The sequence below is a fragment of the Miscanthus floridulus genome, chromosome 12, assembly GCF_019320115.1.
Source record: "Miscanthus floridulus cultivar M001 chromosome 12, ASM1932011v1, whole genome shotgun sequence".
NCBI classification, from domain to species: Eukaryota; Viridiplantae; Streptophyta; class Magnoliopsida; order Poales; family Poaceae; genus Miscanthus; species Miscanthus floridulus.
The window spans coordinates 73,648,242-73,771,481 of record NC_089591.1 but is presented as its reverse complement, the minus strand read 5'-3'; the positions used below and the strand labels follow the sequence as shown (position 1 = coordinate 73,771,481).

At 44.4% G+C, this 123,240-nt stretch overlaps 6 protein-coding genes and 2 non-coding genes across 8 annotated transcripts; 6 read left to right on the top strand and 2 right to left on the bottom strand.

The window, feature by feature from the left end:
• Positions 1-2,853: 2,853 nt before the first annotated feature.
• Positions 2,854-7,086, top strand: LOC136496767 (uncharacterized protein At5g41620-like). The gene is made up of 3 exons (XM_066492528.1): positions 2,854-3,506; positions 4,957-5,082; positions 5,167-7,086. The coding sequence occupies exons 1-3, from the start codon at positions 2,877-2,879 to the stop codon at positions 6,754-6,756; spliced, it is 2,346 nt and encodes a 781-aa protein (XP_066348625.1). The 5' UTR covers positions 2,854-2,876; the 3' UTR covers positions 6,757-7,086.
• Positions 7,087-9,275: 2,189 nt separating this feature from the next.
• LOC136497848 (large ribosomal subunit protein eL27x-like) lies at positions 9,276-9,949 on the bottom strand. Its single transcript, XM_066493722.1, has one exon. The coding sequence runs from the start codon at positions 9,882-9,884 to the stop codon at positions 9,471-9,473; it is 414 nt and encodes a 137-aa protein (XP_066349819.1). The 5' UTR covers positions 9,885-9,949; the 3' UTR covers positions 9,276-9,470.
• Positions 9,950-39,101: 29,152 nt separating this feature from the next.
• Positions 39,102-39,764, top strand: LOC136498563 (uncharacterized). The gene has a single exon (XM_066494468.1). It carries the CDS (start codon positions 39,175-39,177, stop codon positions 39,553-39,555), a length of 381 nt encoding a protein of 126 aa, XP_066350565.1. The 5' UTR covers positions 39,102-39,174; the 3' UTR covers positions 39,556-39,764.
• Positions 39,765-48,519: 8,755 nt separating this feature from the next.
• LOC136497534 (starch synthase 3, chloroplastic/amyloplastic-like) lies at positions 48,520-65,944 on the top strand. The gene is made up of 16 exons (XM_066493370.1): positions 48,520-48,878; positions 49,140-49,203; positions 49,299-50,747; positions 61,307-61,527; positions 61,683-61,953; positions 62,521-62,696; positions 62,766-62,873; positions 63,172-63,281; positions 63,670-63,772; positions 64,077-64,247; positions 64,363-64,491; positions 64,853-65,035; positions 65,140-65,271; positions 65,363-65,474; positions 65,559-65,682; positions 65,771-65,944. The coding sequence occupies exons 1-16, from the start codon at positions 48,783-48,785 to the stop codon at positions 65,901-65,903; spliced, it is 3,582 nt and encodes a 1,193-aa protein (XP_066349467.1). The 5' UTR covers positions 48,520-48,782; the 3' UTR covers positions 65,904-65,944.
• A 6,709-nt stretch (positions 65,945-72,653) lies between these two features.
• Positions 72,654-72,761, top strand: LOC136498765 (small nucleolar RNA R71). Its single transcript, XR_010769766.1, has one exon. It is a non-coding gene; the product is annotated as a small nucleolar RNA R71 (small nucleolar RNA).
• An 8,207-nt stretch (positions 72,762-80,968) lies between these two features.
• Positions 80,969-81,077, top strand: LOC136498694 (small nucleolar RNA R71). Its single transcript, XR_010769703.1, has one exon. It is a non-coding gene; the product is annotated as a small nucleolar RNA R71 (small nucleolar RNA).
• A 25,332-nt stretch (positions 81,078-106,409) lies between these two features.
• On the bottom strand, positions 106,410-106,970 carry LOC136496127 (uncharacterized). Its single transcript, XM_066491835.1, has one exon. The coding sequence runs from the start codon at positions 106,968-106,970 to the stop codon at positions 106,410-106,412; it is 561 nt and encodes a 186-aa protein (XP_066347932.1).
• A 30-nt stretch (positions 106,971-107,000) lies between these two features.
• Positions 107,001-112,894, top strand: LOC136495183 (protein MAIN-LIKE 1-like). The gene is made up of 8 exons (XM_066491170.1): positions 107,001-107,099; positions 110,370-110,442; positions 110,514-110,680; positions 110,770-111,454; positions 111,532-111,740; positions 111,839-112,133; positions 112,336-112,419; positions 112,496-112,894. Exons 2-4 carry the CDS (start codon positions 110,371-110,373, stop codon positions 110,828-110,830), a joined length of 300 nt encoding a protein of 99 aa, XP_066347267.1. The 5' UTR covers positions 107,001-107,099; position 110,370; the 3' UTR covers positions 110,831-111,454; positions 111,532-111,740; positions 111,839-112,133; positions 112,336-112,419; positions 112,496-112,894.
• The last annotated feature ends 10,346 nt before the right edge of the window (positions 112,895-123,240 follow it).

The window sequence follows — 123,240 nt, the reverse complement described above, 5'->3', positions numbered from 1 at the left end:
AGCCTAATATTGCAGGCACTAATATCTCTAGCTGGTAATGTTAGAAAGAATAATGTACAGCGTAGACATCATTCATAAACAATGAAGACGTAGAACAAGCACTGTCTTGTGCAACATGTTTGCCAAAATAGTGAGCCACTGCCTAACCTGCCAATAAAAATCAGAATATTTTGAATGCAATGGTTTGCATCTTGTGGTCGGATTGTTTCGTTTCTCTTAAGTATATACCCATGATTAACTGTTGAGACTTCAAATGTTTATGGATCATCATATAATTCTCTGCATTTTCATGACTTGCTTACGAATTTGTGACTTCAGCCAAGATATGAAGTGTGTTACTCTTTTCGTTCTTCTACAACTATTTACTAGAATACCCATGACTAAACAAAGACATATGATTGTCCAGTTTCTATTGTTTGCTTCACAGATTAAATAAACCATTTAGCCATTCACACAAAACACCCATAATGCTAACACAGATAGATGTAGCGTAGCCCTCTGTATGATCTTTTTATTTTGATCTAATGTACCTCCTGAACCTTTATACGTATCTTATTTCATTTACACATGCATTCGTATAGCTATTTTCTTCTAGATTCCTATGCTGAATTGTAAATGAAAATTGCTCGAACTAATGTTTTGGTGCGCTGACCAGTAGTCAGTTACAGTCAACGTACGCGGCGGTGGCGACGCCCTCCCATTCAGCTCATCTCAGATTTTTAGCTCTAGCTAAATACAGATCAGGGCAACATACAGATGCATCATGTCGGAAATTATTCGAAGGTCAAAGCTATTGCCCAACAGATAAGCCAATGCCACGTCTTTAATCAATTTTACTTACAACCCTTAGCTCAAAACAAAAAATATCATCTATAACCCTTCTGCCGCTTTAGAAGCTCGCACCAGCTGCCGCTACATCTGTCCATTTGATGGTCTGTTGATGATTAATTTTTGTGCTTCCTCTAATATATGCTGGTTTGTTGCTGTTTCCCCCTATGTAGGATATCTTGTTTATTGATCGAGGAAAAAAAAGATTCTATCAAGCATTGTCAATCCAAAACACATGTAATTTCTTCTACATGTTAAGCTATTGTATTTACTAAAATTTGTCTGGACCAGTAAAACCAATACATTCTTTTTAGATGAAACATGCCTAAGATAAATCTATAGGAAGTACTCTTTCAGCTATATTCATCGTCCTGTTTTATTCTATTTTACCATCAATTGCTCTTGGATCCTCATAGCAATATTAAGTAGGGCATGTATCATCTACCTCCCTATGTTTGCTGCTATTTTACAATTCCAGTTCACAGACTGTATGTGACAAATATTTACAGATTGAGAGTTTTAGGCTATGCTCAATTCATATTATATAGTACTCTAAACCAGTAGGCCATATATAGACATGTGCGGTTCTATTCTAAAGTTTTCTGTGTCACTCTAGCACAGTATATGTCCCAGAAAAAAAAAACCAACTAGACTCCTTTGCTCTCGCGCGCGGGGGCGCGCGCATTCCACTGGTTATTTACAGTTACAACGACCCGCCTTTCTTGCATTGCATCAGGAGCGCGTACATATACGATCTCAGTGAAAATTAATCTACTGCCGGTGTACCTGAACTCCTCATTACGGATAAGCACCGATTTTAACATAGGGCGTGGTGCTAAATTGTTAGCTTTGCGCCAGCCGGTTTAAAATTTGAACCGCACGCACGGGCCCCGACTGTTCCATCGCAGGGATCACAGTGCCCCATGCGGCATCGTCCTCGTCCCCTGCTCTGCACGGCGCACGGCGGTGTCGTCGCCTTCCCGCCACCATTCTATATTCCCGGCCCACGAGCCACGGCTGACCGCGGATGGCGACGGCACCACGCACCAGGCCACTAGGTCACGTGGGTCCCGTCGGCCCCTGCGCTGCGCCCCCACCTGCTGAGTACGACGTGGCGTACGTTGCGCTTCCGCCTCGTGCTCCGCCCTCGGATGCCTTCCTTCCTCCCGCGCGCCGCCAGCGCCGGCGGGTGCCCGCGACCAAACACCGGGAAGCGCGGCGCCCGTGCGGCGGACGGCCACGTGCTGGTGCAGTGGTGCTGGAGACGCCCCGCCGCCCCGGCGTGGTGCGCGTTCGGATCTGGACAGGAGAGCAGCGTCATGGGCTCATGGCGGGCTGGACGGAGCAGGCAGAGCGGCTGCTGTTCCATTTCGGACTGGAAGCGCCATGAGATGGAGGGACCCACCGACCTGGGTGAATGGTCGCTCGACAGTATACTGACGTGGTTAATTGTCTGACGTACCCCGATCTGTCGAATCATGAAATTTCCACCGACAGAGAGGAGAAGTAATGCCACGCCGATCATTCGATCAATGCAAAGAAAGAACGCATTACCATCATGGTTGGTGGTGGTACTTATTTTCGAATTTTCATACTTATTTACGCTTTATTTTTTGTTCAAATATAAACCGTAAACCCTCCCACCGAATGATGGCAAATCTCCAGTAAACCAGGACTTTATTTTACATCGTGCAGTTGCAGAACTGCAGCAGCGGTGCAGTGCAGAACTTGTGCGTCTGCAAAATCACGAGGCCAAAATGCACGGCCACATTGATCATACTGTATCACACAGTACTACCGCCTGTACCGGACAGAAGCCCGGGACGGGCGTGTTTGGATGCCGCCTGCCCGGCAGCTCGGATGCCAGGCAGCGTTCCCAGGCGTTCAATTTTGATCGCCTGGGGCTGCGATCGCTTGCCTGGCAGGTAAGCCCAGGCGAGGGCAGCATCCAAACAAGTCCGAAATCCCCAAATCGGCCCTAGGCCAGGCCCAAATCCGTCCTCCTTGGCATCGGCACGGACACGCCCCCACACAAAAACACCCACTCCATGTGTCCTACTTCTCCCCCCACTCGGCTAGCTCGCGCTCCCATTTCCATTTCCATTTCCCAACGCCACCCCCAACGTCTCTCTAGCGGTCTAGCCTCTGCCTCTCCCCTGTGCCCTCCACGCTGCCCTGCCTGCGTTCCCACACCGCTCCGCGTGCGCCGTGCGTCGCCCGCACTCGGCGGCTCTGCGCATCCGCCTGCTGTGCTCTGCTCCCCACCCGATGCTGCCGCCGGCGCGGGCCGTCCCGAGCCACAGCCGGAGATGAGCTCCAGGAACCGCTCCGCCGCCGCCGCCGCCTCCTCGTGCGTTGCCCCGGCTGCGGCGCCGTCTCTCCGGACGCCGCGCCGCCTGAGGCGTCGGCAGGTTAAGGCGCCGACCGGCGCGCCCGGCGGCGGGCGGCGGAGCGGGCCCGCGACGCCGCTGCTGAAATGGGATGTGGGCGGCGGGCGCGGGGAGGGGAGGAAGGGGGCTGGCGCCGCTGACGAAGCGCGGGACGCCGCGCGGGAGACCAAGGCGAAGGAGGTGTCGGTGCGGAGGCTCGCGGCCGGGGTCTGGCGGCTGCGCCCGCCGGAGGCCGTGGCCGGGGGCGGCGGCGGTGGTGGCGAGAGCAGGGTCCGCGTGGGTGTCGAGGTATGTTCATGCTGTGCTGCTTCCCAGCTAGGAGTACTAGCTTGTTTGTTTCGTTTTCGGCTTGATGTTGAGATGCGGCCAATAGGAGGCGCTGGGCGCGTGCTTTGTGTGCGAGCTCTTGTACATTAGCTTCTCCTATAATGGCATTTTTATTTCTAGACTAGAGTATCGTTTTGGTGTTTAGTGCATAAAAATGGGCGCTCTAAAAGACTTTTTTTTACCATGTTTTCCCCTACTATTTATACGACATTTTTAGCACAAATGTTGAGATTTGTCGTCAAAACATGCCTAGCTTGGTGCTCTAGGACATAGATCTCTCGCACTGTTTTGAGCTGACACCATCATTACCCTTCGTATGTTTGCTAATTTGAGCTGCTTGATTCGCCTAAACTCGATTAGCGTAGTCAAATCTTAGTACGAACCAAGTCTCCTCATTGAATCCTCAGCACTAACACACACTGCGCATTGCCATGCCGACGCATTTAAGTACTCGCCTGGACGTTAGATGCGTTGCCCTGAAGCATGGCCATTTATGAAGGCGGCCGTGCAGCAGGCACAGTACGGTGGCCGTGATCCTCTTCCCATGAATTTTACCCATCCATCCAACAGGGCAACAAGCGCAGCGTCTTCCTGTGCCCGGATCTCCTCATGTGATTCCTGAACATGTATGGGCCCCAATCATCGGATCCTCTCGGAGTCTCCATGCCCCTGCCCGTGCAATCACAAATGCGCTGCCCGTGCGTTTTAGCCTTTTGTGGGTGATTGGTTGGCCTGGCCTGGCCATCAGTGCGGGTGTGCACCTTCAGTTTACCGAGTTGCAGCGTCCTGTGTAAAGAAGACTGAAGAGTGGAGCTTGGAATTTGGATCGTGAAAGGTTTGTCAGGGTGTGAGCTTCTGAATCGGGCAAAATGGCTCTCAGCTCTTGTGCCGTGCAGCAACAAACACTGGGTTCAGGAGCACGTGGTCCTGTTTAGTTGCATGTCTCATGCTATTGGAGACGATCCTAGTGCCCTTCCAGGAAATGGTTTTGAATTCTGAAGCTTTAGCCCTTAGGTTGGGATGAAAATGCTAGCCAACAAACGTGACGATGTTACCGACGCAATATATGTATGTTCTCTGTATATGATTAGGTTTGATAGGGGTCTCCATGTGATGATTGTTTGGGCCCCTATAGATTCTCCTTGTTCCTTTGAAACTGCCTACTGGAAATTCACATTTTTTTTTTGTTAAACGTAGTATGTATGTGATGTTCCTTTCTAGTCATAGTACGAAATAGTGACATGAACATGTACAGATCCAGTGCTACTTTCTGGATAGATATGCTTAAATCATGGAACAGTCGTGCAAGTAAATTTTAATATAAATTGTTATTGATTCCTTTTGTCTTATTTTTCTTTATTGAATAAATAAATAAATTTGTGTCCTATTCTGAACTGTGTCTATATGACAGCATATCCCAAGGCATCTACAAGTCCAGCTTCTGAAGCAGAACACTTCAGGTCATCACCAGAGTTTGAAGAATGAGGTTTCAAGCCCCATATCTGTTTTGGAGCGGAAGAGTGGAGAGCTCCACAAGGTGAGGGAAAGAACCAACAAGACATTCATTAACTGCTTTTACTTGTATCAGCCTGTAAGATCATTGACACAACAAATTCTGCAGGTACAACTTCATGCTACTTCTGCTATGCTGCCTGTCACTACCATGGAGAAGGCAACAAAATGGGAGCCTGGGGACATAAAGGGAATGGAATCACATGATGCGTATCTGATAGCCAGCCAGCTAAATCTTCTTAATGAGCAGCAAGATACAGCGTATGTTGCTAATCTCCAGATGGAGCTCCAGCAAGCACGTGATAGGATAAGTGAGCTGGAAACTGAGCGGCGATCAGCTAAGAAGAAGCTTGATCACTTGTTCAAGAAACTTGCAGAGGAGAAAGCAGCTTGGAGGAACAGAGAGCATGAAAAGGTGCGTGCTATTCTCGAAGATATGAAGGCAGACCTTGACCATGAGAAGAAAAACCGGAGGCGTCTGGAGATGATTAACTTGAAACTCGTTAATGAGTTGAAGGAGGCCAAGATGTCAGCAAAACAGCTGTTACTAGAGTATGATACAGAGAGGAAGGCACGTGAGCTCACTGAGGAGGTGTGCAACGAGCTAGCAAGAGAGGTGGAGGAAGACAAAGCTGAGATTGAGGCCTTGAAACAGGACTCTCTGAGGTTGCGGGAGGAGGTAGACGAGGAGCGGAAGATGCTGCAGATGGCTGAGGTGTGGCGTGAAGAACGGGTGCAGATGAAGCTTGTTGATGCAAAACTTACTCTCGACGCAAAATACACACAGCTGAGCAAATTGCAACAGGATGCTGAGGCTTTTATTGCTGCATGCAGTACTGCAAATGGAGACATAACAGTAGTAGAGGAAGCAGAGAACATAATACAGGTAATCAAGTCAGTCAGAGCCCAAGATGCTGAATTCAGATATGAGCCACCACCAGCATCAGAAGACATATTTTCCATTTTTGAAGAGCTGCGTCCAAGTGAGGAGCCTGTCATCAAGGAGATTGAGCCATGCTACAAGAATAGCTCTGCCAAATGTGAATCAGAAATTCAAGAGGCTAGCCCAATGACCGATATATTCCTTGAAAAGAAAGCCAAGGCATACTCAAACAAAAGCCCTAAAGATGAAAGCGACACTGAAGATGGCAGCAGCTGGGAGACAATAAGCCATGAAGATATGCAGGGTTCAAGCGGTTCACCCGACGGAAGCGAACCTTCAGTCAGCAACAAGATCTGCGACGGAAGCATTTCTTGGAAGAGCAGGAATGGTTTCGAGTATAGGGAGAATGAGAAGCTGAAAGATGACTTAGCTGATGGCTACCTGACAAACATGAACCAACCCAAGAAGAAAGAATCAGCCATTTCAAAGCTCTGGAAATCATCCCGCCCAAAGAACAGTGAGATATGCAAGAAAGATGCAGTTGAAACGGTAAATGCAAGATCATCCAATGTACGGCTCTCAGTTGGGACTTATTCCACTGTTGAAAGTGGCATCCAAGAAATAGGACTCAGTCCACCGAGCGTTGAGCAGTGGAGCTCGCCAGACTCGATGAACATTCAATTCAACCGGGGCTTCAAGGGCTGTATAGAGTACCCGCGGACATCCCAGAAGCACAGCTTGAAGGCAAAGCTCATGGAAGCACGGATGGAGAGCCAGAAGGTCCAGCTCCGCCAGGTGCTCAAGCAGAAGATCTAGAGTGGCCAGAAACCAGAAGGCGAAACATTGTAAACCTAGAATTTAATCCAAGGAATAATGTCAAGGAGTACCTAGATGCTTCGTTTTTTCCTGTTTTAGAGTAACCTGTAATGCATGTACAACAAGGACTAGAGAAAAAAAGGACAGGGCTGGCCTTTGTGGGTTGTCCGGAGCCTTTGCTGCTTCTTTATCTTACTTTAGTTCTGGTGTTATGGTTCGATCTGATAGGCTATTGTGAGATCCATCATGATGTACAATATAGACAAACAAGCAGCAACGTTTAGACAAATTGCATCCCTTTGTAAGCAGTTCCCAGTGTTTTTCTGTCATTTCCAGTGTTTTCATTACTCTTGTGCAACTCTTATTATGCTTATGGCTCCTTACTTTCCTCATGTTATTAATGTTTTATGCGAAAATCCGTTCCTATGTTATGGAAACTTCGAAAGCTGCTGACTATCAAGTCAAGAAGGCCGGTGACACACAGCTCTCCTTCAACTGGGAAGCCGATCTGTGCACCTGTGAATCAGCCTTGCAAACATTGCAGTAACAAAAGTCGGGCTTGAGGAACTTGGGAATCAGTATCAACAATCGCACGTAAATGAATCCTGGCAGAAATTGTCTCTACTCGCACTTCAGCAGTTCTGCTTCTGCAGCCAGAGGAGACGAGACTGATGAAAGCCCGGAGCGTAGCGTGCATTGGAGATTCACAGGAGACTAATCGCAGTACCCAAGGCCCAGTCGATGGCTTCGTGGTTAGTTGTGCGTTTGATTGATGCAAAGAAGTTGCTGGGGAGAAGAAAGCTAGAGCCCCCGACGTCCGACGAGATCAGCAAACCAGCACCTTTTTAGTAACTTGACGCAGACAATTTCAACAAGTGCAGCTCTTCAAGCAGGGAAAACAGCGGCCTGATACCTCAGACATTCAGTAGTGGAGTATTCCAACTGACAAGTCGCAAACTCGCAAATGCACTGGATAGAAGCACGAGAGGTCACAATTACGAGTTTATAACTGACGAGTCACAGGTAACAGCAAGAGCATTTGCAAAGAGGCAAGGATACAACCACCAATCGAAGGATGCAAATAACAATAGACAGAGTTATGGTTATACACCAGCAGAATAGATAGAACATAGAAGCATCCATAATACCCAAAACAAGGGCAAGGGCAAGCTGTAAGCCCAATTACACGGCACGATGGCTGATGCAATACAAACTATTGATCATCTATAAATTGTAGATGGCTGATGCAATACAAACTATTGATCATCTATAAAATGTAGATGGCTGATGCACTACAAACAATTGATCATCTATAAAATGTACATGGGATGGGACATGAAGCACCATTATCTGTAATCCAGTTGTCTCATATAGTCATAGCAAACTGAACTTGGCAATGTAAAGTAGTCTCACACCAACAAGATGCAAATATTTTATTGCTTTGAGTAATTAAAGGCCTCATTTGAAACTTATTTGAAGAATCAAAAGAAAATTACATGGTCCACCCAATCTCCATATTCGATCTATTAATGGTGAATACTCATGAAAATATTTAATCTTTAGGACCCAAGAATAATGGTAACAGTGCATCAATTATGATCTGACCTAAATCGACAGTGTTACTGCAAATTAATCAGAAGTAAAAAAAAATAGGCAGGAAACATACCATGGCCAGTACCAATTTCATGAATACATATGATTTACAAACATAAACACCTAATCTTTGGGTTTGCTTTGCCACTAGAGTAGCACAATGCACAACTGGCCCCACTAATTTGCTGTTGGCTTATCACAGGTTGGTAATGTTGCGACTTGTGAATGAATGGAATTAGAACCCAAATAAGCACAACATTAAAAAAAAATCTGATGGTGTTAAGCTCAGTGCTGAAATGAGTATAAAAACAAACTAAAGCAATGCAAACAACAAGAACTAGAACACAGGTTCAACACAACATGGCCATGTTCTGATGGTATTATGTAAAGTGCCGAAACGTTGTATATTTCCTGGTTTGGGGATTGAATGGTGCACCGTATGACTAGTGCATAGGTAATTAGTATGCTCCACACAGCTTAGACCAAAGAGAGAATTACTAATCAAAGCAATTACCACTTACCAGTCTTCAATTCACTGATAACAATCCATCGAAGTGCATAACTATATCTATATGATTTCGCCACCAATGAAACGACTGTTTGAATTGTTTTATGAATACTAAAGCAGGTACCGGCCAAGGCAGCAACAAACTCAGAGTAACTATCCAGGAAAACATAGTCCTTTTGATGCATCATGCATCAACATATTTTAAGTCTTAATTACTCAATGATTAAGGCCCTGCAGCTAGAAATATGCATTTCCATCTTCCACTGTATCCATATTACAGGGCTGTAAACCACATCAGCTATCACTCACATGTAAACCAAGGAGCATTCAGTGATGGAGACCTATAAGATGCATCAACAAAATCTGAGACCCGCACGACTAACAACACAAAAGATTAACAGCACATCACAAGCAGTGATTCCGAACAAAATTTCAACCAGATGTATCATTTGGCATCATTTAACACATCATCGACATGTTTTTAACAAACTCTTCTCCGAAATCCATACCAAGCACGAAGCCTTCATGGCAATAGCAAAACAGAGATAGCTTAAAGGGTTTCCAATACAGTAAATTGACAACTAAAGCAGACACTATGCGGGACGCCCGGCATCTAGAAGCGGAGCTTGGTAAAGAACCACCTGTTCTTGCCGCTCTTGAACCTCTCCTCGAGGCGGTACTTGGCGGTCTTGCAGGCCTCGACCTTCTTGTCCCGGGTGGAGAGCGCGTCGGGCCCGCCCGAGGCGACGTCCTTGAAGTCGACGTCGAGGGTGTAGCGGGTGGGCATGAGGTGGGTGAAGTTGACGAGCTTGATGAAGCACTTGACGCGGGACTTCTTGGCCGTCTTCTTGGCGGAGTCCTTGCGGATCACCTTCTTGGGGTACTTGGCGAGGCCGGCGACGAGGCAGTGCCCGTAGGGGCGGTCGCGGGTGCCCTCCTCGAACACGCGCACGATCACCGCCTTCCGGCCGGCGAACCGGCCCTGGAGGAGGATCACGGCCTTGCCGGGCTTGAGGAACTTCACCATCTTCGGGTGGTGGTGATGCTGCTGCGCCGCCGGTAGGGTTTGGGGAGGTTGGGGAAATGGGAGCTCAGCGCGCGAGAGGGGCGAGGATTATATAGGGTTGCGGCGCTAGGGCTTCGAGGATGGCGGGTTTCGTCTGTTGGATCTGGGATCGGACGGTTCTGCTGTGGTTGGGCTTCAGGGTGATGGATCGGACTTGGGTCCGGTGCGACCGAGCGAGGAGTGGTTGTGTCGGACCACATATATGCCCGCAACGCGCAGAGATACGAGTTACTTTTTTTACACCTACAAAAATATGAGCGTGAAATTAATTAATATTAGACACGAAAACATATACTTTGGGTGTGTTTAGTTACATCAAACTTGCGGTACATGCATGAAGTACTAAATATTGACAAAATCAAAAACTAATTATACAGTTTGGTTGTACTTTGCGAGACAAATATTTTGAGCCTAATTAGTCAACGATTGGACAATTATTACCAAATACAAACGAAATACTTGCGCTACATAAATTTCGGCGGCGCCAAGTTTGGCCATCTAAACGAGGGCTTTGTGGAATTAAAGGAGAAGAAGCACGTTTTAATGACGCTTTATTCTTCAGTTTCAGATTATAGCCACTTTGGCTTTGTTTCGAGTCAGACTTTTTTCTTGCTTTGACCAATCTCACACTCTAATGATTCTGCACAAGTCCTGACCAGCAAACTATGCTGCCAGTGTCCTAGCTTTGTCATTCTTCATGATACTTGATTGCCTTGTCTCATCAAATGTCATTAACGACACCATGATCCTCTCTCTTGGATCTCCTCGTGCCCCTTTTGCCGGCCCTCCCTCCATTGTGGTTTTCTCCCTTAATGGGTGTTGGCGGGCGTCAACGGGGTCCTGGATGTGCTCTAAAGACATTGTAGTCATGACTGTCGTCTATCATTTGACTCGAAGCTTCACTGTCACCGTTGGAGTGGAGGTCGCCGGAGTTCAGCCACCGGTGGTGGTGTTAGTTGGTGAACAACTACATGCTTATCATGGGGAGTTTTTTGTGTCCCCTTTCTGTGTTTGTGGTTGTCCTCGGTTCTGTCTCGCGCGTTGTTGTTGGTGTTGTGTTGTATGTGTGTGTTCTCTGTTATATCCTGTTTGAGCGGTAATTTTATTAGCTCTTCATTGCAATATATTTAGGTGGGGACTTCTCCCCCCCCCCCCCCTAACCCATCAAAAAAAGTTTTTAGGAAAAAAATATTGTTATTTACAAGTTCAGATAAACCTGTCAAAACATAAAGATATTGGTGTATTTTTAATGAGGTTTGACTTATGACAAAATCAAAAGTAACTATAACTTGAAAGTTGAAACATAGAGAATATCTACTTAAATTTTTATAGAGGACTTCTAAATGTGAGCATCACGGTCAAACTATAGAAGATACACATTGCAACTTCAATTTGGTTCGTTCCAGATTGTATATAAGCACAAACCAATACAAAGGTAGGGTAATCCGATGAGTGTCATTAATTAGAGATGGTCAGATGGATGAGGAAAAAATGCTATTTGTGCAAATGTTTAGTGCTTTAGCCATATGTACGACGTGTGCGCGCACCGTTTATGGAGAAGGTAAAGGAGCTTTGGCATATGAAGCATGAGGATGTAGCGGATTATCCGATTGTAAGTAGGCAAACACTAAGACTGAAAAGAGTGAACACGAGGCAAAGATGAAAAGGTACCACATTGGACTAAGGGCCTGTTTGGTTCGTCTAGTAGCTACTAAATTTAGTAGTTTTTAGTCACTTTAGTAACTTTTTAACCAAACGCTATGACTAAAAGCTACTAAAAGGGCTTTAAACGCTATAACTTTTTAATCCTCTCTCTAGTAACTCTGGAGTTACTAAAAGTGACTAAACCGTTTAGTAGCTCGAACCAAACACCCCCTAAATCAACGGATGACCTATACTAATGATTTGATTTCTATAGAGGGCGAGAAGAGTAGCCAGTGAAAATGTGAAATAACGGAATATCTGGTTCAATAAAAGTAAATTGCTTGAAATGCGAAAAGGGTCCTTTGTCTAGAGGGCTCTAGTGAAGGTAACTTTCAAATCTTGGGTCTTGCCAAACGGCAATGCTAGCGTCCGAACATTTGGACGGACGCCTGCACGCAGCACTCCGTTTTCACGTGCTCCCTACGAGGCCCGCGCCACCCGAGCGGTAAGAGGAGAAGGGGGCGGCGCCTCTGATTCGGAAGGACCCAGCCACAGCGTTATATGGATGCCCTAGCGGCGCCGAGAGGAGAACACACCGAGACACAGCAGAAGGCAAGGAGGAGAGATGCAACACCCAATATGCTTTTGAAACATCCAAATACAATAGTAGCAGCATACGTCTGAAGGCAGATGAAACACTTGAAACATGCTTCTGAAACACTTAAAAAAAGCACCTGAAAACACTTGAAAACCATTACAACCGTACGCAACATCCTGATAAAACACATGCAACATATGTGTGAAACATATGCAACATCCAAATAAATAAACTTACAACATGCGGCGGGAAAAAAAGATAAAACAATGGTAACAAACCTTTGCAACATACGTCTACAACCGTTGCAACATATGCAACATCACTATTTACGTTTGCAACATCCATCTGAAACACTTACAACATACCTATAAAATATCTGAAACACTTAAAACATATGCTTGCAACATACGCTTTCAGTAAAACATGACAGTTAGGCTGGCAGAGCATGCCATAGCAGGATCCTGGCTGTGCGGTCGCGGTGAAGAAGGAGGATGTCAGCAGGCGGGCGGCTATGCACCCCCTGGTGATAGGGGAGGTCGTGGTGTCTGTGGTGGAAGTGATAGCAACAGTCGGGTGGTGCTGCCTCGTGCGGCGAGCACGCTGAAAGGTCCTAATATGGCTAGAGGGGGGGGGTGAATAGACTATTTAAAAATCTACAAATCAACTAGAGCAATTTGATTAGTATGACAAATAGCGTAATGCAAACTTGCTCTAGCTCTACAAGGGTTGCAAGCCACCTATCCAATAATTCTAGTTGCAATGATTACTTAGGCACACAAACTTGCTATGTAATTACTCACTAAGAGCTCTCAACCTTGCTACTCTAAAGAGCTCAACTAGATGAATATAAATAATAAAGCAAGCTCTTAATTCTAATTACACTAAAGAGCTTGTGTCAACTAGTTTGCAAGAATATAAATAAGTAAGTATGGTGATTATACCGCTGTGTAGGGGATGAACCAATCACAAGATGAAGATCAAGCCAATCACCGGGAGAATGCAAATGACAAGAGACAACCGATTTTTCTCCTGAGGTTCACATGCTTGCCAACACACTAGTCCCCGTTGTGTCGACCAACACTTGGTGGTTCGGCGGCTAAGAGGTGTTTCACAAACCTTGTCCATATGATAGGACACCGCAAGAACCGACCCACAAGTGAGGTAACTCAATGACACGAGCAATTTACTAGAGTTATCTTTTGGCACTCCGCCGGGGAAGGTACAACTCCCCTCACAATCACCGAAGGCGGCCACGAACAATCACTAACTCGTGCCGATCCTTCACCGCTGCTCCAACCGTCTAGGTGGTGGCAACCACCAAGAGAAACAAGCGAAATCTGCAGCGCAACACGAATACCAAGTGCCTCTAGATGCAATCACTCAAGCAATGCACTTAGATTTTCTCCCAATCTCACAATGATGATGGATCAATGATGGAGATGAGTGGAAGGGCTTTGGCTAAGCTCACAAGGTTGCTATGTCAATGAAAATGTGCAAGAGTTATCCTTTGAGCCAGCCATGGGGCTATAAATAGAGCCCCCATCAAATAGAGCCGTTATACCCCTTCACTGGGCAAAACGCGCTCTGACCGGACGCTCCGGTCATACTGACCGGACGCTGGCCCTCAGCGTCCGGTCGCCCGATGGACGCCACGCGTCACCGGCTTCAAACGCTGTTCGTCAGATTTCAACGGCTACGAAGCTGACCGGACGCTCCGGTAAAACTGACCGGACGCTGAAGCTCCAGCGTCCGATCGTTTCTAGTAAGCTCTCCGAGGCATGTTTTTTCGACCAGACACGTCCGGTCCACCTTGACCAGATGTAGACCAGCGTCCGGTGCTCAACCCTAGCGACTGTGCAGACCCGTCAGTTTGACCGGACGCAGAAACCAGCGTCCGGTGCATCTCAGGTCTAGTGTCCGGTGCAACACCGAAACTGGCGACCTCTCTGCCAGCTCAACCGAACACAGCCTTTCAGCGTCCGGTCGCTGAGTGACCCAGCGTCCGGTCGGTAGACCGACGCCAGCATCATTTCGACCAACTCCATTTCAACTCTAACTTCTTCACCCTTACTCAAGTGTGCCAACCACCAAGAATTTTGCATCCGACGCAATAGAAAATAGACATTTCATTTTTCCAAAAGCGCCGAATCTCATAATCACTTTGATAAACTAGGTTAGCACTTAGGGTTTCATCAATTAACCAAAACCAAACTAGAGCTTTCACACGCCGTGGTGGTGTGGTCATGGGGGAGCATGCCGTGATGGTGGAGAGAAAGGCTGGCGAGAGGCGTGCGGGAGCCATGGCGAAGCTGGTCACGGAATGGATGCATGATTTTTTTTAATCTGTGGTGACTAGAGGGGAGCGGATAGGAACGATAGCTTCTAGGCGTCAGGTCCAATAACACCGGCGTTCGCCACAGACGGACGTCTATCTCCCAGCATTACCTCTTGCCAAATTGTACTCATTGGAATATTGGATAGTCTGATATTCATATTTTGCGAATATTGGACTATTTGGTGCCTAGAGTTCGGTGTGGGTCTGCTTATTTTTCCCTTGCCCTATCAGGTTTCTTCAATTATTTTAGCAAATTTTTACGGGGCATGTGGTTAGGAATTTAGGCATTTTTCATGTTAAAATTAATCCAGAAAGTTAATAGCAAAATAGTGATGACAAATATATGCACGTGGGTAATTTTACTACTACTCAGATTAGCAATAAATATGTTCATAAATAACATACTGATCATAGTGCAAATGAGATTGAATTTAACCAATTCGAGAATAGAGATATACCCAATGGAGGGACTCATGCTCAAAGCACTAGTGGCTCCATTCCCACTCATAATGAGTTACTCGAAGTCACGGACCACAATTGATACAGGAAGATATATGCAGTGCCGTCCCTCGAACGTTCACCGGGAAGTAGATGAAGCCGATCCAAGGAAGAAGAATCACCACCAGGAAGGAGACGAAGACGTTCTAAGGAAGAAGAGGAAGGCGAGCAGTCACAAAGATGCTCCCCAAAAACCTGATCGCATGCACACACCCGAGCAGGTGTCCTGATGCAAATGTCGGTTCCGAAGGCCTGCTCTCCCAAAAACTCTATGCGTGCAGAGAATGGGACGGGGAGTACTCAGATGCAACTCGACAGAAGGAAGTTTAGCACGTAAGGCAAGAGAAAGACATGAGGGAAGGTAATACTAGAGGGATTAGGAAGGCGAATCAATTGAAGTGATTACGAGTAATCACCATTGTAGTGGATGGTAACTGGCCCGTAAATAACTCCTCTTTAATCATGCCTGTACCCCTTCATCTTAAAAGGTCCTAATATGGCTAGAGGGGGGTGAATAGCCTATTTAAAAATCTACAAACCAACTAGAGCAATTTGATTAGTATAACAAATAGTGAAAAACAATCTTGCTCTAGCTCTACAAGGGTTGCAAGTCACCTATCCAACAATTCTAGTTATTATGATTACTAAACAGATAATTTGCTAAGTCACTACTCTCTAAGAGCTCTCACACTTGTTACACTAAGAGCTCCACTAGATGAACTTAAGCTACAAAGCAAGCTCTCAATTCTAGCTACACTAAAGAGCTTACTACAACTAGTTTGCGGGTATGTAAATGAGTAAGTAAGGTGATTATACCACCGCATAGAGGAGTGAACCAATCACAAGATGAATACTAACTCAATCACCGGGAGAATACCAAAGGACAAGAGACAACCAATTTTCTCTCGACGTTCACGTGCTTGCCAACGCGCTACGTCTCCGTTGTGTCAACCAACACTTAGTGCTTCAACAGCTAAGAGGTGTTGCACGAACCTCGTCCACATAATTGGATACTGTAAGAACCTACCCATAAGTGAGGTAACTCAATGACACGAGCAATCCACTAGGGTTACCTTTCTATGCTGCGCCGGGGAAGGCACAAGTCCCCTCACAATCACCGGAGATGGCCACGAACAATCATCAACTCGTGCCAATCCTCCTCCGCTGCACCAAGCTGTCTAGGTGGCGGCAACCACCAAGAGCAACAAGTGAATCCCGTAGCAAAACATGAATACCAAGTGTCTTTAGATGCAATCACTCAAGCAATGCACTTGGATTCTCTCCCAATCTCACAAAGATGTTGAATCAATAATGGGGATGAGTGGAAGGGCTTTGACTAAGCTCATAAGGTTGCTATGTCAATGCAAATGGCCAAGAGAGTGAGCTTGAGCCGGCCATGGGGCTTAAATAGAGAGCCCCACGAATAGAGCCAATGGCTCTCTGTTCTTTGAAAAGTCAGGGTGACTGGACGCACCGGTCAGATCGACCGAACGTAGGACCCCAGCGTCCGGTCATGCGATGCACGCCACATGGCCCCTGCTTCAAATGTTAATCGTCCGATCTCAATGGTCATTAGTACATTTAAGTAATGACCGGATGCACTATAGTGTAGGACCGGACGCATAGTGCCTAGTGCCCGGTCACTTCTAGTAAGGTACCAGTCACGACTGGACGCATCCGGTCATGCCCGACTGGACTCACCCAGCGTCCGGTCACTCATGGTCTTCTCTGTGCGCCGCCACATCAGCATGACCGGACGCTAAACAGTGTTTAGCCTGTGTCCAGTCACCTGTGTCCGGTCAAGAGACCGAGAGTACCATCTTCTTTTATAATTGACCAGACACTACTCCCCAGCGTCTGGTCACCATGTGACCAGCATCTGGTGCACTCTGTGAAACCCTGTCTTTTCTGTACAGGGCGCCGGTGGCACCATCGGACACTCCACTGGTGAAGTTTTGAACCCTTGCTCCCAAGTGCTAAACACAATGTGTATCGTCTTTGTGCATGTGTGTTAGCATATTTTCACAAATATTTTTAAGGGTGTTAACACTCCACTAGATTCTAAATGCATATGCAATGAATTAGAGCATCTAGTGGCACTTTGATAACCGCATTTCGATATGCGTTTCACCCCTCTTAATAGTATGGCTATCAATCCTAAATATGATCACACTCTCTAAGTGTCTTGATCACTAAACCAAAAACCTCTTTTCAATTTTACCTTTGCCTTGAGCTTTTTAATTTTCTTTATCTTCTTTTCCAAGTCCAAGCACTTGATCATCACCATGGCATCACCGTTATCATGTTATGATCTTCATTTGCTTCACTATTTAGAGTAGTGCTACCTATCTCATAATCACTTTGATAAACTAGGTTAGCACTTAGGGTTTCATCAATTCACCAAAAATCAAACTAGAGCTTTCACCTCTTCCTTAGCCAGCCCAAGTGGCAAAACCAACCCACACCAGCACACCACATGGCTCACGCTCAGTCATGTCATGCATGCATCGCTCGCCACGCCACCGTAGTGGATGGTAACTGACCTATAAGTAACTCCTCTTCAATCACGCCTGTACCCCTTCCTCTTCCTTAGCCAACCCAAGTGGTAAAACCAACCCACACCAGTGCCCCACACGGCTCGCACTCGGTCATGTCATGCACGCATCGCTCGCCACGCCACGCCATGCCTCGGCTCGGCTTGGCGGCAGCAACGGTGTGCGCACACGTGTGGCACGCCTTTATTCTCTTTCAACTTCTCTATAGGTGGACACGTGTGTAGCCTATTTAAGTTGAGTCAACAATAAGTCAAAATCCCATATGGGACTAAAATTATATTGTATCACAACATTTAATATGGGCCTATAATTAATTGATTTATTAAATAAAATATGGGCCTAAACCCATATAATATTCAACAATCCCCACCAAATTCTAGGGCACATAAGAAATGCTCTCAATTCTCTCTGTCATTTGATATACCAGTGTTTCGATGAAGACAGTGAGGTTGAACTTCCACCTAGAGCAAAGGTTACATTTACTCACAACTATACAATGGACCATGCCTTGAATTGACAGTTTTGTGCGAAATAAGTTTCACCTAGGCCCTTTGCTAATACTAGGTTGCAAAAAGCATCCCCTCTAGTTGGAGCATATAAGTCATACTCCTGGCCCATTCATGAGTATCTAGAGATCACCTAAATTTTATAGACTATGACTAGCAGTTGAACTCACATAGGTGTGTTCCTCAAAAGATGTTCTATATGACAACATATTTGCTTCAACAAACCACTTTGAAACACATTAAGGTATAAAACCAACCTGCCTTACAAAAAAGAAAAGAAGCGCATCTGACATGGGTTTAGTTAAGGGTCTTTCCTCACATCCTACCCCTGGCTTGTTTCACCATCCTACTTCATGGGATCTTCGATCACATAGAACAGGTTACCACCATGATAGACTTCATATAGGTCTCAAGCCCATTTCACTCGATGCACTATCTATCACATTAAGTGATAGTCCCTTAGTGAATTAATCTGCTAGATTTTTAGACGCGTTGACATAGTCCAATGCTATCACTCTAGAGTTTCTTAATTTTTTGATAGATTTTAATCTTCGCTTAACGTGCCTTGTGGACTTTATGTTGTCCTTAGAATTGTTTACCTTAGTTATCATAATTTGGTTGTCACAGTTCATAGAAATAGCCAGTATAGGTTTCTCTGCAATCGGTAAATCCATAAGGAGTTCATGAAGCCATTCAGCCTCAACGTCAGCGATGTCTAATGTTGTGAGTTCTGCTTTCATAGTTGACTTTGTTAACACGATCTGCTTGTAAGACTTCTAGGAAACAACACCACCTCCAAGCAAGAACACATATTCGCTTATGGCATAAAGCTCATCAGTATCAGATATCCAATTAGCATCACAGAAACCCTCTAGTACCTTTAGGTACCTGATATAGTGAATGCCATAGCTCATAGTACCTTTTAGATAGCGTAATACTCTCTCAAGAACACGCAAATGATTATCTCCTGGATTTGACACAAACCGGCTTAGTTTGCTCATAACAAACGAGATATCCGACCTCATAGCGCTAGCCAGATACATAAGCGAATCAATAATTTAGGAGTATCTCAATTGATCCCTTGCTATTCTTTGATTTTTCCTTAATAGCACAGTAGGGTCATAAGGTGTAGGAGCGGGTTGACAGTCACTAAACCCAAAGCGACTCAATACCTTTTCCACATAGTGAGATTGTGAAAGTGTAACCCCACCATTGCCTTCTCTTAGTAGCTTGACATTAAGAATAACATCAGCTTCTCCCAAGTCTTTCATCTCAAAATTATTAGACAAAAGGTATTTAACCTCCTTAATCACATTAAGGCTGGTTCCAAAGATCAGTATGTCATCAACATATAAACACAAGATCACTCCTTCGCCCCCACCATACTGATAGTATACACATGTGTTAGCTTCATTCACAACAAAGCCAGCATATGTCAAAGTTCTGTCAAACTTCTCATGCCACTGCTAAGGAGCTTGTTTTAGGCCATATAAAGACTTCAATAATTTACACACCATGCCTTGACCATTTGCTACAAATCCATCTAGCTGATCCATATAGATATCCTTCTCTAACTCTCCATTTAGGAAAGCCGTCTTTATATCCATCTGATGAATAATAAGACCATGAGAGGCAGCCAGAGAAAGTAACACTCGAATTGTGGTCAATCAAGCAACAAGTGAATGAAATCTTCACCTTCTTTCTGGGTATAACCCTTGGCCACAAGCCTTGCCTTGTACCTCTCAATTGTACCATCAGGCCTAAACTTTTTCTTAAACACACATAAGGACGTTCAACAATTTCCCAAGTTCTATTAAACATAATTGAATCCATCTTACTCCGTACTGCTTCCTTCCATAAGTCAGCATCAGAAGAGAAATATGCCTCTTCAATGGTTCTTGGTATGTCATCCAGAAGGTACACAATGTAGTCATCACCAAAAGACTTTATAGTCTGTTGTCTCTTACTCTTTCGACTGACTACAATGTCATCCTCCTTAGGATTGTGCATATGTGGTTCCTCAGAATGTTCTATCAGAATAAATTGCTCATGGGAAATTATAGGTTCATGACTAGATGTGCTAGGTGCATTTTTCATGGGAAATTCACTTTCAAAAAATATAGCGTCTTTAGACTCCATGATAGTATCAGCATGCATGTCAGGTACCCCATAATTTATAATTAAGAATCTATATCCAACGCTGTGAATAACATAACCAAGGAAAACACAATCAAAAGGTTTAGGTCCAAGTTTGCGCTTTTTGTTAATTATCACATTCACTTTGGTCAAACAACCATAAGTGCGCAAATATGAGAGGTTTAATCTTTTATTTTCCTATTCCTCAAATGATGTGATTTCTTTATTCTTTGTAGGAACTCTATTCAGGACATGACACGCTATCAAAATAGCCTCACCCCACCATTCCTTAGATAGACTCGCTGTCTCCAACATGGCATTAACTAACTCAGTTGGAGTGCGGTTCTTTCTTTCGGCAATCCCATTGGATTGTGGTGAATATGGCGGTGTCCTCTCATGAATAATCCCATATTCTACACGGAATTCATAAAATTCACTTGAAAAGTTTTCTCCAGCATGATCAGATCTTAACCGTTTAACTTTTCTCTCAACTTGATTTCTACTTCAGCTTGATAGATCTTAAAATAATGCAATGCTACATCCTTTGTTTTTAACAGATACACATAGCAAAATCTAGTACAATCATCTATAAAGGTCATGAAGTATGTTTTGCCACCTTTAGTCAACTCTCCATTCATCTCACATAGATCAGAATGGACTAGTTCTAATGGCGCCAAGTTCCTTGCCTCCGCAGCCTTATGAGGCTTACAAGGTTGCATAGATTGCACACACATATGACACTGTTGACACCGTTTTTTGCACGTGTTAAAATGTTCGGAGTGGACTAATCAGCAAGGGGAAAGTTACTGTATACTTTGATAGCCGATGAAAGCCAGCTTGTAAAGATGGTTGCCGATAGCTGGTGATGCCGATAAAGGGAGGCTTGAAGACTACTGCCGATGAAACAGGGAGTATGCTGATGAAGAGAGATTTGAGGACTACTGCCGATGAAACAAGGAGTATGCTGATGGGGGAAGACTTGAAGACTATTGCCGATGAGACAGGGGGTATGCCGATGGGAGGAAGGACAGTGAGATTTCCATCGTAATTAAGGCGGATAGGGAAATAGATGGGAGTTGATTTCTTTTTCTATATTTGTTAGAGTATGATTCATGTAAGAGTCACGTGTTTCCTTAGATATGGGCTTGGTGTCCTAGTTGTGTTTGGTTGTGTTTCTTTAGATCAGGGTATAAATATGGAGTGAGGGGCAATGTAAAGATATATATCAATCAATATCAAAACCAATTTTTACTCCTATTTGCATCTACTTACTTTTCGGCGACTTCGTCAATTTGCATTATTTTCTCTTTACGAGTTCTCATTGATTCGACGAGCTGCATCGCTTCAGTGCGACCTTCGGCGATCCTCGAGTTCCGCGTGAGTACCTCTTGGCCGTGACTTCCGGGCATATCGCTGTTGTCAGGACCAAAGTGCTCGTATCTTCATCCTTATCGATTAATATGTCAAATCAACTGGCACGCCTTGGATATCGATTCGGGTATTAGCCCTTTGTGTTTGCAGATCCACTTTTGCATCAACACATCTTTTGGCACGCCTGGTGGGACCAATCAATCCGATCAATATGTTCAATTCCGAGATCGATGCGGGGAACATTATCGCGGTATCAGAAGAAGATCTTAAGGAAGAACAGAGGCAGGCTATGGAAAAGGCCATAGAAGAATACAGGCAGCTTTGTCTGAAATCGTTTAGTCTGAACAAGAGTGGACAAGTTATCTAGAAGCAAGATTTGCCGTTGCCTCGGCAGGTTACCTTTGATTCCAACCCTGGTAAACTTCAAGAGATGGTTAATTCTGCAGTAAATCATGCTTTGATTAATCATTCTAATGTGTTGTCCAATACTGTTCATAATGCTGTGGTTCGAACTCTCAAAGAAGGACAAGCGTCACCGCATTATGTTGGGCCTACCTATCACCAACTAGAGCCGGCATCTGTCAATACTCCCTCGGCCATTGTGGGTATAGAAGTTACTTCTTCTCCAGTATCGGCAGGCTTACCTAATATTCAATCTACACCGGTACGATCAGATCCGGTTGAAGGGTCGAGATGGCGACTAGAGGGGGGGTGAATAGTCTTTTCTAAAACTTAATCGCGTCGGCTAACCGATACAAATGCGGAATTTAAACTAACGGTTTAGCCAAGACTACACCCCACTATATATGTTCACTAGCACCTTGCAAAGATAACAATTAAGCAATAAAGGTGCCGGGCTAGCTAGAGCTCTCCTAAACAATTCTAGGAGCAAGGTTACACAAACCTATGACACTAGTACTTTAAGCGACAAGGGAGCTCCTACACATGCTAGTAAGCAAAAGCACAAAGCTAACTAAGCTCACTAGCAATGCTCAATAACAAGGCAACCAATGCCTAATTAGAGAGCGCAAATACTTAGTTACACAAACTAAGCAATGTGACTAACAAGGTTACTAAAACCAAATTAGCCACGCAAGGGAGCTACTTCTATGCTACACAAGCAAGAAGGTAATTAGCAAGCTACACAAGCTATCTAATTACAAGAGCAACTACACAAGCTTAATATGTATAAAAGTAATTGCAAGCTTGTGTAATGGGGATGCAAACCAACGGGAAGAACAAGGTTGACACGATGATTTTTCTCCCGAGGTTCACGTGTTTGCCAACACGCTAGTCCCCGTTGTGTCGACCGCTCACTTGGTGGTTCGGCGGCTAATTAGCATCACCCGCTAAGCCCGCACGTCGGGCGCCGCAAGAACCTACCCCTTGAGTGAGGGTAGCTCAATGACACACTTTACTAGAGTTGCTCTTCGCGGCTCCCGCGGGGCGAGCACAATGCCCCTCACAAGCACTTCTCCGGAGCGCCGCACAAGCTTCTTGCGCGCTTCGACGGAGACCACCACCAAGCCGTCTAGGAGGTGGCAACCTCCAAGAGTAACAAGCACCACCGGCTTGCAACTCGATCACCTAGTGCCACTCGATGCAACCTCACGATGCAATCGCACTAGAATCGCTCACTCACACAATCGAATGATCACTATCAAGTATATGTGTGATGGAGGGCTCCTAAGCACTCTCAAGCATGGACACAAAGTCCCCCAAGGTGCTCAGCACCAGCCATGGCCGAGGGCCACTTCTATTTATAGCCCCAAGGGCTAAACTAGCCGTTACCCCTTCACTGGGCAACGGTCGGGACGACCGGACGCTCCGGTCGTGTTGACCGGACGCTGGACCTCAGCGTCCGGTCGCCCACAGACGACCACGTGTCCCGGTTCCAACGGTCACTTGACCTGACCGGACGCTCCAGCTTCAACTGACCGGACGCTGAACCCCCAGCGTCCGGTCGTTTCCAGTAAGCTCCCGAGCATGACCGGACGCGTCCGGTCGAACGCGATCGGACGCAGCCAGCGTCCGGTCACACTCCAGCGACTGCTACACTCCACGTCAGCGCGACCGGACGCAGCCTGCCAGCGTCCGGTGCATTCAGATCCAGCGTCCGGTCAGTTGACCGACGCCAGCATCTTCTCCATTCTCTTCACCCTTGCTCAAGTGTGCTAACCACAAGAACTTGCATCCGGCGCAATAGAAAATAGGCATTCCATTTTCCCGAAAGCGCCGAATCCCGCCTCGCAAGCTCGGCGGGAGGGAGAGAGGGACCCAAAACCCATCTCACCCCTGCAAACACCACCGCCTTTGTAAATGTGCCAACACCACCAAGTGTACACCACCATGTGTATGTGTGTTAGCATTTTCACAATCATTTCCCAAAGGATGTTAGCCACTCAACTTGCCACGCCACTCGATCCTAGCGACAATGCAAAGTTAGATCACTTGAGTGGCACTAGATGACCGATATGCAAACAAGTTTGCCCCTCTTGATAGTACGGCCATCTATCCTAAACCCGGTCATAAACTTCTCTACACACCTATGACCGGTGAAATGAAATGCCCTAGGTTATACCTTTGCCTTGCGCATTCCATTCCATCTCCTCCAATGTCGATGCAACACATGCACCAACACGATCAACAATGATATGATCCACTTCATATCATCACATGATCATATTGGTTCATCGATCTTGACTCTACTTGCTCTTCACCGTTGCCATCGTCCATCGGCGCCAAGTCTTGCTCAAGCTTCACCGCCACGCGGTCCATCACTCCAAAGCCTTCGACTTGCCCTTCACGCTTGCAACCGGTCCATCAAGCCAAGTCTTGTCTTGATCTTCTCCACCTTGATCACATGACTCAATGTCATGTCTCATGTGCATTTAAGCTCCTTCATCATCACATGTGTGAGCTTTGCAACATCTCCAAGCCATTTTCACCTTCATGGCATATGTTGCTCACACACATGTACCTGTGGACTAATCACCTGTGTATCTCACATAAACACAATTAGTCCACCTAGGTTGTCACTCAATTACCAAAACCAAACAAGGACCTTTCACCGGTACTACCAGGAGGACGAATTCAGCTTAGTACAGATCTATCGGCATCAGCTATGTCAGGCTCTGTGTCTCAGAATAGCCAGATTCCTACTAATTGGTGGGGATATGGTATGCCTCCGGAGTCATCTGCTTTCAATCCTAGATTACCTCAAATATTTGACACAGTAGGTAAAGCTCCTATACCATCGGCTGTTTCGCCGATGGCCCAAGTGCCTCAATATGCCACAACAACTACTGTGCAACCAACTCCAGGGGGTTTCCAGATGCCTGTGGTTCAAACGCCCAGTTCAAATCCCCTGTTATGAGTCAAACCGGGGTATCCAGCATCAAGTTTGCATCAAGTTTACTGCCGATACAGCAGAAAGCCCCTGTTATGAGTCAAACCGGGGTTCAGTTTATGCCTCAAGCTCGTTATAATTATCCAACAATATCAGCAAATTACCAGCCATCGGTGAGTTTTGTACCGATGGGTTCTAATAATGGTTGGTCAGGACAGTTACCTGTTCAAAACACAGTTCAGCAAAATCAACAGATTGCAGGGATTCAACAAGATTATATGCAAGCTGGTGTTCAGAATCAAGCATCGGTAGCTCAGCTGATGAATCTTTTCCAACAGGTTAATGGACCACAAGTAACGGCAAATATGCCGATTGCTGGAGATCGTGGGCCACAAAGATATGTAGAAGGATATCAGCAGGTACCTCCTGTAGAAATTCAGCCAATTCGTCAGCAGGAAGCTGATGCTTTTTGGGCCGATAGGATAGCAGAAATTATAAAGGATCAATTTGGGATAAAGCCCAAGGTCAATACTTATTCTTATCGGACTCCATATCCTCCTGCATATGATTTAATTCCTCTCCCAAATCAGTACAAGGTACCAGATTTCACTAAATTCTCCAGGCAGGATGATACATCAACAATGGAACACGTCAATCGCTTCATTATTCAATGTGGAGAGGCAGCTAGCAGAGATGAATTAAGAGTTCGATTATTTTCATCATCTTTGTCTGGATCGGCATTTACGTGGTTCATTTCATTACCACCAAATTCTATTATTACCTGGGCTGATCTAGAAAAACAATTTCATAAGTATTTCTTTGCTGGAATCCATGAAAAGAAGCTTACCGATTTAGTAAAATTGAGACAGCGCAATGATGAATCGGTAGAGAGCTTTGTGCAAAGACTACGAGATGTAAAAAATAAGTGCTACAGTCTGGTGCTGGATGATCGGTAGCTTGCTGATCTGGCTTTCCAAGGGTTATTGCCACATCTTAAAGACAGATATGCTTCTCAGGAATTTGAAAGCCTCAGTCATCTTGTGCAAAGGATCTCCGATCAAGATACTAGGGTTTTTGAACCTAAAAAGAATTAGAGTAAAAAGGTATCATTTGTTGAAAAAGTAGGAGATTCTGATTCTGATGAAGAACCAGTTATCGGCTTAGCTGAGTGGGTTAAGAATAAAAAGCCAATATCTTATTCCTTTGGTAAAAAAGAGCCAGAAAAGTTTACCTTTGATATCACCAAGGCTGACAAAATATTTGATCTTCTGCTTCAAGAGGGTCAAATTAAGCTGTCACCTAATCATGTGATCCCATCAGCAGAAGAGTTGAAGAAGATCTTGTACTGCAAATGGCACAATGCAACTTCACACAGTACAAATGAATGCAAGGTGTTCAGGCAACAGTTACAATCGGCTATTGAATCTGGGAGAATTAAGTTTGGTACTTCTAATGCCCAAAGGCCGATGAAAATTGATCAACACCCCTTTCCAGCAAATACGTTGGAGGCCAAAGGGAAGATCAAGGTATTGACGTCTGAGGCTGCTGAGAAAAACGCATCAGTGGATCCCCAACATCGGATAACTACCGATGATGTAAGAAGTAAGGGATTGCTGGGAGAAAGCAGTAGTTCCAAAAAACCTCCTCGACCTGGCATTGTGATTACTCATCGAAGGCAGCAGGAGGGTTGGCGTCAGCGTAATAATCGATATCGACAAAAGCAAGAAGAAAAACGTCGGGAAGAATGGCATCGGCATAAAGATCATTGGAGGTGCCCGTTTTTTATCCATTGCTGGGAAGAAGGTATTAAATTGCCAACTGTTGAAAATTGCCCTGAGTGCAATGGTTATTATGGGGTCAATCGGTCAGAAAGAAGATTTCAACCTGGCAATCGGGGTTTATTTATCAATGAGCCGATTAGAAGCAGAGCATCAGTACATGATCGGCTGGGGGCAGACTTAGTGTACATGAAAGGCTTGGTAAACGCGCTGGATGTTTTCCGAGGAATCAAGAGGAGCTTGAGGAAATGGCAAATGCAAGAGTTCCTGATGAGGAAATATTCTACAGGGACCCTAATATACGCCGTGTGGAATCGACTAGGACCTGTTATCAGCCAGTTTGAAAAACCAAGTTTCCTCGATGGTGCCCGGAGGGTCTAACAAAAACATAGAGAAGGAGGATGCAACGTGAGCATCAGGAGGATTTATACCAAGAGGAAAATTCCTCCAATAAGACGTCCGGTCATCAGCAGTGGCAGGTAAAACACAAAAATAAGGGTCCATCGGCAGATGTTAATATGGTATTCATGTTGCCGATGGAATTTTTGGCACTATCTGATAATGAGGAAGAAGTTATTCTCTCTGATCAAGTAGCTCAATTGACACTAGATCCAATGATGGCTGTTTTTGAGAAACCTACCGATGACGAGAGACAGCATCTTAAGGCTTTGTTTGTGAAGGGCAGAGTTGATGGGCAGCCTGTGTCTAAGGTACTTATTGATGGAGGAGCTGCGATTAATATTATGCCTTATGTGATGTATCAGAAACTTGGTAAGGGAGATCAAGACTTGACCAAAACCGATATGATGCTGAAAGATTTTGAAGGCAATGTGTCGCCGGCTAAAGGGGCAGTATGCGTTGAATTGACCATCGGCAGCAAAACCTTACCGACGACGTTCTTTGTTATTAACGGCAAGGGTGCATATAATCTGCTTCTAGGGAGGGATTGGATTCATGCTAATTGTTGTGTTCCTTCTACAATGCATCAATGCCTCGTACAGTGGATTGGGGATAAGATTGAGGTTGTCCCTGGTGATTCTTCTTATATCATCGCATCGGCAGAATCAGATACTTATGAGCGAACTAAATGCATATCAGGAGAAGTTTGGGAAAAAGAGTTCCTTAGAGTTGCTGATTATGAAATTCCACCGATCCAAGCAGTCGGTTCTGAAGAAGAATTTTAATGGATAGGTTTACCGATGATGGAAAATTAGGTCAAGGGTTCACATCGACAGATGATTTAGTAGAAGTAGATATCGGTAATGGCGATAGGCCAAGACCTACTTTTATTAGTGCTAAGTTAGATTCCAAGTGTAAGCAGCAAATAATTGATGTGTTAAAGGAGTATAAAGATTGTTTTGCTTGGGATTATACTGAGATGCCTGGATTAGACCGATCGGTAGTTGAACATCGGTTACCTATCAAATCTGGATTTCGGCCACATCAGCAGCCAGCGCACCGATGCAACCCTAATATACTTCCTGATATTAAGACCGAAATAACTAAATTAATTGAGGCAAAGTTTATTCGGCAGTGTCGATATGCAGAGTGGATCTCTAACGTGGTTCCTGTTTATAAGAAAAATGGAAAACTTCGTGTTTGTATTGACTTCAGGAATCTCAACAAAGCCACACCGATGGATGGCTATCCAATGCCGATTGCTAATTTATTGATTGATGCTACAGCCAGACATCAGATTATCAGCTTTGTGGATGGTAATGCAGGCTACAATCAAATATTCATGGCTGAAGAAGATATTCCCAAGACTGCTTTCAGATGTCCAGGTCATGTAGGGTTGTTTGAGTGGGTAGTCATGACGTCTGGCTTGAAAAATGCCGGTGCTACTTATCAGAGAGCTATGAACTTTATTTTTCATGAATACATCGGCACATTAGTGGAAATCTACATTGATGATGTGGTGATTAAATCTGGAGATATCACAAAACATCTAGCCGATCTGCGAAAGATACTGAAGTGTACAAGGAAGCATGGATTGAAGATGAATCCTAATAAATGTGCATTTGGCGTATCGGCAGGTCAATTCTTGGGTTTTATGGTGCATCAGCGGGGCATCGAAATCAGTAGGAAGTCTATTGATGCAATTAACAAGGTGGTTGCTCCTGCCAATAAGACTGAGTTGCAATCTTTGATCGGTAAGATTAATTTCATTAGAAGATTCATATCTAATTTGTCGGGTAAGATTAAGGCTTTCAGTCCATTACTTAAATTAAAAGCCGATCAGGAATTTGTATGGGGAGCTGAGCAGCAGTTAGCCCTCGATGAAATTAAGAAATATTTAACAAATCCTCCAGTGCTAGTTCCACCTCAACACGGGAAGCCTTTCAGGTTATATTTATCAACTGATGATACAGTTATCGGTTCAGCTCTTATTCAAGAATTTGAAGGGAAAGAACGTGTTATTTATTATTTGAGCAGAAGACTAGTGGATGCTGAGACGAGGTATTCGGCCATCGAAAAATTATGTCTATGTTTATACTTTTCGTGTGTCAAATTAAGGCATTATTTGTTATCTGCCGAATGTACGGTCATATGCAAAGACGATGTAGTCAAGTATATGCTGTCGATGCCGATATTAAATGGTAGAATCGACAAGTGGATTTTAGCATTATCAGAATTTGAACTATGTTACGAATCAACTAAGGCAGTTAAAGGGCAAGTGATGGCTGATTTGGTCACTCAGCATTATGATTCAGTGGACTCTTTGGAAGTTGCTCCCTGGACACTTTTCTTCGATGGGTCCACATGTGATGAAGGAGCAGGTATCGGCATTGTGTTAATTTCACCTCAAGGAAGGAAGTATGAGTTTTCATTGCCGATTGTTGCTACGTCGACGAATAATCAAGCTGAATACCAAGCCTTGGTAAAAGGGTTAGAATTACTGAAGAAGATACGTGCCGATACTATTGAAATCTTTGGTGATTCTATGCTAGTTATAAATCAATTGGCTAGACTTTATGAATGCCGAAGTGAACCTTTAATTTTGTATTATGAAAAATGTGTGCAATTGTTGAAAGAATTTAGGGATTTTCATCTTGAACATATCCCTCGATTGCATAATGAGGAAGCTAATCGACTAGCTCAGAATGCTTCAGGGTATCAACTTATTTAGGAAGTGCTAACATCGGCAGTTAATACCGATGACTAGAGAAAGGAGATTGTCGATTATTTAAAGGATCCATATAAAAAGGTTAAAAGACGTGTAAGGTTCCAAGCTACCAAGTATGTGCTCCTCGATGATGAATTATATTATCGAACTATAGATGGAGTTTTACTCAGATGTGTTGGTAGTGATGAATCGAAAACTTTGATGGGTGAAATTCATGAAGGAGTGTGTGGTGCGCATCAATCGGCTTTCAAGATGAAGTGGATGATCAGAAGGAATGGATACTATTGGCCAACTATTCTTGAAGATTATTTTAAATATTTTAAAGGATGCCAGGGATGTCAAAAGTTTGGTAATATTCAAAGAGCGCCTGCATCGGCTATGAACCCTATAATCAAACCGTGGCCGTTCCGGGGATGGGCTATTGATCTCATTGGTCAGATTTATCCGCCATCGAGTAAGGGACATAAATTTATTCTGGTTGCTACCGATTATTTCACGAAATGGGTTGAGGCAATTCCTTTGAAAAAGGTGACATCGGTTAATATGATTGATTTTGTGAAAGAGCATATTGTTTACCGATTTGGTATTCCTCAGACTATCACTACCGATCAGGGCACTATGTTTATGTCAGGAGAATTTGATGAGTTTGCTGTAAGTATGGGAATTAAAGTTTTAAATTCTTCTCCATATTATGCTCAAGCTAATGGTCAAGCTGAGGCTTCTAACAAAGGGATCATCAAACTCATTAAGCGTAAAATTGAAGAAAATCCTAGGAGGTGGCATACAGTATTAAATGAAGCCTTATGGTCATATCGGATGTCATGTCATGGTGCAACCAAAGTAACGCCTTATCAGTTAGTATATGGACACGATGCAGTATTGCCTTGGGAAATTAAAGTTGGCTCTAGGCGAATATGTTCTCAAGATCAGCTGACAGTCGATGATTATAATACTCTTATGAAGGATGAGTTGGAAGATGTGGCGGGTCATCGGTTAAGGGCTTTAGTTAGCATCGAAGAAAATAAGAAAAGAGTAGCCAGATGGTATGACAAGAAGGTGAAGATAAAGGAGTTTGCCGATGGAGATCTGGTCTGGAAATTGGTTTTACCGATTGGGACCAAAAGTTCAAAATTTGGAAAGTGGTCTCCTAATTGGGAAGGTCCATATCGGATAAATCAGTCTGTTCCTGGTAATGCATATATTCTAGAAACCCTCGAAGGGGTTGTGTTTCCTAGAGCATTAAATGGAAAATATTTAAAGAAATATTACCCTAGTATCTGGATGGATGCATAAAAGTATAAGTGCCGATAATAGTCTTATCGGCTGGAATTACTCAAGGATGTCAATGTCTCGTAAAGTGCCGATACAATAAACAAGATTACAAGTTCAACAAGGATTGGATAGCTAATATCGCACGCAGGCGAATTTGCTCGGCTTCCTCTATTTCTTTGATATCGTCATCGGCGGTACCCTCCACGGCTTGAGTTTTTTCTTCATGGCCAAAGCTTTGCGAGCCTGGATATCTCTTTCTTGCTGAAGGGTTTTGATGGCGTTGGGTAGCTGGCTTTCTTCTTGTTGAGCATGAGTTAAAGCTGCCTCGATTTCCTTCAATTCAGCCAATAGAGCCATCTTCCTTGCTGATAAATCCAAGATTTTCTGCTTAAGTTCAGCACCCAAAGTCTGCAAGTTGCCGATGCCCTTGTGCTTCTCATCGGCAATTTGTTTCAGTTGTAGCATCTCTTCCTTGAGTTGAGCCTGAGCTGCTCTATCGGCAATACGTTGGGCAGCCTGTTGATATTGTAATTGGCGACTCTCTAAATGGGCTGCTAGGAAGAGTACTTCTTCAACATCGGCAGGGACCTGGCCACGGATTGTTTTGAAAATTGCCTTTGCGGGGTCCGAGTCATCTACTAGTTGGGCGGTATCCTGCTGTAGCAAGTTCAGGAGAGCTTCCAACCTGGACTTAGTTTCTACCGATATTGTTCCCAGTACAAGGGAAGAACTTGTTTCCTCTCCATCATTATCAGAGATGTCAATAGCGAAGGAGAATAGGCTGTTTGGGGAGTCTTGTTCCTGAGAAAAAGAAAAGGAGGTCGGTTAAGGATAAGTATGAATATTGTAAATCAGCTAGGTTAATCGGTTTACCTGTTTCAAGGCAATTTCCTGTGCTTGACTGGAAGAAACAACCTGGAGTGTGTCGTGTGTCGTGTGAGGGATCGGTTGAGCTTGCCGATGGGATGTCCTCTATGACTTCATCAGTGGTTGGTTCTTGAGGTATGATGACCGATGACATTGGGGCAGATGTAGGGATCGGCATGGACCTTTGTCATTTTGGCTGTGCCTCGGCATCTGTTAAAGCTTTGCGCTTTGCTTGGGCATCGGCAACGATTGGCTGGGGGCATCGGCACTTGTTGGTTGTGAAGCTTGGACGTCTGGTACGCTTGCCGATGTACCCAATTGTTGCTGCAAGACAAGTGTAAGGTATGATATTTAACGGATAAAATGAGAAGTCAAGAGAATACCTCTGAAGGTTTGTCAAAAGAAGCGGTGCTTGATATCGGAGGAATTGCCGATGACGATCCAGTGGCAGCTCTTACCCCCTGGTGATTAATGTTAATACAGTTTGTAATCGGTATAAGTAGAAATAAACAAGGTTGTTACCTTGAATGCCTTGACCAAGGTTGTAGCAGCAGCCGATGGAGTGGCCCTAGCTGTAGCCAATCTGGACTTAGAGGTGATGGTCTTGGTACGGATCTTTTGGTGGGTCAAAGCAGTTAAGGTGGGGGCGTTGTAGCCGATCGGTGATATCGGGGAAATAGGCTGAAGATCGAAGGGTTTCCCACTTTTGCTCACCGATGGTGCTAGGTTGTTAACCTATCATGCGAGAGTCAGTTACTGATATATGTAGGGAAAAAGCAAAAAGGAGTTAAAAGAAACTTACTGCGTCGTCAGGGATGACATATTCAGGGTCGATCATGTGCCGATATGTGTGAGCAGAAGTTGCAAACAGTTGTTCCTTCCACTCTCGCCACCATTGCTTGTATGACTCGGTGATGAAGGATACTGGCGTCCAGGTGGATATATCGACATCTGTGATATCAGCATCGGGGGAGAGTTGTACCACCTTGTTCCAATCTGTTCCACAGGTGATTGTTTCCCTAGGTTTGATCACATCGGCAAAGCAAAATTTGATTGGCAGTTGCCCAAAAGCCAATTGACGGGATACTGCCAATGGGTTGTAAAATTCATATGAAATGTTGGTGTTTTTCCCGCTACCAAATGTATTCACTAGAATTGCCCTGGGAGTAATGATGGCCATCATGAGTTCCTTATTCTGATTCAGGGTGTCATCGGCAAAGTTGAAAAGAAAGGGAAATCTGTTGTCCTCGTCAATATAAGGTACCCAGGCCCTATGATCACGAGAAAGACCATTGTAGAAGTTTTGGAAGAATCTACCGATCTGGTCTTCATTGGCCTCTGTTTCGGGAAGGACAATTATGGCTTCACCAAAATTAAGGGGTGAGCGTGTTGCCGATTCATCATCCCTAAGCACATGGTCTTTAGCAATTTCTTGTGGGAATTGTTGGGCAAAAAAGTCCCATTGCAAGCGTTGGTGCATATGGGCATTTAGCCACATGTTGATAAACCACCACGGGCCTCCTAGGTTGCCGATGGGTTCGCCAAGCAGAAGTTTCTGAGACACTTGATGAAGAAGATGATAAGTGGAGCTCAGAAGGTATCGGCCAAGAGGAAACCTTACGCCATTAGCCAAAAGTTCAGCTGCGGAGAGGAAGGCGTTGGTTGGTCCTACTGATCGACCACAGAAAATAAATTTTTCTAACCACATATTCAAGAATGTGGCATGTTCTCTCTAGTTAAGTGTCCCAGTCTTCTGGTATTCTTGAATGTATCCCGTCCAACCGCCGATATTGCGGGTATTCACCCTATATTAAGATTTTCTACCATAAATGGAGCCTTCATCGGCAGTTGAAATATCCAAACATGTGAGCATGTGGACATCGGCAAGTGTAGGAGTAGCTGGGCCATATCCAAATATAAAAGTGTTTGTTGTGTCTGACCAGAAGTAAGCAGCTGCAATCATCATCGATTCATTCTTCTGCATATCGGCAATAGATAGCCTAATGCATTGGTCTAATTTCCGTTCTGCCCAGTATATTTGCATCGATCTATTAATCCTTAAGTACCAATCTTTCCACCCTTTGGTGGTTTTGGGCCAAGATCGGAATATGTCTTTCCATAAATTCAGAGAGAAATTTTGGGCTCTAAAGGGGATTCTGTTAACCTCTGCATTAATCAGATCGGTTGGATCTGGGTTGCCCATTGGTCCTAGGCATTGGACATGCGGCTGGTCGGTTGGGATAACTAATTTGTTGCGCAGTTCCTAAGTTTAAAAGATCCGGAGAACAAAAGAAAGAAAAAATCACCAACTGTATGGATTTGCAAAAACTAGGGGAATCAAAGTAAAGGTAATGGAAGAGGAGCGAACCGCGGGGACGTCGAAGTTGACTGCCATTATCTTGAAGAAGATGAAGGCACGAGCCGGAGACTTGAGGTAACGCTGGAGAAGGGTTCTTGTTGGTTGAGGTCGTGCAGTGGTTCGTCGGAGTCGCCGCCGGAAAGAGAAATGTCAAAGATTGGAGTCTGAGGGTAGAAGACAAGTGTTCCGGAGGAGTCTATTTATAAGCCACTTGGAGTAGGGGTATTTTGGACTTATCTCTATGCCGCGCGCATGTAGGTCGAAGTGGTTCAGATGGATATGGTAACTGTTTGCACGATGATCAGGGGATTGTACAGATGGGTTGATGGCAAGTAATCATGACTTGGGAGAAATATCGGTACAGGATATTTTAATTCTGAAAATGACAGCATTATCATGTTAATATCTTGCCGATGGGTTATTGTTTCGGTATCTTAACCATAATCAAGGCAAGAGTGGTTGACGATTGTGCGATATTTGCTGAAGTGCGTGAATCAGGATTAGATTTGATTGGATTTGATAACAGATCAGGTTTTGGCTTGGAGAATAAGTTACGGTAATCTGGAGTAAATTTCGGAGCATTAATGGTTTTATACTCCGAAATTGGGGGGCATGTGTTGACACCGTTTTTTGCACGTGTTAAAATGTTCGGAGTGGACTAATCGGCAAGGGAAAAGTTACTGTATACTTTGATAGCCGATGAAAGCCAGCTTGTAAAGATGGTTGCCGATAGCTGGTGATGCCGATAAAGAGAGGCTTGAAGACTACTGCCGATGAAATAGGGAGTATGCCGATGAAGGGAGATTTGAGGACTACTGCCGATGAAACAAGGAGTATGTTGATGGGGGAAGACTTGAAGACTATTGCCGATGAGACAGGGGGTATGCCGATGGGAGGAAGGACAGTGATATTTCCATCGTAATTAAGGCGGACAGGAAAATAGATGGGAGTTGATTTCTTTTTCTATATTTGTTAGAGTATGATTCATGTAAGAGTCATGTGTTTCCTTAGATATGGGCTTGGTGTCCTAGTTGTGTTTGGTTGTGTTTCTTTAGATCAGGGTATAAATATGGAGTGAGGGGCAATGTAAAGATATATATCAATCAATATCAAAATTAATTTTTACTCCTATTTGCATCTACTTACTTTTCGGCGACTTCGTCAATTTGCATTATTTTCTCTTTACGAGTTCTCATTGATTCGACGAGCTGCATCGCTTCAGTGCGACCTTCAGTGATCCTCGAGTTTCGCGTGAGTACCTCTTGGCCGTGACTTCCGGGCGTATCGCTGTTGTCAGGACCAAAGTGCTCGTATCTTCATCCTTGTCGATTAACAGGTCAAATCGATTGGCACGCCTTGGATATCGATTCGGGTATTAGCCCTTTGTGTTTGCAGATCCACTTTTGCATCAACAGACACTTAGAACCTTTGACCAAATTAAATTTAGGGATTAAATTCAGATTTGCAAGCCGCGATAGACAACTAAAATTAATATGACAAAGACGTGAATGCCAAATATTTGATTCATCAGGGATAATAGCATTGTTCACAATGTTATTACACGCATCATCATGCAAAGGTAAGCGGAATAAGACTTCACAATCATAACATTTACCCACAAAAGTTCTATACTTTGATAGTACACATTTATTGGCCTCGAAGACAATTTTATAACCATTTCGACAACATTGAGAGCCACTAACTAGATTCTTTTTGATGGAGGGGACATGCTGCACATTCTTCAACAGCACCGTCTTTTTCGAAGTGAACTTTAGAATGACCGTACCAACACTAAGAACACGCGCATGGGGCCTGTTCCCCATCAGCAAGGCTCTAGTCCCGCCGACCTAATAAGAAGAAAACAAAGAAGCATCAGCACACACATGAATATTAGCCTCAGTGTCCATCCACCACTCAGGCGAATGACAAACTAAAAGAACAGTATGTAAAGAATTATCATAACCAGATGTTCCTCCTTCAATCTCGCTAACAACCATGTTTGCATATTTCTTCTCTTGGTTAAATTTGCGGTCTGGGCATGAACTTGCTCAATGCTCATCGCTTGTGTAAACAAAAAAAACCACCATCTTTGTTGTTCTTTTTCTTCTTAAAAGTGGTTGTTTGTTTAGGCTTCGAGTTGTTCTCTTGCTTGCTCTTCTTCTTATTACGAGATGCATTTGAATTTTTCTTCTGCACCATATTGGCACTAGGAGACTCAACGCCTTTTCCACGCGTGTCTTTTGCTCTCGTCCTCTCCTCAATATCAAGAGATCCAATAAATTCAGCCATGCTAAACTCTTGTCTCTTGTATTTTAGAGAGGTAGTAAAATCCTTCCGAGAAGATGGCAGCTTAGCGATAATATCGCCGGCCATAAATTTATCGGGTAACACACATGGAAACTGTTCGATTTCCTTAACCAGTGTCTGTATCTCATGAGCTTGTTCGACCACAGAACAGTTGTCAACCATTTTATAGTCAAACAGCTGCTCTATGATGTACAGCTCGCTACCGACGTCAGAAACACCAAACTTAGCATCAAGTGCATCCCATAATTCCTTGCCTGTCGTGTAAGGGATGTAGCTATCCTCATACTTTCTATTAAGTGTGCTAATCATGGTGCCTCAAAACAGGTTATCGGCTACCATGAACTTTTGCTCCTCCTCAGGAGTAAATTGTTCAGGCTTCCCCTGTGCGGCATGATAGCAGTTCATAGCAGTTAACCACAACACCATCTTAGCATGCCATCTCTTGTAATTTGTTCCATCAAAATCATTTGGCTTCAAAGCAGCAGCAAAACCACTAACAGAAAATTGTCTAATATCAGGTTTTTGGATTGTTAGGAATTTAGGCATTTTCATGTTAAAATTAATCTAGAAAATTAATAGAAAAATAGTGATGACAAATATGTGCACATGGGTAATTTTACTACTACTCAGATTAGCAGCAAATATTTTCATGAATAACATGCTGATTATAGCGGAAATGAGATTGAATTTAACCAATTCGAGAATAGAGATATACCCAGCGGAGGGACTCATGCTCAAAGCACCAGTGGCTCCATTCCCACTCATGGTGAGTTGCTCGAAGTCGTGGACCACAGTTGATGCAGAAAGATGTACGCAGTGTCGTCACTTGAACGTTCTACGTGAAGTAGATGAAGCCAATCCGAGGAAGAAGAAGCACCATCAGGAAGGAGACGAAGACGTTCTGAGGAAGAAGAGGAAGGAGAGTAGCCGCGAAGATGTTCCCCAAAAACTTGATCGCTCGCACACACCCGAGCAGGTGTCCCGATGCAAACGCCGGTTCCGGAGGCCTGCTCTCCTAAAAACTCCGTGCACGCAGAGAATGGAATGGGGACGGTTCCGGAGGCCTGCTCTCCTAAAAACTCCGTGCGCGCAGAGGATGGGACGGGGAGTACTCGGATGCAACTCGACAGAAGGAAGTTTAGCACGTAAGGCAAGAGAAAGACGGGAGAGAAGGTAATACCGGAGAAATTAGGAAGGCGAATCAATTGAAGTGATTACGAGTAATCACCACTTTAGTGGATGGTAACAGATCCGTAAGTAACTTTTCTTTAATCGCGCCTGTACCCCTTTCTCTTCGTTAGCTAGCCCAAGTGGCAACAACCCACACCAGCGCACCACACGGCTTGGCTCGCGCGTGGGCGCGCGTGTGACACGCCTTTATCATCTCTGAACTTCTCTATAGATGGACACGTGTGTAGCCTATTTAGTTGAGTCAACAATCAGTCCAAATCCCATACGAGACTAAAACTGTATTGTATCACGACATTTAATATGTGCCTAGAATTAATTGGTTTATTAAATAAAATATGAGCCTAAACTCATATAATATTCAACACATGTGCACATCCCTTGCAAATAGGATGTCTAATTGGCTCGTCATACACGTATTTAAGGTATTTTGGCCAAATTATTTTAAGGAAGAACTGCAGGTTTGCGCCGTGTTCACTTGAACTTATTGGAGTGGCTTATTAGCCGTGGCAAATGGGTGTTGAAGTCATTTTAACACGGGCTCATTCGGGCATTTTGATGAAATTCCGAGGAAAACAAAGAGGAACATACTTAAAGCAAGATTGATTCAATGGTAATGCTCACACATTGGCTAAAAGCTGCGTTTACGAGTACTAGGTACTAGGTATGCATGTTTAGTTTCTATATAAACCTGCCTATTGGCGTTTGTAACTCTTTCTCTATGAACAATGAATAAATGGAGGAGTTTCTCTTAATAAAAAAACTTAAAGCAAGATTGATCCAAATCACATATTGATTTTAGCTTGGCAAGGAACCTCAGAAAGACCAAACATTTCTATTTGCATCTTACGGGCATTCATCTTCGTCTAGTGCGAAAAAAGAAACAAAATAAGAAAGGAGCAGTAAGCTCTGGGTCTTGGACACTGGACCCAACTTCTCCGACCACCCGGCCCATACAACCGTTGCGGCCTTGTCGCTGATCTGGCCGGCCCCGCGCGCAAACGCGTCGGTCTCACGCCTCACGCGGTCACGCGCCAGTGCGCCACCCGCCGGCCGCCGCCGTTCCGTTTTGAACCGTGGGCGTCCGCTCCCTCACAAAATTCCCTCCAAAACTGTGAGCAGACAATCTCACCGCCATGTAGACCCCACCCACCTGGACCCACTTGACATCGGGCCAACGCGGCAAACAACAGCGTAGTCCTAGCAGTTCGGGCAAAACTTTTCCCTCCCAAACGTCGCGCCTCCCGCTCAGCCCTAGCCCCCTTCAGAACCCCAGTTCTCCCCGCCTCCACCGCAACACGCTTCCAATCGGCAATCCATTCCGTCTGCCTATTCATCCCTCACCAACACCCGGGGCCCACATGGCAGCCACCCGCAAGCTCCACTCCGCGTCCGCCGCCGCCAGCGGCGACCACCTCCGATTCCTCCGCCCCGGCGCCCTTGCTCGCCTCCGCGACGCCAGGCTCCGCCGCGGGAGTCGCACCACCCGCCTGCCCCCGCCCTCATCGCCGGCGCCGGCGCCGGCGTCCCCCTCGTCACCTCCTCCTGCGGCTGGAGACGGCGAGGGCGTCACGGCCGTGCCGTTCTTCGCGCCAGCCTCGAGGCTCCTCGCGCCCCTGTGCCCCCGGCGGAAGAAGCTCGCGGCGGCCAAGTCCGTGGTGCTCTTCACTCCGCCGCCTCCCAGCCCCGATCTGCCCGTTGAGTTCCTCAGCGCGCCTGACATGGTGGTCGCGGCTCACTAGAGTGTCTCGCCGTACTGTTGTATTAGCCTTGTAGATCTCTGTTCGTCGCTTATCTTGTTAGCTTAGTGTGCTATAAAGTTTTCGTTGTTTGTTTGTACTGATCTGGACGAGAAACAAAGACATACAAAGAAGAGCATGGTTGCTATGTAGTAATACAAAATACAGTAAATTGGGTAACGAAAATTCGCAGTATGATGTCCAATTCCTGTTATGATATGTTGGATATTTTGTGGATTTAGATTATTTAGCTTATGGTTCTTACATGGGCATATGTTTATAGAACTAGACCCATTCAATTGCTTGTTACATGTGAATGCGATCATGCGATCGGATGCTGGCGGTTTTTGATTCTCTCTACTCTGAATTTAGTATGTTTTGTTAGGATTGTACTTTAGAAATTATGGCGACCAAGTGGCATTAGTGATTAGTCTGAGTTTCCCTTGGTTGACCATTGCTCATCTTCTCTTTTATATTTGACCACATGATTTGTTGATATACCAATTCAGCGTTCCTTTTATATGAACTCTTTAATTAGCAGTTCCTTCACATCTTATTGCTACTTAAGGTGTTTTTTCTGCTATCTCAAGATGCTATTCTAGTGCTTACCACCTGTTTGGTGATGGATGTATGCTCAGCATTCTAGTTTCCTTGTTTGTTCGATGATAATTTCTGGTATAATTCTTGATATTACCATTTCTGTAGCTTCATTATGATCTAATTGATGAAGTGTCAACTAGGCTTACTCATTCACTTCTATCTCAACTGCAATCACCATCCTCATCTGAAGTTAACAAGGCCAGTTGCCCACTACCTGAAAGAAAAATTCACACTATTATGTTCAGTTCATATTATGATATGTTGGATGATCTACGGATTGGATTCATTTAGCTTATGGTTCTTACATGGGCATATGGATATATAACTAGGCTCGCTCAATTGCTGGTTACACGTGAATTTGATCTCGTTGATCAGATGTGCACGGTTTTTTGTTTCTTTCTCTACTATGAATTTAGTATATCTACCAGACTGTACTTTAAAAATTACGTCAACAAGTGGCATTAGTTATAAGTCAGAGTTGCCTTTAGTTGAACATTGCTCATCTTCTCTTTTATATTTGACCGGTCCATTTGTTGATATGCATGAACTCTTTAATTAGCAGTTCCTTCACATCTTATTGCTACTTAAGGTGATTTGTCGCCTACCTCAAGATGCTATTCTAGTGGTTGCCACCTGTCAGGTGATTTGACGTATGCTCAGCATTTTAGTTTCCTTTTTTGATTTGATCATTTCTGGTATAATTCTGGATATTACTGTTTCTTGTTTTATTATGATCTTTTCAGTGACGTGTCACCTAGGCTTACTCAAGTACTTCTACCTTATTCAATTGCAACCATCATCCTTATCTGATGCTAACATGTCCACTCCATGAGTAGAGGTGAATGTACTGCGTAACGGCATCTTCTCGAAAGACGCCAACTGTGAGTGTTACTACTTTCCCTGTAATGTGCATCTTGTTTATTTTTTAAAAACAATCGCATAGTGAACCAGTGGGGTCTCAATATCCTACCACCTTACATATTGTTTGATTCTTTTATTGTTTGAACCCCCCCCCTCACGTATTACTCAAGCTGAATAAAGTACTATCTTGAGTTATTTGTTTGCTGTTCATTGCTGTACTTTCCGTCTGAAGTTGATGCTCTTCTCCAACTGAATGTAGTTGATATCTTACTAGACTACCATCATGTTCAATCATTCAATCAGCCAAATAAATAGCTCAGTTTGTCTTCCTGCCATAACAAAAATACTGACTACTTTTGTTAGGCAAAAAGTATTGAGGTCATTTCAATGACTTTCATACTAGTAACTGTTTCATGCCTATTACCTTTCTTTTTGTCTAAATAATTTATTCTCTCCTGGTAGTCAAATCCACGAGTGGAACTAGCTGTGCTTACAGTTATTCATTCTCCATAACCATTGCAACAAATCTCAAGTTCGAGTTTGAGTATAGCTTTGTTAACAATGTTCGAACTTGACATGGCATGAAACTTATTGAGAACTATGTTTTCTAGTTGAACTGTTTCTTGTTTGGGATGAAATATTTGTTATTATCTTGTTGTGAACCAACTATGTAGCTATGCTCTTGAGTAATACTGATGGGATGATTTCACACCTACTGTTTTTTTGTGTTTTGATGGTTGTCATCTCTATAGAGCAATAAAATGTGAGTCCATAAACTCTAAATTCTATAGAGCGATACCATACTATTCTTTTTCTCCACTTCTTTTCCTCTTACCTCCACTTCATAAATAGTTAGGTAGCGTGTTTGGTCATTCTATGTTTGCTCTGTTGCATGGCTTATTGCTGAGTGTCCTATACTCCTTGTGCACTTGCTATATTGCTCTGCTGGTTGCTTTATGATCTGCTTGCTGAATTTGCCAAGCTGTCTTCTGATCAAAGAAGGATACTGTTACTAGCAGTATCCAGTAAACATTGCTGTTTTCGTGGTCTTGGATTCTCTGATATCTGATCTCTACCTGCTTAGCTTGCACATAGGAAAAATTGTTCAGAGGCAGAGCAACATGTCTTCTCTTTGATTATTTTTTCCAGGATTTTGAATTTCTGCTAATTGTGAGATGAGTTTCCCAAGCTTGTATCCTTTTATTTGATTTAAAAGTTGTTCGCCACGCTGCAAACGTATAACATATCTCTCTTTCAAAGGCTTGTTGATGCCATAATATTCTCTCATTCTCTGAGTTTCATTGTCATAGACTCATAGTGTGCTTCTGACAGAATAAAATAGGCAGGTTTTCAGTTTGCTTTGCCTTTCGGATTTAATTGGGTTTGTTTGTCTTGCTATTACATGCAGAATCTGTCCTGATCCTTGTATAGTATGATTTCTTTTGGTTAACTACATCTTGCATGGATAGCATCACTAACATTAGGCAAGATGAGTGAAAGGGGACCGTGACGCCTATGGAGGGTTGTTTGAATTAGGCAACTTAAAAGTCTAACTTTAAACTATGGCCTCTTCTTCTATTCTTAGCAAAACCTATGTAAAAGATAAACTATCTAAATGTACAACTACGGTTTTGCTAGTGTGTTGCTATCTCTACCGCAAAAGAAGTTATGTAAACAATGTAAATGCGGAAGCTAAAGAGTAAGGTAGAGATATGCAAACTCCCGTCTACGCCTCCGGTATTTTTACCGAGGTATCGAGAAGCGCGCAAGCTTCCCCCTAGTCCTCGTTGGAGCCCATCGCAAGGAATCCCTCGCAAGGGCCAAGCTCCTGGTCGGGTAACTCTGTGGATAGCCTCGGGCCTTCCCCACGCGCAAGTGGGTCTCCGACGTGCCTTTCGGCAAGCCTCTCCCGGATACTCCTCGCCGTCTTTACTATCAAGCTTCTGGCCGAACCGCCGTGGGTCTTGTTTCCTTCGGTACACGGTGGCGGCCATACCACAAACGCGGTTGATGTGATCTCGCAAGATTACAAGCCCCTCCGATGTACAACAATGGTGTACGCAAGCACCGAGAGATAAGAGGTATGCAAACCTCACTAAACACTAGGTCTAAACCTAGAGTAAGCGCATAAGCGATGGTCTAATCAACCTAAGCACTTCGCAAAGCACCTATGCTAATCATCTAATGAATCACTAAGCACTATGCAAGTAGAGATCACTAAAATGGTGTATTAACACCCTTGGTATGTTTCCTCAGCTCCCCACAACTCAAATGGCCGGTTGAGAGGTCTATTTATAAGTCCCACTGAGAAAGTAGCCGTTGGGGACGAAACCCAGCTTTCTGCTACTGACTGGACGCTGCTGTCGTCCTGACCGGACGCGTCTGGTCGTCCCGACCGTTTGGAGCGCTTGCGTTGATCGGACGCACTGTCGAGTCCGGTCACTGTTGATCGGACGCGTCCGGTCGCGTTGTCGCCGCTCTGGTACCTCTTTGGACTCGATCGGACGCTACAGTTCCTGTGTCCGGTCGATTATCCGTCAGCTTCCGGTCAGTGCTGAATGTGTTACGGAGATGATGAACAGTGCCATCGTCGCGTCCGGTCACTTTTAGTCCTCAGCGTCCGGTCACTGCTGCTGATGCCTGCTGTTGCCGAGCAACTGATTGGACGCGTCCGATCGCTATAAGGGCTGCGTCCGGTCACCTCTGCCGAGCTCATTTCTTCGCGATCTTGCGTCCGGCTTGGTTCCTATCTTCGTGCTTGGACTGTGCTTGATATCTTGGATGCTCTCTTGTGCTTCTAGGGTCTTGCTTAAGGTGTTGATCATCGGATCATCATGTCGCCTTCGTCCAAGTCACGTCTTGCACCCTATTGAACTATAAAACAATTACTTACAAATTTATTAGTCTAATTTAGTTGTGTTGGTCATCAAACACCAAAATGACCTAGGATCCATTTTCCTTACAATGAGATCTAAGCAGGTTCTACAATCTACAATACACAAATAAAGCGGTTTTCTTAAAAAAGGATGCCACATGTCTAATTTTGTTCATCATGTGCTTATACGCTCAACTACATTCTAGTATCACGTTGTCTCGGTAGAGGTCACGTAATTTTGCCTCTGCTTATATGGATTTCATTAGGTTTGTCTGTCTTGTTTAAATGCAGAATCTTTCCTGATCCTTTTAAAGTATGGTTACCAGTAAATTAAAAACAGTCAACCTCAGGGGCTCAGACACATGCACAAAACTCTACCTTCATTTCTAGATGCTACTAGTAATATGTTTGATTGATTGAGATGATAGGCAACTGAAACATTTCTGAAAAGAGGATGAGTAGGAGTATATCTGTTTTGATGCTACACAGTTTTATGGTGAAGGAAGCTAATGATTTTTGAAAGAATCTTGTTCTTCTTGTCAGTCTTAGCCTCTGCGCTACAGTGGGCACACGAAGGAGAAGGGCCAGGATAAGAACCACTTGTATCCTCTGTTATTTTTTCTGACAACCGGCGAGGAGCTAGAGCTAGCGAGTGATGGGCAAGAAGCAGACAGCTCTCCATGGGGAACAATTGAAGAAACATTCTAGAACCAGAGAAGGTGAGTCGACAGTCAGCTCGTACACGTCTCTTTCTTTTGGTTAACTACAACTTGATGGCATTGCTAACATTAGCCAAGGCAAGATCTAAGCAAGTTCGACAATACATTAACTCTTCGTCATTCTTGCACTGTAGCACCCGGTTTTAAGAACAAAACTAGATACGCATCATATATGAGCTCAGGAAGTCAAATATCACATATAGCTACAAATAAGGGTAATATCAATAGACAATGCTCAATATATAACGTACTTAGTATAGAGAATATAACCTTAGATAGCAAACAGCAGAAAGACAACTCTGATCTTCGGGTGAAGACTCTAATTCCATAGGGACAACTGACTGGATGATCACAAACCTAACTCCTCCAGACTAGCAATCTGGTACCCATCCGGAATTTTTTCAAAACTTTAAAAAGTAAAGCAAGCGTAAGTACATGTCGTACTCAACAAATATAACATGGGGTTCATGAGGCTCAAAAGGTTGACACTGGTTAACTGCGATTAGCTTTTAATGAGTCATGATTTTAGCAATAGGGTGACAACAAGTTTATTCGCAAGCCCATATAAACACATGATTAGGTAAACATGAATAATGAACGACATAAACAATAATCATTAGTGAGCATCTTTATCATCAGTATCATCTGTATTCATCATCTATTCCGTAAGGGTTCCAAGGCTGCTCGTGATCGTGAGCACGGCTGATATACCAGTTTTATACTCTGCAGAGGTTGTACACTTTCACTGAGTCGTGATTTATTCTTTCGTCTGAGGTGATCAGCCTCTTTACCCACTACCAAGGAAGGTCGACATGATTCACTATGAAGCCTTTCAAAGGTTCGTCTAATAAGTTAGGGCCATTAAATTCACTCGGCAAACAGATATAGCAACCCCTGTTGACTGTCACAATTCTATCACGGCTATACACATAAGAGTAGAGGCTGTCCTATACCCGATTCGATAAGTCATTCTTACACCAATAAAGGTAACCTCTAACAAGCTAGAAAATGTTCTCATACTGAGCTAAAGCCAGAGCCACGTAGCCCTCACAGTTGTACTGTAAGTTCCGAATGATCACTTACAGATAAGTTCTTAGGAAGAGAAATCTAGAGCACCATAAAATAGCCCAATGCTCTAGCCCCCGTGTTCCATGTTGCTAAAAAGCATCTTTTAGTGTTTATTACATATACCATTAGTCAAGTTACAAGATCATAGTTGTAGTTGAGCACTAGCATCATACTACACAATGCAATACCCCATAGGTATCAAGGCAAGGTACAAAGTACTAGAAAATCCTTAGTGGTAGTTAAGGTAGACACATGCAGTATGAATTAAATGATTAAAGATGTATATGACTACAAGGAAGATCCCATGCTATACTTGCCTTAGACTCAGATTCTTCTTCTAGTATAAACCTTTAATGGAACTCCTTGATCAACACATAAAGCTCATCGACTGGACATGATCATAAAGCACCACACAAGCATCCATGCAATCATACATGAAGCAAACAATAGAACTAAATTAGAATAGTACACCAAACATATGAAACAACAAGTAAAAATGTTTTAAAGATGTTCTACACGTCGTTACGAACACACAGACACAAAAAGCACGCTAATCGAAACTACGGTTGTAAAGTAACGACTATAGGATTTTATATTATAAAAGAAAAAAGAAGACTATAAGCTTGATTTATGTTAATTAGAAAAAACTGTGAGTAGCATTAATTTAGATTGAACAAATCATATTTATACTTAAAAACTAAGTTGAAGCTAATCATATTTTATTTATAAATATTTTGATATCATTTATGCCAATTCAACTTTAACTTGCAAATACAAACTGACATGTGAGAACATCTAATCAAATTTGATATGTGTTTAGACTAAACATATTATAATTTAGAAACATATTTATGTTAGCAACTAGTCATGTTAAAACTTATTTGTAAAAGAGCATTGTATATAATTATGTTGTTTTTATTTATAAAAAACTAGTTGCATGCATATTAATCAAATTAATATTTAAGCATATATATAAAAGTCACTTGACATGAAAAACGACGACACTAGCATGTAGATCGCATCGATACGAATCTAACGCAATTGGAACGACTCGAAACACACTTAAAACGAATATACGACGACGATATTACGAACTGGTGGTAATTTCGTAATTACCTCATCTTCATCCTTTGGCCTCCCGTAGCCACTACACCGCCATGGCAATAGCAGCTACGCAGGGGTGGGCTCGACTTGTTGCACGAAGGAGAGGATCGTCGGGCTAGGCGGCGTGGCGGCGACGGCGACGACGAGAGAAAGAGGAGAAAAATCTAATTTACTACACGAGGGATTTCTCAAACTAGGGGCTCCATTTACGGTAGTTTTGGTGTGCTTTGCCCAAGGGGTTGGTACATATTTATGGGGAGAAAAAACTCCTCACATCTACATCAACTAGCAATATGGTACTAATTAATGTTGCACCCTCCACGATTACTAATGGACCTAAATAATTATTAAAGCCTATTAGTAAATAAATACATGGGCCTTTAGGATTTATTAGGATTATTGCACATGGGCTTTGAACGTTGAAAAAAATGAGAGATTTATTATTTTCGAAATTAATTAATTTCGTAGATAAAATAATTCTAGAAAAGTTTAGAATTATTATTTAAGCCGCGAAAAATACTCCGAAAGCTCTGAAAATTCGGGGAAAATTTTCAGAGACATTATGGAACATGAGGAACCCAAATAAAGTATTTGGAGCCCATGATAAAATAATTTGGAGCATCTAAAAATTAAATTATGCTAACAGACAAGTAGGAACAAGTTCTAGAAAAAGCTGGAAAATTACCGAGAAGTTTGTAGAGATTGATTGACGGACGAGGAACTTAAAGGAGTGATTTGCGTTATAAAGAAAAGATTTTAGGAAACTCCCAACGAAAATTTGAGCCGAGAAACAAAAAATTTGATTGTAGAAAAAGATAAAGGCATACCAAAAAAGGAAAATCGACGTACTAACGCATTTTAAAGACTTTGTTCACTCTCAACACATAAAGAAGCAACAAGCAAATATCACATCATCCAAAAGCCCGTCAAAATTAGAAAACTTTGAAAATTCACATTTTTCCTATAACTAAATTTGTGCTAGCTCAAACTAAACTTAGTAAATTTTATCCAAATATTAAAATAATTTATTTTATTTAGTGTTTTCTATGCATAACCCAAAATCAGAAATTTTGGGGTGTGGCATGCACACTGCACTGTCTGCTAGTACAAGTTTTAAGCAAACCTGTTTTTCTTAATACAGGATGCCACGTGTCTAATTTTCTGCATCATGTGCTTGGATACGCTCAAGAACACTCCGATCTCTCGTGGTATCTCAGTAAGGGTCACATGCATCATTCCTGATAACCCAAATCAGTGTCACCCTCCGGATAGGCAAGGTGTTATTGCGAAATTCTTTTTTTAGTAAAAACCAGTGAGATCTGAGCGGAATGTTCCAGAATTCGGCAGGGAGATACCCATCCGAGCAGAGGCATCAGCAGGCAGGCGAAAGCAACACGACTCGTCCTTGGCTCCTTGCACCTTGCTCCGTCGTCCGTCGATCCGGTGGGGCGGTGGCCCCGTTCCCATCTCTTCCCCGGCCAAGAGCAGCCGTCCGTCGCGCAACCCTGGCCCCCGCAGTCCCTTGTATTGTAGCCTTGTATCGCGATCGCGAGGCAGCGACCCGGGTCCCCGAGTCTGTAGCCGCTTTGGATCCATCTCGCTGCGCGTGGGGCCGCGCCTACGCGTCCCACTCCCATGGCGGCAGCCCCCAACGCCGTCCACACATTCCCCCGCAAAAAAAATCCTTTCCCACCACAAAAGAAATGGAGGCAGGCAGGTGGCAGTCACACATGCGCACGGGCACGGGAAAAGCACGAGCCTCCTTTTCCCTTTAGATCGAGCGGCCGAGGAGAGCCTCTCTGGCGACTGGCGAGTGGGCGAGTGGCGAGCGCTTCGTCTAGACAGCCCAGCTGCGCATTCCGATGTAAACACGTGGAGGCTGGAGTAATAAAATAACTGAGTGAGAGAGAAGGAGGAGGAGACAAGTCTTTTCTTTTCTTCAACCAAGAAGGGGGATCAGGGAGAGTGAGTGAGGGCTGAGGGGGGAGGTTTTGCCGCCGGCAATGGAGATGAATCTCCGGGCGCAGAGCCCGCTCTGCTCCCGGGGCAGGCCCGCCCTCGTCGTGCGCCCGTCCGCTGCCGCCACTGGCCTCACGCTGGTGAGTTACGGCCTTTCCTGTTGTTTCCTTCCCCTTTTCGCTTTCTGGTCCGTGTTGTTCGTTGCTGGATGTTCTGATTGGTGGGTGGGCATCCGGGAAAAGCCGTTGCTCTGTCTGTGGGAACGGGGAGCGAAGTGGGCTGAGTTTAGCTGGCTGCGTGGAAACAAAGATTGGTTACGGAGTAACAGAACTTGTCATACCGAAACATCAGTCGTGGAGCTCGTACGCTGACACTTTTTGTACCTTTGTCTGCTGTTACAGTCTGTCATAAGGTGCAGCAGATTCACGAGAGGCGAGCTTGTTCGATGCATGGTATCAAGTTCAGGTTTGAGGAACGATTTTGGTTACAGCAATCTCACTGCTCTACTGCTTAGCTCATGTTTCTTTTTTTCTTCTTCTGACATTTATTGTGTTACTCAGATTATCCTAAGAGGAATCCGAGGAGCACGTCGACTTCTAAGAGCAAGGGCGTCGTGTCCGGAGGGTATGCTTCAAGACCTACTGCTGAATCCAGCACAAAGAAGATAGACCTGAGCAGCAACGATGAAGGTGATTTTAGCAGAACCAATTGGTCACTCTATGGTGAGGCAACAGAGCAGGCAAGTACTGCAGAAGAATCGTCTCAGGTTTACTTGCCAGGAGACAATTCAAGCACTGCAGAAAGGGACGAAGCTGGGATCGAAGAAGAGGCTGACCAAATTCAATCTTCAGCGCTGTCTTCAGCGTCCGTGGATGATGACTCAATCGACAGGAAGCTTGATGAGTACCGTGGTAAAATAAGTGCACTAGTAAGTTCGAAACCTGAACCTTCATCGCTTGCAAGTGTTGCTGGACAAAGCGAATCAGTTGGCGGTGTTCACGGGCAAGAGGAACCAGTAACTGGTTCCGAGGATCATGACAGTTCAACTGTGGATGCACACATAAAAGGCAGGCCATTTGCTGAGGCCTTTGTGGGATATAAGGATTTTACTGAATCAGCAGCAGGGAAGGCAACCAGCGAGAATGAGGAAGAACCAGTTATCTCGTTAGAAGATGTGGTGGGGTTAAGTACAGATGCAGAGGAAGAGTTTCCAGTATCTGAAGATGATCCAGAAGTGCTACTGAGGAGGCTTCAAGAGCTTGCTGATGAGAATGATTCGATTGGGAACAACTGTTTTGTTTTCCCTGAAGTAGTGAAGGCGGATTCAATGATTGATATTTACTTAAACCACAGCATGTCGGCCTTAGCTAGTGAGTCCAATGTTTTTGTAAAAGGAGCATTCAATGGTTGGAGATGGAACGCTTTCACTGAGACAATGTATAAAGGCGAATTAAGAGGGGATTGGTGGTGCTGCAAGCTCTACATTCCCAAGCAGGCATACAGATTAGACTTCGTATTCTTTAATGGTGACACTGTCTATGAAAACAACAACCACAATGATTTTTTCATGGAAATAGAAAGTGACATAGATGAACACTCATTTGAGGATTTCTTGGTTGAAGAAAAGCAAAAGGAACTCGAGAGGCTTGCTGCAGAAGAAGCTGAAAGGAAAAGACAAGCTGAGGAGGAGCGCAGGAGAGCGGAAGAAAGGGCCGCGATGGAGGCTGACAGAGCACAAGCAAAGTCTGAGGTTGAGATGAAAAAGGAGAAATTGCGCCAGATGTTGAGTTCGGCCAGCAGAGATGCTGATAACTTATGGTTCATAGAACCTAACACCTACAGAGGAGGGGACAGGGTTAGATTGTACTATCACAGAAGCTCAAGACCACTAATGCATAACACTGAGATCTGGATGCATGGAGGTTACAACAACTGGATTGATGGACTCTCAATAGCTGAACGACTTGTCAAATCTCATGAAAAGGAAGGTGATTGGTGGTATGCAGAAGGTATGTATATTTACTCTTTTCATCCCTTAGGATTTATGTTACCCTTTCTGTTCAATTTCAGATGATGTTATTGTTTTTTCCTTTCATGATGTCCAACCTGAAACTCTACTTTGACATACTACATGTTATATTAGTAGATATTAATAAAGTATGTATTGGAAGGCCCTTAGAACAATCTATTAGAAACCTCTTCTAACAAAAAAAAAGATAATAGCTTTCATGTGGCCAATCTATATGGCTATAAACTATGGATGGTCATATTTTAGAAAGTTTGACCAAAAGGTTGTAAAATTTAATGGAATCAAACCATTATATTATGGCGTAGGTTGTACTGCAGCAACAACAACAACAAAGCCTTTAAGTCCCAAACAAGTTGGGGTATGCTAGAGTTGAAACCCGGCAGAATCAATCAAGGTTCAGGCACGTGAATAACTGTTTTTCAAGCACTCCTATCTAAAGTTAAGTCTTTGGGTATATTCCATCCTTTCAAGTCTCATTTTTATTGCCTCTACCCAAGTCAACTTCGGTCTTCCTCTGCCTCTCTTCACGTTACTATCCTGGCTTAGGATTCCACTACGCACCGGTGCTTCTAGAGGTCTCCGTTGGACATGTCCAAACCATCTTAACCGGTGTTGGACAAGTTTTTCTTCAATTGGTGCTACCCCTAATCTATCACATATATCATCGTTCTGAACTCGATCCCTTCTTGTATGACCGCAAATCCAACGCAACATACGCATTTCCGCAACACTTATCTGTTGAACATGTCGTCTCTTCGTAGGCCAACATTCTGCACCATACAACATAGCAGGTCTAATCGCCGTCCTATAAAACTTGTCTTTTAGCTTCTGTGGTACCCTTTTGTCACATAGGATACCAGATGCTTGGCGTTACTTCATCCACCCTGCTTTGATTCTATGGCTAACATCTTCATCAATATCCCCGTCTCTCTGTAGCATTGATCCTAAATATCGAAAGGTATCCTTCCTAGGCACTACTTGACCTTTCAAACTAATATCTTTCTCCTCCCGAGTATTAGTGCCAAAGTCACATCTCATATACTTAGTTTTAGTTCTACCGAGTCTAAAACCTTTGGATTACAAAGTCTCCCGCCATAACTCCAGTTTCTGATTCACTCCTGTCCGACTTTCATCAACTAACACTACATCGTCCGCGAAAAGCATACACTAAGGGATGTTCCCTTGTATGTCCCTTGTGACCTCATCCATCACTAAGGCAAACAGATAAGGGCTCAAAGCTGACCCTTGATGTAGTCCTATCCTAATCGGGAAGTCATCCGTATCTCCATCACTTGTTCGAACACTAGCCACAACATTGTTGTACATGTCCTTAATGAGCCCGACGTACTTCGTTGGGACTTTATGTTTGTCCAAAGCCCACCACATAACATTCCTTGGTATTTTATTATAAGCCTTCTCCGAGTCGATAAAAACCATGTGTAGGTCCTTCTTCTCCCTATACCGCTCCATAACTTGTCTTATTAAGAAAATGACTACCATTGTTGACCTTTCAGGCATGAAATCAAATTGGTTCATAGAGACCCGCGTTATTGCTCTCAAGCGATGCTCGATAACTCTCTCCCATAGCTTCATAGTATGGCTCATCAACTTAATTCCCCGGTAATTAGTACAACTTTGAATATCCTCTTTATTTTTGTAGATCGGTATCAATATACTTCTCCTCCACTCGTCAGGCATCTTGTTCGATCGAAAAATATGGTTGAACAGCTTAGTTAGCCATAATATAGCTATGTCCCCGAGGCATCTCCACACCTCGATTGGGATACCATCCGGTCCCATCGCCTTGCCTCCTTTCATCCTTTTCAACGTCTCTCTGACCTCAGATTCTTGGATTCTCCGCACAAAGCGCCTATTGGTGTCATCAAAAGAGTCATCCAACTGAAAGGTTGTGTCCGTATTCTCACCATTGAACAATTTATCAAAATACTCTTGCCATCGATGTCGGATCTCATCCTCCTTCACCAAGAGATGCTCCCTTTCATCCTTAATGCACTTAACTTGGTTGAAGTCCCTTGTCTTTCTCTCACGAACCCTAGCTATCCTATAAATGTCCTTCTCTCCTTCATTCGTACCCAAATGTTGGTAAAGATCCTCGTACGCTTTACCCTTTGCCACACTTACAACTCGCTTTGCAGTCTTCTTTGCCACCTTGTACTTTTCTATGTTGTCCACACTCCTGTCATGGTACAAGCGTCTATAGCATTCTTTCTTCTCCTTAATAGCCCTTTGGATTTCCTCGTTCCACCACCAAGTATCTTTAGCCTCGCCTCCACTTTCTTTGGTTACTCCACACACCTCTGAGGCCACCTTCCGAATGTTGGTTGCCATCTTCTCCCACATGTTGTTTATGTCATCTTCTTCCTTCCAAGAGCCCTCTTTGATAACCTTTCCCTGAATACCTCTGACGTCTTTCCTTTTAGTTTCCACCACTTTGTTCTTTCAATCTTAGCTTGTTTATCTCTATGGGCACGCACCTGAAAATGAAAGTCTGCCACCAAAAGCTTATGTTGAGAAACAACACACTCCCCTGGTATCACCTTGTAATCCAAGCATGCTCGTTTGTCCTTTCTTCTTGCGAGGACAAAGTCAATCTGACTAGAGTATTGTCCGCTACTGAAGGTCACTAGATGAGATTCTCTCTTTTTAAAGAGAGTGTTGGCTATCATCAGATCAAAAGCTACCGCAAAGTCCAGAACTTCCTCCCCCTCCTGATTCCTACTACCATACCCGAAACCTCCATGAACTGCCTCGAAACCTGCGTTTGTAGTACCTACATGCCCATTAAGATCTCCTCCTATAAAAAACTTCTCACTACTAGGTACAACTCTAATCAGACCATCTAAGTCGTCCCAGAACTGTCTCTTAGCACTCTCGTCGAGGCCTACTTGGGGGCATACGCACTAATTACGTTCAAGACCATATCACCAATGACAAGCTTAACTAAGATAATCCTATCTCCTTGCCTTCTCACTCCCACCACACTATTCTTGAGGCTTTTATCAATCAAAACTCGTACTCCATTTTTATTCGCGACTGTCCCTGTGTACCAAAGCTTGAAACCTGTATTGTCCACCTCCTTCGTCTTTTGACCCTTGCATTTAGTCTCTTGAACGCATAATATATTTACACGCCTCCTAGTCGCGGTATCAACTAATTCTCTTAACTTACCTGTAAGCAACCCTACATTCCAACTACCTAAACGGATCCTAGTGGGTTCGACTAGCTTCCTTACCCTTCGCACCCGTCGACTCAGATATGAAGACCCTTGCTCATTTTTCACTACACCCGGACGCCGATGTAGCGCGCCACTAAGGATGCGACGACCCGATCCTTGCTTACTTGATACCGTGCCCAGATCGCGACACGGCGCGTCACGGGGGTGACGACTCGGCCCTTGCTCATTTAACCCCAGTGTTTTTAAGTCGTCGCTTTGGCGTCGCTTAAGCGCCAAGGCGCTCCACGCGGGATGCCACAGCAGACGACTCGCCTTAGATTCATATGGCGTCCGCCTTACGACCGTGTCGTCCAGAAATCGTCGCTTTGGCGTCCGATTCGCGCCAAACCGTGCATGGCGGGCGCCATACGCGGGAGAATCGGCAGGAGAAAAACGAAAGAGGGCAAGCACGAGGGAGAAAAGGTCGCGCGTAGATGGAGCGGGCGCGCGGGAGAAACAGAGCAGGCGCGCGGGAGACCAACCAGTGAGCGGGAGAGCAAGAGAGGAATAGGAAGCCACAGCTCGCTCGCCCGCGCCGCTGCATTCCCCCCCGCTGCCGTGGGAAGTTGCCGCCTACCCGCCCGCAGCCGATCCATGCAGCCGTGTCCTCTTCCCCCTCAAGAACAGCTTCCCCCTCTGGTCAAGTTTCGCGAGGAGCAGCCGCCTGCGAACCGCGGCCACCTCCCAATCGGCGCTGGCCTACAGGAGAGAGGGGAGCAAGAGACGGAGAGAGGGATTTGGGAGAGAGTTGCGGCGGCGCTGAGGAGAGAGGAATTAGAGAGATATGAAGACGTGCGGGGCACATGGGCTGCTGGTGGGCTGGGCCAGACCACTTCTTACTCCTCCTCTGTTCTTTTTTCGTTTTTCCTTTTCTGTTTTTCTTCACCATTTACTGCTCTGAGCTGTTGTTTTAAATTTTCCTTAAATTGTTAAGGCGTCGCCTCGCCTTACGCCTTACTCGCTTAATCGTAAGGCGGTAGTTGTTAGTCGCTGAATTCTCACTCTTGGTAGTAGGAGAATTCTTACTCTCATCGAGAGAGGATGACACTAGGAGTTGGGGCAATTTTCTTGTCTATTTCTCACACAAGCTCACACAAATGCCATGCCAACCCAAGGGGTTGGGGTTACATATTTATAGGCTGCTAGCCAGCCAAGCATATGCCAAGATGCTAGTCTAAGATGCTAGTCTAAGATGCTAATATGCTGTCCTAGCTAAGATGCTGTCCTAAAAACAGAAAAACAGCCACAAGGACCATGACCATGTGAGCATCATAGCCCCACAAAGACCAGCCACACATGAGACTTATCCATCATTCTCCCCCTAAGTCTTGTGCGTCGTCTTGTGGGAGAGTTGAACCATCCCGGTCCTGGAGCAGAGCTCAAGGAACTTGATCCTCCCAAGGGGCTTGGTGAGCAGGTCCGCAAGCTGGTCCTTGGTGTTGATGTAGCTCGCCTTGATGCTCCCTTCCTCCAAACAGCTTCGGATGAAGTGGTACCTCACCCGGATGTGCTTGCTGCGTTCGTGGAACACGGGGTTCTTTGCCAGGGCCAGAGCGGACTTGCTGTCCACCCTGAGCTCCACCGCTCTAGTGTCTCTGCTGAGGAGATCACCAAGCAGTCGAGCAAGCCAGAGCGCCTGAGTCGAAGCGGTGGAGGCCGCTATGTACTCGGCCTCGCAGCTGGACAGGGCCACCACCTGCTGCTTGACCGACTGCCAGCTAACGAGGCACTTGCCGAGGAAGAAGAGGATCCCGCTCGTGCTCTTGCTGGTGTCGATGTCGCCGGCGTGGTCGCTGTCGCTGTACCCGACGAAGTGTGCCGCCCCAGGGCACCTCGGGTAGTAGAGGCCGTGGTCAAGAGTCCCCGCAACGTAGCGGATGATCCTCTTCACAGCCTGCTGGTGCTCCGTCGTCGGTCGCTGCATGAACCGACTAACGTAGCCGACGGAGAATGCCAAGTCCGGCCGTGTGTGGGCGAGGTAGCGAAGGCTCCCCACAAGACGCCGGTACTGCGTAGCGTCCACCTCCTCCGTCGTGCTGTCGCGGCTCAGCTTCAGCCTCTCCTCCATCGGAGTGAGAGCTGGGTTGCAGTTGGTGAGCCCAGCTAGCTCAACGACGCGCTTGGCGTAGGCGGTCTGTCGAAGCGTGATCCCAGAGTCATCCTGGTGTACCTCGATTCCCAGGTAGAAGGAGAGAGGCCCCAGGTCACTCATCTGGAAGGTGGCCTTCATCTCTTCCTTGAATGCCGCCACCTCCGCATCCTTGGTGCCGGTGATCACCAAGTCGTCGACGTAGACACCCACCAACAGGGCATTACCTCCATTGCCCCGTCGGTAGATGGCCGCCTCGTGCGGGCTTTGCTCGAAGCCCATCCCCTTTAGCGCGGAATCCAGCTTGGCATTCCACGCCCTCGGTGCCTGTCGCAAGCCATAGAGGGCCTTGCGCAGGCGGAGCACCTTGCCCTCCTTGCCGGGGATCGCAAATCCCGGCGGCTGGTGCACGTAGACCTCCTCCTTCAAGTCGCCATTAAGGAACGCCGACTTGACGTCCATGTGATGAACACGCCAGCCCTCCTGGGCAGCTAGCGCAAGGAGGAGTCGCACGGACTCCATCCGTGCCACGGGAGCAAAGGCGTCGTCGAAGTCGACCCCCTCCTGCTGCACGAAACCTCGTGCCACCAAGCGAGCCTTGTGCTTGACGATGGCACCGGCTTCATCCCTCTTTAGCTTGTACACCCACTTAAGGGTGATCGCGCGATGACCACGAGGAAGGTCAGCAAGCTCCCAGGTGCGGTTCTTCTCAACCGCATCCATCTCCAACTGCATCGCGGCGCGCCATGCCGCGTGTCTCTCGGCCTCTGCGAACGACCGAGGCTCGCCGTCGTCACACGCAAGGTGCAACTGCGCCTCCAGGTCCTCCAGGTCATGAGGCACCAGTCCCGGCACCAACTGGTCGCCGAGAAGGTTCTCCATCGTACGGTACCGCAACGGCTCGCCGTCGTGGTACGCGTCGATGCGCTCCTCGTCGTGAGAGAGCGGAGTAGCGAGCTCAACCGGGCTATGCTCGACACGAGCTGGTGTTGGAGTAGACGTGCCCGGAGAGGTGCCTGTCGGTGTTGGAGTGCGTGGCGTTGCCGGCTGTGGTGAAGCCGGCGAAGAACTCATCGCAGCCGAGGTCCTGGCTGGAGAGCGTGGAGCTGTCGGAGTAGCAGGCGCCGGGGTCGGTGGAGGCTCGGGGACTGGGGTAGACGCGCTCGCCGAAGAAGAGCTGCCTACTCCCCCAGCTCCCTCGAAGTGGACGTACTCGACAGTGAAGTCGTCGTAAGTCGGAGCCGAGCCATCGTCCACCGCCTTGTCCCACGCCCATCCTCGCCCTTCGTCGAACACAACGTCGCGCGCCGTGCGCACACACTGTGTCTTCGGGTCGAGGATGCGGTAGGCCTTCGAGCCCTCCGCGTAGCCGATGAACACTCCCGGAGTGCTCCTGTCGTCGAGCTTGCTGATGTGGCCAAGCTCCTTGGCGAACGCGAGGCAGCCGAAGACCCGCAAGTGGGAGACCGCCGGCTTGCGCCCATGCCAAGCCTCGTACGGCGTCCTGCCGTCGAGCGCCTTGGTAGGCGAGCGGTTGAGGATGTAGACGGCCGTCACCACCGCCTCTCCCCAGAAGACAGCCGGCATCCCCCTCTGCTTGAGGAGGGCCCGAGCCATCCCCACAACCGTCTGGTTGCGCCGCTCGACGACGCCGTTCTGCTGCGGGCTGTACGGCGCGGAGTAGTGGCGCTGAATGCCCTCGTCAGCGCAGTACGACGCGAATTCAGCCGCCGTGAATTCGCCGCCGTTGTCGGTGCGCAGCACGCGCAGCTTGCGGCCGCACTCCGCCTCCGCAGCAGCCTGCGCGCGTCTGATGGCGTCCGCAGCCTCTCCCTTGCTGCCGAGGACCATCACCCACATGTAGCGGGAGAGGTCGTCGACGAGCAGCAGGAAGTAGCGTCGTCCTCCTGGTGTGGCCGGTGTCACCGGGCCACACAAGTCCCCGTGCACGAGCTCGAGCCTCTCCTTAGCTCGAAAGCTCGCCCGCTGGGGAAAAGGGAGTCGCCTTTGCTTCGTCAACACGCAGACGTCGCAGAGCTGCTCCACATGGTCGAGGCACGGCAGGCCTCGCACCATCTCCGTGGCACTGAGCCGCTTCAGGGCCTCAAAGTGAAGGTGCCCGAAACGCTCGTGCCACTGCCACGCCTCGTCGTCCCGACGAGCAGCGAGACAGAGGGGTTGTGCCACCTGCACGTTAAGGACGTAGAGTCGATTTGCGCTTCTGGATACCTTGGCAAGAAGGCGACGACGACGATCCCAAATCCTCATGACTCCGTCCTCAACCACCACGCGCGAACCGTTCTCATCCAGCTGTCCCAAGCTGATGATGGAGTTCCTCAACGCGGGGATGTAGTAGACTCCGGTGAGCAGCCTGTGCTCACCAGACACGGCGGTGAAGATGATGGAGCCGACGCCCTTGATCTCCACGCCGGAGGCATCCCCAAACTTGACGGAGCCTCGGACGCTAGAGTCAAGCTCGGTGAAGAACTCCCGTCGACCGGTCATGTGATGGGTGGCGCCGGTGTCGAGGCACCACCCGTCAGTCTTGTCGTTGCCGGAGCTGTCGCCGAGGAGGGCGTGTGCTTTTGGCTCGTCAAGGTGGAGGAGAGCCGCTGCGGCCGGTGCCGCTGGAGGTAGCTCGATGTTGGCATGTGCCATGAACAGAGCCGGCTCCTCCTCCTCCGCCTGTGCGACGTGGGCCTGGCCGCGTCGTGGCTGTCGACAGTCCTTGGCCCAATGGCCAAGCTGGCCGCAGTTGCGGCAGGCGTCGTCTCGTGCCGGCTTGTGCCTGCCGGCGGCGCCGCCCTGGGCGCCTCCGCGGGCATCACCCTCGGCACGTCCTCGCGCCCCGGCCTGGGCGTCTCTGCGCGCCTTACGTGGCTTGCCACGCTTGCGGCCGCCTGTCGCGGAAGAAGGCTCCCCCTTCCTCCAGTCACCCTGGCTGGCAAGCCACTGCTCCCGAGTGAGAAGGAGCTTCCCGCCAGTGGTGATGGGCCCTGAGAGGGACTGTGGCTCATCACTATCGACGACCTTGAGGCGACCTATCGCCTCCTCGATCGACATCGTGGAGAGATCCAGCAGCGACTCGATCGAGCGAGCCATCTGCTTGTACTTCTCGGGGACGCAGCGGAAGAGCTTTTCGACAGCTCTCTCCTCGCCGTAGGTGTCGTCGCCGAACTGCACCATCTTCTGCAACAGAGTGTTGAGACGGAGAGCAAAGTCATCAACGTCCTCACCTGGCTTGAAAGCCAGGTTCTCCCACTCCTTGCGAAGTGCCTGCAGTGTGGACTTGCGGGCGCGGTCGCTGCCGATGCGTGCCGCAGCGATGGCGTCCCAAGCCTCCTTGGCAGTCCGCTTGCTGGTAAGCGAGAACTGCATCTCGGGCGGGACTGCAGCGATGAGAGCATCCAGCGCCCGTCGATCTAGGTCGTAGTCGACGTCGCCGTACCGGACTGCCTCCCACATGTGCCGCACCTGGAGCTTTACCCTCATCACCGCAGCCCACTCGACATAGTTGGTCTTGGTGAGGGTAGGCCACCCACCGCCGGGACCGACGTCCCTGACAACAGCCTGGAGCCCGTGGTAACCACGGTACCGATCCGGGGAGAGAGAGCCACGCTGCCTGTGAAGGTCGCGCTCTCCATCGACCCGTCGGTACCGATCCGGGGAGAGAGAGCCACGCTGCCTGTGAAGGCCGCGCTCTCCATCGACCCGTCCGCCACCGTTGCCGTGCGCGCCTCCTCCAGGAGCGCCGCCGCCGTGCGCGCCTCCTCCAGGAGCGCCACCGGCACGTCCGCGCCTGTCTGGGCTGCCGCCGCGCTCGTGGGCGTGCGCGGCTGCCCCAGGAGCGCCACCGCCGTGCGCGCCTCCTCCAGGAGCGCCGCCAGCGCGTCCGCGCCTGTCTGGGCTGCCGCCACGCTCGTGGACGTGCGCGGCTGTCCACTGCGCCGCCCGCGCTCGCGCTGCCTCCCTCTCTAGCAGCTCGAGGTCCGCGTCGGCGGTGTCGTCAGCGGAAATGGAGCTGCCGATGCTGCCGCGCAGAGCCTCGACCTCCGCCGCCGCCGCACGCGCTGCATTCGCCGCCGCCGCTGCTTCCGCCTCCGCTCTGGCTGCTGCCAGCTCCGCCGCTGCTAGCCTCGACGCCCTTGCCGCCGCCGCAGCGGTCTCTGCCGCCGCTCGCTCGCGTTCCTCTGCCGCGGCAAGTTCGGCCTCCTGCCGACGCCGCGTGCTCGAGGCGACCGAGCGCTGAGACTGCCCTGCGGACATGACGCGCTACCGGGGGGCTGCTGCGTGGGGAGAGGGCTGCTTCAGACGAGCTGGGAGAGGAGTGAACAGGAGCGGCCGGAGGAGCTGCTGCTGCCAACAGCTGGGGCTGTTGTGGGGCTGGGAGAGAAGATGAGCAAGAGATGCTCAGGCTACAGGATAATACGGCTCTGATACCACTTGTTAGTCGCTGAATTCTCACTCTTGGTAGTAGGAGAATTCTTACTCTCATCGAGAGAGGATGACACTAGGAGTTGGGGCAATTTTCTTGTCTATTTCTCACACAAGCTCTCACAAATGCCATGCCAACCCAAGGGGTTGGGGTTACATATTTATAGGCTGCTAGCCAGCCAAGCATATGCCAAGATGCTAGTCTAAGATGCTAATATGCTGTCCTAGCTAAGATGCTGTCCTAAAAACAGAAAAACAGCCACAAGGACCATGACCATGTGAGCATCATAGCCCCACAAAGACCAGCCACACATGAGACTTATCCATCAGTAGTCAGTCGCCACGCCTCGCCTTACCGCCTTGAAAACATTGTTTAACACCATACCCGGGTTCCGATATGGCGCGTCGCTAAGAGGGTTACGCCCCAACGGTTTTCTTTCGGGTTTCATCTCCATTGGAGTGGCTAGGTTTAACGTTGGCTCGTCACGCCTATCACAACCCTCCTTTACCAGGGCTTGGGACCTGCTATGTTGAGACAACATAGGCGGAGTTGGCGTAGGTTGTACTGCGACAAGTTAAAATTGTTCTAAGCATAAAAGAGGTATGGTAGCCTGAAATCCTTATGCCTTTAAGTTACCTACTGAAGGTTGTATTTTCAAGTACATGCTTATCTCATGAATGAATCTGAAGATCTATCATGTGCTTGATCTTTGGTGTTTAGTTGCTCTTTTGTCTGTTATGCATAAATCTTACTTTTGACTTTATTCCATGTATTTTATAGTTACATTACCTGAAAGGGCATTGGTGTTGGATTGGGTTTTTGCTGATGGGCCACCTGGGAATGCAAGGAATTATGATAACAATGGAAGGCAGGATTTCCATGCTATTGTTCCGAATAACATATCGATATCAGATGATATCTTTTGGGTGGAAGAAGAACATAAGATTTTTGCAAGGCTTCAGCAAGAGAGAAGAGAAAGGGAGGGTGCTGAAAGAATAAAGGTTAGTTCAGAATAGACTTTGTATATAGTAGGAGCAATGCGTACTTGTACCTAGTGACCTAGATACTTATCAAACAAGAAGCAATTGTTCCGATACTCTTTCAACTACACAATTGGCAAAAGATGAATTGATTGTTGCTTTCTTTCCCCAAATAGGCTGAGAGATCTGCAAAAATGAAGGCTGAGATGAAGGAAAAGACTATGAGAGCATTTCTCCTCTCACAAAAACATATTGTGTATACTGAGCCACTTGAAGTACGCGCAGGAACTACTGTGGACGTTCTTTATAATCCTTCTAACACAGTGCTGAATGGAAAGCCAGAGGTTTGGTTCAGAGGTTCCTTTAACCGTTGGACTCATCCAAGCGGTCCCTTACCACCACAGAAGATGGTAAAGGCCGAGAACGGTTCACACTTACGAACAACAGGTGTGCCAAACATACAACATATTGCAATTTTTCATTGGACAGATTTTTATATTAACATTACTATCAAGTACTCCTAGATGGCCTTCAAAAGTATTTTTATCCTAAGCTACTTGTGTATTCTATCCTGTATGGTGAACTAGTTGGTATATATTAGTCTTGGATATGTTTCTATAAATCTAGGGTTTTAAAACTCTTCAGCACTCCAAACTCCTCACTGTTAACTGTAGCCCTAAGGGGCTAAGGGCCAAATATATATTTTTGTAATAAATCTAAGGGCCAAATATGCAAGCGATCTATGTGTACACATATGCATGGAAACCCCTGCAGTCCTTTACTATGAAGAAATACATACAAGTACATATGCGATCTAATACTCACATCTTCCCTATCAGAAGGGATATGGTAAGCATGTGGATATGTTATCCAGCTAAAACACAATTTTATTTTTCCCAAACCTATTGAATTCATGTCCATCACATTGTTCAATCATTGTTGCCAATATTGATCAATGTTTACCTATTTCCTTCTCTGAGTTCTCTCTAATTTATCTGTTTGTTTTTTTCCCAGTCAGGGTTCCCCTGGATGCATATATGATGGACTTTGTTTTCTCTGAGTCGGAAGGTGGTGGAATATATGACAATAGGAATGGGATGGACTATCATATTCCTGTGTCTGATTCGGTTGCAAGGGAACCTCCAATGCATATTGTGCACATTGCAGTGGAAATGGCTCCTATCGCAAAGGTAGATTTACATTTCGTATTTTGTGACACAAATGATGGTGCCACTTGACAACTACCAATATCGACACAGGTTGGAGGCCTTGGTGATGTTGTTACAAGCCTTTCACGAGCTGTTCAAGATTTAGGCCATAAAGTTGAGGTTATTCTGCCGAAGTATGATTGTTTAAACCTAAGCAGTGTAAGTTTGTCTACTGGTGTAAAATGTCCCGCGTCTTCTTTTCTTTCCCCTTTTATCTATCTCCTCTCCTTTCTTTCTTTTCCAATTTTGCAGTGTCTTTTTTACTTTAATGAAGTTATGTTCGTTTAGTTTAAAAGCACATATATCTAATGGAGGCTGAATGTTCTCAGTACATCCTTCATATTAATCTGCAGTGCCTTTTTATATTATTTATGTATAGTGTTTCATGTGTATGGATGACCAATGATAGTTGGTGGATATCAATATCCTTCATTATGTTGGCTTCCTTCGGTTGCAGGTGAAGGATTTACATTACCAACAAAGTTTTACTTGGGGTGGCACAGAGATAAAAGTATGGTTTGGAAAGGTTGAAGATCTCCCTGTTTACTTCTTGGAACCACAAAATGGGTATGCAGTACTTCACTCTCTATTTTACAGGAATACTTGATTTCTCAGTTGTCAATTGTCATTGGCTACATTGTCTTATATAGATAACTACTTTACATTTTTTATGTATCAATATTGGTTCCTTGTCATGCTTTTCAGTATGTATATTTAGATTAGCTGTCACATTGTTAGACCAGCTCAAGTACAAGGTGTTGATGGTGGCATCAGTAAATTCTGAATATTGTCGTCTTATATTTTGCCAAAAAAGAAATCGACTACATTTTACTACTATTTTCTGTTCTAAGTAGGTTCTTTGGTTCGTTTTTTTTTTGTTTTTATCATTTGCAACAAAATTTTGGAGCGCTGTAGCAATTTAACTCTAGGCTGTATTTGATATTTCTTTCTGCAGGATGTTTTGGGTTGGATGTGTCTATGGGAGGAATGATGAGAGTAGATTTGGCTTCTTTTGTCATTCTGCTCTGGAGTTTCTGCTCCAAAAAGGATCTTCTCCTGTGAGTACATGATTGTTAAGCAACAATTCATTTTAAGTATTGTGGCTTACCATTTCCGTCACATTTGCTCTTTTTTTGTGCTGCTGGTGCATAATAACAGTTAGTTTATTATGTGATTTGATATTATGCTAATAATGGAGCAATTTTTCTCTCAGTTTCTACTTGCCAATTTTTTTCTAACAGCAGCTCTCTTTCTCTAAGATGTGGAACATTACAACATGTGTTGCATACTGTTACCTTGTTGACTGCTCCTTTTTTCCCCAAAAAAACTTCTCATGTGGTTGATATGTTCTTATTCTTGCAGGATATCATACATTGCCATGATTGGTCAAGTGCTCCAGTTGCTTGGCTATATAAGGAACAGTATGCTCTTAATGGGCTGGGAAATGGTCGGATTGTATTTACCATCCACAATCTTGAGTTTGGAGCACATCACATTAGCAAGGCAATGGCACATTGTGACAAAGCTACAACTGTGCGTACCTTGTTTTCTTTATTGTTGTGTTTGTTGTACAAATCCTTCAAATTTCTCAGTTGTGCTCCTGTTTGTCTGATTTAAAATTTTAAACTGTTTTGGCTATCCCTTCCAGGTATCTGATACATACTCAAAGGAAGTGGCTGGACATGGAGCCATTGCACCTCACTACTATAAATTCTATGGAATTCGAAATGGAATTGATCCTGATATTTGGGATCCATATACTGACAACTTTATTCCGGTACACTAATGATCACGGAGTGTTTTCATATATACTTTTATTAATTGATATGCATTTGTCCATTTACTACCTCATTGGACTTGTAAGCTTGCGTCAAGAGTGCAGCTCTAGTTAAATTTACCTTTTATTTTATCCTATGGAACAGCCTACGCGTTTGCTAATTTTCCTGGGAATTTTCAAACATCTTGGGCTATGCAAGGCTGGAGAATTCTGTTGCAATTAATTTGAATTAGATGTTTGTTGTACCACTACCACTGGCATACTTCATTTACATCGGATGTAGATCAATGATGCAACTTTTGTTTCAGTACCATTATGAACAGTTTCTGGCTCAACTCTTTTTTGCTGCATTCTATTTCAGGTCCATTATACATCAGTGAATGTTGTTGAGGGCAAGAGTGCCGCAAAAAAGGCATTGCAGCAGATGCTTGGATTACAGCAAATTGATACCCCTGTTGTTGGAATCATCACTCGTCTAACAGTCCAGAAGGGAATCCACCTTATCAAACATGCAATGTATCGAGCTCTTGAACGCAATGGACAGGTCTTATCTTTTTCTTGCTCAGGAATTGCAAGTTTGTTATGTTTCATTAATTCATTTACACTATGTTCAGATTTCTCAGAACCGATGTGTGTGTTTCTATATAGGTGGTTTTGCTGGGTTCTGCACCAGATCCTCGCATACAAGGTGACTTTACAAATTTGGCCAGTAAGCTGCATGGTGAATATCATGGTCGGGTGAAGCTATGTTTAACCTATGATGAGCCACTGTCGCATTTGGTTGGTTTCAGATCTCCTGCCAATAGCCCTGTGTATTAGAATTTGAAAAAAAAAAACCCTGATGGGTGCTGAATTTATGATCCTGTTGTAGATATATGCTGGCGCGGACTTCATTCTTGTTCCTTCCATCTTCGAACCTTGTGGTCTAACACAGCTTATTGCGATGCGCTATGGATCCATCCCGATTGTTCGGAAAACTGGAGGTTCGTATACATATGTAATAATGATATTCCCTTGGCATTGCGTTTCAATTTGGCATTAGAAGGTTTTTTCCATGCATGCTGCAGGCCTGTACGACACCGTCTTTGACGTCGACAATGATAAGGATAGGGCTCAAGCACAAGGCCTCGAGCCAAATGGATTCAGTTTCGAAGGAGCTGATAGCAGTGGTGTGGATTATGCTCTCGACAGGCAAGTATAAACCTGTCTGAACTTGCGTAACCTACAATGCTGTAACACACTAACACTACTCATTCCACCTGTCGTCATTTTATTTCAGAGCTACAACCACATTTTATGATGCCCGCGACTGGTTCAATTCCCTCTGCAAGCGGGTAATGGAGCAAGATTGGTCATGGAACAGACCTGCTCTAGACTACATGGAATTGTACCATTCTGCTCGCAAAAACTGATATACCTTTTATCAAAAGGGAAAACAGGCTCGGTTTGCCCAGGTTAGGAGCATCTCAATGTTGTCCTGAGTTTCTGATGAAGACTCGACTTCCGAGTTCGGACCAGTTCTGGGAAAGCAAAGCGAAAAGCCTTGGGTCAAAAAAGTGCAAGTTTTAGCCTCTGCTTTCGCTTTTCTTTATAGCTCTGGATGGGCAGATTTGACGTGGGGTCGTGGCAGTGAGATGGGCCGCGCGAGTGATGGATGCCCGCTGCTACACAGCGCGCTATATGGTTTAGAGAATGTTACTCGTCGTACGTCACATGCATGTATATACGCATGGTAGCTAACTAGGAGTAGCTTGCAAAACAACAGTGCGTCAGTAACGTATCCCGGATACCCTGCCTGAGGTAAAGAGGCTATATAGTCTATCGATATGCGAAGTACGTACACACATCTTAAGTGTTCTCCTAGTAGTGTATTTCTTCTCCAGAAACGGCTTCACCTGTAAGTTGCCACACCTCCAGAAGATCTGCATTATTGAAGGCGAATAAGACCGTAGTAAGAGCAGATAATCAACAGGGTTTTCAATTCCAAAGGGAAAAAAGAGCAGCTATGGATTCGCGTCCATGACCATAACCATGAGGGTGGTATATCAGCCTGCTCCCTTCTGCTTCTTCTGCAGGCTACGTGATAGAAACTTGGAAGGGTATATATCCATACAGGCACCATGGAGTCGGTGGTGCATATGATTGTGGTGTTTACACGAACATTTCTTTTATTTCACCAAGATAGCTAGATCTAGTCTATCAAGAAAAAGAGATAGCAAACAATTAGGGAATTTAAAGCCGATGAAATGACCGTGCTTCGAATTGTTGGTCCAAGAGGTATTAGAAAGACAACCTTTGCACGGCATGTATACCAAGAAGTGGAGAGTTATTTTTAAGTTACGATTTAGATATGTGTATCTCTTAATTTCGATGCAAATAGATTGACCACGGTCAGTTCAAGATCAAAAGGAATATGACCATGGTCAATCTATTTTTATTGAAATTAAGAGATACACATATCCAAATTGTAACTTGAAAATGTCTCTTCACTTGTTATACATGTCGTGCAAAGGTTGCCTTCCCAATACCGCTAGGGCCAATAATTGGAAGCACAGTCATTTCATTGCTAGAATATTCACTATGGGTAATGGAATCAACAACCCTATGCTATATTTTATCAAGAGATTTAAATGACCTTATAAACATGCAACATTTTATTGTCCCTAATAATAGCTGCCGCTTGGACATTTTCAAGGTGGGAAAAATGAAACTTCTAGGACTATTAAGAAGGTTCAAACTCAAGAAAAAATATAATGATTCAGATTTAAAAGAACCAGCGCAGCTATTGGAGCTTTAAATGGTAGGCATTTATTACCTTGAAAAAGTGAGAAATTAAGGGAAGAAGCATGTGATGTGGCTAAGACAAAAACACTATTTGCATGAGCTCATATTAAACTGGGATACTGATCGTTGTGATATGGGTGTCATGCGAGAAGACAATATACCTGAAAGTCTCTAACCAAATAGCAGTCTCTACAAGCTCTGTATTAAGGTGAATGGAAGTGAAAATCATCCTTCGTGGTTTGGCCTAAACGTCTCGGTAAGAACTTTGGAATCTCTTCAATTAAATGATGCACCTTGGAAAAATTCTCCATCTCTAGGAGAGGTGTGCCTAGTTATGAATATGGTGCAGAATATAAAAGTCGTATACTAGGACAAGGCTTCACAAATTTGAAGAGGCTAGAACTAGTTAAGATGCCAAAATTGAGAAAATGTATTGGACATGGTCCTAGTGATACTTGAAGTAACTACCATCAAAGATTGCCTAGAACTCACCATTTGCCCTTGCCCACCACTCAACGCGCCGGGCTGACGACAATCTCCATGCCTTGGGTGCAGGATCAGGAAATAAACCATCAGCTACACTACACAGCTAGCGATGCTAGTATTTGCTATATATGTACTCACCCAAGGGAAATGAGAACCTGGTCAGATCACTCGAGCGAGATCCGGTGGGTTAGAGGCACTGCTCTGGAGCTGAGCAACTATATAGAGCACTGCACAAGCAAAGCAAAATTGCAGTGATGGACTTGGTTGGAGTAGATGCACCGATCCACCATATGCTTTTCATTTGCAAAGCAGAAAAGCAGATGCTTAACTTGCAACGACACTATCTAGCACTAGAACCTCACTGCTTGATCTGCAGCAAATAAAGTGAAAGAAAGGATAGAAAAGCAGCAAAGAAGAAGAGCGTCTCTGCAATGTTGTAGCTAGGAAAGCAGCTAGAAGCCATCCATGATCCATCTCAGTGAGTTGCACCAGAAAAGCTAGGCCTAGGCGCATCCGATGTTATAGAGAACGATGGCAAGGCCTCGTCAGCTTTCAATGCACTGCGCGCTCTCGCTTCTCCACTTTGATTTGCAAACATGAACTTCTGCCTTCTGGTGAACTTTTTCTGTGGCGTGGAAAGATCCCTCTCTGGCTCCTGCTTCATTTTTCCTTTGCCGTTTGCCTGCTTCTTACTTCTTTTTCTTGTGACGTGATGAAAGAGGACCGGGGCTCTGATGATTTGATCCACCAAACTGTCTCTTTCCCTTTATTTTTGTGTGTTTTTTCTTCTTGTTTTTTTATGAGATGAGTATAGCGACACTGTAGCATGAGCCGTTTCGGAAATCGAGACAGAAAATGAACTGGGGAGAGGAGAAGCCGGAGAAGCCACGATTTCGGGCTTCTCAGGCTCCGTACTACAGTAGTGCTATAGTAGTGGAACCGGAGCCGGCGAGAGCCGTGCCAAACGGGCCCTTAGACTCCCTAAAATTACGCTGAAATCACTCAAAGAATAAATGAGGTGAATGCCCATGCGTACAATGGGAGCCGAGAATGTTTTACGCCATATCATGTCTCGTGATCAGAGTCAAATTGCTAAAGAAGAAAAATCCATGGTCCCTCTCTAGTTACAACTTACAAACGGCCTTGGTTTCTCTGAATAACTTGATAACTTACCTATCATTGTTTCCATTTAGAATCAACTCAAGGAATAATGTCCTGTTTTATATAAAAAATAAGAACTACAAACCTGGTAAATCAGAGAAAACGCCAATCATCTATGATCGGAAGTGTTTTTTTTAGCGAATCATCACTGTTCACCTGAACATTATGAATCACTCCTGCATCGCATCTTGACCGTTGGCCATGAAATCGGACGGCCAGAGAGGCGTACAGTTTTAAGTTGCAATGGTAATAGCAACTGTATTTTATCTTGTCCGAAATTAACTGGCCAAGCCCACTATTGAAATTTACGAAAATAAAGTCTCTACGTACATGCTTTGGGTGGGATCCTAAAGTAACCGCCCCATCCCTCTTTTGTTGACCCTTAGTCGCGAAGTGAGGCCACAGGTTAAAGCGGTGTTCAAAGGCGACCAGTATGGATGGCAGGGTGATTTTTTTTAGCGACCATGCATTAGCACGCTTTTTATTAAGCAGAAAAGAGTTTTTGTTACATCAAGAGGATGCCACGGTAATCCTAGGTTACCGAAGCCCCAACAAACTAAGCTCGCACGCGATTGTAATTAATACATACTAGGTTTTAGCGACAGTAGGATCACAGGAGCAGCACACATCCTATCAAAGCAGCGCCATTGGCGACCTCAAATGCTTGTAGCCGGCCAAGCACTAGGCGTCTATCTCTTCCTGGATCACCACCCCCAATTGCAATGCTGAGGTTGCGGACTCGTTGAAAGTCCTCGCATTTCTCTCCTTCCAGAGCAGCCAGCCAATGAGGAAGAAAAGCGAGTCGAAGCCACGACGGATCGGTTTGGGCACGAGCTTCCTGTTGTGCAGCCACCACCGGATCGCCATTTCCTCCCGCACTAATACAACGTCCTGGAGATGTAATCTCCGAATCCATGAATCCCAGACTTCGCGACTGAATGGGCACCCGAGCAGGATATGGTCCATCGTTTCCGTTTCCTGGTCGCAGATGACACACGTGCTCGACTCCTGTAGGCCATGGCGATACCTCCTATCAGCCGTCCAGCAGCGACCGTGCATCACGAGCCAGAAGAAGAATCTGACTCGCGGCGGCGCCGAGGTCTTCCCATATCTGTTTGGCGCCAAGAGGTGTCGATGAGCCGAAGAACATGGCGCCGTAAGCGAATGCCGCTGAGTAGTTTTGGTCGGCCGTGAGCCTCCAAGAGAAGGGATCCGGCTGTGACGACAGTTGTATCCCGTCGAGGAGATCACAGAGACGGCTGAACTCAAAGAGCAACTACATCGTCAGTGGTCCATTGATGTGGCGAACCCAGGCATTATCGTTAAGGGCCTCCGCCACCATCACCTTCTTCTTCCTGGAGGTTATTGCTGCAAAGACAGCAGGCGCTATTGCCTTTGGGCTGGAGCCATTTAGCCAGTTATCGGTCGAGAAGAAGGTCGACTCCCCGTTCTCCAGGGTGTAAGTTGTGGCAGCCTGAAACACCGCCACGACCGTCCTCTCACTGGATCGTAGCGTAGAGTGACCCTCTGTTCTTGCCTGGCACTCCCAGTGTATACGCAGCGCAACGCCCGCCCGCCGGAGGTCCGAGATGCCGAGGCCACCAAGCTCCCGAGGGCGGCAAACGATCTCTCATGCCACCTTGCACCGCCCAGCACTGACAGAGTCAGAGCCGCACTAAACAAATGCCCGCCGAAGCTTGTCGATAGAATCGCCCATGGAGATAAGCACAAAGCAATGGACATGTGAACTGGGATAGCCGACATTGTCGCCGTCACCAACGCAGTGCGACCGACAAGTTCAACATGTTGCCTTTCCACTTTGGGATACGAGCAGCCACCCTATCAATGAGCGGTTGCTCCTCCGATCTCTTGAGCCTTCGCACTGAGAGCGGAATTCCAAGATAGCGACAGGGGAACTCCTCGATCCTGCATGAGAGGATGTCCCGGACTCTTGCAACGTCTGAATCGGTGCAGTGCATCGGCGTCGCGACGCTTTTGTCCAAGTTTGAGAAAAGCCCAGAGGCTAAGCCAAAGATCTCGCACACTGGGAGCGACAAAGAGGACGAGGTCGTCGGCATAAAGGCTGGCCCTATCGCCCACGCTGACGTGCAATGGAGTCAGAAAGTGTTGCTGCTCCACCCAACGCAGGACATGGTTGAGGACTTCCATGGTCAGCACAAACAGCATTGGAGACAGAGGGTCACCCCGGCGAAGGCCACGCGCATGGCAAATCCTCCTTCCTGGCTGGCCATTGAGCAGGATTTTTGTACTTGCCATGGATAGAATGATGGATAACCAATTTCACCATCGCCGCTGTTGGCATTTCTTAGCATCACTTGTTACTAGGTTGTCATCCCTAGCATAATGCCGGAAATGCATTGTTGGTAATTATTAATGACACTTATAAACTTCAGAAAAAATATATATTAAAGTATCCGCAAGCGCACAAATAATATACCATCGTAGCATTTCACCCGGGAGTATACCAGGTATCGTTATTTATATTTTTACCATAGGGAGAAGCTTATGGAGTGGTGTTGGCATAGAGATATTGACAAATGTATATACTTATGATAATAATCATTCTTGAAGTTCTGGCTCCCGATTGAGCAATCGATAGTGGGACACCCTGGATCCTTCTTGACAGGTGAAGTATTTAGGATGGCCGCACTACACTCCTCTGTTAACTTAATTACCTCAGTGGAAGGCAGTGGTCTTTTGTTGTTGAGGATGTCTCTGAGATGCTTCGCGTAGGTAGGTACCTGTATGGCATCTAGCAACAGAATATTGATATATAGCTTTTGAATTACCTCTACGAACTTACCAAACTGCTCATCCATTTTGGTTTTCCGATTTCTGCATGGAAACGGTAGGAGAGTCGTGTCATGAAAATCTTGTTGTAATTCTCGCTCTTGTGGCCCAAATTCTTCAACTTCATCGGTTGTTTTCTCCTCTTCCTGCACTGCCACTGGTGTCTTGTCTATCCTTGTCGGATATGGTGGATCACGAGTAGACTTGCCACCTCTTGTAGTTATGGCGTTTACCTTCTCAAGGTTAGTGGCAAAAGGCAGAGCAACAGCCAACTAGGCTAATTGGGATATTATCTTTTTATTATAGCTAAGTTGGTCTTTTATAGCAGAAGAAAAACTATCCATTTTAGTATTTATGCTTTCTAGGACCTTATCATTAAAAGCAAGCTTCTTAGAAATATTCTCATTAATCCTAGCTTGTTCTAAGATCAGGTCTCTCAAGGATGGTTGCTTAGGAGTATTATAGCTATTACCTGGGTACTTACCTTGGTAAGTCGTCCGTTGTTGTTGATTACATCCTTGTCTCTGTTGTTGTGGAGCAGAGTTATTGATGATGATGTTTGCATCCTCCTGATATTCAGGGAATTCAACCCCAAATATTCTCCATATACAATCTGACCATTGAATGTATCTTGAATAGCCTGACGATCTTTCTTGTAATTGGCTCGATGTTCAAGCCAATTCAACAGTACGTCCATCTTGGTTGACAGTGCACACACCTCTTCTGGTACTTCTTCACTCTTATTGCATAATTGAATGTTGCATGATGACCAACCTTGATTAGTGGCTATCTTTTTCATAAGAGTTTTAGCTTTTCCAAGGGTGAGTGACATAAATGATCCCCCAGCAATGGTATCAAGTTGTTTATGAACTTTTTGAGTTAATCCATGGTAGAAACTTTGCATGAGCAACCAATCTTACATCCCATGATGAGGACAATTTCAAATGTATTCTTGAAAATGCTCCCATGCTTCTGGAATGGTTTCTCCTTTCTGCTGTTGGAAGTTTAAAATATTTCTTCTTAAGGCATTGGTCCTGCCTATAGGGAAGAACTTTTCTAGAAAGGCCTTTGAACATCTTGCCCAAGTGTTGATGTGACCTTTGTTGATGTAGAACCACTGCTTCGCTCTTCCTACTAGTTAGAATGGAAACATGCGAAGTAGTATGATGTCTTGAGCAACATCCTTGATGACGACCATGCTGCTAATCTCCATAAAATTCTGAAGGTGAGCACTAGAATCTTCATGTGCCTTTCCGCTGAATGGAGTAGCTTGCACCATGTTGATGAAGCTTGGCTTGAGCTCAAACTTGAGATTGTTGGTTTTGAGTGTTGGTCCAGTGCGGATATTCTCAGTGCTTGGAGCAGAGAATTCACGCAGAGTCTTCTCAGCCATGACTTCAGGAACTGGTGTTGAGCTTCCTCTTGATTCGGTTGATTCTGATTGGAAATTATTGGTGAATCACAACTAAGTCTGCAATACCCCGTATAAGATATGAACAAAGACAAATAAGGGTAAGCCTGCTAAAGCAGAGGTTATGATTTTATCAATAAGTATTTATTTGGTCAATTCTCTTTAGCCATGTGCCCCTCCCCGACAACGGTTCCAGAAATGCTTGTTGACATTTCTTAGCATCACTTGTTACTAGGTTGTCATCTCTAGCATAATGCCAAAAATGCATGGTTGGTAATTATTAATGACACTTGTAAACTTCAGAGAAAAATATATATATTAAAGTATCCGCAAGCGCACATATAATATACCATTATAACATTTCACCCGAGAGTATATCAGGTATCGTTATTTATATTTTTACCACAGGGAGGAGCTTATGGAGTGGTGTTGGCATAAAGATATTGACAAATGTGCATACTTATGACAATAATCACTCTCATGCTATTGTAGGGATAAGTCAAAGGGTAAATTAATAATAAGTGTAAGGTAATAGTGGTATTCCAGAGATAGAATTAGAGACTCATAAAATATAGTACAACTAAGCAGGAGATTCGTTAAGAGCAAAAGATTCCTAAGTCATTACTTATCTACTAAGTCTTTTGTACACCCTAATATATACACTCTCATCTATAATATAACTAACTCTGGATCTATGCATAAGGAACATTACTAAGGTAGATCAAGAACAAAGCTTGTCTACCTTCGCAATCACGTTCTATGTGCTCTACAAACGGGGAGTGGACTACAAAGGGCTCAATAGGAGTGTCATATCCGCGATCTACCACATAACCTAGAGTGCAGAGGGCATCCATAGGCAAACAATATCTAAGCACCATGCTTACATAGTGTCGACCACTTAACTCATGCGCATAGTGAGCTAAGCGCTTTGTGAACATGTGCATAAACTCATCATTAATCATAACTATATCAAGCATGCAACTAGAGCAAACTAAGAACATAATGAATAGCAACATAATAATATTAAAGTAGCACAAAGTCATAAGTATAGAGATACAATGGCTATACCAGTCTCTAGACAGCAGATCCAGAATCCTGAGCAATAGCCCACACTATTCTTGAACCTTGCTAGCTAATCTATACTAGAAACTTAAAGAACTAGAGCTCTAATCTCTAATCTCTGGAAACCCTAGTTTCTGTCTAGCCCTGACTTATGATCTGATGACTTGATTCTCTCTGAAGGGAGGGGGGCTGGATTATATAGCCCTGAGGATACAACATGAGCCCTTGGATCAAACCGACTTAAGCAATGGCTTAGATGCATCATAGGAGGTGGTGGAAAACCGACATAGCGACGAGGCTGACAGGTGGGCCCCTGATGGGCCGGGCGGCCTACAGGTGGGGCCGAGTGGCCCCACTTGGCAGCCTCTCAGCCTCTGCTTCGGTGACGTGGCTTCTAGAGTCCTCTGGAACCTTCTAGAGTTGGTTTCACGGCGGAATTCTGATTTTTTCGTTGACGTTTAAGTCCCCCTTATCGGTTTTCTGATTAAACCCTACTGAAAACATAGATTCACCAAAACTCATGGAAATTGTCAGTTTAAATCCCTAAGTCTATGTTGGTGATCATTTTCATGCATTATCTCGGGTTATATTGATGTTTATAATGGTCGGTAACTACCGTCAACAATTCCCCCAACCTTAATCTTTGCTAGTCCCTTAGCAAAACTAAACTTAGCACGAATAAGAAATTTAGGGTCGTAACAACTTCTCAAAAGTACATATGCATTCAAACAAGAACTCTCCTCTAAATTAGACCAAACTGATCTGACTTTCAAACTTACTCATATTACCTTTAACCATAGGGCTTGTAGCCTTCACTTGGGTCTTGAGCAATTGAAAGACAGAGCGATCAAGTCAAGCACTATGTCTCATGTTCTTTGTTCAACCATTATTCTGGAGTTTTTTATAAGTTTTCAAAATAAAACTCAAAAATTTCATTGTATGACACTCTCAAGTCTCTCAAAATATGTAGTATTTGTGGATCCTCACCAAGGCAACAGTGATGTTATGCCTTTCTTCCTACAACTAAAGCTTATTTGGGGCTCAAAGGAAGGGTGATAACACGAAAGAGCATACTTGCAATACATATATTGTAAAGTCAAACAACGGATCCAAAGAGAGTTGAGTCATACAATCAAATCAAGATGTGCATGTGTATGGTGGATACATATGGTAGTTAACCTAATTCTACTATGCTCCTTGAAAACATATATGGTGGATCCAAAGATAGTTGAGTCATACAATCAAATCAAGATGTGCATGTGTATGGTGGATACATATGGTAGTTAACCTAATTCTACTATGCTCTTTTGAAACTTGAAAATATTTGCAAGAAAACAAGGGCTATCTTATTTATCTCTTTTTTTTCAGACGGGCATCTAAGTACCCATTGTTTTGATAATTTGAACACTTGTCCGTTTTTTCTCAACTCTTTTTTTATGAATAACTTTTGCATAGCCACATGCTTCTCTCTGCATAATAATTGTTGGAGAGATAGTAACAAGAACTTGAAGCATTTATTTGATGGAAACCTACATTCGGGGAGTGGACTACAAAGGACTCAACAGGAGTGTCACATCCGATCTACCACATGACCCAGAATATAGGGTGTATCTGTAGGTAAACAACGTATAAGCACCATGCTTACACAATGTCGACCACCCACCCCGTATACATCAGAGTGAGCGCTATACAAACTTATGCATAAACACAATAATAAACTAGCTATACTAAGTATATAATCAAAGTAGACGTTGAACATCATAATGAAGAACATGAATAAGATGAACACTAAGATTGTCATAACAATTGTAACTAGCATATAAAATAATGAAGAAATAAAAGAGAGAGGGGGTACAAAGATTATACCGAACCACACTCTTGACAAGATCAGGAATCCAAGCGAAGTCCTGCTTGCCTCCCTCTAGATCTATCCTAACTAGCTATGCTACGGAGGAGGAGGAGCTCTAAGGAGATTATGGTTTCTGTCTTCTCAGATGACTTGATGACTTCTGATATGCCTGGGGGAGAGGTAGGGGCTAGATTATATGGCCCTGAGGGTCCAACGTGAGTCCTTGGATGAAATCAACTTAAGCAATGGTCTAGATGCATCCTCAAAGAAGGTGGGAGACCAACATACGAAGCTAGATGACTGGTGGGCCTAGGTTGGCTGGGTAGCCCCACCTATCAGGGGGTGGCCCTCTGCTTCAGTGATGTGGCTTTTGGACCCTTCTAGAGTCTTCCCATGAAGGTACTACGGTGGAACTCCGTATTTTTCTTTGACAATTAGGTCCTCCTTGACGGTTTTCTGATTAAACCCTGCTGGAAACACAGATTCACCAAAACTCATGGAATTTATTAGTTTAAACCCCTAAACCTTCATTAGTGATTATATTTATGCCCTTATACATGTTTAATTGATGGTTTAAATTGGTTGTTAACTACCGTCAACAACTCCTCCAAGCTTACCTTTTGCTAGTCCCTTAGCAAAACTAAACTTAGTAACTAAATCTGGAGTTTTAGAATTTTGAAAACATTAAAGCAACTCCTCAAAAGTACACATGTGTTCAAACAAGAATTCTCCTCCGGATTAGAATAAACTGATCTGACTTTCAAACTTATCCATATTACATTCAACCATGGGACTTCTCAGCCTTCACTTGGGTCTTGAGCAATTGAAAGACAGAATGGTCAAGTCAAGCACTATGTCTCAAGTTCTTTGTTCAACCATCACTCCGGAGTTTTTATAGATTTTCAAAATAAAACTCAGAGCTTCCTATTGTATGACACTCTCAAGTCTCTTAATATATGTGGTATTTATGGATCCTCACCAAGACAATAGTGGTGTTGTGTCTTTCTCTTCCTACATCTAAGGCTTATGTGGAGCTCATAGGAGTGGAGAAAGCATAAAAGAGCATACTTGCAATACATATATTGTAAAGTCAAACCTTGGATCCAAAGATGTGCATGTGTATGGATGTTTATGGTGGATATATATGGTGGCTAACCTAATTCTACTTTGCTCCTTAAAAACATAACTCTTTTTTGAAACTTGTAAACAACTTTGCAAGAAAACAGAGGCTATCTTATTCATCTTCTTTTTTTTCTCTTCTTGTTTTAGGCAAGCATTTGAGTACCTATTGTTTTCAATATCTCGGACACTTGTCTATTTTTTCATCTCTCTTTTTTTATGAATAACTTTTGCATAGCCCCATGCTTCTTTTCTGCAACGAAAACTTTTCAGAGATAGCAAGAAGAACTTATAGCATTTATTTGGTGGATATCTATGAAGAATATTTTTGGTGTTCACTCCTAGTGTAGGAGTAAAACATTTTTAGGTGGATCTAAATGGAATGGCATGTTGTTACGCCTACCCCTAGTGTAGGAGTAGTGCATATTTAGGTGGTGTGTACGTGATCTTGATTTTAAGAGCATGACAAATCTCTCATAAGGCATCAACAAAGCTTGACTAAACTCAATGCAAAACAAGCAGCATATATGTGTGAAAGTTTTTCTAATCTAAATATCATATATGGCTTTGGTAGGAATTCAAGCTTTGTCATATAAGGAACTCATCATGTAGGATTTTCATATTTTTTAAAAGATAAATCTTCAGAACTTTAGTATCACTAGGAACAAGATAAACAACAGCTTAGACCTTCTCATATCATATCCGTCAATTACCTAGACTTAGCTCAAGCATATGCTACCCACGGGTTTCAAATTTAGAGCAAATTCTTATATCAAAACAGTAGGATCCAAAACTAAAAAAATTCAAGGCTGAAAACTAGGTACTTGAAAGGAATTACGACAGAGCAATTATTCATTATTTCTATTACAAAAGATTATCCTCAGAGTTCTTTTATTGAACTCTTAAAAATAGAAAACTAGACACACACTTTTATTTTGTTTTCATTTTTAAGATCACACCCTTCTATTATATATATAGCGAAGATAAACTTTTATTTTGTTTTTGTTTGTTATGCATTTTTTATGACTTTAGCAAATATATAGAAAACTCAAAGACAGTAAAACCAAAAAGGAAAAGAAATACTTAGCTAGATACATGAGGGATGCTCTTCCCCCAAGCTGGATGTTGTCGTGGTCTTTCTTAAAATCTCTCTCATCCTTCCAGAAGTTGTTTTCCTCATGTAGCGGGTGTACAGTGCTCGGGAAAATATACTTCGGATGGGTGGCTTTACTCTTGATCATCCGGCAAAATACTCCAACAAGAACACCAAAAACTCATGGCACGGATTAAGATAAGGAGTTAGCGGTTAGCCATTCAGAGATTTGTTGTCCTTGGAGGTTAGAAAAATTTCCTAATTGACAAAGTTCTAGCAGGATGTCTATTAATATATTTTTGGATTTTCTTATTTATATAATGTAGAAAGAAGTATGTATGCATGTTTATTTTTATGCCACCATAGTGAATATTCTCGTGGGTGTTTACACACCGTATATTTATTCAAATGGGCCTTAGGATTTTTTTGATGCAATCACGTAATGTAGTAATGGAACTTTTTATTTTTCTTTTTCTAAATGCAATGCTAATGCAGAAAAGTAATTATACTAAAGTGAAAAATAATTCATGCAATGCTAAAAAGTAAATATGGATAACTACCGATGTTACCTCATGGCCAGGGTTCGGATTTTTAAGTCCTTCAGACAGGACTTGGCTGGAGAAGAGTCCTTTACTTTACGGGTGCATCATTCGGTCCTGACGATGGAGACTTTGATGATTGCACCTCTTGTGACTCTAGTGACGATGTTACCTTCTCCTTCCACACCTGCTTGGTCTGTGGACTTGACTTTGGTAGAGCGGGTTCATCTTTTACAACTCCTTCAGGTTCCTTATCTTCCTCTCATTCATTCTTTGGAGATTGATTCTTCTGGTTTCGGGATGATCGATGTCTCCTCCTGAAGCGAGACTTCTTTTGGCTACTCATAAGTAGTGTAACTATTAAAATAACAGCGTACCTTTTCTCTAGGGAATTGGAAGTGGACTTGTCTAGATCCAATGTAGATGATCGCTTTGGTGGTGTTGAGGAACGGTCTTCCAAGGATGATGGGTGTATCTTCTTCTTCTTCACCCATGTCCAGAACCATAAAGTCGGCAGGGGCATAGTGATCATGTATTCTTACCATAATATCTTTTGCTATCCCCTCCGGGAATTGGATTGATTGGTCCACCATCTGTAATTGCATATATGTAGGGAACAAAGGTTCATCACTGAATAAATATTCATACGTTACCTTAGACATTATGTTGACCCAAAATCCAATGTCGTAGAAGGTCTTGTGGAATATTCTTTGTCCAGTGGTACACTCAATCATCGATATATTAGGATCATCCTTCTTGGCAAGGAATGGTGAAGCGAGCAGGTGGTCGCACTCTGATCTGAGTGTGTTGATCATATTGATTGTCTCTTCATGTGGTTGCCTAGCTTTGTTCTTCCTCCTTCTTTGGTTCTTCTTCTTCTTGGTCACTGTTGTCTCTTCAGGCAGGTATGCCTTTTGTGGATGACTAGGAGATTACAAGATACGATTCTTGAAAGAAAACTTCTCCTTTCTATCCTTGATCGTGAAATAGATCTTGGCACTGTCCGTGTAGATGATGGCTTTTGTGGTGCTTAGGAAAGGTCGACCCAAAATAATGGGTGCCCTTACATGTCCACCGATTTCCAAAACCACAAAGTCTACGAGAACATATGATTACCCCACTCGAATAATAGCATCTTCAAGAATTCCCTTGGGGTAACAGAGTGACTAATTTGCAAGCTGCAAATGCATATTTGTGTACAACAAAGTATCTCCATTAATTCGATCATAAATTACGTTAGGCATGATGTTGACACTTGCTCCGAAGTCAGAGACAACTTCTTGGAAAATGTGAGGTCCAATGGTGATGGGGATGACAGGTCTCTCTAGATCACCTTTCTTGTCAGGCAAGGTGTAATCTATCTACCTTCCCGTCGATGGCTCCATGTAATAGTAAGCTATATTGTGAATATCAACAAGATTTGCAGTTTCTAGATCTTCTAGTTGCCCTAGAATCTTACCTTTATCGGACAAAGGAACAACAGCCGCCAGCTAAGCTATTTGTGATTCTATCATTTTATTAAAGCTATGATGGTTTTTAATGATAGAAGCAAAGCTATCCATTCTATTATTTATGTTCTCTAGAATTTTATCATTGGAAGTTATCTTTCTAGATAATCCCTCCATAATTATGGATTGACTAGCAATTAATTCTCTCAAGGGTGGTTGATTGAGATTATTAAAATTATTACCTTGATACTTACCTTGATAATTACCTTGGTAGTTCGGCTTTTGTTGCTGGTTCCATGATTCTACTGAGGACAAGAGTAATTATCGTTGTTCACAAAATTCACATTCTCTTGGGTCTCAGGACAGTTATTCCATGAATGCCCAGTGCTTCCACACACTTCACATGTCATGCGAGAATCATGAATGTGCATGACTTCTTGCTTCTCATTGGCTCGATCTTCAAGCTTCTTCATCAGTAGGTTCATCTTGGCAGACAACATGTCTACTTCCTTGAGTTGATGTATACCTCCACTTCTTTTGTGGGTTTGAGCACGTTCTTCATTCAAACCTTGGTTGGAGGCCATCTTCTCCACCAGAGTGGTCGCAGCTGGAAGTGTAAGTGACAAGAATGCACCTCCAGCAGCAACATCCATGGTCTCACGGGTACTGTTGGTCAACCTAGGGTAGAACGTCTGCATGAGTAGCCAATTCTCCATCCCATGATGAGAACATTCTGATATATAGTCTTGAAAGCATTCCCATGCCTCAGGAACAGATTCATCATGTTATTGTTGAAAACTTGAAATTCTCCCATGCAAAGCATTGATCTTGCCCGTGGGAAAGAACTTTGCTAGAAAGGCAGTGGAGCAGTTATCCCATGTAGTATTTCTATCTTTATTGGCGTAAAACCATTGCTTTGCCTTTCCCAAGAGTGAGAATGGAAAAAGGCGAAGTAGTATGGCATCCTGGGTTACTCCTTTGATGGTGAAAGTGCTGTAGATCTCTAGGAAGTGATGAAGATGTGCACTCGCATCTTCATGTGCCTTTCCACAAAATTGGTTTGCTTGCACCATATTGATGAGAGCTGGCTTAAGCTCAAATTCATTATCTCTGACATTGACTGTCGGTCCAGTACAGATGTTGGCCGTAGTTGGAGTAGAGAATTCATGGAGAGTCTTGTTAGCCATGGCTTCAAATTCTGGTGTTAAGCTTTGCCTTATATGGTTGTATTCTGACTTTAACGCTGAGACTTTCTTGAGCTTAGCTTTGGTCTTCCTAATTAATGCTTCTGGATCTTCAACGTAGTTTGTCGGAAGGTCAAAACTGGTCATACATTACCCTGCATAAGATACTCAAGTAGACAAAACAAGGTGGGCCTGTTTAAGTAGAGGTCAATGGTTATCTCGATCCCATCAATAAGTATAAGTTTATCAATACTTCCTTTGCTAGTTACCTTCCCCAGCAACGACGCCAAAAATGCCTGTTGGTATTTCTTAACGTGTCACTTGTTTGAAGTACTTAGCCACCTATCATAAACCTATATCCCTAACTTTACTAGGTTGTCATCCCTAGTGTTGATGAAGAGATATTTGTTGGTACTATATAGTATTACTACTAGAATAACACTAAGCAGTTCTTTATTAATTATGTGACTAGAGAGAATATATATAAATCTATGAATCTAAAGTATCCACAAGTGCATAGATAATATACCATTGTAGCATTTTGCCCGAGAGTATTCTAGGTATTGTTATTTATATTTTTACCACTGGAAAGGTCTAGCATGGATATGTATTGATAACCTATACTATTGAAGGAGAAAAACTATAACCAATGTTCTACTCATAACAGGGATAAGATATGCATATAATAAGTAATAATAATGATAAATCACTCAGAGTACTCCTTTCTATAACATTAGCATGGTTAGGTAGAATATTAGAGGAATAATTTCTAAGTCATTCTTAATTACAAGTCAAAGCATACATTTGATTAGTGCAATTACGCCTAGTAATCATGGCTAAGATCATCATCATATCTACACCTAAGGGATATTACTAAGGAAGATTAAGGGCAGAGCTCGTTCTACCTTCATAATCAGACCCTACGTGCACCTATATTTGGGGAGTGGACTACAAAGAACTCAACGGGAGTATCACATCCGCGATCTACCACATGACCCAGAATATATGGTGTATCCACAGGTAAACAACGTATAAGCACCACGCTTATACAATGTCGACCACCCACCCCATGTGCATCAGAGTGAGCGCTATACGAACTTATGCATAAACATAATGATAAACTAGCTATACTAAGTATATAATCAAAGTAGACGTTGAACATCATAATGAAGAACATGAATAAGATGAACACTAAGATTGTCATAACAATTATAACTAGCATATAAAAATATTCGAGAAACAAAAGAGAGAGGGGTACAAAGATTATACCGAACCACGCTCTTGACAAGATCGAGAATCTAAGCGAAGTCCTGCTTGCCTCCCTCTAGATCTATCTTAACTAGCTATGCTATTAAGGAGGAGGAGCTTTAAGGATATTCGGGTTTCTGTCTTCTCAAATGACTTGATGACTTCTGATATGCCTAGAGGAGAGGCAGGGGCTAGATTATATGACCCTAAGGGTCCAACGTGAGCCCTTGGATCAAACCGACTTAAGCAACGACCTAGATGCATCCTCAAAGGTGGTGGGAGACCAACATACGAAGTTGGCTGACAGGTGGGCCAGGAGGGCCAGGCGGCCCCACCTATTAGGGGGTGGCCCTCCGCTTCGGTGATGTGGCTTCTGGACCCTTCTCGAGTCTTCCCACGCAGGTACTGCGATGGAACTCCGTATTTTTCTTTGACAATTAGGTCCTTCTTGGCGGTTTTCTGATTAAACCCTGCTGGAAACATAGATTCACCCAAACTCATAGAATTTATTAGTTTAAACCCCTAAACCTTCATTGTTGATTATATTTATGCCCTTATACATGTTTAATTAACGGTTTAAATTTGTTGTTAACTACCGTCAACACCTGCACATAGCGGAGTTCTGCCATGACGGTTTCAGTCTCATCATCGAGATTCTTGCTGGCCGCCCATGCCTTCACCACACCAGCTATGGTAGGGGCTAGTGCCTTGATCAACACCCACTACACCGTGCTCATTGTGTAATTCATCATCCTTACCATTCACACTGGTTTTGTTACTTCCTAAAGGCAAAGGCATACGCATTTGCAATATGTCAATGCAAATAATCAGAAACACATTATTTGACATTTTTAAATATATATGAACTTCTGAACGTTGAAATGTAATTGCACATACAGGCTTTTAAAAAACAAATAAAACTGTCTTTGCTATTTTGTTGCCTTTATTAATGTTCACGAAGCTATGTCAATTTCTTCTTACTTATGTAGTGATGGCTTGTGTAACTAAGCATAGTATTGTCATATATAGATAAGTGTTTCAAAGAATATAAAGCTCGGAATGAAGCCCCTAACTTCTAAAGGATGCAATAAACACCATAATTCGAGAGTTCAATGGACATTGCATTTGAAGTCTAAAGTCTCTCAAGTAGTCCCTATTGTAAGTTTATGTATTATTTCAACTAGCTAGCTAAAACCCCAATTTCAAAATTTAATGTGTAACTATTTTAAGTCGTCTAGCATTAACATTGTTGTGCGATGCCATTCACCTATCTAGGTCTACCCATGGGGACAATCAAACCCAGAATTGAGGACTTTACACTGATGATGGATTCTATAGAGAGAAGACTCTCTGCATGCTCGGTCTGGCTGTCTTACTTAGGTCGGTTGGAGATGGTTAATTCAGCAATAACGCCTATCACAACCTATGCCATGTGCACAATTAAACCGAGGCCCAGCGAAAGCCAAGTAGAGCAGGCCAGGCACTAAGGCCAGGGGTGTTCATGACCCCTTCCTCCAGCACTGGTCACACGACGCTCAGATGTGCGACCTCTCCCCGTCACGACCCCTAAAATGGATGGAGAGAGAGGTTGGGCCCTGCTAGACAAACCTGCTCTAATAGGGGCGAGCATGCCGCACTGATCCCTCAAGGACCGGTGTGACGATAGTCACCTTGGTCTAGTCGAACACCATCTCAGTGCCGCGTCACACCGATAAGACAACACCGCACATCGGTGGCCATGGGTACGATGCCCAGCATCCAAGTACGGACTGACGGGACGCGTATACGATCTTACCCACTATAGGATGGGATCCATGACAAATGCCTCAACGAAGAAACCTTCCCGGCTAGCAAAGTGCCCGAACCCCAATGATCGGGGTCGTGGCCCTCAACCCCACGAAGCGACCAGGTGAACAACGACCTAGGGCGGCAACCTACTACAGGTACAATGCCCTAGGAAGCTTGGAGACGATGGCAAAGACCATGATGGATGCCACGTTGCATAGGATAGCTGACGAACCATCATCATGGCTACATTGCTGCCACGCCCAGCACAATAGCACCACGTCAAACCCTGCCGCAACGTGGCCACAAGACCATGACAATGGCGACACTCGGGCGAGCATTAGAAGAAGGCGTAGCTTGCAAGCCAAGTTAGCCAGGACCTCCCTTAGGCTCTCGACCCTTCGGTCGGGGAAACCTTCTCTTTGTCATGAGGCCTAGCCCCGAACTCTATACAAGGGTAGCCAGGGCTCCCATCTCTGGACATCTTCGCATTTTTTATCCTCTACCATTCCATCCATTGCAGTAGGGCTCCTAGAGCTTCTCTTTGGGCTGCCCCTCATCTAGCATAGGTTCTACCACCTCTTTCACCATTCTTGCACCCTCCATTGTAAGAACTTTAGAGCATTCAAGCGAGGAACACGCACTCGATCTTCTCTGAGACTGGACGTAGAGCTCCGGCCTGAACCGGTATAAATCCTCATGTCTATTGGATGCTACCATCGTCTTCTTACAGCAGCGCGACAATCGTATAAATTTACTAGTCCGGTTTATGAAACACCGACATGTGGGATACGACAATCCTCTCTCAGGACTATCCAAGGCTTTCTTCTTTTGCGACGAACACAGATGCTTCTGTGAGAGAGACCATGCAAATTCAGAACCTCGATGATATCTTCTTTCTCCCACTCTCACAGCAAGCATATGAAGAGTTCCAAATCCTCCAGAACCGGCTGCAGAACTTGCAGTATGATGACAGTACCACTGACCACTGGGCACCCATATGGGGAAACAGGTACACCTCCCGTCGCTTCTACCCGTATGTATTCAGCGAAGTTGATGAACACCCCATCTTCAAGATTATTAGTGGACCGGTTGAACACTAAGACGATGTTACGATGGCGACATCTAAACATACAAGATACTGTCACTTGTGTCATGTGCAGCTGTGGTGCAGAAGAGACCTTCGAGCATCTATTTTTTGATTGCCCCTTCGCCAAGGAGTGCTAGGTAACACTTCATTTTCAGTGGGATGGCTTCCACTCTGGGATAGATTGATGCAGGCAGGAGCAACACATAATCTCCCCTTCTTCACTGAGGCAGCCGTGATCGCAGCATGGGAGTTATGGAAGATGCGTAATGACAAGGTGTTCCAGAGGCATGACCCGGCTCCTTCAATTTGGTTAGGCAATTTTCAAAAATCAATGTAATCTGGATGATCTCAGGTTATTCTTCTGTGTTTGGCTGGATGCTTTTAATTCCTGTATGTAAGTATGCTTTACCTTCATTAAATATAAAAATATCTCACTGTGGGGATCTCCCCCACAGTTTTTTTTTTTTTTTTTGCGGTAAAAAAACATTGGTTGCCTAGTTGGCGTGGCCAAGGACCAAGAGAGGTCACAGGTCTACCACGCGCATTTAGGGCATCAACACGTGTGCTTCGAGCCCTTCAGTTTAGCTGGTGGGCAGTTGGGCTGATGAGAAAAATGCCAGCAAGCAAACACTACCACAAAATGCAACTTCCCGAGTGACTGGTATCACCAACTCACCAAGTGGTAGATTTCATACATAACCGCTCGGAGGAAATCCCGTGTGATGCCATAATCATTCGAAAAGGCAAAACACACAAGCAAATCTCATTTCCCCCTGATTGGCCTGCTGCTCGAGAAGTGCGTGATTTTTCAGTTAGCCTACTCCTCTCCACTAACGTTTTCTGATAGCTCCTTCAGTTTCCAAATCCCGGGTGCTCCAACAAGGATGGTGCCCATGCCATTTTTTTTGTGAATAGATGGTTCCCATGCCATTAATCCAGTGCCAGTGCCATACTACTCTCTAAGAGTTTTTATGTGATGTGGCGCTTTTTAAATGACAGAAGGAAGAGAGCGAGAAACAGGATTAGACATGGCGGGCAGACCTCCGGCTGCTAGCCTGCCAACACTACTTCTGAATTGCAGCAGCCACTAGCCGCCCTCACATCTCCTCCTAAGATTCCTCCATACGAGCAAGCCGTCGCTCTAGTCGCAGTTCTAGCGCTGTGTTGGTCTGCCTAATATGCCTCTTTCTTCGTTTATACTACGGATTAGTACAGTATCAATCATCTGGAACCAGTCAAGTGTCAAGTCTTTCTATTTTGTAATTTTAGTAGCCTTATACATTACTCTTCACATGATTCCATTAAACAACTGGATATAGGACTGGTCGTTAATCTTCACCTTAATCATGTGTGTGCTCACTGCTCAGAACAAATAGAAATGTGTACGTGTGATTATGTGATTATGTCATTCCTAGCTAACTGAATGTGCACGTGCCATTTGTCCTGATGCCATTTTTGGCTCTATTCGCTTTAACTACTTCAGCAGTACTTTCAGTGTTTTCCTCTCACAATAAATCAGCATAAGCCAAATTTCAGCAAAACGAACAGGAAAAACTAGTCATGTGTTATTGTTTAATCATAGGAAAAGATGTGCCAGCATGTAATTGGATATTTCCAAGATCTAGGTTTTAATTATTAGGCAAAACTAGTCCATCAACCCGTGCTATCGCACGGGTTATAATTTTAGGAGATATAAGTATTAGATGTTGTTTAATACATATGACTAATAAAGAATTACTTATTTTAAATTACATGTTTTTTCTCTTTATTTATTTTCCAACATAATAGCTACTCGTAGTCTATATCCAATTATCATAAACTTATTATAATAATTTTTGTGAACAGATTGATCTATATATTTTTCATTTATATTCATGTTTTTCTTTACATGACACCTTTGTATATTTTAAATATACAATTAATTTAAAACCTTACCATTAACTACGGTGGCTCTTGTTGCATTATATATCTTACGAAGTCATGAATATGAATTTTGGTTTAAATTTTATTCTTATTGATTGATACAGATTATTATATTTTATCCTCAGTTTAAGTTAAAATTCTTGTGCTAGCTTATTGTATCTTTTATTAACTCTCTTTTTTGCACTTTTTGGAATAAGGATTTTAGGTGGTAGAGCACGTTCTTAAATACTATAGTATCATAAGCAATCATTTGAAACCTGCACCATGTTGCTTAGCATAAGTGCTAAAGCTTGAAGTGAGATATCGGATAGGGGTAGCAGTGCTAAATCTCGATAGAATTTTAATACTTAAACCTTATAATGTTCAACTTTTTTTACCTAAAGTGATTTTAAAGTGTCAGAAAAATAAAACCACCAGTGGTCTCCCACATTTTCAAGATGATTGAATTTTTCTATCAAGAAATTATGTATGCAGTCGTAGATATACTGTCAATATAGTTGTGTCAAGCATTTTAGTTAAAATGTATAAACATATATAAAGAAACAACCAATATAAGTTGTATGTCAAAGTTACTAATATGGTTCAAAACAATTTGTTAGTATCACTAGTATATGACTTTTTAAGAATGGTTAATTTAGATATAAAGTTAGAGGGGTACTTTAAATTATCTTTTATAATAGCAAAAATGGTTAATTTAAATGCAATGTTATGAGGTTATTTTGAATTATGTTTCATAATGACAAATGTGTGTAATTTAGATGTAAATTTAGAGGTTGTTTGAAGTATCTTTCATAGTGACAGATGTGGATGATTTTCATACAAATTTAGGGGGCTATTTTAAATTATCTTGCATAATGGCAGAGGTGGTGTACGTACATATGGCGGTGACGGGAGCTCCTGCTAGAGGAATGCAGAAGCTTGGATGTTGCGCAGACTGTGAGACTGGAGGCAACAAATTCGAGCAGATGTGCGAAGAAGTGGGTGGCTCAGGTGAGGTGGATGACGGTGGATCGACTCGTCGCCAAGATGCTGGTGTGGGAGCCGGCCGCTGTGATCATCCGACGAGCTCACCTCCAAGATGCACCACATGGATGGCGGGGTGATATGGAACTGATCCCTTCCTTAAATGCCTTGTAGTCCTTTCACTAACCTTTAGCGTCTCCATTTATCATCTTAAGAGGATTATCACTTTTAAATTTGTAAGAAGTTCATTTTTTGACCAAATAACTATCATGCAAATTTAATTACGGCCATGGAACTCGGAAAATGGAAATCACCAACCATCGACTAACTATTAAAACCATTCACACTAGATTTGATTAGTGGTTTCATTGGTGTGGCAGTAGGGTCCACTTGTCTGAGAGAAGTCATTGACCATTCAACCAGTAATGTGTGTTTCCTTTGAACTATAACCAGTAATGTGTGTTTGTAGCAATTGTATTTGATCTCCGTCCGAAATTAACTGGCCAAGCCCACTGTTCAAAACGGAAAAAAAAAACGACTCTGTGATCTGGTGGGGTCCTCAAGGCACAGCCCACACACCTCTGATTCTCTTTCAAATGACGAAAAGCACGTGCGTCCAGCTCATTGAAGGCCTTTAATGTGATTATGCTTGAGCGACGAGGAATAGATGGCAGCGTCATAAGCTTTCTTCGCTGCACTTGGCGCCATTCCCAACTTCTTCATGAGGTGCCGCACCGAGCGGACCTGACGAGGAGGGGTTTGGTGGGGGTGTTTGGTTCCTCCTTATATTAAATAAAGACTAATTACGAAACTAATTGCACAGTTTGCGACTAATTTACGAGACGAATCTTTTAAGTCTAACTAGTCCATGATTTGACAATGTGTTGCTACAGTAAACATGCGCTTGTGACGGATTAGTTAGGCTTAATAAATTCGTCTCGTGAAGTACTGACGGATTCTGTAATTTGTTTTTTTTATTAGTATCCGAACACCCCATACGACGCACTCACGTAACACCTCCTAAATTTTAATCATCGAATCCAAACAGTCCCTAACCTCGGCCGGGCGGTTCACCAACCCTGCTCCCATGAATTCTGAGCGTGGGCCATGGTCATGCGGCCCCATCTGCTCAGCCTGAACGCGGCTCACTCAATGTGCTCCCTGCTCACTGGGGCGGGCGGTGGTGTAGCATACAGTAGCACAGAAGTGGTGGCCCCTTCCCTGCCCAGGGCGTACAGGCCTATCGGCGATCCCAAAGCCGATACCACATGTCGGCCCTCCAGATGCCGACAGGAGGCCTGTCGGCCTTCCAAGGGCCGACAAGACCGCAGACAGGCCTACCAGCCCTCCTCAAAGACGAGACTGCTCAAAGCGAAGGTGGTACGTCTTTCCCGGTGTAGTTGTCGTCGCAGCAGAGGCACGGTGTGCGTTGTTCAGTGTAGGTCTCTGCAGCTAGCCTGGGAGGGACTTGACTCATTACTATCCTGTGATCTATCTGGTCTTTCTGGGAGGGCCGATCAGTGCCTGCTGCTTCGGCAGAACCAAAAGCATGCTACCGTGTCGTACGAGATCCAAAGACAATTCACGATGGTCGTATATGTGGGTCTGTTTTCCACACTTGAAAAGACCGCTAGGACAAGGCTGGAGCCGGTCGAGCTTTCTTAACTTTGACTAAGCTTTATCCACAAATAAATTTATTATAAAAATATATTTAACGATATATCTAATGAGATTAATTATGTGCCATAAAAATCATATTTTTTATAAATATTTGTTTAACGTTAAACATGTTTGACTTCTCGGGAAGCAAAAACGACACTTTTTATATATGCGACAGAGGGAGTACTGTAGAAAAACATGTCTACTCAGCACTTGGGTGTTTTAGAAATACCTAACACTCGGGTCTTAGATGCCCCTAAGACGCCTGGTTGAGAACAAAAACAAAATCGAGTATTTCTAATCCATGAAACACTCGATTGTTAGGAGCACCGGATCAAAATCAAATAAATAAGAAATGAATTCAAAATATAGATAATCAAATTAACCAGATATTTTCTATGAATTGCAAAGTGAAAGATCTCTAAGTGACTCAAAATTAGAAATATAGACAAAATCATTACAAAAATTAAATTAAAGAAGATACATATTATCAAACTAAGCAGATATTTTCTATAGATTATAGATGAAAAGATCTCCATTTGGCTTCATAATTAGACATACGTACAAACATACAGCAGAATTAATAAAACATATGCTTGAAACAAAACAAAGTATATTCATATAGGTATCTAGTTACAACAATTCTCTCTATAAGTTACACCAAAATAATAATTGCGAATTTAATATAAGTATTGTGTAAGGCCCCGTTTGGTCAGTTACTATCAAGCTAATTGATGATTTAATATATGTATAGTGTAAGTCTAGTATAAATTGATAATAACTATAATATTTTCATCAAACACAACTTCAATTCGCTCCTTCCATAGGTTCCCATGTCATAAGCAAGATGAGTGAACTCAATCCCTTCTTTGGAAATTGGAACATCCTCTGTGTATGCTATACTCGATCACCACTCATGCATTGTCCTGGTTGGACACCAGTTAGTTGGTTGGAGCTGTGGTAAGAATCCAAGAAGCAATTGTCGCTCAGTTTTTTTTAATCGGCATTCGGCCATTAGGCGGTGACTGTCTCGTGGCTGCACCGACATAGCGGACGATGCTTGTTGTTCGGCCGTCCTCTGCTGTCCAACATCTATTTTGGACGGTCAACCACGCAAAGAATTTGCATTTAGGCGGCTGCCAGACCTTCCAAATGATGGTTTTGTCAGCGGCGGAGCCACGTTGAGAATTATGGTTGAGAGGCAAAGTTATAAGGCCTAATTTTTGTACCCGATCCGCACCCACAGGCCAACAGCTCCGGCAAGCAAGAGAGGCCAACCGTTAGCAGGCCAGTCCATCTAAAACTAGTCCATTGCTCAGCCTTCAGCCCATGCACAACAAGACTACATCCCAACATATCCGTCTTGCCACAAAGGGATTTTGCATGGCTACCCAAGCTTTGTCAGGCCACTTCCATTCATGCCATAATCATCGCAGGCACAACGCCCATGCAAATTCGTCCAAATGAAGGATACCTAGCCATCTTCTTCAATTGGTATAATACTCCCTCCATTCTAAATTATCGTTGTTTCCATTTACACTCAACTCAGGGAATAATATCATTTTTTATAAAAAAAAAAGAACTACAAACAATCATCTATGGTCCGAAAGTTTTTTTTTCCAAATCACGCAACATCACTGTCCACCCGAACATTACATATCACTATAGCATCACATCTAGACTGTTGGCTACAAAATCAGACGACCAAAGCAGCATGAAATTTTAAGTTGCACGGGTAGTAGCAATTGTATTTTATCGCCGTTCGAAATTAATTGGCCAAGCCCGCTATTGAGAAGGGGAAAAAAGACTGCACTCTGGTGGGAGTCACGGCCCCTTTCTCTTTGGTTGGCCCTATACCAGCACTCCAGCAGGCCGTCTTCGAACGTCGCTTTAATTTGTGGCCCCGCTTTGTCTAGCCTGCAACTGCATTCCGCGTTCCACGATGCACCACATGGATGGCGGGGTGATATGGAACCGATCCCTTCCTTAAATGCCTTGTAGTCCTTTCACTAACCTTTAGCGTCTCCATTTGTGATCTTAAGAGGATTATCACTTTTAAATTTGTAAGAAGTTCATTTCTGACCAAATAACTATCGTGCAAATTTAATTACGGCCATGGAACTCGGAAAATGGAAATCACCGACCATCGACTAACTATTAAAACCATTCACACTAGATTTGATTAGTGGTTTCATTGATGTGGCAGTAGGGTCCACTTGTCTGAGAGAAGTCATTGACCATTCAACCAGTAATGTGAGTTTCCTTTGAACTATGACCAGTAATGTGTGTTTGTAGCAATTGTATTTGATCTCCGTCCGAAATTAACTGGCCAAGCCCACTGTTCAAAACGAAAAAATGACTCTGTGATCTGGTGGGGTCCTCAAGGCACAGCCCACACACCTCCGATTCTCTTTCAAAAGACGAAAAGCACGCTCATTGAAGGCCTTTAATGTGATTATGCTTCAACGACGAGGAATAGATGGCAGCGTCGTAAGAGCAAGGGTAATAATATAGCCGGTTTGCTGGCTGTAAGGTTCTTTGTAGCCTTCTCTTAGCCCACTCATATAATAGTCAGCTCTTTACAGTTAATACATGGCCCACTTGTCTCTCTCACAGACTTTCTTGGTTCTTGTGCCCAAGCCGGCTGTAAGCTTACAGCCCGCTTCTCCTCTCTCCCCTCTCCTCTCTCCTCCACCTCAGCATTTAGTCGGCTTACAGCCTGCTATTATACTTGCTCTAAGCTTTCTTCGCTGCACTTGGCGCCATTCCCAACTTCTTCATTAGGTGTCGCACCGAGTAAGGGGGGTGTTTGGTTCCTCCTAAATTTTAGTCGTTGTCCAATCGGATGTTTGGACATATGCAAAGAGTATTAAATATAGACTAATTACGAAACTAATTACACAGTTTGCAACTAATTTGCGAGATGAATCTTTTAAGCCTAATTAGATCATGATTTGACAATGTGTTGCTACAGTAAACATGTGCTAATGACGGGTTAATTAAGCTTAACAGATCCGTCTCGTGGAGTACCGATGGATTCTGTAATTTGTTTTTTTATTAGTATCCGAGCACCCCATACGATACACTCACGTGACACCTCCTAAATTTTAGTCATCAGATCCAAACAACCCCTAACCTCGGCCGGGGCGGTTCACCAACCCTGCTCCCATGAATTCTGAGCGTGGGCCATCGTCATGCGGCCCCATCTGCTCAGCCAGAACGCCATGCTGGCTCACTCAATGTGCTCCCTGCTCACTGTGGCGGGCGGTGGTGTAGCATACAGTAGCACCGAAGTGGTGGCCCTTTCCCTGCTCAGGGCGGACAGGCCTATTGGCAATCCCGAAGCCGATAGCATATGTTGGCCCTCCAGATGCCGACAGAGGGCTGTCGGCCTTCCAAGCGCCGACAAAACCCTTGACAGGTCGCGAGGCTACACGTGTGTGAAGAACACAGGGCTGGCACGGACGTGCCACTGTGATGCGTGTAACAAGCTCGGACCGTGATGCTAACTTTGTCGTTGAGTGCGTGTGCGTCGGCCTAGTCATTTGCACATCTCCGGACTACAGTGGCCAAGTGATTGAGTCACTAAGTGTCCGAGTGACTAACCGGTCGAGTGCCAGAATGGCTAATTGCTTGAGTGGTCGAGTCACTGAGTGGTTAAGTCATTGAGCGCCGAGTGATCAAGTGAAATCGATAATGATGTCTCATTAACAAAATAATTTAAAAACCATATCTTACTTGAATGATAAGACGTCAAGCATTATTATAATCTTAAACACGTGCGTACCGGACGTGCTTGGGTACCAGTAATAAATAATAAAATAGAAAAGTGTTAGAGAATATTATATGATTTAGCTATAGATGTCTCTCTCAAATTAATCCATGGTTCGTATGTAATCTCAATTCTAAACATAGATGAAAATAACAAAAAGTTTTTTTGGCTAGGCGTACATGTCATACGCTAGCACCATCTATCTAGCATATAGGGGCGATAGATGGCGACGTCAAGCGGATGGCTCCACGAGGACAAGGCCGGAGCATATTCCGTCTGTCAAAAAAAAAGTTACGAGTCTCATGCCGGTCAAGCTTTCTTAACTTTGACTAAGTTTGTATCCACAAATAAATTTATTATAAAAATACATTTAACGGTATATCTAATGAGATTAATTAAGTGCCATAAAAATAATATTTTTATAAATATTTGTATAAAGTTAAACATGTTTGACTTCCCGGGAAGTAAAAATGACACTTTTTATATATGCGACAGAGGGAGTGCTATAGAAAAACATGTCTACTCAGCACTTGGGTGTTTTAGAAATACTTAACACTCGGGTCTTAGATGCCCCTAAGACGCCTGGTTGAGAACAGAAACAAAATCGAGTATTTCTAATCCATGAAACACTCGATTGTTAGGAGCACCGGCTCAAAATCAAATAGATAAAAAATGAATTCAAAATATAGATAATCAAATTAACCAGATATTTTCTATGAATTGCAAAGTGAAAGATCTCTACGTGACTCAAAATTAGAAATATAGACAAAATCATTACAAAAATTAAATTAAAGAAGATACATATTATCAAACTAAGCAGATATTTTCTATAAATTACAGATGAAAAGATCTCCATTTGGGTTCAAAATTAGACATACATCCGAACATATAACAGAATTAATAAAACATATGCTTGAAACAAAACAAAGTATATTCATATAGGTATCTAGTTACAACAATTCTCTCTATAAGTTACACCAAAATAATAATTGCGAATTTAATATAAGTATTGTGTAAGGCCCCGTTTGGTCAGTTACTATCAAGCTAATTGATGATTTAATATATGTATAGTGTAAGTCTAGTATAAATTGATAATAACTATAATATTTTCAACAAACACAACTTCAATTCGCTCCTTCCATAGGTTCCCATGTCATAAGCAAGATGAGTGAACTCAATCCCTTCTTTGGAAATTGGAACATCCTCTGTGTATGCTATACTCGATCACCACTCATGCATTGTCCTGGTTGGACTCCAGTTAGTTGGTTGGAGCTGTGGTAAGAATCCAAGAAGCAATTGTCGCTCAGAGTTTTTTTTAATCGGCATTCGGCCATTAGGCGGTGACTGTCTCGTGGCTGCACCGACATAGCGGACAATGCTTGTTGTTCGGCCATCCTCTGCTGTCCAACATCTATTTTGGACGGTCAACCACGCAAAGAATTTGCATTTAGGCGGCTGCCAGACCTTCCAAATGATGGTTTTGTCAGCGGCGCAGCCACGTTGAGAATTTTGGTTGAGAGGCAGAGTTATAAGGCCTAATTTTTGTACCCGATCTGCACCCACAGGCCAAGCTCAGCCTTTAGCCCATGCACAACAAGACTACATCCCAACATATCCGTCTTGCCACAAAGGGATTTTGCATGGCTACCCAAGCTTTGTTAGGCCACTTCCATTCATGCCATAATCATCGCAGGCACAACGCCCATGCAAATTCGTCCAAATGAAGGATACCTAGCCATCTTCTTCAATTGGTATAATACTCCCTCCATTCTAAATTATCGTTGTTTCCATTTACACTCAACTCAGGGAATAATATCCTTTTTATATAAAAAAAAGAACTACAAACAATCATCTATGGTCGGAAAGTTTTTTTTTTCCAAATCACGCAACATCACTGTCCACCTGAACATTACATATCACTATAGCATCACATCTAGACTGTTGGCTACAAAATCAGACGACCAAAGCAGCATGAAATTTTAAGTTGCACTGGTAGTAGCAATTGTATTTTATCGCCGTTAGAAATTAATTGGCCAAGCCCGCTATTGAGAAGGGAAAAAAAAGACTGCACTCTGGTGGGAGTCACGGCCCCTTTCTCTTTGGTTGGCCCTATACCAGCACTCCAGCAGTCCGTCTTCGAACGTCGCTTTAATTTGTGGCCCCGCTTTGTCTAGCCTGCAACTGCATTCTGCGTTCCACGATGCACCACATGGATGGCCGGGTGATATGGAACCGATCCCTTCCTTAAATGCCTTATAGTCCTTTCACTAACCTTTAGCGTCTCCATTTGTCATCTTAAGAGGATTATCACTTTTAAATTTGTAAGAAGTTCATTTTTGACCAAATAACTATCGTGCAAATTTAATTACGGCCATGGAACTCGGAAAATGGAAATCACCGACCATCACTAACTATTAAAACCATTCACACTAGATTTGATTAGTGGTTTCATTGATGTGGCAGTAGGGTCCACTTGTCTGAGAGAAGTCATTGACCATTCAACCAGTAATGTGTGTTTCCTTTGAACTATAACCAGTAATGTGTGTTTGTAGCAATTGTATTTGATCTCCGTCCGAAATTAACTGGCCAAGCCCACTGTTCAAAACGGAAAAAAAAACGACTCTGTGATCTGGTGGGGTCCTCAAGGCACAGCCCACACACCTCTGATTCTCTTTCAAATGACGAAAAGCACGTGCGTCCAGCTCATTGAAGGCCTTTAATGTGATTATGCTTGAGCGACGAGGAATAGATGGCAGCGTCATAAGCTTTCTTCGCTGCACTTGGCGCCATTCCCAACTTCTTCATGAGGTGTCGCACCGAGCGGACCTGACGAGGAGGGGTTTGGTGGGGGTGTTTGGTTCCTCCTTATATTAAATAAAGACTAATTACGAAACTAATTGCACAGTTTGCGACTAATTTGCGAGACGAATCTTTTAAGTCTAACTAGTCCATGATTTGACAATGTGTTGCTACAGTAAACATGCGCTTGTGACGGATTAGTTAGGCTTAATAAATTCGTCTCGTGAAGTACTGACGGATTCTGTAATTTGTTTTTTTTATTAGTATCCGAACACCCCATGCGACGCACTCACGTGACACCTCCTAAATTTTAATCATCGGATCCAAACAGCCCCTAACCTCGGCCGGACGGTTCACCAACCCTGCTCCCATGAATTCTGAGCGTGGGCCATGGTCATGCAGCCCCATCTGCTCAGCCTGAACGCGGCTCACTCAATGTGCTCCCTGCTCACTGGGGCGGGCGGTGGTGTAGCATACAGTAGCACAGAAGTGGTGGCCCCTTCCCTGCCCAGGGCGTACAGGCCTATCGGCGATCCCAAAGCCGATACCACATGTGGGCCCTCCAGATGCCGACAGGAGGCCTGTCGGCCTTTACCAGCCCTCCCCAAAGACGAGACTGCTCAAAGCGAAGGTACCGTCTTTCCCGGTGTAGTTGTCGTCGCAGCAGAGGCACGGTGTGCGTTGTTCAGTGTAGGTCTCTGCAGCTAGCCTGGGAGGGACTTGACTCATTACTATCCTGTGATCTATCTGGTCTTTCTGGGAGGGCCGATCAGTGCCTGCTGCTTCGGCAGAACCAAAAGCATGCTACCGTGTCGTACGAGATCCAAAGACAATTCACGATGGTCGTATATGTGGGTCTGTTTTCCACACTTGAAAAGACCGCTAGGACAAGGCTGGAGCCGGTCGAGCTTTCTTAACTTTGACTAAGCTTTATCCACAAATAAATTTATTATAAAAATATATTTAACGGTATATCTAATGAGATTAATTATGTGCCATAAAAATCATATTTTTTATAAATATTTGTTTAACGTTAAACATGTTTGACTTCTCGGGAAGCAAAAACGACACTTTTTATATATGCGACAGAGGGAGTACTGTAGAAAAACATGTCTACTCAGCACTTGGGTGTTTTAGAAATACCTAACACTCGGGTCTTAGATGCCCCTAAGACGCCTGGTTGAGAACAAAAACAAAATCGAGTATTTCTAATCCATGAAACACTCGATTGTTAGGAGCACCGGATCAAAATCAAATAAATAAGAAATGAATTCAAAATATAGATAATCAAATTAACCAGATATTTTCTATGAATTGCAAAGTGAAAGATCTCTAAGTGACTCAAAATTAGAAATATAGACAAAATCATTACAAAAATTAAATTAAAGAAGATACATATTATCAAACTAAGCAGATATTTTCTATAGATTATAGATGAAAAGATCTCCATTTGGCTTCATAATTAGACATACGTACAAACATACAGCAGAATTAATAAAACATATGCTTGAAACAAAACAAAGTATATTCATATAGGTATCTAGTTACAACAATTCTCTCTATAAGTTACACCAAAATAATAATTGCGAATTTAATATAAGTATTGTGTAAGGCCCCGTTTGGATATATGGGTCAGTTACTATCAAGCTAATTGATGATTTAATATATGTATAGTGTAAGTCTAGTATAAATTGATAATAACTATAATATTTTCAACAAACACAACTTCAATTCGCTCCTTCCATAGGTTCCCATGTCATAAGCAAGATGAGTGAACTCAATCCCTTCTTTGGAAATTGGAACATCCTCTGTGTATGCTATACTCGATCACCACTCATGCATTGTCCTGGTTGGACTCCAGTTAGTTGGTTGGAGCTGTGGTAAGAATCCAAGAAGCAATTGTCGCTCAGAGTTTTTTTTAATCGGCATTCGGCCATTAGGCGGTGACTGTCTCGTGGCTGCACCGACATAGCGGACAATGCTTGTTGTTCGGCCATCCTCTGCTGTCCAACATCTATTTTGGACGGTCAACCACGCAAAGAATTTGCATTTAGGCGGCTGCCAGACCTTCCAAATGATGGTTTTGTCAGCGGCGCAGCCACGTTGAGAATTTTGGTTGAGAGGCAGAGTTATAAGGCCTAATTTTTGTACCCGATCTGCACCCACAGGCCAAGCTCAGCCTTTAGCCCATGCACAACAAGACTACATCCCAACATATCCGTCTTGCCACAAAGGGATTTTGCATGGCTACCCAAGCTTTGTTAGGCCACTTCCATTCATGCCATAATCATCGCAGGCACAACGCCCATGCAAATTCGTCCAAATGAAGGATACCTAGCCATCTTCTTCAATTGGTATAATACTCCCTCCATTCTAAATTATCGTTGTTTCCATTTACACTCAACTCAGGGAATAATATCCTTTTTATATAAAAAAAAGAACTACAAACAATCATCTATGGTCGGAAAGTTTTTTTTTCCAAATCACGCAACATCACTGTCCACCTGAACATTACATATCACTATAGCATCACATCTAGACTGTTGGCTACAAAATCAGACGACCAAAGCAGCATGAAATTTTAAGTTGCACTGGTAGTAGCAATTGTATTTTATCGCCGTTAGAAATTAATTGGCCAAGCCCGCTATTGAGAAGGGAAAAAAAAGACTGCACTCTGGTGGGAGTCACGGCCCCTTTCTCTTTGGTTGGCCCTATACCAGCACTCCAGCAGTCCGTCTTCGAACGTCGCTTTAATTTGTGGCCCCGCTTTGTCTAGCCTGCAACTGCATTCTGCGTTCCACGATGCACCACATGGATGGCCGGGTGATATGGAACCGATCCCTTCCTTAAATGCCTTATAGTCCTTTCACTAACCTTTAGCGTCTCCATTTGTCATCTTAAGAGGATTATCACTTTTAAATTTGTAAGAAGTTCATTTTTGACCAAATAACTATCGTGCAAATTTAATTACGGCCATGGAACTCGGAAAATGGAAATCACCAACCATCACTAACTATTAAAACCATTCACACTAGATTTGATTAGTGGTTTCATTGATGTGGCAGTAGGGTCCACTTGTCTGAGAGAAGTCATTGACCATTCAACCAGTAATGTGTGTTTCCTTTGAACTATAACCAGTAATGTGTGTTTGTAGCAATTGTATTTGATCTCCGTCCGAAATTAACTGGCCAAGCCCACTGTTCAAAACGGAAAAAAAAAACGACTCTGTGATCTGGTGGGGTCCTCAAGGCACAGCCCACACACCTCTGATTCTCTTTCAAATGACGAAAAGCACGTGCGTCCAGCTCATTGAAGGCCTTTAATGTGATTATGCTTGAGCGACGAGGAATAGATGGCAGCGTCATAAGCTTTCTTCGCTGCACTTGGCGCCATTCCCAACTTCTTCATGAGGTGTCGCACCGAGCGGACCTGACGAGGAGGGGTTTGGTGGGGGTGTTTGGTTCCTCCTTATATTAAATAAAGACTAATTACGAAACTAATTGCACAGTTTGCGACTAATTTGCGAGACGAATCTTTTAAGTCTAACTAGTCCATGATTTGACAATGTGTTGCTACAGTAAACATGCGCTTGTGACGGATTAGTTAGGCTTAATAAATTCGTCTCGTGAAGTACTGACGGATTCTGTAATTTGGTTTTTTTATTAGTATCCGAACACCCCATGCGACACACTCACGTGACACCTCCTAAATTTTAATCATCGAATCCAAACAGTCCCTAACCTCGGCCGGGCGGTTCACCAACCCTGCTCCCATGAATTCTGAGCGTGGGCCATGGTCATGCGGCCCCATCTGCTCAGCCTGAACGCGGCTCACTCAATGTGCTCCCTGCTCACTGTGGCGGGCGGTGGTGTAGCATACAGTAGCACAGAAGTGGTGGCCCCTTCCCTGCCCAGGGCGGACAGGCCTATCGGCGGTCCCAAAGCCGATACCACATGTCGGCCCTCGAGATGCCGACAGGGGGCCTGTCGGCCTTCCAAGGGCCGACAAGACCGCTGACAGGCCTGCCAGCCCTCCCCAAAGACGAGACTGCTCAAAGCGAAGGTGGTACGTCTTTCCCGGTGTAGTTGTCGTCGCAGCAGAGGCACGGTGTGCGTTGTTCAGTGTAGGTCTCTGCAGCTAGCCTGGGAGGGACTTGACTCATTACTATCCTGTGATCTATCTGGTCTTTCTGGGAGGGCCGATCAGTGCCTGCTGCTTCGGCAGAACCAAAAGCGTGCTACCGTGTCGTACGAGATCCAAAGACAATTCACGATGGTCGTATATGTGGGTCTGTTTTCCACACTTGAAAAGACCGCTAGGACAAGGCTGGAGCATATTCCGTCTGTCAAAAAAAAAGTTACGAGTCTCGTGCCGGTCAAGCTTTCTTAACTTTAACTAAGTTTTATCTATAAATAAATTTATTATAAAAATACATTTAACGGTATATCTAATGAGATTAACTATGTGCCATAAAAATAATATTTTTTATAAATATTTGTTTAACGTTAAACATGTTTGACTTCTCGGGAAGCAAAAACGACACTTTTTATATATGTGACAGTACTGTAGAAAAACATGTCTACTCAGCACTTGGGTGTTTTAGAAATACCTAACACTCGGGTCTTAGATGCCCCTAAGACTCCTGGTTGAGAACAGAAACAAAATCGAGTATTTCTAATCCATGAAACACTCGATTGTTAGGAGCACCGGATCAAAATCAAATAAATAAGAAATGAATTCAAAATATAGATAATCAAATTAACCAGATATTTTCTATGAATTGCAAAGTGAAAGATCTCTAAGTGACTCAAAATTAGAAATATAGACAAAATCATTACAAAAATTAAATTAAAGAAGATACATATTATCAAACTAAGCAGATATTTTCTATAGATTACAGATGAAAAGATCTCCATTTGGCTTCAAAATTAGACATACGTACAAACATACAACAGAATTAATAAAACATATGCTTGAAACAAAACAAAGTATATTCATATAGGTATCTAGTTACAACAATTCTCTCTATAAATTACATCAAAATAGTCACTGCGAATTTAATATAAGTATTGTGTAAGGCCCCGTTTGGATATATGGGTCAGTTACTATCTAGCTAATTGATGATTTAATATATGTATAGTGTAAGTCTAGTGTAAATTGATAATAACTATAATATTTTCATCAAACACAACTTCAATTCGCTCCTTCCATAGGTTCCCATGTCATAAGCAAGATGAGTGAACTCAATCCCTTCTTTGGAAATTGGAACATCCTCCGTGTATGCTATACTCGATCACCACTCATGCATTGTCCTGGTTGGACACCAGTTAGTTGGTTGGAGCTGTGGTAAGAATCCAAGAAGCAATTGTCGCTCAGTTTTTTTTAATCGGCATTCGGCCATTAGGCGGTGACTGTCTCGTGGCTGCACCGACATAGCGGACGATGCTTGTTGTTCGGCCGTCCTCTGCTGTCCAACATCTATTTTGGACGGTCAACCACGCAAAGAATTTGCATTTAGGCGGCTGCCAGACCTTCCAAATGATGGTTTTGTCAGCGGTGGAGCCACGTTGAGAATTATGGTTGAGAGGCAAAGTTATAAGGCCTAATTTTTGTACCCGATCCGCACCCACAGGCCAACAGCTCCGGTAAGCAAGAGAGGCCAACCGTTAGCAGGCCAGTCCATCTAAAAATAGTCCATTGCTCAGCCTTCAGCCCATGCACAACAAGACTACATCCCAACATATCCGTCTTGCCACAAAGGGATTTTGCATGGCTACCCAAGCTTTGTCAGGCCACTTCCATTCATGCCATAATCATCGCAGGCACAACGCCCATGCAAATTCGTCCAAATGAAGGATACCTAGCCATCTTCTTCAATTGGAGTGCAGGCTCGAGTCCAATTGACCTTGCATTTTTCACCCGTTATTTGTTCAGATCTAGTCCACACAAAATTGTTTCCCTGCTTGTCCAGGGACTCCAACATTTTTTGGCACTTTCAACGTGGTTAATAAGAAATAGAACAATCGAGTGTGAGGATAGATTTAACGATAATGCTATGACTCGAACGTCTGGCGTTTCCGGAGGCGGCAGATAACGATTGGCTGCGGCGCCCGCACGTCCTCCTCCATTCTTCTCTCCACGGCCTTATCCGCTCGTTGCACCGTCCGCTCATTCCCACACCGCCTCGCTCCCTCTCGGACGCGCGCCTACTCGCGACGCAAGGCTCCGCCGCACCGCGCACCCGATCCCACGTCGTTGCTCCCCATCCTCTCGCATGCGCCCCGTGGCTTGAGCGCCTCTTGCCCCTCCCGTCGCGCATATCGCCGGCTCCCTCCCTGGCCGGTGGCGACACCCTCACCCACCCTAGCGTCCTCCTGCCCCATTGCGGCATCCTCCTCCCCTACCCCGACGGCTCCTTCCCCCACACTGGCGGCTCCGTCCCCCACCCGGCGTCCTCCTCCCCCACCCCGGCTGCGCCGCCCCTCCCCCTCACACCGGCGTCCACCCCCACTGGGAGCCCCCCAATGCCCGCAGATCCGGCGACCATGGCGCTCCCCGTGCCAGCCTCTCTCTCTCTCCCTCCTATGTTGCAAGTGTATGTTTCAGAGGTATGTTATAGTTGAATTATATGGATGTTGCAAAAGTAGATCGGGGGTGTTGCATATGTTATAAGTGTTTTCAGAGGCATATTGCAAGCATTTTGTTCGAAATATTTCATCTGTTCCCAGAAGTATTGTTTCAAGCGTTTGATCTGAATGTTGCATATGTTCCACACATATGTTGCAACAGTATGTTCTAAAATGTTTTATTTGTTTCAGTCTTCTGTTGCAGCAAGTGTTTTCTCGTTGCAAGTTACAAGTGTTCTATCTGGATATTGCATATGTTTCATACATATGTTGCAACTGTATATTGCAGATGTTTCATTTGTTTTTGAGACGTATGTTGCACTCAAGTGTTTCATGTTGCATGTGTTTCATGCTGTTCGGAGAGTCAGGGAGCGCCAGGAAATGGGGCGTGGCGAGCTGGTGGACGTGGCGTGCGGTGGCGGCCCACCGAGGGTGCGCCTGCTGGGGCGAGGCGAACGGATCGGGATGGAGGCGGGGGTGGGGGCGTCCGATGGAAGCTGGGCCCACGTGCATGTGTGTTGGAGCGGAGGGGTTGCGGATGGGCACGCGGGCAGGGTAGAGCAGCAGCGTAAGCGGGCGTTCAGACGTACCCTGTCGGTCTGGATGTCCGGGCGCTAGGCGTGCCGTAGATTTAACCAGTGTTGTACGACTAGCCGGCCCCATGCTCTTGCCTCGCCAACCTACTAAACTTCCAGCTGATTTGTCCATCAAAGGTTGAAAGTCAGCATTGTGCATTGCGCATTGTGCCGACTCATATTTTGGCTTTCAATAGACACCTTGAACTTTCTACAAGATCAAATATGGGAAACAGTCAAGAGGATCAGATGAAGTGATCGACCACTTTCAAGATGAGCTAGCATAGAGGCGATGACCAAATAGGTGGCTCATGCAGTGCCAACATATGCGATGAGTTGCTTTCGGCTTCCACCATATTTGATACGGTGGCTCAAGAAATATACGGCGCTTTCCAGCCAGACAGTGTTGGAGAATGCTCCAGCTCCAGTGCAGTGCAGCAAAGGAATAATCCTTATTACACGTGTGTGAAGAACACAGGGCTGGCACGGACGTGCGACTGTGATGCGTGTAACATGCTCGGACCGTGATGCTAACTTCGTCGTTGGGTGCGTGTGCGTCGGTCTAGTCATTTGCACATCTCCGGACTACCCAAGTGATTGAGTTACTAAGTGTCCGAGTGACTAACCGGTCGAGTGCCAGAATGGCTAATTGCTTGAGTGGCCGAGTCACTGAGTAGTTAAGTCATTGAGCGCCGAGTGATCAAGTGATATCGATAATGATGTCTCATTAACAAAATAATTTAAAAACCATATCTTACTTGAATAATAAGACGTCAAGCATTATTATAATCTTAAACACGTGCGTGCCGGACGTGCTTGGGTACCAGTAATAAATAATAGTAAAATAGGAAAGTGTTAGAGAATATTATATGATTTAGCTATAGATTTCTCTCTCAAATTAATCCATGGTTCGTATGTAATCTCAATTCTAAACATATATGAAAATAACAAAAAAGTGTTTTTGGCTAGGCGTACATGTCATACGCTAGCACCATCTATCTAGCATATAGGGGCGATAGATGGCGACGTCAAGCGGATGGCTCCACGATTTTTTAATCCACTATTTGTGTTTTTGTGAAGTGTGCGTGCCGCACATAAACCACAGCATGGTCTGGGTAGGGTGTGCTTACAAGCACTAGGAGAGAACCTACCTTTGATCCTCGGCTAAAATGGACTCTAGTTCCGATATTTTTTACGCCCGGGACTAGAGAGACATTTAGTTTCGGTTGGTGGCTCCAACCGGGACTAAAGGTTCCTGCCCAATGGCTACTGTGCCAGACAGAGGTGGCAGGGACCTTTAGTCCCGGTTGAAACTATCAACCGGGACTAAAGGTAGACTTTTACTCCCGGTTGGTGCCTCCAACCGGGAGTAAAGGTCTACTCTCATGTCGTGGCTGCGCCAGGGGTTGGAAAGTTGCCTTTAGTCCCGATTAGAGCCACCAACCGGGACTAAAGGTCCCCCTTTATATTCCGGCCGTCTCCTTCTTCCTCCTCGAGCCCGAGCTCAGCACATTTTCAAGCTCACTGCACTAGTGTTCTTGCTTCCTCCCTCCATTGTTCCTCCATCCATTCTTCGATTTCTCCGTCGATTTCTTCGATTCCTCCGTCGATTCTTCAGTTGTAAAGGTTACCAATCTCATACTCTCATTTTTTATCATTGTCTTATCTCATATTGTTCACTATATATATATTCTTTTTATGGTGTTTTTTTTATTTGTAAACAATTTGGGTTCAAAATAACTTATAGTTTGCATATTTGGATGAAGAAAGGTTAAAGTAGGTATTTAAAATTAGTATTCACTTTTTATTTCTAGTAAGCATAGCACACTTCATTGTTTAGAGATATAGATAATTTTATAGTTTTTTAATTTTATTTGTTTATAACATGAGAAATTTATAGTGTATTAAAAAATGAGTATAGAGAGTAGATGGCAACTGCTTCCGGGTCCTCGGCCTCTCATGGGTTTCCAAAGCGACTTAGGCCGGGCCTCCCTCTCATTCCATGCGGCAAGTGTCGTGATGAGACGAAGATTGTGATGGAGTACCGAGTGAAGAAGGAGGGTCCCAATAATAGTCATATCTTCTACAAGTGTTCGGATCGCAATGTGAGTTATTTTATCGTATTTTATGATTATGGTTAGTTTATACCTATTTTCATGATGGTTGTGATTAAAGTTCTAATTTTTTGTTTTAATTTGAGTGGGATGGGAGTGGACGATGTTCAAGCTTCTATTGGGAGGAAGAGTATGTTGAACTCATACAAAAATATCTTTCACAACAGGCAGATACGACCGAATTTTTTACTATTAGGCCCTTTTTTCGAAAGTTTCTCTCAAATAGACCCCTGGTGGAAAGAATTCCAGAAATGGGCCCTTGGCTCGGCGCCAGAGTGAGTGGCACCGAGCTCGGCGCCACGGTGACTGGCGCCGAGGTCCTAGCCATAGGCAAACAGCCTGTAAGGGGCTTGGCGCCATCCACTCTGGCTTCGAGCTCGGCGCCATTCACTCTGGCGCCGAGCTCGGCCTAAATATCTACCCTCGGCCCTCGGCCGGCCTTCTTCCCCATCTCCTTGCCCTAGCCAGCCCCCGCCGCCACCGCCGCGCCCACACCCGCGCCCGCCCACGTCCGGCGCCCGCGTCCGGCCGCCGCCCGCGTCCGACGTCGCCCGCGCCCGCCCGCGCCCGCCCCGCGCCACCCGCCTGCCCGCGCCCGCCGCGCCGCGCGCCCGCCTGAGGCCACGCCGCGCGCGCCTGCCCGCGCCGCGCGCCCGCCCACGCCCGCCCGCGCCGCGCCGGGCCCATCCGAGCCGCTGCAGCTCCGCCTGCCCGAGCCGCTGCTGCTCCGGCGGCCAAGCTCGCGCCGCGCCGCTGCCTCCGCTCCCTCGCCCGAGCCCACACCGCACCGCCGTGCCCTCGCGCTGTTGGTCGTTGGTTGGCTGCAGCACCGAGCCGCCACGCCCTCCACCGTCGTCCTAGCCTTTGTCTCCACCGGCGGCCTCGGCCTCGCCCCGCCTTGCCCCCTCCACTGCCGGCCTCACCCCGCCTTGCCGACGTCCACTGCCACCCTCGCCTCGCCCCGCCTCCCACGGCCATCGAGCCGGTCTCGCAGCGCGGAGCGCCGGCCACCCCGCGACCGCCGCGCGCCACCTCTGTCGTTGGCCGTGCCACCGCAGTCCCGGATATTCGCCTTGACCTACGCCCATCGTCCGTCGACCCGGAAAGGTAAAAAATATGAATATGCAATATACCTATTTAGTTGGTGTATGTTATTGACTAGTTATATTGTGATGACTTTGTTAGTTGATTTAGTTATATATATATATGTAGATAGATAGAAACATAGATACATTGATAAATAGATATAGTTAGATAGCTACTTAGATATGTAGTTATATTTGTAGTTAACTACATATGATCTTGCTATTTAGTGAGTACACTATAAATATATACGTAGTTATTATCATGATTACTTAGTTTGTAGTTAGAAAGTACTTGTTAGGTACTATCTATCGTCTAATTTGGACTAAAGGACATGTGTTTCGTTACGTTTTTTAAATAGATGGACAACCTAGTGACCATATATCATGGAGGCACGGTTGAAAGCGATCGTTATGGATATGTTAAGTTTCTTGACATGCAAAGCGTGTCTGTGCTATTCAATGATAGGCCTTCATTTAGTGATATGGTTGCAAGGGCTCGGGAGGAGCTGCATTGCTTTGGAGATGATGACATTGCAGTTGATGGTGTACTACACCTAGGTTGTCCTCCGAACATCTTCAGGCGAATGATCTCAATTGGTTGTGCGGATCAGTGTGACAACTATGTGAGATCGGCTATGAAGAGCCAGCTGCAATGTTTGGACGTGGTTGTTCGTCGGGTGTTAGTTGATCCAATCCCTCATGGGTTTACCCCAGCAATGGATCATCCGGCACACATCGACCCTCCCGTTCCGGAACCTTACCTGCATATGCAGATTGCGCCTACGGTTCCTGATGCTCAATTTGCCCCCAATGCGTTATTTGGAGATGGTTGTCATACTCATGTTTTCGTGGCAGATCCTCCTTATGAGATCCCTTTGACACAGAATCATTCGAGTAAGTGTCTTAACCGCATGGTTTTTGGGAGCTTATCCCGTTCCTTACATCTATTTCTTTCATTCTTTCCTCATTTCTATAATGACGTTGTAGGAGACATTCCTGAGAATATCGATGTGCCCCATGTTGCTGCGTAAGTGCACTTTTCAGATGGATTTCGTGGCTCCAATAATGTTGAAATTATGAATGATTCGGAGCCATATGAGATGGCTAGGGCTGTTGATTCTGATGATGATCGTCCTGTTGGAGAGCTGACGGAGAGTGATGTTGAGATGATGAGACGTATCTTTCCCGACCGCCGTGATCCTAGAGTTCATGAGTTTAGTGATCTTGCTCATTCTGATCTGGCGTTTGTAGAAGGACATGATGATGAGCTCCTAGAAGCTCCTGAGGCCGGTCCTAACATAGTAATTGAGGAGGGGAGGGTGTTTAATGACCTCCCTGCTTTGAAGAGGTGGTTGTAGGCTTTTGCAGTGATACAAAAGAGGCCTTACAGGGTATTGCATTCATATGTGGAGTGCCGTTACATAGTTGTGTGTGACAAGGAACGCTGCCCATGGAGGGTTTGTGCAAGGAAGCAATAGGTGACTGGAAAATGGAAGATCACAAAAGTAGTTGGGCCACACAATTGTGCTGACCATGAGCTGACACTGAGGCATCGACAGTTGACATCTACCCTCATTGCCAAGCGGTTGATGGGAATTTTGCAGGGAGAACCCAACATGAAGGTGAGAATAATTATCAGGACCATTGAGGCGTTGTATGGAGGATATATGATAACTTATGGTAAAGCATGGAGGGCTAAGCAGCGAGCGTGGAACATGATATATGGGGACTGGGAGAATGGGTATGAGCAGCTGCCAGTTCTTTTCAATGCAATCAAAGTGGTGAATCCAGGCATGCATTATGAGTACATCCCAAAACCTAATGCATGGAAGGATGGGAGGCAGATATTTTTCCGTGCCTTCTGGTGCTTTCCTCAGTGTGTCGAGGCCTTTAGGCACTGTCGTCCCGTCTTCTCCATTGATGGTACGTTCTTGATTGGCAAATACCAGGGCACACTTTTTATAGCCATATCCTGTGACGCGAACAATAAGTTGGTTCCTTTGGCATTTGCTTTGGTTGAGAAGGAGAACAATGACAGTTGGGGATGGTTCTTGAGGCTAGTCCAGATACATGTGGTTGGCCCTGGCAGGGAGGTTGGCGTCATATCTGATAGGCATCAGGGCATACTTAATGTCGTGCGAGAGCAGTTAGAGGGGTATGCACCTTTGCACCATCGTTGGTGTACTCGACACCTTGCCGAGAATCTACTATGGAAGGATAGTGTCAAGAAAAACTTTGATCTGTTGCAGGAGGCTGCTCAATAGCTTGAGGACAAGTACTTTAGGGAAAAGTTGGAGCAGGTCAGAACTACATCAAATGCAAAAGGTAGACAATGGCTCACAGGTTTGATGAGGGATTTGGAGAAATGGATGAGAGCTCATGACGATGGTGGCTGGAGGTACGAGTTTTAGTGCAGCAACATGGCAGAGTCATTCAATAAGTTGCTATTGGGGATACGTGGTATGCCCGTGAATGCAATTGTTCAATTCACCTTCTATAAGCTTATTGCCTGGTTCAATGATAGACATGCCCATGCATTGCAGTTGAGGAGTGATGGAGAGATATGGGCTCCGAAACCAAAGGCACACCTAGAGAAGGCAAGAGAAAGGGCTGGCACATATGAGGTTGCATGCTTTGACCATGCCACAGGGACTTATCAGGTCGAGCATAGGGGCGGTACAATGTCCGACGGTGAGGTCCGAGAGTCGAGGATACATGTGGTTGTCCTCCAAAATTTCAAGTGCACTTGTGGTAAACCAAGGCAATACCACTTTGTATGTTCGCATTTGGTGGCAGCAGCTAGGCATCGTAACTATAATATCGAGAGGAGGATACCTCACGAGTTCAGTGTCAACACGCTTGTGAACACATGGAGCCCTCGCTTCGTGCCTTTCCGGGACCCTAGAGAGTGGCCTCCTTATGATGGGCCAAAGTACATTGCAGATCCAGCTTACCATTGGAACAAGCGTGGATCAAGATAGAGGACGAGGCATAGGATGGTTATGGATCAGATACCCGAAAGAACTAGGTGTGGGAGAGGAACTCCATTTGTTATTGATCCCAAGTAGTACGAGTGCAGCAAGTGCGGTAGACTTGGCCACAACTCATGAGTTGCCATTGGCAGATTGTGAGGTAGGACTATTGGTTTATAGTATTATTTTATATTTTGTCGTATCATATATTTAATTATGCATGTCTCAATTTATGCTTGTATTTGTGTCAATTATCTATACATTTATAAGTTCATGTTTCAGTGTACATTGCAATTCTAATTCATTCACTTTTTTTGTAGGATGGAGCAATTCCACCTGCTTGACCCGACGTACGAGGAGACCCACAGAGGATGTCTCATTGCGCTGGGGCAGGTAATAATCTATAAGTTTTATTCGTACATGTGTTTGTGAAGTAACATGTGACTATGTTATATTCGATGCAGGACCTTCCGCACCTTCGTTCTAGGACCCATAGTGGGTTCTTGGACATTCGGTACGATGATAGGTACACTCCTTTCTTGCAAAGAGCTGGCCTGGATGTCATCTCCTTTCAGGTTCGTCGTGGGTTGCCCAAGTTCAACTCAGCGGCGATAACTGCATTGGTAGACAGGTATTAAAGTGAATCATTGCCTCCATTCACGGCCATTTGTTAATGAGATTGACTTTTTGACAAGTAATCTTCCTTGGTCTTAAATATAGGTGGCGGCCGGAGACTCACAGCTTCCACCTACCTTTCGGGGAGATGACAGTCTCGCTTTAGGACTGTCAGAAGATGCTAGGCCTAAGGATTCATGGGAACCCAGTCACCGGGTAGTGCAGGTCAGAGGGATGGAGAGCATGAGTGGAGGCCTTCCTTGGGCGTGAGCTTGGCGAGCAAGGGGCTCACACTTTTGGAGTTTCCATCTCCTGGCTACGTATAGAGTTCGCATAGTGCCCCAAGGAGGTAGATGAGGAGACGGTTGGGTACTACTGCCGAGCATGGATCCTACACCTTTTTGCTTGTGTTCTCTTTCCCAACGTGATGGGTGACAATGCGTCCTGGATGTGGATCCACTGCCTCAGTAACCGGGACCAGGCAGGTCAGTATAGCTGGGGCTCTGCAGTCTTGTGTTTTCTATACCGGAAGCTATGCGAGGGGTGTCATCGGTCTACGGCGAACCCGTCACTTGGTGGATGCGTGTACCTATTACAGCTGTGGATGTGGGCTCGTTTTCCAGTTGGTCGTCCAGAGGTACTGGCTTGTCATGAGTGGTTCCAAGGTCAGCCTCCAAGTCGCCAGCCGACGTGGGCGTATCTTTGGGACCAGGTTAGGGTTTCGCACATGAGGATAGACCGGGCGTACATTCAGTACACGAATGAGCTAGATTCGCTGATGACGTCTAGTGTAAGTAAATTTTATTTTCCATGCACCTATTAAAAGGATTAGTATACCATCTAACATCTTATTTGAACATGATGCAGGTAGAGTGGGAGCCGTATGGTGGAGAGGATGCACTACTTTTTCAGCTGAGCATCGTATGTGGGGCCGACGACTACTTCTATAGGATGAGGTGCCCTCTAATTTGCTTCTATGCTATCGAGTACCACCTGCCAGATAGGGTTGCACGCCAATTTGGAGTGAGACAGCTTTGGCCTATGCCTCTATTCTCGACTGGCATTGACTTACACAAGTAAGTGTTTTGATATTTCAAATGAGTCATGATGATGGTCCATTTCTTATAATATGGTGCCACGTACGTGGATTAATGTAACGATGACATATGTGCAGGTTGGATCGTTAGAGGAACAAGAAGATTTTTGACTGGGAGAGGCACCACCAGTCCTACATTGAGGAATGGGAGGAGATGCACAATAACCTGGATGACAACAATGAGCCACACATGAACCGTGAGTTCAGGCGGTACCAAGCTTGGTACCAGCATTCGACAAGGTGCAGGCTCAGACTACAGTGGACCGAAGCTGATTACGCCGACATCGAGTCCTCCGATGATGAGGACACGACGTACGACCGGTCCACTCGTGCAGGAAGGCAGGTGGAGGCAGGACCGATCTTGGACAGAGTGGTAAGCCAATCGACTTATTTTGTTACGTTTAGTTACATAACAATACATTAGGTGTTCTTAGACCGATGTTAGGAGTTATCTATTGTAGTTATTACAACCTTTGAGCTGTATAACCCTTGTAATAAGTTACATTCTTGTACAAAAGAAAACAAAACTAAATGATATATGTTCATAAGTCTTATTATTGAAAACATTGTTATAGGGCAATACACTGAGAAGCTCAGTTGAAGAGATCGAGCGCGTTAGGCCTAGAGTCAATGATGACTACATACTTGGCTTCCTAGATGTAAGATTACAAATATTCTTTCAAACAAATCATTAATACGTTATATTCTTTCACTTAACATTGTTTTGTACAACAGAGGCTGTCATGTCGTCTACGCCGTGCGGCTGGTCATTGTGGCTGCAGGACAAACACGACGCATGACGTGTACGATCCTTCCGCAGGAAGAGGAGCCTTGGGTTCCTCTAGTCAAGCAGCTATAGGGGGCGAGGAGGAGGACGAGGAGGCCGACGACGATGATGACATGGACAAGAGGCACGATGAGCTTGGGCCCTCTCAGCTCCATGACGCTCCATCGACTCATCCTACACCGCCTCTAGGCACTAGGCGACGCCATCCCCGTGACCCTTACACTCCAGGCACTAGTGCTCTGGGTCATAAGGGTAGGGGCAAGAGTAGGAGACAGTGAGGGACGTGGTAGATGTTACTATGAACTATTGTATATACTTATCTTTAATTATTCGGGACCGTATGGACATTGTGGACTATTTGTACTTTGCATGACATATTATGTTAGTTGTGATATTCGTTGTGGTTGCATTATGCTTGTTGGATGATTAAATGTTTAGAATATATATTGATGTCTCTGTTTGTAACTATGGATGCTTCTAATACAAGACCGTATCTTGCAAATTTTTTGCGTGAATCTTTAATCATACTATACTTGTACAAAGGCACAAATGTAGTATACAGATTAACTATAAATTTATTACGTTTATAATCTAGGAATATTTGTACATATGCTGTGTACAAGAATCTATGCATTTCAGAGAATCTATGCTTTTCAGAGAATAAACATAGACTTTTCAGATACACGGACATCATCGAATTATCACATCACTAATATAGACCTCTCAGCTGCAAGGACAACATGCAAGGAAGCACAACTAAACTCTATCTCCACCATCCATCTTATGACTGTTTGATCCAAGGGCTGAGGTAAAGCGGCACATGGATCGCTGACATGGCACATTGACAGGCCTCCATTCCTCCTCTCGACCTATAAATAACCACTCACTCCCTCTCATTCACACAAACAATAAGGAAGAAGAACACTCCTCAGCATTTGCTTTCGTTGTAGTACTAATGTCTGGAGGGTCGTCCAGAGAGAGAGGAAAGGGGAAGAAAACTACCTGGGGGTGGGAGGGTCCTCTTGGTCCCGATTTCTTTGAGGAAGCTCTTTATGAGAGGTTCCCAGTTGAGAGCAAAAGTGATTTCACCAAAGAGGCACCACTGATAGGATACGATGAAAGGAAAGAAGAGTGGCCAAAATGCATGCATGGTGAGGACTGCCTAGTGCAGATGTTCACCGAGGGAATAGATGGAGGTCGTCGTTTCTTCAAATGCCCGCGAGCATGGGTAATTTCTTTTACTATTTGTTTCTTCAATATGTTTGTCTTGTATATCACTTACACGACATACTTTTTGTAGTCTTTCTTGACCGAAGAAAACTATGGGTTCGGTAGGTGGGTCGATCCTTGACCTATTTATCTGCATGCGGAGTACATCTACTACCTACAAGACCGTATCTTCGATCTAGAAAGGGAAGTTAGCAGCGGTTACAAGGACGACGAACAGGACGACAACAACAATGGTGCCGATTCATAGGAGGCACTCTACAATGATCCATATTGCACCTGCCCTAACCACAAGAAAAAGGGGTCTCCCCCATCACCCCCGCCACCACCACCAACAACAACAGGAGGCTACTATGGAGAAGGTGCAACACAATTTGCTATGTGGCCCCACTACTAGGATGACTTTATGTTTTTCTTGTGGAGAATCCCAGGTTTAATTATCTAAGGCATGTTAGGTTTAATTACCGAAGGCATGGTTTAATTACCTAAGGCATGTTAGGTTTAATCAAAGAAAACTATGTACCCAGGTTCGGTACCTGTAGTCACATGCCATTTAATGTGTTTCGTGTGTTGATTTCTATAATGTCGTATATCGTTAACTGTTTTTTGCAGCACGTGTTCAAATGGAAATAAGTCTGTATCATTAAGCGGAATATTAAGACCATTGATAATGAAAACAACCACATAATGAAAAGTTCGATACTATGTCACATTACACAACATATTAATAGTATAACTAAGTGCCGACAGTAGACAAAGGGGCAAATGCACTTCCAAATCCTCAATCTAAAATATACTGAGTAAGCAACTCATCATCCGAGTTCCAGTCCTCTACTACAACCCTGTTGCTGTAGCTAGGCTCAACTGCGTTGCTCTCACCTGCCTGTTGCTTGTAGTAAGCGGCCTCCACTTTGTCTACGGCTGCTGCGGCCTGAGTGAAGAACGCGTCATCATCCTCCTCTGCCTGTAAGCCCGCCTCTGCTAGAGCGATGAGCTCGCTCAGTCTGCCAGTGTCATCATCAGCCTCCTGCGCCTGAATGCCCACCTCTGCTAGAGAGATGAGCTCGCTCAGTCTACCTGTGTCGTCCTCAGCCTCCTGTGCCTATATGCCCACCTCTGCTAAAGCAATGAGCTCACTCAGTCTGCCAGTGTTGTCCTCATCCTCGTCTCCATCATCACACAGCACAATCGGTGATTGAACGGTGCAACCAGCTCGTGATCTATGGGCATCTAACTTCTTCTCCTCATATCTTGCATGAGCCACCTCTACAGCATGTTCCCCGCTACAACCAATCCCTTGATGTATAAAATGCAATCAGTTAGCAACTCGATAATATTACATTTAAAACCAGGCAACAAAAAAAGGTTTTCAAGCACTCACTGGCACATAATGTAGCAACATGCTCGTCCAAGACCTGCATCTGTACTCTTGTCTCCTCCCTTGCCTCATTCCTTGCCCTCTCCTCCTCTAACATCATCCGCCTCTCCAATCCCCATTTGTTAAGCCCAACATCGATCGGGTTACAAATACCGCGCTGTCTAGCAAACTCACACATCTTTTCTTTGTGATGTTTAACGAATAGGTTGACGTAGTCAGGTCCATATCCCCTCTTCCATACAATTACTTGCCTCTTCTTCAGTTCATCTAAGAACTTAGCTTGACCATCATAACATTCCCAACTGCATTTCCTAGTGCTCTGTTCAAAACAAATATTATATCATATATGTATTAGGAAAACAAACAAAATATGATTTCATGTTTACCAGAAATATAACGAACCTCATCATACTCAATCATATGGCTGCAATAATGACCTATTCCAAGCTCCGAAGGGACTAGGCCATAGTTGAATTTTACACCACATTCGCACATGACAGGAGGTGCTTTGTAGATTACCCATTCTTTCTTCTTTTCCTTAACCCTCCGCGGTTCTTCCGGCCATTGGTTCTTAGGACCATACAACCACTCCTTGAAATGACACTTCGCCATTGAATACACCTAAATAATGAGACATTAGTACATAAACACATATAGCTCAAGATTTTAACACATACACTTTGCACTTACTTCATGCTTGTTTGGACACACAAACTCTAACGTATTCTCAGGGTTTATCACAGCTCGATCTCCGCAATCGCACAGAGGAGGTTCCTCAAGTCGTTTAACGGCGGCTAGATGCTTCTCCTTAGCCGTCATTGCCGAAGGGTTAGGGGGGGTGGAACCCACCGCTTGAAGTGCTCACGTGGATGTCTCCCTCTAAACCAATCGTCGAAAAAGAGGTACCTAGGATCAAACTTTTCTGCACCATCGATCCACTGAAAGAAAAAGCACCTCTCATGGTCCTACACAACGAGATTCCAATAATATATTAGTACCATACTTAAACAAATAAAGAAAAAGGATAGTACAAATAATTTCTTACATTAAACCGACTACATGTGTAGAAGCAACGCGTGGCTGTGTCCGGATGTTTCGATTGAAAAACATAGGCTGGGAAACCACAATCACAGTTAGGGACAGCAAGGTCAGGGGGAACGGGGGCATCTTTGCTAGACGCGTCGGGGTATAATTCTCGAGGACGACCCCGTTTTTGCCAAAACTCCTCCCAAAATATTTCTTGCATCTAACAAATAGGATGTAATTTAGCAAACATAAATAAAAACATCACAACAAAATATCAATGAGAACTATAACTACAATCCAATCAATTTCGTTATAAGAACCAAAAGCAGTTAACATTATACCCTAAACCTAAGGTTTCTCATTTCATCCACAACAATAAACCCATAACATAACTACATGCGGCTTGGTTTGCTAGCATTTTCCACGCCTTGAAATGAACCTACGGTTGTATAATACATATATTGAGGGATACAATGAAACCCTAAGTCATGATGATTCTTAGGTTCAAAAATCTGACTAATATGTACCGAATCTATGCGAGAAAAACAAGGAGGTGAGTGAGTATACCTTGCTCTCGAAGATCTACGGATCAAATCAAGGTTTTCAAGGTCCAATATGTCGATTCGTGAGGTAGGATGAAGTGGCGAGAAAAAAACCCGAGGAGAAAGAAGAGGAAGAACGCTCGGGGAAGAAGGCTGGGCTGGGGTTAAATGCAGGTAGCTCGGCGCCAGAGTGGATGGCGCCGAGCCCCTTACAGGCCGTTTGCCCGTGGCCAGGACCTTGGCACCAGTCACCGTGGCGCCGAGCTTGGCGCCACTCACTCTGGCACTGAGCCAAGGGTCCATTTCTAGAATTCTTTCCGCCAGGGGTCTATTTGAGAGAAACTTTCGAAAAAAGGGCCAAATAGTAAAAAATTCGGCAGATACGATGGCTAATGAGGCAGTGATCCAGCCGAAGAAGCCAAAGATGTTGCACAATCGGGGGATCTATCTATTTTAGTTGAGATTGGTCGCGAAATCCTTGTGCTCCTGAAATATATTTTAGCTTTAGTTCTTTTAGTGGTAGTTGGCATTGTCTATATTGTAGCGATGCTTTCATAAATTTGTACCTTTTGTGGTGGCACGCATGTTGTATAAATAATTAATTATGATCTAGGTTTTAATATGGTATTTATGTCATGTAATGCAGATGAGCCGGCATTAGATGTACAATGCTGATCGCCGCTCCCAAGAGTTCATTGACGGCGTGCATTCTTTGTTACATGCGGCCGAGGCAAACAAACGCGACGGTTTCATGTGCTGCCCATGTGCCATATGTAAGAATATAGTGGAATATCCTTGCTCAAGGACTCTTCATTCACACTTGTTCAAGTCGGGTTTCATGCCAAACTATATTTATTGGACGAAGCACAGAGAAATCGGCGTTGTAATGGAAGAAGGTGAAGAAGAACAATGGGACGATAATGATATTATTCCCGATGGTGCATGCTTCAATGATACTGTAATGGGAGAAGCTGAAGAAGAGATAGCCACAGAAGATGAGCCTGCTGATGATCTTTGTCAGGTCATTCGTGATGCACAAAGAGAATGTGAAAGTAAAAAGGAGAAGATCAAGTTCGAGCGGATGCTAGATGATCACAAGAAATTGATGTACCCAACTTGTGATGTAGGGCAGAAAAAGTTGGGAACCACACTAGAATTGCTGCAATGGAAGGCAAAGAATGGTGTATCTGATAAGGGATTTGGAGAGTTACTAAAAATCCAAAAGAAGATACTTCCGAAGGACAATGAATTGACCACCACTACCTACGAAGCAAAACAACTTGTCTGTCCTATGGGGCTAGAAATCGAGAAGATACATGTATGTCCTAATGACTACATCCTGTACCATGGCAAAGAGTACGAGAAATTGGATGCATGCCCGGTATGCCATGAATCACGGTATAAGATCAGGCGAGATGACCCTGGTGATGTTGAGGGCGAACGTCCGTGGAAGAAAATCCCTGCCAAGGTTATGTGGTATGCTCCTATAATACCACGCTTGAAATGTCTGTTCAGAAACAAAGAACATGCAAAATTGTTGCGATGGCACAAAGAAGACCGTAAGGTAGACAATATGTTGAGACACCCTGCTGATGGGTCCCAGTGGAGAGCAATCGACAGAGAATTCCCGGAGTTTGCAAATGACGTAAGAAACTTAAGGTTTGCTTTAAGTACAGATGGTATCAATCCTTTTGGAGAGCAGAACAGTAGTCATAGCACTTGGCCTGTTACTCTAAGTATCTACAACCTTCCACCTTAGTTATGCATGAAGCAGAAGTTCATTATGATGCCTGTGCTCATCCAAGGCCCGAAGCAACCTAGCAATGACATCGATGTGTACCTGAGACCACTTATTGACGAACTTCTCATTTTGTGGAATAAAGAAGGTGTACGTGTGTGGAATGAGTACAAACAGGAACACTTTGATATGTGAGCATTGTTGTTCATAACAATCAATGATTGGCCTACTCTAAGTAATCTTTTAGGATAGTCAAACAAAGGATATAATGCATGCACACACTGCTTCGATGATATTAGAGGTGTATTCTTGAAAAAATATCGAAAGGTCGTGTACCTTGGCCATCGTCGATTTATTCCTGCAAATCACCCCGTAAGAAAGAAAGGCAAGTATTTTAAAGGGAAGACAGACCACCTGACCAAGCCTCGCAACCGAACCGGTGAGGATGTACTCGATATGGTCAATGATGTGAAAGTCATCTTTGGAAAAGGACATGGCAGCCAACCTATTCCGAACGACGCTAATGGTCACGCACCCATGTGGAAGAAGAAGTCCATATTTTGGGACCTACCCTATTGGCAAGTCCTAGATGTCCGCAGCTCGATCGACGTGATGCACCTAATGAAGAATCTTTGTGTGAACCTGCTAGGCTTCATGGGTGTGTATGGAAAGCCTAAGGACACATTTGAAGCACGACAGGACCTGCGTTGTTTGAGAGAAAGAGACAACATGCATCCAGAGAAGACAGATGATGGACGCCATTACTTACGTCCTGCCAGCTACACTCTAAGCAAAGAGGAGAAGGAAATCATGTTTGAATGCTTAAACAACATCAAGGTACCATCTGGATTCTCCTAAAATATAAAGGGTATTATAAATGTGCCAGAGAAGAAATTATGTAACTTAAAGCCCCATGACTATCATGTTCTCATGACGCAATTACTTCCAGTTGCATTAAGAGGAATTCTACCTCCAAATGTGCGTCTAGCCACCGTGAAGCTATGTGCATTCCTCAATGCAATTTCTCAAAAGGCAATTGATCCAACTGATCCAGCTAAACTATAGAATGATGTGGTTCAATGTTTTGTCAGCTTTGAGTTGGTGTTCCCTCCTTCCTTTGATATCATGACACACCTCCTAGTTCACCTAGTCAAGGAGATTTTCATTCTTAGTCCTATGTTCCTACACAACATGTTTCCCTTAGAGAGATTCATAGGAGTCCTAAAGAAATATGTTCACAACCGTGCTCGCCCAGAAGGAAGCATCGCCAAGGGCTATGGAACAGAAGAGGTCATTGAGTTCTGTGTTGACTTTATTCCCGACCTTGACTCAATTGGTGTTCTTGAATTGAGACATGAGGGGAGACTAAGCGGAAAGGGGACACTAGGGAGGAAAACATATATTGGTACGGAGGATGATTATTTCAATAAAGCGCACTACACAGTTCTACAGAACTCCTCTTTGGTAGATCCGTATATTGAGACACATAAGGATCTCTTATGATCCGAGTTTCTAGGGAAGACTGAAGCTTGGATTACGCGTAAGCCCATAGAAACTTTTGGCGGTTGGTTGCGAAAAAAATGTCAAGGTGATGAGAGCATCCATGAGCAACTGTATTTATTGGCTATGCAACCATCATGGCATATCGTCACATACAAAGGATACGAGATAAATGGGAACATATTCTACATAGTAGCCTAAGATAAAAGGAGTACCAACCAAAATAGTAGTGTCCGCATAGATGCCACAGACCCGAATAGGAATAAGCAGACATATTATGGCCGCATAGATGAAATATGAGAACTAGAATATGCACCTACTTTGAAGATCCCATTGTTCAAGTGCCAATGGGTCAAGGTGACCGGAGGCGGGTAACAGTAGACAACGAGTATGGAATGACAACAGTAGACCTTAGTAATATTAGGTACAAAGACGAACCATTCGTCCTTGCCAAGGATGTGAATCAGGTGTTCTATGTTAATGATATGTCTACCAAACCAAAAAGAGAGAAAAACGATAATGACTCAACCAAAGAGCCAAAGCGCCACATAGTTCTTTCAGGGAAAAGAGTCATCATGGGAATTGAGAACAAGTCGGACATGTCAGAAGATTATGAAAAGGATGACCGAATTCCGCCCTTCAAAGTGAACAAAGACCCTAGCATCTTGGTAAATGATGAGGACACTCCATGGTTACGACGCGATCATAACCAAGGGACATACGTAAAAAAGAAGTTCACTGCTGTGCCCACTTGATGATATAGTGATTTAATGTAGTGTGTGTTTGAGATATTATGTAATAATTATGAATTCAGATGTTTATTATGTCATGTTTCAAATTAAATCAATGTTTGATTTGGTGGGATTTCTCTCTCGAAAAGTTAAATTAGGATATTGAGTGATGAAAAATTAAAATATTAACATTAAAATATCGTGAAAACAAATTTCCTGTCCAAAACCAATAGTTTTAATAATTTTAATTAAACACTACATTTTTGCATTAACGAAATAATAAATATTAGTTACATTATGTTTTATAATTATAACAAAAAATAAAAAAAGTTAGGTTATAGATTTTTTCTATGTGCAATAAAGAAAAAAAATCCATATTTTTAACAAAATAATTTTATGCCTTTTATTTAATTACTATGTATTTAACAAGACTATTGCATTTTGTTAAAAAATTTTGCTCAAAACATGCGGGAAACGAAACTGCAGCCCACCTTTACTCCCGGGTGGGAAACCCACCCGGAGTAAAGGTGGGCTGCAGTTTTGTGGCCCGCCAAAAAAAAACCTTTACTCCCGGTTGGTAACATGCACCGGGAGTAAAGGACCTTTACTCCGGGTTGGTAACACGCACCAGGAGTAAAGGACCTTTACTCCCGGCTGGTGGCTGGCACCGGGAGTAAATCTCTCTGGTATATAAGCGCTAGTGCCTGGCGCAGATCGATCCCCTCCTCTTCTTCCTCGTCGAACAGCCGCCCTTTCTCCTCTTCTTCCTCGCGCCGCCGCCGATCGCCACCCCACCTCACGCCGACGACCTCGTGCGGCCCTCCACCGTGCGTGCATCCGCATTTGTGAGGTGAGTTCTCTCTGCTTTCTCTCTCCTCTAGCGCGCGCCGCTGCTTGTCCCACGCCGATCCCCGTGCCGACGATCTCCGCAGCGGACGGCAAACAGCCAGGCGAGTCCTTGGACGTACGTTCGTCATGACTCTCTACACACCTCGTCCACATGTACAGCTGCGGCCGGTGACCGTCCCGCTCTCCCGCGTTGTCGTCATGTTCCCGAGCGGAGCACCGCCGCCGCCCTCGTTAGGGTTTATACGGTGGATTTTGTGCTCTCTTCATGGACTTGGTCCTTGCGCGCTTTGAAAACGTATGGTTCTTGTTGGACGAGAGAGTTCAGGTGCTGACAGTGACATGCAGCCAGTATTTTTTTTTCTTTCTCACACTTTGGCTATCCAAGCAATTTGATTTTTAAAAAATGTTTTATATATAGTTTTGAATTACAGTACATATGTTTGATGCGGGCATTTTGGAAGGTAATTTCTGGTTCATACTTCATGGCAGCTCTAACATAGCAAGTACTGAACTATCCTTGATCCACAGAAAGAAACAAGCTAGTACAATCACTTGGATTTTGTGATTGTTTTCCCCATAAAAAACGACGGGATTGACTACATATAGATTTCTCCATTTGTTGTCTTTCACTTTTTCAGCAAATCAAAAGTTATCATGTCATATATGACAAAAAAAGATAAAACAAAAATATCACACATATACGTCATATAACAACTTCTAGAAGATTTTTATGCTTGCTATCTTCCACTTTTAGGAAATCACAATTTGGAATGAAAAATAAATAAAAAAGTGAGAGCACATGTACAACACGTATCCAATAGGAATAGAAACAACTTAAAACAGAAATACAAAATTTGGAAGGTCACCGGCCATAGCAGAGCACCACCGCCCTCGTTAGGGTTTATACGGCGGAGCATCGCCGCCCTCATTCGCCCTAGGGTTTAGGGTTTATACGGCGGAGCACCGCTGCCCTTGTTCACCCATGTGTACAAATATATATACAACAGAGCGGAGCACCGCCACTCTCGTCACACCACCCCCTCTCGCGGCCTAGTCAATCAACATTCGTATTATCGTTATCGTTAACGCTAAACAATCACACTAGGGCGAATTGCATCGGTGACTAGGGCGAACCGCGTTGTTGATGTCACCGACGTGGTTCGCCCTAGTCACCGACGCAATTCGCCCTCAGCCATTTATGTATAGCCCTAATTTGCCCTAGTACCGACGCAGTTCGCCCTAGTGTGGCGAATTGCGTCTATGACCGAGGGGCAAGATTTAATAATGCATATTGTTCGTAGATTTTACGCATGCAAGCAAAGATTTGACGTACTATATATTGGTTTTGTTTTTTGAAGCTAGATGGCCGACCCGAGAAACATGGATGAGGAGGAGTTGATGATGAATTTGATCAACACTGGCACTCAAGTTGTCAGCGATGATGGTGCTAAAAATAACGTGCAAGAGGATGCAGATGATGGGAGTTAGTACTTAGCTCTTGAACAAAATGAGCAACAACATATTGGCCAAGTATATATTTTTTATTATTATCTATTTATATTATCATATGTCTTATGTGTGCTCATGACATTAAAAATAATGTTTATGTTTTGTAGCCCTCTGGATCGACATCAACAACTACAACGAAGAGTAAAAATGCTCGAGGTCCCAAAAAGCCATTGAAGGGTCGCTCCATCATCTT

Coding starts and splice junctions, on each gene's coding strand:
- LOC136495183 (XM_066491170.1), top strand. CDS start 110,371: ATGGAGCAATTCCACCTGCTTGACCCGACGTACGAGGAGACCCACAGA. Junction 110,443..110,513: donor GTCTCATTGCGCTGGGGCAG/GTAATAATCTAT, acceptor TATTCGATGCAG/GACCTTCCGCACCTTCGTTC. Junction 110,681..110,769: donor ATAACTGCATTGGTAGACAG/GTATTAAAGTGA, acceptor TCTTAAATATAG/GTGGCGGCCGGAGACTCACA.
- LOC136496127 (XM_066491835.1), bottom strand. CDS start 106,970: ATGGCCGTGGGAGGCGGGGCGAGGCGAGGGTGGCAGTGGACGTCGGCA.
- LOC136498563 (XM_066494468.1), top strand. CDS start 39,175: ATGGCAGCCACCCGCAAGCTCCACTCCGCGTCCGCCGCCGCCAGCGGC.
- LOC136496767 (XM_066492528.1), top strand. CDS start 2,877: ATGTGTCCTACTTCTCCCCCCACTCGGCTAGCTCGCGCTCCCATTTCC. Junction 3,507..4,956: donor GGGTCCGCGTGGGTGTCGAG/GTATGTTCATGC, acceptor TCTATATGACAG/CATATCCCAAGGCATCTACA. Junction 5,083..5,166: donor AGAGTGGAGAGCTCCACAAG/GTGAGGGAAAGA, acceptor CAAATTCTGCAG/GTACAACTTCATGCTACTTC.
- LOC136497534 (XM_066493370.1), top strand. CDS start 48,783: ATGGAGATGAATCTCCGGGCGCAGAGCCCGCTCTGCTCCCGGGGCAGG. Junction 48,879..49,139: donor CCGCCACTGGCCTCACGCTG/GTGAGTTACGGC, acceptor CTGCTGTTACAG/TCTGTCATAAGGTGCAGCAG. Junction 65,683..65,770: donor GTGGATTATGCTCTCGACAG/GCAAGTATAAAC, acceptor ATTTTATTTCAG/AGCTACAACCACATTTTATG.
- LOC136497848 (XM_066493722.1), bottom strand. CDS start 9,884: ATGGTGAAGTTCCTCAAGCCCGGCAAGGCCGTGATCCTCCTCCAGGGC.